Raw genomic sequence first — 138,457 nt, 5'->3', positions numbered from 1 at the left:
TCTCAGATGATTCAGAAAATATTTACATAAACGTATGGATGGATAATAATGCCATATTTAATCAATTCTCGGTTGCTCATTTTAACGTGTCTGAATGCAGGCTTCCTCTTCAACAAATGTCAGCCAGGCAGCAGTCCACGTACAGATGTCATTGGCTCTCTGCATATATCTAACCTTGTGCATGGGTGACAATGGCTTGGAAGAATATCCTGGAGACAAAAACAGCACCCTTTAACAAATGCTGCCTCGTGATGGCACAAAGAATGATATCTTGAGTAGCAATGACCCTGAGCAAAAAGTGAATCTGTATTTACCTAGAAATAATCCTAGAGAACAAGCTGATATAATATTAGAACGAACTTCAATAGGAGGCTGGATTCAAGATCACTTATAAAAAGTCATAACGTCAATACACACCAGGCTGCTAGAAAATTGTGGAAAATTGGATCCCATTCAGATTGTCAACAAAAACTTTAAAATATCTAGAAATAATCCTGCCCCAAGTTAGTAGGAATCAAATGAAGAAAATTTAAATGAGGACGTGCCAATTCTTCCCCAAATTAATCCTTAAAGTAAATTAAGACAATTATAGTTTAAAAAATCCATAAAATATCAGTTTCACAATATCAGCCTCCCTTATAGCTAGAAGTGGCCATGAACAGTATTTAGGTCAATGGGATGTGAGCAGAAGTGATGTTTGCAAAGTGTGGGTCATCTCCTGTGGCAAAGAATAGCCAGTGTCCACCAAATCCTGTTTCCTCTTCTTGGGCAAACAGCCATATAGGCTTCCCAGTCTCTCTTGCAGTTATGTCTGGCCTGGGGCTGGGTTCTGGCCAATGAAATGCAATCAAAATACATGAGCTACATCCAGGACAAGTCACCACATGATCCTCTGTGTTCTCTCTTTCTCCAAATTCTGGCTGGACAGAGGATCCAGAAGAGAATTTTGAGTATGTCGTGGATAACAGAACCATAAAAGAAAAGGAACTGAGTCTCTGAAGACCATCTGCCTAAAAGGAACTCGCACATTAGACATTGTGTGAGTGAGATATATACAGTTTTATTGTGTTAAGCCACTGAGACTTGGGAGCTTATTTGTTACAGCATCTCAGATTACTTACCCTAACTACTGCATCTTCTCAGTGACAACACTAAATGCCCTTCTTTGGCTGTTTTTTACCTTCCTGCTAATTGGGAAGTGGCAGCAACTGTAGCAGCTCCTTAGGTACGTTCGTGGAAGCCACATGTGGATGATGGCAGGGCCAACCCACCAGCCCTGGATGACCTCATGTAGTAATACTGGGGCTGAATCAGCTGCAGGAGATGATTTTTGGAGGAAGAAAGTGAGTTTGAGGAAACTGCTTTGGGAGAAAAGGTTTGGAGACAAAATAGAAATGAGTAAAGAAGGGGATTAAGAATGTTTCCCCATGTCATAGACAACTTAACTTTCCTATTTTTTTCCAGGAATTTCCCAAGAAAAATCCAAGACATTTTTATGTGGTGGAACTTTTTCCCACCACACACCCTTCTTGCTAACCCGACCCCAGTTTTGTCCAGGTACCAGGTAACAGTGTGCTCAAGGAAAGTGTGCCTTGCCCCAAAAGGTGAACCTTGTTTGGTCTAAACCTTGTTCCTGTTTGCTAGTGATTGATTTAGGAGTGATCATGTGACTCATTTTGTGCCAATAGAATTTGAAGGGGTTTTGAGAAAAGGTTTATTCTCTCTGATAAAGGAAAATAAAAGAAACTTATTCCATTCCATCCTGATTTCTGTTACTGGCTTGGGAAGTAACGTCTGGAGCTGTGGCAGCCATCTTGCCACCATAAAGCAATGAGCTTAAAGACAGAAAATATTGAAGATACCAGAGCAGAAGGAGAAAAAAAGTCTGGGTCCTTGGTTGCATCATTGAGCCACTGAACCAGTCCTGATCTGACCCTGCCTCCAGACTATTACGTAAGATAATTTTTTAAAAGAAAACTTAATGAGGTAAAAAATCAGATAGGTGACCAATATAAGGATACTTGGAGCAATCACTATAAAAATGCAAAGAGGTAGAGTTAAGAAAAGCAATCATCAATAGCAACAAGGACACTCAGAGCCCAGATCTTAGTTTCTAACCTCATTCTCCAATAAAAGGAGTCAGGGCTCCTTAGAGAAATGGCTGATTGTAGGATTGGAGCAAGAAATATACAAGATGAGTCTGGAACATCCTATAAAGTAGTAGCCAGAGAGTAAGGAAGTGCTAAAACACACACACACACACACGCACGCACGCATGCACACACACACACACACATGATGAGGCTGGTGGAATCAGTAGGTCACAATGAGCATCATTTCTGAAACATGAAATGGAATAGGAAAGAAAATATCAGAGTGCCTTGCCTATAGTATGACTAAGTTCTGCTTCTGAAATTTTTGTTTCAGACTAAATATATAGTTTCTGAAAAATATATATATATATGAAATATGGCTGGGTTATGATGTAAAATGTGGTTCTTGCTGTGAAGCTCATTTGAAATAATTTGAAAGCCACTTATCAAGGATATAGTTAAGAGTAGAACTGCTAGATTTTAGCAAAGGTACATGTTCAACTTAACAGATATGGTCAAATGTCTCTCCGTGACCAAGACCATGGTATGGTCACCAAATTCTGTTTCCTGTTTTCTCTTCTGGGGCACAGGAGAAAATACACTTCTCCATCCCTTAGCAGTGACATGGGACCATGTGGCTGGTTCTGGACAATGAAATGTGAGCTGAAGTGACAGATGTCACTTCTACTAAGACAATGAAAACTCCCTGGGACATTCTCCAATCTCTCTTCCCCTGCTGTGGCAACACAGAGACCTTCAGGAGAGATAAAAGAGCCTGGGACACCAAGTCACCACATGGAGGACATCTGTCCTGCAGACAGGCCAAGACCCTTGGTGGATTTTATGTGAGTGAGAAAGAAATTTTAACTGTGTTAACTGAGATTTTTGCAGCTGTTACTGTACTATAACCTAGCCTACCCTAAATGGGACACTCACTAGAGCCTTTGTATCAATATATTCTCCCACCAGCACTGTAGGAGAATTTCCATCTCCCCATATTTATCTAGTTATTATTTTAAAATATTTATTGAGCACCTATTATATTCCTGGCTCTGCTTTTGGCACTGAAGATACAACAGTGAACAAAATGGAAAGATCAGACCTCATGGAACTTACATTTCAGTGGGAGAATCAAACTCTAAATAGAATAAATAAGAAAAGTATATCATATTTGAGAAAGTGGTCCCACCTATGAAAAAAATAAGGCCAGGTAAAGGCAATTGGGAGTGTTGGTTTACAATTTTAAATGGGATGGTCAAGGTAGGCCATCATTGAGGACGTGTCATTTGAACAAAGCAAAGAAGGAGACAAACCACATAACTATCATGGGGAGAGCATTTGAAGAAGAGGAAATAATACAAAGGCTCTGAGGCAGGAGTCAGCCAAATGTGTTCAAAGAACAGCAAAGAGGCCAGTGTGGCTGGAACCAAGAGAGTGAGAGAAGAGTGTAGGGAGGTGAGGTCAGAGAAATAACAGGGTCACCAGATCGTGGCGTGGATCCAGCAACAGATAGTATTATTGGACTTGGTGTTTGTCCAGCTGATGGATGTGAACTGGGATGTTGATGATAATGGGGTTGAGCCTTAGTTTATTGATCATTCCTAAAGCTCAGAAGATTTGAAGCCACTATCAAGATTCTTGCCGGGCTGTAGCATAGGACAACCTGAGGCCTGGAAGTTCAGGTGGTCCCCTGTAAGGTCACTAAGATCATTTCCCAACCATGGAAAGAAGGTGCTTTGAGGTTAGGATCATCAGAGTTAGCAATAGGACTCCAGTTGAACTTGAAATTCCAGACCAACAACAAAAAATACATTTTAGTGTAAGTATGCTCCATGCAACTTTTGCTCAAAAATATTACATTGAGCAAAGGAAGCCAAGACCAGAAAAATGCATGCTATATGATTCCATTTCTACAAAACTCTAGAACAGGCAAAATTAATAATGACAGAAGCCAGAACAATGGTTGCTTGAGGGGGACAGGAATTGACTGGGAAGAGCCACAAGGGAGCTAACTTCTGGGATGATGGAAATGTTCTAAAGCTTGTCTTGGGTGGTGGTTACATGATGTACACAATGATCAAAACTCATTGAACTGAACACTTTAAGATCTGTGGCATTTTATTGAATGTAAATTATGCCACGCCTGGAAAAAAATAAAGAGTCATACAATTAGCTCTGAACCACTCAGAGGTATGGAAGTAGGACATGCTGATTGGTTTATGCCTGAAACACATGACCCCTCACTAATGTAGGCATAAGAGCTTCCACCAAAGCAAGGGCAGTAACCAAAAAGGAGACATGTATACGTTTGGCTGTTATAACAAAGTGATCCAAAATAACAGTGGCTTAAGCAATACAGAAATTTATTTCTCTCTCGAATAAAAGTTTGGCACTGGGGATGGAAGGGTGGGCTCTGCTCCAGGCAATCATCAAGATCCCAGGTGAGTATGATCACCATTGGTCTCTCATCTAATGCCTACAAGGGCTGCTCTACTAGCAGGCAAGAGGAGAAGAAGGAGGGCATGTCCTCCCCTTTAATGGTATACCCAGAAGTTTCATATATCACTATCCTTTTTGGCCAGAATTCAATCAAATGACCACTCACAACTGCAAGGAAGGTTGGGAAATGTAGTTTTTATTCAGGATGGCAATGTGCCCAGCTAAACTTCTATTATGCTGGAAGACATGGAAAATGGATAATAGAAGACAAATATGATCTCTCCCACTGGTAGTGTAATGGTGTTTAAGAGTGTGGGGTTTTCAGGCAAACTGCTGGGGATCAAATCCTGACTCTACCTTCTACTGTGTGACCATGGGCAAGCTACTTCACTTCTCTGTTTTTGGTCAAGCTTTCATACCTCTCTTGTCTCATCTAATTCCAGTGGCAATAAAGCAGTTTCATCAGGTGGAAAATGGAAGTAACAAACCCATAGGGATATTGTAGGAACTAAATAAACTAATGGATGCAAAGCGAGTGGAATGGTGCATGGAACAGAGTAAGTGCTCAAACATGTTAATAGTAGTATATGTATTATTTCATAGGCCTAAGTAATTCAGAAGTTAAGGTCTGCCTGGCAGAAATCAAGACTCAGAGACAGGGAGGAGAGAGAAAGGGGGAGAGAGCATGAGCCTGACTTCATTTTGCTTATTTGTTCAGCAAATGTTGACTGGGTCCTTGGCCTTCTGTTTCAGGGCCAATGCTGATGACCAACACAGGGTTTAGCCCAGCTCACATCCATCAGAAAATCTTTGGATGCAAGTGACAGAAATTCAACTCAAACCAGTTTGGGATAAATGAGAAATTTTAATAGCTCATATAATTCAAAATCCTGGCATGATGGTTGTGCAGCTGGCCTCAAGAGTACTGGAACCAGGGAAGTGAACGGCAACAGGACTCTCTCACTCCATCTCTTCTTTGCTTCTCCCTGGTATCACTTTAATTCTCCCCTCCAGGGTGGGAAAATGGCCACAGACAGTGCCAGCCTATTTCTTCACAGCCTCACCATGCAAAAGGAAAAGGCTTCCTGTCCCCAAACTCTAGATCCAAAAACCCAGGGAAGGACTCTCATTAGCCTACATCCTGTTCCAGGTGGGACATAATGATTGGCTCACTCACCATTCCTCAGCCAATCACCGAGACGGGTACGGGACATGTAATCGAATGGCAGCTCCCATTCTAAACAAGAGAAGGGGAGCGTTTCTGAGCTCCAGTAAACAGTCTCAGCTAACCTTCGCACTCTTTTTCCTCTTATGGCTGGAACCTTAGAACAAGGAGTGCAAGAGTCAAGTGGTCTGCAAGACAACAGGACAATGGTTGGGAAGTTTGGTCTCCCCAGCCCAGTCAATCACGGGTCCCTACATTACACCAGGCACCCAATTCAGTCTTTTTTAATGCATGACTGAATTAACGCCCTGTTCCCAGAGGCTGTCCTGCGACGGCCCCACTTCCACAGACCCTGAGCCAATCAGGAGTGAAGCGGGGATAGGGGTTCCGGACACCTGTGGAGGGTGTCTCAGGGTGCACGCACCTGTCCCAACGGGCAGTACCTTCAGGGGAAGAAAGGAACCTTGAAGGCCCCGCCACATCTTAGGGCCCAGTTGGGGGCGGGGCTTCCAGGCCAGCATTTTGGATTGCACCATCTTCCATCCGTTAGAGGGGAGACCCGAGAAAGTGCTTCTGCATCTTCCGCCACCCCTTTACCACTCCCTGACCACGAAGATGATGTATTTGCTTCTGTAACAGTCACACAATTTTCCTCTTCGCCTCATTACGCCTCACAGCTCACAAAGCCACACATTTCAGGCTGCCCACCACCACCACGCAGTGGCTCGCCCCAGTTTGACGCATTGCAGGGAAGGCCGGACCAATCGGCACCGCGCTCTCATTTCCGCCGTCGCCCGGGCCCAATAGCGGCGCGGCTCACACAGGAACGCGTCACGCGCCGCCAAGAAGTGCCCCTCCGCCGAGGAGAAAAGTAGAGTGGGTACAGGGGGCGGGGCGCGCGGCGACGGAAAGTAGTCCCGCGGCGGGTGCGCGCGCGCGCGGCCGGCCACAAACCCAGCTCCGAACTGGGTGGGAGCGAGAGATCCGCGGACCCGGCAGTGCGGAGAGAGGCGCGGAGGGATCCGTGGGAGCCGCAGTGCGGCGGCGCGCGGACCGGGCGGGGCGGGGCCGGGTGAGGCGGGGCGCGCGCGGCGGTCGTTGAGGGACCGTTGGGGCGGGCGGCGGCGGCGGCGGCGGCGGCGGCGGCGGCGCGCGCTGCGGGCAGTGAGTGTGGAGGCGCGGACGCGCGGCGGAGCTCAAGCTGCTGCAGCTGCTGCCGCCGCCGGAGGAACCTTGATCCCCGCGCTCCGGACACCCCGGCCCTCGCCATGGTGAGTGAGGCTGTAGGGCCGCCGAGTCTGGGGGCTCTGAGGCGGGCACGGCGGGGCAGGACCCCCGAGAGCGCGAGTGGACCCAGAATGGGGGGCGTTTGGGCCCCGGAGAGCGCCTCTGGACCCCTCTCTGCCCCCCTATCGAGGGCATTCGAACGCAGAGCGGGACGTTTGGATCCCAAAAGGGGGTTGGGGGCTTCCAAAAGCGACTTTTAGCACCAGATGGGTTCTCTAGCCCCCAGAACGGGCACCTGAGCCCTCCAAGGGGGTATTTGAACCCAGGATGGAGCGTTTGGTCGCTAAGGTGAGGTGTTTGGATTCCAGGGGGGCGAGGTAAGAAACATTGGCTAGGGAAGGGGGTGATGTGTGCCCTGATAAAGGCTTTGGGTCCTGAGAGGATGCAGGGAAGGGGGGTCGGAGGGAAGCCGGGCTGCTGGGGAGCTCCCCGAGAGGGGGCCGTGGGTAGCTGGGCCTGGACGGGGGGAGTGCTCCTGGGGGGGCGGGGGGGGACCCTTCTACAGATCAGACCCTTGAGGGGAGGGAAGGGGGTTCTCCAAAGACCGACAGTGCAGAGGAAGGAGGAGGAGGGTGAGGTGCAAGCTTGGGGAAGAAGAGCCTGGGGTGGGTGGCAGCCGAGGTTAGGAGATGCTCCGGAAACCTGCAGGGACTGAAGAGGATTGGGGTCGGGGAAGTGGTTAAAAGGGGATGGCGAGCTTGCCAGTACTGGGGGGACAGGGGGCCTCGTGGTTGATGTGGGGGGGCAGCCAGAGAAGGTTCTGCGGTTCCTGGTGGGTTAAGGCTATTGAACCAGGAAGGGAGGTTGGGTTTGGAAGTGCGGAGTCTTGCGTTTGGGTCCATGAGGAGGTGGCTTTCCGAGATGAGGGGTGGGAGAGGACTTTGGCTTGGGTGGTGGGAGGTGAGGTGGAAGGAGATCTGGGGACGTGTTGGAGAAAATGAATGGCAGCTGAGGTGGACCTCGGGTTGGAGGTGGATGTGGGTAGCTCCCTGGAAGTTTCCAGGGCAAAGCTGGGACAAAGACTGTTCAGTCTGGATGGGGAGTGGGCTGCAGAGGCCGGAGGGAGTGGCTCTCGGGTCCCCTTCCCAGAAAGAATGGAGCTGGGCAGAAGGCACGGGGCAGTGGGAGCAGGTGGGCGGAGTTGTTCGGGCCCCTATGGCGCACTGAAGCCGTAGGAAATGGGGGTGGGAGGTGAAAGTTTGGGATGCATCAAACGAGCCAGCTTTTTCAGCCTTCAGCCTCACCCGGTCACTGTCCCTTTCAGACCAAGAGAGCTGCTCTTTCCAAACAGGAATGCTGGTTTTCTCATGGTCTACAGCTCCACGCACCGCTCTGCATCTCCTCACTTGTGCCAAATGACAGTGCAGTGCAGTGTGGCGTCGGTGACAATCGGACGCCTGTTCCTGTGGCCTCGGGGTGGGGACTGCAGAGCTTGACTAGAGAAGACCTCCAGAAGGACCCCTTCATCAGCCCGAGGGCCGCTTATTCTGTTCGGGGCCCTCACTGAGTGCTTCTGTTAATTCACACAGCTGGGGCTTTGAGAGAAAACCAGCAGACTAGTTCTTTCCCGGTCCCTGCTACCCACAACACCCCTAGCCCCCCAGGCTCAGCCTCGGAACCGTGCGCGGCCATCCTCCCTGGCAAGGCTGGGGAGAACAGGCCGCCGCTGCTGTGTATCAGATCTCATACTTGCTGACACAGGCCTGATGGCTCCTCTCGCCTCTACCCCATTTTCCCCCAGCAGAACCTTGCTAAACGGGCGCCGAATCACTGGCAGGTGCCAGGAGGCCCCCCGCCTCCCAAATAGGACCCGAGCTTTGGCCCTACTAGTTTCTCTTTCCATTTGTAATCGGCAAGGTATGGATGGGTGGGACAGGTCACTGCTAACTGGCCTTGGACTTTGGCCTGAGCTCTGTGGCTCCTCCTTGGCCCGGGTGAGGGGCCCTGGCCTTGGTTTCTGATCTCATCTAACACTGCTCTCTGGCACTGGCTGGCGGCTGGGGCAAGGCAGAGAAATAATACCCTCTTCCCTCCCCCACCCCAGGATTATATTTTTTTTCCTGTCCAGCTCCTTGCTGGAGCCTAAGATGAGGGACATGGAAGCAGGAGACCAACTGGGTTATTTTGGAGACAGTTGTTGGTGAAAGCTGAAAATCTTCAGCTCTGGAAAGGGAAGAAGCCCTGAGAAGGGCTCCCCAGTGGTGATCAGTTTCCTGGGCAGCAGCCATGCTTTGAGATCTCTAGCTCGGAGCTGGGACCTTTCCTTCCCCAGGCAGGGGAGAGGGTCTCCTAACAGGGAGGGAGAGAGTGTGCGATGGGCCCTACAGTCAGAGCCACGCCTATTTGCAGCGACCCTGTAAGAGTGTGGCCGTGCCTCTCTGCGCCTTGCAGCTTGGCGGTGGGGAGCGGCAGACACCGGCCTTCAGAGCCACTCTGGGCCATCCTGCAGCCTGTGCCAACCGCCTTGCCCCCAGCCCCTGCCAGTGCTGCCCGAAGGGGGTGTGGTAGGGGCGCGGAGGTCCCCGATTGCACTAGCCTTTTCCATCCAGGCCAGGGGAAGAGGATGAAAGCAGAGGGAACGGCGGCCCTGCTCCCCAGACGCTGCTCTCCCCTCTGCCTCTTCCCCTCCCCTGGCATCACCTGGCCTTGGTAACCAGAAGCCCATCCTCTGTTCTCACTTTCCCCCAGCAGCTTCCTCGGGTGTCAGGACCTAGGGGATCGGCTCGGGCTTCTTTACCCGTAGAAGCCAGGGGAAGCGGAGGAGCAAGGGGCTTGTGGGCCTGGGGCTGCCAGGCTGGCATTCAGGAGCCCGGCAGCCCTGGGTCTTTTTTGAAAGCGATGCAGAAGTAGCTCCATTTGGCCTCCTAACCTTCCCTTTAGACTTTGGACTTTTCCAGAATGTGCATGTGTGGTGTTTTTCCTTCTCTACCTTCCTGCTTCCCCCTCCCTTAGCCATCTCCCCTCTGTCAGCATCACTTTGATTTCCCCTCCCATTCTGACTATTTGGGGCTTGGCCTAAGTTTCTCCTCCCTTAGATTTAAAAAAAAAAAAAGAAAAAAGAAAGAAAAAAAGAAAAAGGACGTTTGAGACCTGTTCTAATGTGATCGGTCTTCATATTTGGGACAGGGTTGGGGGGTTGTTGCTAGCTCTGGAACCTTTATGGAGATTAATGCAAATACACACAATGGCATGCATTGGTTAGGGGGCTCTCAGAGCCAACGCTAGAAGCCTGGTGTAGACGTGGAGCCCCTTCCCCTAATTGTGAAAGGAAATGAAGGGGACGGTGGCCTGGGGAGAGCGGTGCCTTCTTGGCAGCATTCGCAAAAAACAAGGAAAATTCCTTTTTTTGATGTTAAATGTTGGGATTTTGACCCCCTCGTGGCTGCTCCCCCAGAGGATCCCTATGCCTGGCTAGTTCCCAGCACACCAGTGCGGGACAAGCTAGCCTTTGCTTCTCCTCTGCCCCGCCCCCAAGCCCCACATGCAGTAAGGGCTGCCTGCCACCGACCGACCGGAGTGGCCTAGGGCCAGAGAGGGTTAAAAACTGCAGCGCAGGGCTTCCCTGGTGGCTCAGTGGTTAAGAATCCGCCTGCCAATGCAGGGGACACGGGTTCGAGCCCTGGTCCGGGAAGATCTCACATGCCACGGAGCAACTAAGCCCGTGCGCCACAACTACTGAGCCTGCGCTCTAGAGCCCGCGAGCCACAACTACTGAGCCCATGTGCCACAACTACTGAAGCCCGCGTGCCTAGGGCCCGTGCTCCACAACAAGAGAAGCCACTGCAGTGAGAAGCCCGCGCACCGCAACCAAGAGTAGCCCCCACTCGCTGAAACTAGGGAAAACCCGCGTGCAGCAACAAAGACCCAACGCAGCCAAAAATAAATATAAATAAATAAATAAATTAATTAATTAAAAAAACAAAAAAAGAAAAAAAAAACCTGCAGCGCAGCGGGGGAAGCTGACTTTAGTCCGCCAGCCTCTGCCACCACTGCCTGCTGCAGTCCCCTCCCCGACACTCACCCTTCCTGCCCAAAAGAAACAGCGGAATGGTGCCCCGTGCCCAAGAGAGTGGGGGACTGCCCCCTGTCTGAGCAGGATTCGAATGTTAGGCACTTGGAGCGCCTCAGAGCCGCCAGTTAGGAGAATTGTTGCCAGTTGGGTCCGCTGTGCTCGGACCTAGTGCCTCCAAATCGGTGACATAGAAACTAGCAAAGAGCCCCAGACATCTTCCCTCTGCCCTACCCAAGGACTGGCCTGTTTTGGTTTGGAGCCTTCTAGAGCTGCTTGATTAGGCCTCTAGGGCAACTGCTCCCTTCACTCAGCCCCTGGGGCTCCCGTGCTCTGCTGGTGCAGCTGGGTTGGGTCTGGGGCAGCACTTCTTCCCGCCCACCGTGGCTCCAGAGCACTGGGTTGGATTGGAGACCCTGGAGTCTGGGCGGTGTAATCAGGCCCTGCGTCAGGCTGGCCTGGGTTTCCAGCCCACCTTAGTCCCCAGCTTCCCGAACCACCAGACTTTATCCCAGGCCCTGGCTCTGGCATGACCTCCCTTGCCCAGGTACGTGGAAGCCGTGTGGAACCAGCCTCACCAGAGGGGCCCGGGCTGAGCAGGGTGGATGTGCCAGCCTGTGACTAACCTTCTCCTTCCTGCTTTTCCAGGCTGACCAGCTGACTGAGGAGCAGATCGCAGGTGAGCTTGCCTCCCTCCCTCCCCTCCCCCTGCGCGGGAAGTCCTCTGCATCCCCAGCCAAATCTTACTCCGGCCCGGAGGGGCCGGGAGGAGCGTCTGACAGATAAACTTACTGTGTATAAGAGCACACCACTGCCCCAGTAGCACCAAACCTCACAGTCCTGAGCCCGACCCTCACCAGACGGCAGGGCTGGTTCCTCTCCTGGCCGTGGGTCATCGGGGTCTTTTAATCAGTGGCTGCAGGGTGAGCCCGACTCCTGCCGTTTAGGCTCAGAAGGTGAGCTCCCTGCCTCACTGTGGGGCTGCAGAGCTCCTGGCCCACTTGAGGAGCCGCCCAGGAGATGGCTCGACACTCCCACCTCCGCACTCGCCTTTGCACGGGCTTGCACTTGCTTTCTCCTGGGCCAGAAGTGCCTTCCCCCAGCTGTTTGCACTGACGGGTAGCTCCTTCTCATCCTTTGGGTCTCGGCTCAAATGTCACCTTGGAAAGGACTTCCCTGACTCCCCTCTCAAATAGACAACTTTCCTTTACTCTCCATTAGGTCAGTCTGTTTCCTTCACAGCCTTTCTCTCTATCTGAAATTATTTTATGATGTCTTTACCTGCTGTATCTCCTGTCACTAGATGAGTTCCTTATTTGGGGACTTTGTGTCAGTCCCTGCTGTATCTTTGGTGCCTAAAACATAGTAGGTGCTCTGTAAATTTTTGTTGGCTAAATAACTAAAATGAATGAACAAAGGAATGATCACATATCTCCCAGAAAGCTAAAAGAAATCCTTGAATCCTATCTAATTCATTTTTGTAGCCCCACTGTCCCCCAGAGCCCAGAAAGTCACAGCTGCAGGAAGTACTGTGTGTTGAGCAGGTTTCCGTGCCCGCCGCCCCCGCCCCCCGTCCCCATTAGCAAACTGTCCACCACGTCACCCCAGCCCAGGCCCTGCGGGAATAGGCTACCAGGCATCTGTTCTCTGAGGGTTTGGGGGTAGGGAGCACCAGGTGCCGAAGTGGGCCCGGTGGGAGGGCAGGAGCCGCGTGCTTCTCTCCCCGCTCCTGATGCGTCCCCAGCTGTGGCCCGCCCCCTCAGTGCCACCAGCACCTCATCCTCCTGGCTTGGCAGCCGTCCCCTCTCCTTCCCTCCCCCCGCCTACCCCACGCGTCGTCCGTCAGCCGTGCTCTGCTGCCGGCCACCCCCATACTCCACCATACACTGCGCTCGGCTCCTCTGGAAACCAGGGAACTGGGCTGGCGGTACCAGTCAGGAGGGATGCCGTGCCGACCAAAGGCGTCCTGCACCTCTCCTTCCCTTCCTTTCCCAGCCAGTTGACCTTGGCTGGCATACTTCAGATAGAGACTTCCCTGGGCTCTCATCCCCTCCATGACATTGGTCCCTTTCATCATTTGAGGGAGAGGCTGAAGCCAGGGACCAAGGAGAAATGTAGAAAGATCTAAGGCCACTGTCACCCATTTTCCCCTCTGTCCCCACTGAGCTAGGTTGACAGAACAGGCAGCTTTACCTGGCACAGGCCAGGTGCTCAGTAAGTGTTGACTGAAAGAAGGAAGGGTCCGGCCCTGAGTACAGAGGCGAGAGGCTTGCGCTGGAATTGAAGTCTTGTTCTGGTTTCTTTAGGTGGGCCTCTTTCGGCTTGTCTCCCAAGGTCAGGACTTCCCTGTGTCCTCGGCCTCTGACTCATTGTCTTTCTTCTCCCAGAATTCAAGGAGGCCTTCTCCCTCTTTGACAAGGATGGAGATGGCACCATCACCACCAAGGAGTTGGGCACAGTGATGAGATCCCTGGGACAGAACCCCACTGAAGCCGAGCTGCAGGACATGATCAACGAGGTGGACGCGGATGGTGAGCCCCGTGGAGCGGGTGGGCAGCCCCACTCCCGGTCACCCTCACGACCGCGGGGAGCCTTCCTCCGGTGATGGATGAGCCGGGCTCGTCTCCCAGGGCCCAGGCCCACAGCATCCTTGCTCCCTTCCCCACCTTGCAGGGAACGGGACCATTGACTTCCCGGAGTTCCTGACCATGATGGCCAGAAAGATGAAGGATACAGACAGCGAGGAGGAGATCCGAGAGGCCTTCCGTGTCTTTGACAAGGTGAGCAGGCCTTTCCCGGAGTGGCTCTGGGACTCCGGCAGAGAGCGGAACAGGTGGCATCCCAGGACGCCCTGTGTAACTGGAGTCAGCACTTCCAGGAGGCCCGGGTCCCAGTGCCAACCCCGCTGCCAACTTGCTCTGCCACCTCAGGAAGCCCCCCTGCCCCTGCTGAGTGTGGGTGACTCGACAGTTCCTGCACTGTGGCCTCTCTCCCGCTGCCCCCAGGGAAGAGCCGGGCGAGTGCCTCGAGCTCAAAGCTTTTGTCTGTCCCCCGACACCCAGGATGGCAATGGCTACATCAGCGCCGCAGAGCTGCGCCACGTCATGACGAACCTGGGTGAGAAGCTGACCGACGAGGAAGTGGATGAGATGATCAGAGAGGCTGACATCGACGGAGACGGCCAGGTCAATTACGAAGGTGAGCCGACCCGGCCCCGTCTCTGGGCCGGCAGGAGCTTCTGGAACAAGCCCCCAGGTCAGGGTGGGGTGCGGCTTGGGGCTGAGCCCCGCTCGCTGGCTGACCTCCTCCCTGTCTGTTTCCCTCCACAGAGTTTGTACAGATGATGACTGCAAAGTGAAGGCCCCCGGGCAGCTGGTGATGCCCGTTCTCTCGATCTCTCTCTTCCCGCGCGCGCACTCTCTTCAACACTCCCCTGCGTATCCCGGTTCTAGCAAACAGCAGTTGATTGACTGAGAATCTGATAAAGCAACAAAAGATTTGTCCCAAGCTGCATGATTGCTCCTTCTCTTCCTCCCGAGTCTCCTCCCACGCCCCTGACATCTCTTCCTTTTGCCCTTCCCCCTCCCATTCACATCTTCCAAGGCCTGATGCATTCATAAGATGAGCCCCCCAGGTCCCCTTAGGGGGGGCCCCTGCCCTCCTTCTCCAGCCCGGGTGGCTCTCGTCCGTCTCGGTTCGTTTCTTTTCACATGTCCTCTTATATTTTGGGTGCCGGTGGCTGCCAGCCCTGTCCCGGGACCTGCTGGGGAGGGGCCGAGGCCCTCCAGAGGGCCGGGCAGGAGAGCACGCCTTTTGCTGTTGCATGCGACCAGCCCTGTGATTCCCTGTGCCATCCCAGCAGCCTGTTGGGGCAGGGGTGCCGAGAGAGGCATTCCAGAAGGACTGAGGGTGGGGGGAGGTTCCAGAGTTGTGGTGTTGACGGGGTGTGGCCCAGGAGGGGGTCAAGGGGCGAGGGAGGCTTGGAAGCCGGCATTCTTTTACCACTTGAGGAGGCCGGCTCATAGAAGGGGCCTGAGAGAGTGGACAAGGCCCAGATCCCATTGGCTGCTCTTCTGAAACCATCTGATTGGCTTCCTGAGGTGGGGCTGAGTGGGGCTGCTCCCCGGGCCCTCCTGCACGTCGTCCAGCCCGTGCTGCTGACGCGATCTCAAGCTGTCCTGTAAATACCTGGTGCTAACATCCCATGCCGCTCCCCCGTGACGCCCCTGCCCACCCGCATCGAGGTCCCCTCGTCGGAATGGACGTGGGGATGGCCGCTTTGTAATATGCTGGTTAGCCTTTTTTTTTTTCTTTATGCCCCTTAAAGCTTTAATTTTGTCCAACACCATGCTGGGCTAGCTGAGGGGTGGAGAGAGGGAAGATGTGCCCCACCACACTCTGAAGAGAACATGCCTGCAATAAAACAGTCCCTTCGGCCAGCCGCCCTGGAGGACCAGCGGCCGCGGGCAGCTCCGCTTCCTGCTCCGCCGGCCCCTCCCGCTCCCCTGTGGTGACTTGGCTGGCTCCCCGACCTTTGTGCTGTCTCTGTGCCCGCCTCTCCCCTCGCCCACCTGCCTGCCCTCACACTCCCGGCGGAGAGCATGATCCGTGACCTTGCTTCTGATTTTCGCCTCTGGGACAATTCAGTCAATGCGGGCAGTTTGGTCATCTGGATTTTTTTTTTTTCCCTGTTCATTTCATCTGCCCTCCACTCCCCCTCCCCAGCCCCAGGTTGATCAAATGGCTTTTCCTGGGACCTGCCCAGCTTTGAGAATCTCTTCTCATCCCCACCCTCGGGCACCCAACCTCGGGGGGAGGGACGGGGAGGGATGGGGCATAGTGGGAGACCCAGCCGAGAGCTGAGGGTAAGGGCAGGTAAGCGTGAGGCTGTGGATGCTTTCAGAGTGTTGTGGTTTGTTTTTTTAAAAACCGGGCAATATTGTGTTCAGTTCAAGCTGTGAAGAAAAATATATATCAATGTTTTCCAATAAAATACAGTGACTACCTGACTCTGCTCTTCTACTCTTGTCTTGGTTTCTGGGCCTGCTGGCTGCACGGGCCTGAAGCCCTTCCCCGGAAGAGCCTGTCCTCCATGCTCGCTCAAAAGACTTGGCCTCAGCACTGCACAGCCAGGGTTCAGATCCCAACCACACTGCTCGCTGGCTGAGGGCAGGATTCTGTGCTGGCAGCGCGGCCCGTCAGCTCTGAGTGCTCGCCATTGGACATCTTGGGACCTGCACGCGTGTGCGAGACAGACCGAGCCCGCCTTAGTGGGGGCCTGTATCAGTCACGTGAGTGACTGCAAGATGAGGCCTGAGAAGGCCTGAGGCAGGTCCATCGTGTCACAAGAACGTCCCAGTTTGGGGGGTGAGGGCGGCGGGCAGCATCAAGCTGAAAGGTGAGTGGTCACCTGGCTGTGTGGGGGGAAGGAAGGGCATCATCCCAGAGAACAAGAAGGCAGGGTCAGGCCCTAGGGGCCTAGGCCGTGGGGAGAGTCTCGACAGGGTGCTCCGGCCAAGAGGTGACCAGTGTCAAGCGGGCAGCCTAAGTGCCCAGTTCGAACACGCGGTGGGGAGAAAAGAGGCGTGGTCCTGAGCTCACAGCTTCAGTCAGCTCCTGGAGAGGGCACACAACTAAGCTTTGAAAGAAAAAGCCCCAAACAACTGCAAACCATAGAAAGCTCCTCAGCTTCCTTGAGGTAAGTGGGGATATGAAAAAGAAAGGAGGGGAGGCCCCGCCCCCAACTACCAAACACCAGTCGGTAGACATCATCTAACATCCGAGCTGCTCACGCTCGACCAGGGGCTGGGCAGGAGGCGAGTAGAGACGCTCAGTGGAGTGAAAAGACTTCTGCTCACCTTTACCCGGCCCTGGGAGTACGGAGAAGCCTGGCAGCGTTCAAACTCAGGGCCCTTCCTGTGGCAGAAAGGAGACACCTTTTTCCAAAGCCCCAGTTTCTCTGCCCCCTTTTTCTGCCATCTGGTTGTGGCTCGAAATTGGTGCAGTAAAGATGGTAGAGTGTTGTGGGTAAGAGCTCGGGGTCCGGGGCACTTAACTGCGTGCATGGCCTTGGGTAGACGGCTCTCTGCCCCTGTCTGGAAAGTGGGGCTGTGATAACACTGACCTTGGGACTTCCCTGGCGGTCCAGTGGTTCAGACTCCATGCTTCCACTGCAGGGGGCGTGGGTTCGATCCCTGGTCAGGGAACTAAATCCCATATACCACGTGATGTGGCCAAAAAAACCCACTGACTGGGGCCAGCCGAGGATTGGTGAGCCTGCAGAAGCCGGGCCTGGGGTACAGTGAGTGTCCAGGGGGCATGAGCTGCTCTCTGTTGGGTGCTTCCTACTCCACGGGTTGTCTTCTAAGCTCTGCCTCCGTGATCTCGTTGAATCCTTCAAGCAACCATTTGGGCTGGGTGCTGTGAGTCCCCATTTTGCAGACTAGGAAACTGAGGCCCAGAGAAGTGAGGGAACTAGTCCAGGGTGATTAAGCAGAAAGTGACAGAGCTGGAATCTGAACCAGATGTGACCTGAGCAGTCCATGCTCTCAGCTGCCTGGCTTTAGAGTAAATGGTCATTTTTTTTTTTTTAAGATGAATTCAGGTAGGCCAGAGGCAGCCAGTGGGAAGGCTAGGCTGAGGCTGGGGTCACAACGGTGGAGTCTGAGATGGGAGCTGCCTTATTAGCAGCCAGGATACCTGTGGAAAATTCTGGTCTTATAGCTGTGAAGAAGATAGGTTTTGGTGATTCACAGAATTGGGCTCCAACCCAGCGTGACCACTGCAGTGTCTGTATACTCACTAAGCCTCAGGTCCCACCTCTGTCACTTCCTACCTGATAACCTTGGAGCAGTGACTTCACTTCTCTGAGCCTCAGTTTACCAGTCTGCAAAATGGAGAATAGTAATTGTCTCTCAAAGGAGGATCAGAAAATATTGCGCCGCTTTTTAGACATCGTCTCATTTACTTCTCACCCAGGCCAGGTTGAGTCCTAATAAAATTTAGTATGCATTTATGACATGCATCCTCCCCAGTGCGCATATGAGCACAAGATAAGTTATCATCAAGAGCTGACAGGAGGGGGCTTCCCTGGTGGTCCAGTGGTTAAGACTCTGCACCTCCACTGCAGGCGCGCGGGTTCAATCCCTGGTTGGGAAGTTCTGCGCTGCAAAGTGTGGCCAGAAAAAAAAAAAAAGAGCTGAAAGGAACAGAGGCAGGGGTCAGGGGGTCAGCTAAAACCTCTAGCACCACATTTCTTGGAAGTGAGTGAGCTGGGACTTGAACCCCAGATTATTCGCATCCCAAATGCCCACGATTTTAACCACCGCATTGCTTTGCCTGCACTTCTCTACTGCCCCGTCGTTTATTTTCCCCCTTGGGCCCTGTGTTTTGACTTTTACTCCCATATGGCCTGCATTATTAAAAAGTCATGACTTCCCTTTCCCATTCTTTATTAATCACAGACACAGAGATGGCACTCTGCGCTGCTAATGACATGGGCAGGCAGGGAGGGGCAAGCATCAGCTGATGCTTGCTGTGGAAGTCATTTCCAACTCAGGCTCACAGATCCTCTGGGCCAGCTCAAAACCTGTCCTGAGAAAGTGACTACACAGGGGGACACATCGGGAGGTGCCCAACTGGGGCCCACAGGAGGGAAATCCATGTTCCCCTCACCTCCCAGAGGGGAGCTCCAATGCAGTGGCTCTGGAACCACTTCTAAGTGTCATTCCCAGTGTGGCCAGCAGGTGGGGCAGTGACCACAGAAGGCCCAAGAGCAGCAACTCCCGGGGACTGGCCAGGGTGTATATGTGTGTGCACGCTTAAGTTCCATCTGTGCTCGAAAGTCAGAAATGAATCAAGAAATGAAGTTAAAAGTGCATAAAGTCTCCTTGAGGGAGACAGACCTGTTCCCAGCGTGTCATTTCTTGACCCCAACGCCAGACCAGAGCGGGCGCCTCCCTTTCACTGTGTTCCTGGTACATTCCACAGCTTGTAAATTTGTATTTTTGTGGCTTATTGTAATACATATTTCTGTGATTATTAAATTCTCACCACCACTGAATTATGAGCGAGGTAGGGCCAAGGCGGTGTCAGTCACTGCTATTTCCCCAGCAGGCACAGAGCAGCCGTGGGTCCAGAGCAGGCTCAAGGGAATATGTGTTGAATGAATGAATGAGACGAAAGAGAGGAGGCATCAGAGGCCAGAGTCAGAACTGTGAGCACAACAGAAACACCCTTCTTTACTTGCTTCACTTTCTTCCAATCCTCAGGTCCTGGCTCAGCCATCTCCTCCTCCAAGAAGCCCTCCCTGATGTCCCCCAAGACTCCACCCTTCCCAACATCCAGCCCTGCCCACTCTGAACCGTGAGCTCCAGGAGAGCAGGGCCAAGGCTGTCTGTCCCTGCCATGTCCCCAGCATCATATGGACAAAACCTGACATACAGTAAGCCTTCAATCAGAGCCTGCTGAATGAATGAACAAACGTCTGTGCCACAACAGGCTGCAGTGAGGACCATTATGGAACCCCAGATGTGCTGAGAGCGCCTGAGAGGAGTGATTAAGTCTTCAAGGAGGAAGAATAGCCTAAGCAGGAACTTGAAGGGCAAGGGAGCTTTTGACGGATGCAGAAGGGGAAACACTCTCAACGGGAAGGGTGAGCTCAGTGAGCTAAGAGGTGGAGGCCCCAAAGGTCATGGGCTCTTTGGGGAAACCTCAGTTGTCTGCTGCGGCCAAGCAGAGAGCATGGGAGTTGGCCTCCGGGCAGTGGGAGTCCTTGGAGCTCGGCAGGCAGGGGAGGAACCATTCAGACAGGACCTCCAGACAGGACTATGGCAGCCAGCGGAGAGGCTACCGGGGCAGTCAGGGGTCAGGAACCAGCCAAGAGAGGAGCTTCCGAATCATCCTGGAGGGGCCGAGGGAGTTGTTTGAAAACCCGCGCCCTGGCAGACGGTGTAGACATCCAGGCCAGAGCTGGTGGGGGTCTAAGATAAACAGTGGAATGCAGAGGAGGGGGCAGATTCCTGAGATGTTAGGCCTGGTGGGTAAAAGCCAGCAGAAAACCAGCTTCTACACTTAATCCTCTCCTCCCCTTAATCCACATCCGAAAAATAGGACTGATGATGGCACCCACCTTGGGTGAGGATGCTGTGGGTTCAAAAGCCCAGCCCTGCGCTGCCATTCAGCGAATGCTGAGGCCAGAACCGACCCACCTTCCGGGGGCGGCACAGAGAGAGGAGGCAAGCGTGCCCCCCACCCCCGGGGTCTTGCCTGGACAGGCAGCCCTGGCCCACCTCGACTCCTGCCTGAAACGCAGCCCCTCCATCCCATCCCTTCTGCACGGTCCTCCAGGGGCACCTCTGGGCTGGTTCCCACTGAGGCCGGGCCAGGATTGGTAACAAAGGCCGGACCCCACCTGATGTTTCTTGAACTGTTTTTTGGTTTGTTTTGGTACAAGTCAAATTTTAACTATTAAATTCAAGCAATAGGACTTCCCTGGTGGCGCAGTGGTTAAGAATCCGCCTGCCAATGCGGGGGACACTGGTTCAATCCCTAGTCTGGGAAGATCCCACATGCTGCAGAGCAACTAAGCCCGTGAGCCGCAACTACTGAAGCCCGCGCGCCTAGAGCCCGTGCTCCGCAACAAGAGAAGCCACCGCAATGAGAAGTCCGCGCACTGCAACGGAGAGTAGCCCCCGCTCACCACAACTAGAGAAAGCCCACGTGCAGCAACGAAGACCCTACGCAGCCAAAAATAAATAAAATAAAATAAAATAAAATATTTTAAAAATAAATGAAAAATAAATTCAAGCGATACAATATTACTCTGGCAAGACTGCTATAAAAGTTTCTAAACTTCCTCAATTTTTCTTTCAGTATTACAGTTTTCTTTTATTGTGGTAAAATACCCATAACACAAAATGTACCATTTTAACCATCTTAAAAAGTACAATTCAGTGACATTTAGTACATTCACGATGTTGTACAACCACCGTCGCTATCTAGTTCCAGGACATTTTCATCACCCCAAAAGGAAACCCCATACCCATTAAGCAGTCGTTTGACCTATTTTTAACTCTCGCAGACACCTCTTCAAATGAAACATAATGTCTGGTGGGAAGAAGTCAAAACAATGGAGAAAAGTGTTTTCAAACCGCATTTGCCCAGATGCCAAAGACCACTACAATAGCCACAACAACAACAATGGCAGTAACAGTAACACGTATTGTGGGCTTTACTCCAGGCCCTGTGCTAAATTGCTTTTCGGGGTAATCATTTAATCCTCAGCACAGCCTTGTAAGCTAAGTATTAGATTATGATCACCATTCTACGCAAAAGGAAACCAAAGCAAACTCATCAGCCCAACAGTGATCTGAGCTAAGGAGAATAAAAGATAGACCAGGGACTTCCCTGGTGGTCCAGTGGTTAGGACTCTGGGCTTCCACTGCAGGGGGAGCGGTTTCCATGGCTGGTCAGGGAACTAAGATCCCGCAAGCAGCGAGGCACGGCCAAAAAAAAACAACCTTGGAACCCTCACAAACCCAGCTCCACCTGCAGGCTGAGCTTTCTCCTGGGGCTGGTGATGGCCCTCTCCGGACCTTGATTCCAGCCTGTGTAGAAGGGCTCTAATAATAGCAGCCTGGAGCGGGAGGGTGCAATTCACAAGGCGGAGGACTCACTTTAGCCACCGCTATTGTCTTTATAGGAAGCTCATGCCTCATCTACTCCTCCAGCCCTCCTCAGGGGCAGATTTATTGTTTTAACCCTGAAGCCAAGTGAGAAAGGGGAACCCAGGGCTGGGGGTGAGTCTGGGGGCTTTCCCATTCACCTCCTCTCACCACCAGAAGTACCACTTCCTTTCATGTTCACTCCTGGCAAACCCTTGAATTCTGTACCTGAGGGCAGGGGATAGCAACGAGAAGGGGGGAGGGGGGGATGGCTGGACATCACCCCAGCAATCAGAAGGGGAACTGAAGACTGGAAATCACCCCAGAGGAGTCCAGGGTGGGGCCGAGACTGCTCTGTGCCCACAGCACCTGGTAGAGTCAGCGCCCACTATTTGTTGAATGAATGAATTAATGAATGAATGACAGTTTTGTGGCAGTTCCCAGGACACAGGCGATGAAGTGAGGCTCTGCGAGGGGGCATAGGGACAGGCACAGGACTTAGGTCTGAGTTCTTGGGCCGTCCCTGGGGTCCGTACCTCCCACCGCTTCATTCTCCAGCTTCTCTCCCAGCCCAGGGCCCCACCATCCACATCTTGCAACTCACCAAGCCATGCAGTTTCCAGGCACCTGTCCAGTGGTGTCACCCACAATGCAACAGTCTCCCCTTCTTCACCTCCCCTGCGGGGACCAGGCCTCCCAAGTCTGATGGGGAATCAGAAGTAAAGGGAAGCAGGGAGCTTGTCGGAGAATCCTGGGCTCCCGTGAGGCAGAGAGAGGGTGGCTCTTGGAGTGGACTGGGAGAGGGCAGGGCTGTCCGCCGGGGGTTTGACGTGGGCATCCAGGGCACCCTGAATGAATGAGGATCAGACCAGAAGCCTAACCAGATGAGACCTGAGTGCACAGAAGCTGCTGGGAACTCTTCTGCCTTCTAAATATTTAGACAGTGAGATGGATGGGCAAAGCGAGGGCCAGACCAGGCCACCCAGGCCACCGGATATTTTGAGAGAACTGCTCTTTTTATGCTCCAGGATAATTGTTTCCTCTCCCTCTCTCCCTCCTCCCACAGCCCATCGTGGCCACCCTGAAGGAGGAGGAATAGCAGCTGATCACCCCCTGAATCCAGGGGGTCAACATTCTGGCCGGCTGGGCTCCAGGATCCATCTCTGGGCTTGTCCACCCGCAGCCATCGGTCATGTCCCTGAATTTCTGGCTCCTGCTCCCGGAAGACAGGGCAGGAGATCACGGGGCAGATGTCAGCAGAGGGAGCAGGCTGTCTCGGACCCCACTTTGGATGGTGTTCCCACGGTGCTGCTGGATGGCTGTGGGACAGGCAAGGGTGCCCCCTGCCCCTCGCCCCAGGCTGACAAATGCACCCAGCTCCCTTCCTTCCCCCCGAGAGCAGTGGGGGCCCTTGAGCCCTTCCTCCCCGAGGCCGGCTGGGAGAGGGACGTCTGCAAGTCGCCCTGGCCAGGCCTCGGGCGCAAGCAACAGAACCAGAGCTTGAGCCGCTGGAAGACGGCCTTGCGGAAAAGGATGAAGACCCAGGGGTCCAGGATGGGGTTGAAGGCATTGAAACGGAAAGCGAGGAGGTCCCCCATCTCACTGCTGTCCGGGGCGATGGCCTGGGTGAAGCCGCGGATCTGAGGGCAGAGTGAGGGTGTCAAGCAGCACCCACGAGTCCTCTGCCCCCACCCACACCCCACCCTCGATCCCCTCCCCCTACTTGCTCATTGGCAGAAATGAGGGAGGGGTGGCCTGTCGGAAGGGGAAGGAAATAAGATAAGATGAAAATTAACAAAGAAGTGCATCCGGGGAGCAGAGGGAGAGAAAGCCCCAGGAGACAGCCAGCAAAGCCCTAGAGGGAGAGAGATGGGGCGGTAGGGCTGGGTCCCAGGGCTGTGTCTGTGTGTGTCCAGTTTCTGAGTCCTCTGTAACCCCCCAAAGGTTTGACGACCCTCAGATCTAGCCCAGCCCTTGCGTTTTACAGAAAGAGAAACCGAGGCCCAGAGTATAGACAGGATGACTGGGTGCCACAGGACCAGGGTTGGCCCTGCTGCAATTTGGGAGGGGCAAGGCAGGAGTTCCTGCAGGAAAGGGGCGAGGCCAGGAGATGCCAAGGGCAGACCCATGGGTGGGGCTGGGGAAGTGGGGAGCATGGTGGCGGGGAGATCAGACTCTGGCATCAGAGGAGCCCAGGGTGCAGACCTGCCTCTGTGTGATCATGGGCAAAAGACATCATCACCCCTCATCTGTAAAAAGGGTGACAGGGCAGAGACTTCGTCACATTTCTTGCTAAATGCTTGTGGAATAGATGCATAAGATCATTTTGGAGATTATCGGAGAAAGGATTTCTAAACCACTGAGCACAGGGTGGACAGAGAGCAATGAATGGCAGATCTTATTATCATTGCAGGGGTAGGAGAAGGTTGGTGGGGGGTGGAATTGGTAGGGTTGGGGGGCTAGAGATGTGGAAGGGGGAGACAAGGGTCAGAAGGAATCAAATGGGGCAGAAGCAAATGGGGAGACTTCTCCAGCAAGTTGGGAGTTGTTTGACCCTGGACAAAGCCTCTCACCTCTTTGGGTCTCAGTTTCCCCATCTGTAAAATGGGTACAAACGATGGAGGATGGCGCTGGGCTCTGCCTTCCTCCCCACCGCCCACCCCGATCTGCCGAGGGGACTCACCGTGAGAGGCAGGGAGCACACGGCCATGATGCCCGTCATGAGGCCCAGCAGAATCAGGTGGTCAACCTCATCTTCGCCCGCCCGGGGGCCGGGGACCAGCGAGCCGTGGTGGCGCCTCTGCTGGCGGTACATGCGGCAGAGGCTGAAGGTGACCGAGCCGTTGCAGAGGATGATGGCGGCCACCAGCAGGGCCACGAGGCTGGCGTAGGCCAGCGAGAATGCGCAGCCGCCCAGCTCGGCCGAGCGCATACGGATGAAGCACCAGCTGCCCGGGCAGTACTGCTGGTGTTGGCCCAGGCCCAGCAGGGGCAGCGAGCAGAAGACGGTGCAGAAGGCGTAGATGGCGGGCAGCGCCAGGCGGGCGCGGCGCGGCCCGTCCAGCTGGGCGTAGAGGTAGGGGTGACTGAGCGCCAGGCAGCGCTCCACGGCCATGGCGAAGAGGATGAGCGTGGAGGCCAGGCCGAAGAAGGTCATGGCGAAGGCGAAGGCATCGCACAGCGCCGGGCGGCCCCGGGCCAGGCCCAGCAGCGAGCTGTTGCGGGCGTAGGCCGCGAACACCGCTGGACTCAGGAAGCACGTGCCCAGCAGGTCGGTGACCGCCAGCCCGGTGACCAGCACCGCGAAGGCCGAGGGGCGTGACCGTCGCCGCGCCCCCAAGATGCCCAGGGCCAGCCCGTTGCCCACCACGCCCGCCACGAACATCAGGGCGCTGGTGGCCGGGCCCACCGAGTCCCGCACGTACGTGAGGTTCTGGCACGAATCCGCCATCCCCGGTCTCCCGCAGCCGCCCGGGCCGGAAGGGTCCCCGCGGTGGGAGGTGGCGACGGAGGGGTAGCCGGGTCCGCCCCTGCGACGCCCACCACCGCGCTCCCCTCCCCGGGGTCCGCGCTGCAGTTGGAGGTGGGGGGGAGGGAGGGTCCCAGTCAACCCACCGCAGTTCTTGTTGTGCGACCGTCCGTCTATTTCTATTTCTCTCCCCTCTGTCTTCCCCAGGCTCCCGTACTCTCTCTCTCTCTTTCCCTTATTTCTTTCCTTCCCTACATCTGTTTCCCTGTCTAGTCTTTTCCTCTTCAAGCCCCTAGTTCTTTCTTTCTCTGTCTCTGTCTCTTGCTGTGTCTCTGTCTCTGTCCCCTCCCTGGTCCACCCCCTCTGCCTCCCTCCCTCCCTCCCTCTCTCTCTCGCGACAGCCGTCTATTCCCTTCTCTGCGTTTCTGCTTGCCCAGCCCCTCCTCACTGCACCTCTGCGGTCTCTCTCAGCTCCTCCTCTGTCCCCTCGCTCCTTCTCCGGGGTCTTGCTCGCTCTCCGAGTGTCAGCTTCTCCCTACTTCCCTCCCTCCTCCCTCCCTTCCTACTCATCTTGCCTGCTCACCCCGGCTTTTTCATTTCCTCTCTCTGCCCCACGTTCCCGCCCCCTGCTTTCTCCAGAGGGCCCTGGCCTCCGTCCCCGCCTTCCCTGGCACGCTCCCTCCATCCCCTCTCCCCAAGACATCCATCTCCCGCCTCCCCCTCCCCCTCCTTGTGTCCTCTCACGGTCCCCATCACCGAGCCACCTGCCACCTCGCACACTCAGGACTCTGCCAGCTTTCTTCCCTTCCCAGCGTCGGCCCGGGTGGGGATCACCTGAGTCATCATCACCCTGGAGTTGGGAGCTTGCCAGCAGGGACCCGGGCGGGACCTGAGGGGCACAGTTGACCAGTCTGCACGGCTGTCTGGGGTGGCTTCTGGCATCTATTCTGGGCTCAGGCCCCGCGGGGTTAGAACATTGCCCAAGGATTGAGAAATGACCAGGAAATTCCTGCCTGATGTAGTGTTTTCCAGGCACTACTGAGCTTTCTTTTCCCTGGACACAGTTCACTCCTTCCATGAGCCCTGGGGAGGGGGTGTAGGGGGAGGAGAGACTTGGCATCTGCTGGTAGGGGACCGGCGCCCCCCCACCCCCGCCAGGATTTCCACTGCTCAGTATCAAAGGGGAGCACCCTCCCGCCCTCTTGCCTCTCACCCTAGCACTCCCAGGCCTCAGCCAAGTTCTGGTGACCTTGACTTCAAGGAATAATATGTTAGCCACAGACAGCCGTCCAGGGCTCCAACACTGCCGTTCCTTAATTTCGCCCACTCCTCCGCAAACACATCACCAGCCGCAGAGCCGCCACCCTCCAGCCAGTGTGATCAGGCTGTGTGTCCCAGACGCCAGCACAGCGGTCACCAGTCCCTGTTGCCACTGAGCCCATGGCTTCCCATGCAGCCTCCCAACCCATAAGGGCCAGATGGGACCTCAGAGACCTTCTCAGACACCTCTTATTTTTCAGGGAGTCAGTTTAAGTGCAGAGATGACAAATTCAAGATCTCACTCCATTTGACTGGAGTTTCTGTCCCAATTCGACCACCTCCTTGCTATGGGATAGTCCCAGGCCAGGATGGGAAGCCAGTGGACCTCAGTTTCCTAATCTGTACAATGGGCTTCATGGGCCTGGTGGCCGACCATGGCCAGTGGCCCATCCCAGACCCCTCTTTGTAACAAGGAGAGAGCCTGTGTACATACTGTATCCCATCCAAGGCCAGGAAGGGTGCTTCCGACCCCAAGGACTGGACGTTGGGCAGCTAGACTTCCCCTCTCCGTCGCCATGCCACCCCCGCCTCTGTGACCACAATCCCCTCCCCCCTCCCCCTCCTCCATCTCCCTATCACCCATGCCCAGCTGGCACCCCCAGCTTCCGCCAGGATGGATGCCCCAGCTCCAGCCACACCAGGGGCTCCGAGAATGACCACTCAGCCCCACTCGGAGGGCGCCTGTGTGTGTGTGTCTCAGGCCTCCTGGCCACGTGGTACCGCCCTCACTCTCTTCGATCCCAGGCAGAGCAGAGGGAGCTCAGGAGGTTCGGTCACACTAATGGAGGGTGATGCCTGGCAGGCTTGCGTCCTGTCTCTGCATCAGGGATGTTGCAGGGGTGCCCGAGGAGGTGGGGGTGGAGCTCTGGTTCCTGGAACTTCCCTCCCACTGGCTTCCTGCCCCCACCAGGCACTGCTGAGCGTTCAGAAAGTCCACGCTGCTCCCATGCCCAGCGGGGCCTCAGACAGGCCCCCCCACAGGCCTCAGTTTCCCCACCTTTGCCGCTGGGAGCCGGGAGCCCTGGCGACCCTGGCATCAGTTCTGGGCTCCAGAGCAGGCAGGAGAGGTGGTAACTGTAAGTCATTCCTAAGGAGGGGACTAAGGGTCCCTGGGGTCCGTGCCAGTGTTGGACACACTCACCCCACGACAAGGGCACAAAGCGTTCCCCTTCCACCCGGGTGTTCTGGGCTGGGCTGGGGATGGGGTGGCTTCCGGGGCGGGAAGAGCTGTGGGAAGGAACTGCTCTGGATGGGTGAGTCAGCGCCCTCCCCCTGCCACGAGTCAGGCCTCCCCAGAGGGACCCTGGGGCAGCGCCACAGAAGACAGAGGAAGCCCAGAGACAACTGGAAATAGACACACAGCTCTGGGAGGTGGGGAAGAACGGGTACCTGGGAGGGGGTGTGCTAGGGACTGTGGATGTGTGAACTTCATGTGTGGGATTGTGTGACCTAAGCGAGCATCGTATCAGCCTAGTGAGAGTGATGTGTGTGTGTGTGTGTGTGTGTGTGTGTGTGTGTGTCAGTGGAGGGCATTCTTTCCTCTAAGGTCTCTTTGTGCATCTGTGTCTACTGGTGCGTCCATGCGTGTCTGTTTATTGGGGCCCACCTGTTTCTTTATGGCTGTGTTGGCCCACATGGGTCTCTAAGCCTCGATGTTCTTCATCAAATGGCTGCCATGCCCTTGGGATGTTGTTGGAAGGTCAGAGACGGAATTCACCCTGCCTGCCTCTAGGAAGTCCTCAAACAGCTACCGTTGGTGTTGTTATTCATCCAGCGAACCCTAACCCACTCACCGTGTGCCAAGGGCTGGGGGCGCAGAGGGGCTCAGAGGGCACCATCCGATGGGGGCGCGGTCCCAAGCGGCAAGCGACAAGTGACGGGAGAGGAAGGTCATAGCTGGAGGCTGGGCAGGCCCTCAGCTGAGTCATTCCATCCGGGTGGGTGTCCTCAAGAGGGCAAGCACCAACCAGGGCAGGAAATGGGACCGGGATGGGCCCTTCCACACCTGCCGCCGGCACCTCCTGCTGCCTGCCCAGGCCTGCCTGACCTAAGATGCCAGCCCGCCCTGCGCCCGACCCTCTCCTGGCTCCCTGGTTTCCGTCCTTCTGGCCCTGCCCTGGGAGGAAGCTGGCCTCACCTCGTACCCCACACACGCCACCAGCTGCTCACGCCTGCCAGGCCCGCCTGTCGCCTGTGCCACTCACTGCTGTGAGGAGCCGCTGTGGGTCCATGCTGACCCTTCCTTCCTTAGCAGGTCCCAGCCGCTCCAGCTAGGGGCCAGTTTTCTCTGCCCACCGCCCTTTTCTCCACCACCAATGGGCCCTTGCCTACCTACTGGCTGCTGGTTCCCTCTCCGGCTCCTGGTGTCCCTGCTCTGTCGCTCCTTTCCCACCTTTGCCTGGGCTGTGCACCTCACCTGAGATCCCCTCACTTCTGTCCTTCAAGGCCCCCTTTGAACCCCTCCAGCCCCTCCTGAAGTCATCCATCGACTCCTCCCACTCCATCCTCAAGCCGCAGCTGACCAGGTGACATCACTTCTCCATGCCGGTCTTCCATGTCTGTAAAATGGGGGTAAACAGAGTCTTTTGGGGGCTACCGTGAGAATTAAGGAAGATGGGGCTTGTGAAACCGGACTCCCAATAAGTGATGGCCGTGATTATGGCTCCTTCTGGCTCTGGGCTGCCCCACCCCTTACCCCCGGCCCCTCAGTGCCAAGCACATGGGTGGGGTGTGGAGGGAGGACAGCTGGGTGGGGCAGCCCCCAGCCCTGGGGTTTGGGGTGAAGTGGGAGAGAACTGCTGGGTGCAAGCACTACCCCAGGCGTCCACCTCTCTGCCTCTTGGCCTGGCTCTGACTCCAGCCTGGGCGGGACCCCAGAGCTGACTTCAGAGCTGGGGGTGGCAGGAAAGAGCAGCGGGTAACCAGAAGCGGGTGCTACGGAGTCATACCCACTAATGAGGTTATCTGGTTTGCAGGCTGGTCACCCAGGACCTGCTCTGGCTTCTCCCTTCTGGCTTCTCCTCCCTCCCAGCCTCAGTCTGGGTGCAGGCTCACCCAGCCCCCCTCCTTCTCCAGGCAGACATTTCCTCCCACTCCCTGCCCCCCAACCAGGTCAGCCAGCCCCACTTGCTTCTCCCCAGCTTCCACTCCCCGAGACCAGCTCCAAGATCCCAGGGCTCAAAGGATCTAAATCCCAACAGTCCAGGCTCAAGAAATCTTTACACCCCTGAAGTGCCGAGCTCCGGAATCCTAGCCCGACAAGGGGGCTGGACCCCAGCATCCTGGCCCCGCACTGTTCAAAGACTCCAGAATTCCAGCCCTCCAAGTTCCTGGGATTCTAGATACCTTTGCAGTTCAGGTTCTAAGACGCAAGGATGCTGGGTCTGTGAAATTCCAGAATCCTTCTGGCAACTTCCCTCCCAGCATCCGTCCTCCCCCCACTCCCCACCCCGAGCTCATCCTTGGCTCTCTCTGTCCCGCATCTCCCCCGGGGCTCCCACAGACATGATGCAACCAGACCGGAGCCAGCTGAGAGGTAGGAGACAGGAGGAGATATAATTACAGCTTCTCTTGCCTCAATTCAACAGGAAGCTCAGAGTTGGGACCCAGGGGACCCTAATCCAATGTGAATAATGGAGCACTTGCCAGACGCAGGCACAGTCTCTCTCTGGGGAGGGGAGGCCCAGTGAGCCATCTTCATCCAGATCCAGGGTGCAGTCTCAAGACAAGAGAGTGAGGAGAGGGGAGAGGTTGCAAACTCAGTGGCCCTTGGACCAACCAGGTAAAATATTAACCAATCCCACAGGTCACCCAGTCTGCATTTCTTTTTTTTTTTTTTTTTAATTTATTTATGTATTGTTGGCTGCGTTGGGTCTTCGTTGCTGCGCGCGGGCTTTCTCTAGCTGTGGCGAGTGGGGGCTACTCTTCGCTGCGGTGTGCGGGCTTCTCATTGCAGTGGCTCCTCTTGTTGTGGAGCACAGGCTGTAGGCACACGGGCTCCAGTAGCTGTGGCTTGCGGGCTCAGTAGTTGTGTCTCGCGGGCTCTAGAGCGCAGGCTCAGTAGTTGTGGCGCATGGGCTTAGTTGCTGCTCCGCGGCACCTGGGATCTTCCTGGACCAGGGCTGGAATGCATGTCCCCTGCATTGGCAGGTGGATTCTTAACCACTGTGCCACCAGGGAAGTCCAGTCTGCATTTCTTTATTTTCAACAGAGACATGGGTTCAAGATATTTTACCTTTCCCTTCATTCCTCTGTAAGAAGCCCTCGGCACAGGCTCTGTGATAAATAGTAACTGACTCTCAGCCTCCTTAACTGGGAGACAATAGGGTGTGGTGGGGACTTTGGCAAACTAGAAGGCCCAGGGCCCATCTCATAGCCTCTGGTCACCCTGCAGGGTTGTGCAGGTCTGAGGTCACCAGCCCTTCCAAATGGAAGAAGCCAGAAATATGGACTTTTATGTGAAGTACTCCTATCTAACTGCAGGCTATATAGGTCCTGCAGACCACCAATGTGTGACGTGGGAAACACAGGACAGGAACCAGGGCTGTCACAGTCACCTGTGTCCCCAGAACAAAGGAAATCGGGAGGAATGCATACACTAATTTGTCTCCCGTAGCCACACATCTCTCTTCTCTGGGTCCCCAAGTTTTTGTGTTTGTTTTTTGGGGGTTATTTTTGGCCACATCCCGCGGCATGCGGGATCTTATTTCCCCCGACGAGGGATCGAACCCGTGACCCCTGCAGTGGAAGCACAGAGTCTTAACCACAGGACCGCCAGGGAAGTCCCCTGGGTCCCCAAGTTTTATTATCACCATGTCCCAGTGCAGATGTTCCCTCCTCCAGGAAGCCCTCCCTGACCTTCAAGCTGAGTCAGGCATTCCCTCTGAATTCCCCCATCCCAGCCTTGCCCACTCTGAATCATCACTATCTGGGGACAGGTCTGTCTCTCCCACTGGATTCTGAGCCCCAGGAGCCCAGGGCCAGGACTGTCTCAGTCATGGCTGTGTCCCCAGTTTCAACCAGCACAGGGCCAGGAGTGTTCGGGAGAATGAATAAATGAACAGAGAAAAGTTCAGTGCTTAAGGAGAGGGGGGCCTGTGTCAGGGACTAACCAGATGTGGGAAAAGGGGGTGGAATCATTCAGGGGATGAGAAAGGTGGACACTGGGGATTCTAAGAACCTCCAACCCAGGAGGGAGGAGAGAAGAGAGGCCAGCTGAGAGGTTCAGGGAGCGCTGGAGTCCAGTTTTCACCCCATTATCTCCTAGCCACCTTTGGCTCAGTTTCCTCTTCTGCAAAATGGGTGTCATACAAGTAGCCAGCCGCTTTCTGAGGCTGCCGGGTCGATTAAATAAATTCAGGATCGCGGAACACTGTGGAGGCCAGAGCCAGGAGCGCTCATTTCCTCCCCTACCCCCTCCGCATCCACAAACCCCGCATAACCTCACGCCCCGCCAGACACTCCACACACACTCAGAAGGGGTGAGACGGGACACCGGCTCTGCGCGTGCCTCAGTTTCCCCGAAAGCACAGGCACCACCACAGTCACCATGTTTATTGGATTCATACTTTGACAGGGGAGGGTAAGCTGTCGGGAGGGCTCAGAGCAGGACGCAAAAGAGGCGCTTGTCGCGGAAGGGGTTCTCTGCGGCGGGTACCGGCGTCACCAACGGGTCGTCTTTGGCGTGAGTCTCGCAGAAGGCCAGGAGCTCGGCCGCCGCCTGTGACACCTGCGGGCACCCGGTGGAGATGTTCACGCCCCGCCCCGCCCCGCCCCGCCCTTTGCCTGGGCTCCTCCTCGGGTCAGGCCCGCCCCTTATCAGACCCCGCCCCCTTGTCCGGACCGCTCCCATTACCCGGGCCCGCCCTTGGGCCCCGCCTTAGCTCTGGCCACATCCCTTATTGGGCTCCGCCCCCTTGTCTAGGCCCCCTCCCCGGGTTCTGTCCGGTTCCGAAGGGGATCTCTCCACGGCTCCTGGCCCCACTCCCAACACTGACCGGTCCAAACCCCAGCCCCGGAGCCCCCGCCTTCCTCCCCACCCCGACCCAGCACCTTCATACGGTCGATGTTCACCTCCAGCTTCAGCTGTTCCACTGTCTTCCGGGCCTCCGCTATCTTGGCCATGTTGTTGGACATGGCTGCGGCGGGGACAGGGTTAAAAGCCGGCGGGAGTCGGGGCGGAGGGGCAGGCTAGGGCAAAGCTGGGTCCCCAGATAGGGATGGCGGTGGTGATGGGACCCAGTAACAGGGGCGTGCGTGGAAGGGCGCACGAAAGGGGCGCCCAGAGGAAGGTGGAGGAAGGGACAGGAAAACAGAAGAAAAGGGGAGAGATGAAGATCTGCGCAGATGGGGGACCAAGAAGCCGGCCGAAAGAGGGACAGATGAACAGAGAGGAGAGGGGCAAGTGGAGGGATGGAGGGGTGCACGGATGGGGTACCTAGAGTCAGGTGGAGGGAGGAACAGAGAGAGGAGAGGGAAGCCGGGAGGGAAGCACAGATGGGAGGCTGCGAGGCAGGTGGAGGGAGAGACAGAAGGACAGGGCCCCAGGTGTTGGATCAAGATCCAGGGATCCAGGTGTCTTCACCTCCCGGGGATAGAGCATGAGCCAGGAGGGGGCCCTCCCCAGGCCAATTAGCGGTGGCTCCAGGGAGAAGGAGGAATTAAGATCACGGCGGGAGGGGCCCAGAGGGGGCCTCATTAGGGCCTTCGCAGCAGCTGCCCCCTCCGCCCCCCTCGGGGAGCCCCCCCCAACCCCAGCTCTGGCCACCTCAAAGGCTCCTCTTGCTCATTAGCAGCCAGGGAGAGGGCTGGAGAGGGGGGCAATCCAGCCATGACTGGGAGAGGGGCAGAGGGGATGGAAAGAGGGACAAACAGAGGGGCAGAGGAAGAGACAAAATGACAGAGGCAGAGACTGAGGCACGGGGGGAATAAAGGGACTGAGGAGGGATAGAAAGATGGAGAGATGGGGAGGGATGGAGTGATGGAGGGAGCAGAGAGAGAGGGAGACAAATAGAGGGGTAAAGAAAGGGACAGAGTGATACAGGGGGAGGGAAGCACAGAGGGGACGAAGGGACAGAGGGAGGATAGAGAAGGGGAGATGGAAGGGTTGGGGAGGGACGGAGTGATGGAGTGGGAGAGGATAGAGAGGGACAAATGGAGCCGTAGAGGGAGGGACAGCGAGGAGGGGGAGAGAGAGGCACAGAGGAGATAAAGGGACAGAGGAGAGAAGGGGCAGGGGGACAGAGAGAAGGAAGTGGAAGGGCAGGAGGAGAGATGGAGTGACGAAGGGGGACAGAGAGGGGCACATGGAGGGACAGAGGGAGAGACAGGCTGATGGAGACGCAGAAGTATAAAGTCATTCATTCACTCACGCATCCATTCATTCCCAGGCAGAGGAACTAGCTGTCGGGGCCAAGACCGGAGCCTCCTACCTGTTGCTGCTCAGGGCTGGGATGGCGGGCGGGTGGCAGAGGCTGGGAAGCAGCGTCTGGGTCCCCCCTCAGCCCCGCCCCCTCTCCTGGGGCACAGTCCCTGAGGACCCGCCTCCTCCTGCCACTGCCACCACCATCCCCTTCGCCCTCGCTGCCTCGCCTCTGTCTCTCTGGGTCCTCTTGTTATGTCTGTCCGTCCCCCTCTTTGTCTTTGTGTTTCTGTGCCTCTCTCTCTCCCTCTATCTCTCTCGCAGTCTCCCCTCTCAATCTCTGTCTCTATTTCTGTCTCTCTCTCTCTCTCTCACACACACACACACACACACACTCACAGGTAAAGACAGTCTCTCAAGATGTGCCCCACGCTCTGCTGCATTTATTCCACAGTCACACAAATCTCTCCTGTGGGTCCCACACAGCCTCTCACTCCATTACATATGCTCTGCCACCCTGTCACATCCCCCACCTCAGTGTCACCCCATCCCAGACGACCCCTCTCAGCAAGCAGACTCAGCCCCTGGCAGAGAGATGCACAATATCTCGCTGTGTCACACGGTGCTGCACACAGTCTCCTGAACCAGCTGTGCTCAACACACAACCTCCCAGAGCGCCACAGTCACACAGCCTCTCAAAATGCCACGCAGTCCCCCACAGTCTCTCCGAGTCTGGCCCATCCTCACCGGTGACATGTTACACAACTCAAGAGTGTCAAGTATACACACACAGCTCCGCACAGGATCGCACACAATCTCTCAAGATGTCATGCCGAGCCTTACACAATGTGTCACACACAGCTGTCGCCCTCACACCGCAATCTCCTGGTGTCACACACGTACACTTACACACACGAGGTTTCTCTCGTACACCCATCTGAGTGCCCAGGACGGTTGAACACTCTCTAATGCACTGTCAGGACACTGGGCCAGTCTCAGTGTCCCACACGATCTGTGTTACACACAGTTCTACCCAGCTTCTCATACGTCATCAGTGTGGCTGACCTATCCTGTTTCACACTCACATGGTCACTCTCTCACACCCAGCTCCCCCGCCCCCGGGGCCTCTCACACTGCTTCTCACATCATTACTTGGTGGATCACACTCATTCATTCTCGCCCTCTCTCACACATCATCCGCCCGTGTGACACACACAACTCTCCTGTCCTCACCATGTTGCACACTGTCACACACGATCTCTTGCTCACATATGGTTTTTCGATGTCACAAACATCCCCCAAATAGTGTCTCAGGGACACTCAACCTCACGGTGTCACACGCAGTCACCTATAGGTCATCTCGGTCACCTCACATACACTGTCACACACAACGTCTCGGTGTAACACGATTTCACACAGTCACACCCTGTTTCTGGTTGTCACAGAAAATCTCACAAGGTCACACAGCCACACACAACCTCTGGCGTCACGCGCGATCTCAAGTAGTACACACTCACACAGTGAGTCTCTTGGCGTCACACACTACCTCCCGGCGTCACCCACGGGCGGCCACAGTGTTCTGCACCAGGCACACCCGTGCGGGCTGCTGTCCTCTCCTTACAGCCCCCTGCGGGCCACACGGGGGCGCCCGCGGCCCGCCGAGCTGCCCACCCTGCCGGCGCCAAAGCCGTAGGAGGCTGTGGAAACCCTGAGGGCAAGGCGCCCCCGCTGTCCGGCTAGGCATGCAGACGTGGGAAAGAGACACAGAAAGGTGGAGGGAGCTAGAGGGAGATCATTGAAGATGGACTGGGACACAGAAATTCAGAGAGGGAGAGAGAGACGCAGGGAGAGACAGAGGCAGAGAGAGATAGGGACACAGAGACGGAAATTTGGAGAGATAGAGACCTAGGGGCTAAGAGAGACAGAGACAGGCAGAGAGTTGCAGAGAGAGACAGACATAGAGACGTACAGGGTACAAGAGAGACACACAGAAAAGTACAGAGACAGAAATAGTGACCGAGAAACACAGACACCCAGAGACACAAAACAGAGCGGGATAGAGAGACAGACAACTCAGACCGCGCCCTCCGCAGGGGACCTGAAGGCGGAGGCGCGTCCGAGGGACCTGCCCTCGGGGCCAGACCTCCGAGCAGCCAAAGGGGCGTGGTGGTTCGGGGCGGAGTTTATAAGGGGAGTGTTCGGGGGGCGGGTCGGTCGGGGCGTGGCCTGGGTGCGGCGTGTGCCCCGAGTGGGCTGCGGGAGGGGCTGAGGCAGAGCCCGGGGAAGAGGTGGAGGTGGGGGAGAGCCTCGTCTCTACTGCACTCAACCCATCCCAATTCGGTTTTTACCGCTTGAACAGGGAAACGAGACCTGCCGGGAGGGGATACGGGCCGGGGTCCCTGGTAGCGATTTGATAGGGGGGTATCGGACTCTAGCTCCCCTCCCTTCTACCCCGCGGGAACAACGGGGCCAGGTGGGGGAGGGGAACCAGGCTCACATCTGGAAAGCATCAGGCGCGCCGGACGTGCCAGGGCCCCGGGCCCGGCTGCGGAAGAGCGGAGGGGAGTTAGGGCGCCCCCGTCCCCCTCCCTTAGCGGGGTCGGCCGGCGCCGGGGAGGGGCCTGGGCGTACGCCGAACCTCGGCGCCTTCCGCAGCTGGTTTCCATCAGCAGTTTTGGCCCGGGCAGCCCCCGAGGAGGAAACGCAGCTTAGAGCGGGGAAAGACAGGGTGACAACCCAGTCTCCCCTCCCTCTCTCCGACGGCAGCCAGAGGCTGGGGGCGGGGGAGACGGACAGGGGTACACTGACTGAACGGAGCGTAACCTCCATTTCTCTTCCCAGTTGCGGACCTTTCCACCCTACGCATAACCTTAGTTTCCAGATGTGCAATCCTGCCCTGTGTTGCACAGGAATTTCCCAGCCTCATGACAATGGTATTACTGGCCCCATTTTCTGGAGGGAGAAACTGAGACCCTGGATTCGGATTCAGTTCTGACTTTAATTATTCAAGAAACATGCAGTGGGACTTCCCTGGCCGTCCAGTGGTTAAGACCCAGCGCTTCCAACGCAAGGGGCACGGGTTCGATCCCTGGTCGGGGAACTAGTATCCCGCACGCTGCCTGGCACTGCCAAAAAAAATATTTAAAAAAATGAAAAGAAAAGAAAGAAACGTGCAGTGAACGCCATCAGTAATTCTAGTATCGAATACCCAATCCCTATTGAACACTGTCACCCGGATGTCTAGACTATCTCAAATTCAGTTGTCCAAAACTGAGCTCCTAATTCCACCCGCCAAACTCCTACCACAGTCTTACCCATCTCAGTTGATAGTAAATCTTTGGGGTCAATCTTGACTCCCCTCCTCTTCTCACACCGCACAACTGATCTAGCAACAGATCCAATTAACTCCATCTTCAAAGTCTGTCCACAATCCAGTCACTTCTCACCTCCTCTGCTGCCCCCACTCTGGTCCAGGCACCATGCCCTCCAGCTTGGACTATTATAGTCGCTGCTCACTGGGTTTCCAGCTTCTAACTCTGTCTCCCTCAGCCTGTGCCTCACAGAGCAGCCAGAGAGACCCTAACAAAGTCCCTAGATAATAATAGCAAGGGTTAGTGAGAATGGCGAAACTGGAACCCTCATACACTGCTGGTGGGAATGTAAAATGATGCTGCCATTTTAGAAAACAGTCTGGCAGTTCCTCAAAAGATTACAGAGTTACCAGATGACCCAGCAATTCCATTCTTAGGTATCTACCTAAGAGAAATGAAAGCATATGTTCACACACAAACTTGTACATGAATGTTCATAGCAGCATTATCCACAATAGCCCCAAAGTGGAAACAACCCAAATATCCATCAACTGATGAATGGATAAACTAAATGTAGTACATCCAAACAGTGGACTATCATTTGACAATAAAAAGAAATGAAGTACTGACACATGCTACAACATGCATGAACTTTGAAAACATTATGCTAAGTGAAAGACGCAGTTACAAAAGACCGCATATTGCAGGATTACATTTATATGTCCAGAACAGGCAACTCTACAGAGACAAAAGTAGATTAGTGGTTGCCAGGGGCTGGGGAGACTGGAGGATGACAAGTAAGGGGTGCAGAGTTTCTACTTGGGATGATGGAAATTTTCTGAAATTTACTGTGGTGATAGTATAGTCATAGCACAACTCTGTGACTAGAATAAAAGCCATTGGTAAGACATTGATAAAAAGACATTGAAGAAGACATAAATAAATGGAAAGACATCCCGTGTTCATGGATTGGAAGAATTAATATTGTTAAAATGTCCATACTACCCAAAGCAATCTACAGATTCAATGCAATCTTCATCAAATTTCCAATGGCATTTTTCACAGAAATAGAACAAACAATTCTCAAATGTGTATGAAATCACAAAAGACCCTGAATAGCTAAAGCAATCTTGATAAAGAAATACAAAGCTGGAGGCATCATGTACCCTAGTTTCAAACTATATTACAAAGGTATAGTAATTAAAACAATATGGACACAGCAATCCCACTACTGGGCATATACCCAGAGAAAACCATAATTCAAAAAGACTCATGCACCCCAATGTTCATTGCAGCACTATTTACAATAGCCAGGACACGGAAACAACCTAAATGTTCATCAACAGAGGCATGGATAAAGAAGATGTGGTACATATATACAGTGGAATATTACTCAGCCATAAAAAGGAATGAAATCGGGTCATTTGTAGAGATGTGGATGGACCTAGAGACTGTCATACAGAGTGAAGTAAGTCAGAAAGAGAAAAACAAATACCGTATATTAACGCATATATGTGGAATCTGAAAAAAAATTGGTATAGACGATCTTATTTACAAAGCAGAAATAGAGACACAGATGTAGAGAACAAATGTATGGATACCAAGGGGGAAAGGGGGGGATGGGATGAATTGGGAGATTGGGATTGACATATATACACTATTGATATCATGTATAAAATAGATAACTAATGAGAACCTACTGTATAGCACAGGGAACTCTACTCGATGCTCTGTGGTGACCTAAATGGGAAGAAAATCCAAAAAAGAGGGGATATATTTATATGTATAGCTGATTCACTTTGCTGTACAGTAGAAACTAACACAACATTGTAAAGCAACTATACGCCAATAAAAATTAAAAAAAAAAAAAACAAACCAATATGGTACTGGTACAAAAACAGACACATAGATCAATAGACCAGAATAGAGAGCCCAGAAATAAACCCATGCATACATGGGCAATTAATTTACAACAAAGGAGCCAAGAATATACAATAGAGAAAAGATAGTCTCTTCAATAAATGGTGTTCTGAAAACTGAACAGCTACATGTAGAAGAATATACAAAAAGTAACTCAAATGGATTAAATACTTGAAACTAAGACCTGAAACCACAAAAGTCCTGGAAGAAAACATAGGCGGTAAGCTCCTTGACATCAGTCTTGGAGATGATTTTTTGGATTTGACACTAAAAGCAAAGGCAACAAAAGCAAAAATAAACAAGTGGGACTACATCAAATTAAAAGCTTCTACACAGCAAAGGAAATTATCAACAAAATGAAAGGGCAACCTACAGAAAGGGAGAAAATATTTGCAAACCATGCACAGGATAAGGGATTAATATCCAAAATATATAAAGAACTCATACAACTCAATAGCAAAAGAAAAAAAAATCTGATTTAAAAATGGGCAGAGGATCTGAATAAACATTTTTCCAAAGAAGACATACAGATGGCCAACAGGTACATGAAAAGGTGCTCAACATCGCTAATCACCAGGGAAATGCAAATCAAAGCCACAATGAGATATCACCTCACCCCTATCAGAACCGCCATCATCAAAAAGACAAGCCATAACAAATGTTTTCGAGGATGTGGAGAAAAAGGAACCCTCCTGCACTATTGTTAGGAATGTAAATTGGTGCAGCCACTATGGAAATCAGTATGGAGTTTCCTCAAAAAATTAAAAATAGAACTACTGTATGATCCAGCAATTCCACTTCTGAGTATTTATCTGAAGAAAATGAAAACACTAATTTGAAAGGATATATGCACCCCTGTGTTCATTGCAGCATTTCTTACAATAGCCAAGATTATAGAAGCGACCTAAGTGTTCATCGATGGGTGCCTGAATAAAGAAAATTTGAATATAATGCAATATTATTCAGGCATAAAAAAGAAGGAAATCATGCCTTTTGCGACAACATGGATGGACGACAAGTGACATAAGTCAGACAGAGAAAGACAAATATCACATGGTCTCGCTTATATATGGAATCTAAAAACAAAAACAGGCACAACATTGTAAATCAACTATACTTCAATAAAAACTAAAACTAAAAATAATTAAATAAAATACAGTCCTTCAGCTAAATAAATAAATAAATAAAAACAAAACCAAAACCAAGTTCATAGGTACAGAGAACAGACCGATAGTTGTCAGAGGGGTGGGGGGGATGGGCAAAATGGGTGAAGGGGATCAAAAGCAAATTTCCAGTTATAAAATAAATGTCATGGGATGTAATGTACAACATGGTGACTATAGTTGATAATCCTGTATTGAACATTTGAGAGTTGCTAAGAGTCCATCTTAAAGGCTCTCATCACAAGGAAAGGAAAATAAAGAAACAAAAGCCACTGAGCTCTATCTTTTACATGGGTGAATTTTATGGTAGTGAATTATATTTCCATAGAACTGTTAACCCCCTCTTCCCTTCCAAACACCTAAGTCCCTCTTCTTCTCTGAGTTCTCCCATGGCTCCCATCTCCGGAGAAGTAAAAGCCAAATTCCTCACCATGGCCCACGAGGCCCCACAGGATGCAGTAGTCCCAATCATTCTTTGCCCTCGCCTCCCCCCTCTTCTCCCCCTCACTCACTGCTCCAGACATGCTGGATTCCTGGCTATTTTGCCAACATACTAGGCACTGTTTTGGCTTCAGCAGTGGCTGACCCCTCTGCCTGGGAGGTTCTTCCCCAACAGATCCACAAGCCTAACTCCCCCACCTCCTTCAGGTCTCTGTTCAAATGTCACCCTCTCAATTAGACCACCTCTCATCACTCTACTTAAAATCACAAACTCCTCTCCTCCCCCATCCCTCCCAATTCTGTCATATCTCTGCTCAGTTTCCCCCCCCCCCAGTCCTTATCACCTTTAAAAATTATAGAATTTATACATTTATTATGTTAACATCCCCTCCTGCCCCCCCCCCAGCCCCTATCCCTGTGAGCAGTTCCTTGTGTGTCCGTCTAGAGGTGATCCATATAGAAATAGGCTTATAGGGCAATGGCTAACAGCATGGACTCTTAGACAGTCTGAACTTAAATTCTGGCTTTGCTACTTATTGGTTTCAGGTAAGTTACTCAAGAGATCTGTGCCTCGGTTTCTCCATCTGTAAAACGGGCATAATAATCATATCTACCTCCATGAAATTGTGAGGATTAAATGAGTCACTGAGACTAGAGTCTGGCATATAAAATAAGTGTTCATTGAGTGTCAGCTGTTATTTTTTATGATTAAGCACTAAAATCTTAAAAAGGAAGAAAGGTCAGCCATCTGTACTTCAACCATCTTGACCACTGTGTGGCCTGTGTATCCTTAGACAAGTCCCTTCCCCTTTTGGCTTTAGTTGCCCCTTTTATGAAACAGAGATGGGGCAAATATTCCCAAGGGCTTGAGAAGCAATGACTTTTCCCACAAACTTTAAAAAATAACTTTGGGAGTTCCTTGGCAAGTCCAGTGGTTACGACACAGCACTTTCACTGCGGTGACCCCGGTTCAATCCCCGGTCGGGGAACTAAGATCCTGCAAGCCACGACTAAGAGGCCGCATACTGCAACTAAGAAGCCCCCACGTCGCAGCTAAGAAGCCTGCATGCCTCAACTAAGAAGCCTGCGTGCCACAACTAAGAAGTCCGCATGCTACAACTGAGACACAAATAAATAAATAAATAAATAAATATTTTTAAAAAAAGAAAGTAGGGAGACATGCTAATTAAAACAGAACACCATTCCGCACCCCCCCCCCCAGATTGGCAAAATGAAAATGATTAATAGCATCTCTTGTTTGGTGAAGGAGTGGAAAAATGGGCATCTAAGAAATTGCTGTTGGAAATGTCAACTGAGGGCAGTCTCAGGGGAAGGAAGTGTGACCATGTCAATTAAAAATTTTTAAATGATGGTACTGTAATGACCAAGCAAGTCTATTTCTAGGAGTGGATCCTACAGAAATACATATATGTAAAAAAGAGGCATGTACAAGGACATAACTGCAGCAAGGTCCAAAATAGCAAAGGAACTGAGGAGCTGACAACAGGGTTAGATTATGGGTACCCCCAACCCCATGGAATCCTATGCAGCTACTACAGTGATAGGAAAATATGTCATCTAAATTTAGATGAAATGAACAAATCCCTAGAATACAACTTAGTAAAACTGACATAAGAAGAAATAGAAAAGCATAAACAAATAAAATAAAATAAATAGAAAAGCTAAATAGTACTAAACCTTCAGAGATTCAGTTAATTAAAATCCTTCGCATATAGAAATCTCCAGGCACAGATAACAAAAAAAATTGATAAACAAGGCATACATATGGCTCAATTTATGTAAATATATAGTTTTACCTATATAGAGTGTAACTATATGTATATGCATATATATAGTTACATATATTTATATAGCTACAAGATTCATATATGTATGCAAACACATAAAGGAAAACATACAAGGATGCACATCAAACTGATTATGGGGCTTCCCTGATGGCGCAGTGGTTGAGAGTCTGCCTGCCAATGCAGGGGACACGGGTTCGAGCCCTGGTCTGGGAAGATCCCACATGCCGCGGAACAACTGGGCCCGTGAGCCACACCTACTGAGCCTGCGCGTCTGGAGCCTGTGCGCCACAACAAGAGAGGCCGCGATAGTGAGGCCGCGCACCGCGATGAAGAGTGGCCCCCGCTCGCCGCAACTAGAGAAAAAGCCCTCGCACAGAAACGAAGACCCAACACAGCCATAAATAAATAAATAAATAAATAAATAAATAAATAAAAATTAAAAAAAAAAACTGATTATGATGACTTCTGAAAGAAGGCATTTGGGGCTGTCCCTTTACCTATATTATTTCCATTTAAAACATTTTTGGTTTTTATTTATTATTTCCATTTTTATGAAACCATATTTACGACCAAACAAAACTCAACCAAAGGTCAGAGTCATTGAAGTAAAATATTCAATGGTAAGAAAATGTTATTGAGACCTACCCTGGGATCTGCCATCTGGTTCTGGACACTACCATACCCAAAGCAAACAGTAGTTGCTCAATAAATATTAGTCCAAAGGAAAAGCCCATTTAGCCACAGAAGGAGAGTCCACCACCACATATGTAACACTGTGCATTTATTTACAAAGAGGTTAGAGAAACACACAGATTCTGGCCCCCCTGTGCACTGGGGAGTCACCATCGTCATAATAAATACAGTAAGTTTAAAAAAAGAAAAAAAATACTGGATCGGAACAACTGAGGGTCATCCTGGTCTCCCCCCACTCCCTCTCACAGAGGGTGCCACGAGATAGAAGCCATCTTCCTTCCCCTCTTCTACCCCCCAATCCTCCATATCTGTCCAGGGAGGGAGGTGAAAGAGTCTTTCTTTCCAGGTGTTACCAACTCCTACTTGACCCTCAAAACCCCAAAGTCAGTGCTCCTTCCCTTCCCAGGGCACTCTGCAGGCACCGTCTGGGTCAGACACAGAGTCTCTGACCAGGGTGCTAAGGGGGTATCCTAAGGGTCCAGGGACATGGAGGGGGGCACTTTGTGAATGGGGGGGCCATATCTGGGCATGGAAAGGAGGAATAAGACGGCTCAGTGAGAGAAATGAAGGGGAACAAACGGACTAAGTGTCTAAACTAAAATGGGTAAATTCAAACTGAATTACCCCTGCTGCATACCGTAGTACACCCATAGTACAGATGAAGAAAGTGAGGCCCACAGAAAGGGAACTTTCTTGCCCAAGGGCTGCAGAGCCGGCAGCTGAACTGGGTCAAACAGGGCTCCTCCCCCATTCCTCCCTGTGGTGGAGGGGGAGCCTTTTCAACCAGGACTGCAGTGGATGGGGCAGTGAGGAAGGGTCTTTGGAAGCAGAGAAAATGGTGGTCTTTGGAAGGGAGGTGTAGAAGGGTCAGTGATTGGGGGTGTGGTGGTGCAGAGGCCATGAAAGGGGAGCCCAAGCAAATCTCTAAACTCACACTGTAGTCATGACCTTGAGAGAACCCGAACGGAAACGCAATATCTTCTTCTTGAGCGCGTGGGAAGCCTTGATCTTCACAAAGACTTTGGCGGGGCCCGCGGGCGCCCCTCCACCTGCACCAGCCCCTGGCCCGGAGGCCGCGGTGGCTGCCACCAACTGCTGCGGCCACACGAGGCCACCGCTGCCATCGGAGTCGCTGGATGCGGAGCTGAAGGCAGGCGACTCCCCCTCGCTGGCGCTAGATTCACTCTCCCCGTAGCCGACGCCGACGCCGCCTGTCGGGCCCCGGCGTCCGAGGGGCCCCAGGCGCCCGGCCGAGCACTCCGAGTCGCTGCCCGCGCAGCCATAGAGCAAACGGCGCTGAGGAGCTGACGGGGATGGGCCAGGACCCGGGCCTCGGGCAGCGGGACCGCGGGGCCGGCCCCGGCGCCCATCGGCAGCGTCGATCTCGGCCGTGGAGCGCCAGCGGCGGCAGGACCCCGCGGCCTGAGCCGCGAGAGTGGGCGCTGGACCACGGCGGGGCCGTGGCGGCCGAGGCTCTTCTCTTTCGGCTGTAGGGTACTTGGGGGGACCCGGAGGAACCGCGGCGGCGCGGCCCAAAAGGCTGGTCTCGGACTGGGAGCGAGCGGCCTTGCGAGCCCTGGGCGAGCCCCGGCGGCCCGAAGCCTCGGTCATGCGTCCGCGGCGGCCCGCGGCCCGGGGACGCTCCCGGGGTGGGGAGTGCTCCACGCTGCGGCCGCGGGTCAGTGGGGGCGCTTTGCGGCGCGCCGCGCGGCCGGGGAGGCCGCGGGTGGCGGCCTGCGCGCCTGGGATGTACTGTGCCTTCACCAGGCGGCCCTCGGCCGGGCTGTCGGGGGGCGAGGGGGCAGCGGGCGGTGCGGCGGGCTCGGGGGCCGCCTCCGACTCCCACGGCGAAGCCCAGCCGCGGCCCAAGGGGGCCGGGCTGGCGGAACGGCCCACCGCGCGCTCCACCGGGGGCTCCGGCGCGGACCGCGCGCCTCCGGGGGGCGGGGACGCGTCGGGCGGCCGCTGGCGCACGCTGTTCTGGCGCCGCGGGCCCCCGTCCGCGCCCCCGGGACTGGTCCGGGGCTGGCCCGCCCCCCGGCGGCGGCGCCTGCGCAAGAGCGCCGAGATGTAGCCGTCCAGGGGCCGCCCGGAGCCCGCGGCGTCTGGCGAGTCCGGGGGAGGACGGCTGCACGGCCGCGGGCTGCGCAGCGCCACGGCGTGCAGGGGGCTGGGCGTCAGGAAGGGCCCCGCGCGGGCTCGTCGCTCCGCGGAGGAGCAGGCCTCCGGGACCGCAGCCGTCGGGTAGGGCGCCGAGAAGGACCGGGGCACGGCTGCCCGAGCGCCCACCGCCTCGTGTGCACTGGGACTGGCGTCTCCTAGGGGAGGGAGGCAAAAAAGGAAGAGAGGCTCTCAAAGCCCTTTCCCAGTGAGCCTAGGAGGGGCAAATTGCCCACTGCCTCTCCTACTCTCCCACTCCCGTTAAAAACACACACACAACCTGCTCTCACCCCTTCTCGCAAACTAGGTTGATAACAAAATCTTCACAGTGGCCTATAAGACCTTGAATGTTCTGTCCTGCATCTGTGTCTCTGACCTCCAACTCCTCTACATTTATAGGTTTTCAGCTACACTGGCCTGGATGAACGGGCCAGTCACGCTCCAGCCTCAGGGCCTTTGTACTTGCTGTTCCTGCTGCCTGAACTATTCTTCCCTCAGGGTATCTGCTTGGCCCACTCCCTCACTTACTTTAGGGTGCCACTCAAATGTCACAGTCTCAATGACGTCCTCTCCGGCCATATTTTCTAAAATTGGAGTTCCCTCCCCAACTCCAAGGGACACACCGTCGTCCCCTTCCCTAATTTTCTTTTCATGGTACATGTCAATATCTAATATCCCAGATATTTTACTTATTTATCTTGTATATTATCTACTTCTCCCACTAGAATGTCAACTTCATGAAGACAGTGATTTTACTGCTGTATCCCTCACCCCGAGGATATGTGCTAGGAATGCACATAGTAGGGACTCAGAAACTTGCTTGAATAAATGAACAGCAATTTTTGTTTACCTAATGGCTACCATGTGCCAAGTTCAATGTCTTAGGGCAGAGGCTCACTGAATAGTCAAAACTTCCCTATGAAGTAGGTGCTGTCATTAATCCCATTTTAACAGATGGAGAAACAGAGGGCCAGAAAGAAGCAACATGCTCAAAATCACACAAAAAGGGACTGTCACAGCCAGAATTCGAATCCAGGTTGGTCTGACTCAGATGCTTGTGCTTAAAAGCATCCTCTTATTGTCCATTCCCTGGCTCTCGGGGGGCCCAACCCCACCCACCTTACCTAGGGACTTGGGCCTCTCGCTGGCATAGATGCCCCGGGGTTCAGAGGGACCCAGGCGTCCATAGGAGCCAGATCCGGAGAAGCCACTGTCCCCACAGAAGGTCGAGGGTGGTGAGTCCGGACCTCCTGTGGAGCTGGGGTCTTCATAGAAGCCTGGATTCCAAAAAGAAGGGGAGAGACAATCAGGGGGCCCTGAAAGGGGAAACCAGGGGTGGGGAAGAAAGGAGGAGATCAAGAGCCATAGAGTGGGGAGCCTGAGAAGCAGGAGACAGCGGGGTGGGGTGTCCCAGGCAGACCCCACTACCTCTAGCCATGCTTACCCGAGCTGCGCCCACTCTCCTGTTCCAGGCCCCCAGACTCCAGGCTCAGGTCTCCCAGCTGCTGGCCCAGGTCCCAGATGAGCCCGGGCAAGGCCTCCTGAGGAGGTGGGGAAAGCAAGATGGTCAGAAGTACCCCCGAGTCCTCTGCCAGCTGGTCCCCTATTCTAGGAGCTCATGGGCAGGGTTTCACTTTGACAGGGAGGCTGTGATTTCGAAAAGGTAAAAGAGTACCCAAGTTCCAGGATCCCCCTCAAGATCTCTGTCCCTTCATCCCATTAGAAAGTTCTCTGGCTGTCTAACTCTAGTCCCTCATGCTGCAGTCACCTCATTCCCTCTTAAGTGTGAGTGATAAGTCTTCAGAAGTCCCCATCCCTTGTCCCCTCCCTATCAGCTCTTCCCTCTATCTGGTGCTCATGGCCCCTTAACCCCTATTAGAATGTCCCTCTTTGAGTGTAACTTCAGGTCTTCTTGCTGTAAGGGCAGTTCACTGCTAAAAGTTGGTGTTGAGGACCTAGCAGATCTCTTAGCCATCCATTCGTCTGCCTTCTCCCAGACTTTGACTCTCCTTTCTCAGATGCTCCTATCTTCCCCCCACTGCTCCTTATCACCAATGAAAGGTCCTTCTGCAAGTCTTCCTTAAGTCCTTCCTGCTGCGGATTTTTAAAAAAATAAATTTATTTTTTTATCTTTGGCTGAGTTGGGTCTTTGTTGCTGTGCACGGGCTTTCTCTAGTTGCGGCAAGTGGGGTCTTCTCATTGCAGAGCATGGGCTCTAGGCGCACAGGCTTCAGCAGTTGTGGCACGCGAGCTCTAGAGCGTAGGCTCAGTAGTTGTGGCGCAGGGGCTTAGTTGCTCCGCAGCATGTGGGATCTTCCTGGACCAGGGCTCGAACCCGTGTCCTCTGCATTGGCAGGCGGATTCTTAACCACTGCACCACCAGGGAATTCCCCTGCTGCAAACTGACTCTTTCCCTCATTTGGATGACATAGGCTGACCATGACTCATAAATCTTTGCTCCTCCTCTCATGAAGAATCCCCCCCATGCCTACTGGAAAGTCCTTCTGTGAATCTAGCCTTAGTGGTATTGTACTACAGCGGTGAACCCCAGCGGGTTCCTTTGCCCCCAGCAGGGACCACATCCTCCTCCTGCCCTTGCTCCATTCCCACCCAGAAGCCCCCATTGTCTGCCACAGCTCTGCATCCCCATGGGAAATTTCGATGAAGTCTACCCTGGATCCTTGCTGCAGGAAAAGACCATTTCCTATCAGATGTGGATAAATGAAGGTGAAAACCCTTTAAAAGGGGAGTGACTATGACGCGGTGGGGGTAGGGGCTAAAGCAACACAGATGGGGTCTCTAAGACACTAGGACTTAACCCCATTTTGGAAAACAGGGCCAGAGCCAGGAAGAGTCTCACGCGGATCTGGGTGAGGCCAGAGGTGGTGGCAGCCTCAGGCAGACGGTTGACCCTCAGACAAAAGCGGCTTGTCTGGACGGCAGGCGGCAGGAGGGAGGGAAGGAGGGAGGAGGGGCTGAGAGGGCAGACGCCCAGCCTTGCCTATTTAGGGCAGAAAGACTGGCCGGCTCCCCCGCAGACAACGCCCCCCCTCCCCCCCCCCGCCCCCGCCCCGCAGCTTCCTACTCCTTTGGCTGCTCTCCTGGGCCCCAGTCCCCACCCCTCCCCCCTAAACAGAAGCCCCCATCTGGGCTTGTTTATGGGAGGAAAGTCAACAAATCGTTCCACTTTGGGCTCCTGCCCTGGGTGTACAGAGATGCTCGGGGTGGTGTCATCTTTGAGCAGAAGCCAGGAATGCAGCCGAATTGTGCAGCCTCAGGGGCGGCTAAAAAACATCAAGGACCGCCCCTATACCCCATAACCTGTCCCCCACTAATCATGCCCTTGCTCACTCTGCTGGAGCCACACTGGCCTCCTCGCTGTTCCCTGAACATATCACACATGCTCCTACCTCGGTGGGATGTGTTTCCCCAGCATACCCTCCTGGCTCTCTCCCTTGCTTCATTCAGATTGCTACATGCTCCCTTCTCTGACCACTCTTTCCAAAATAGCTCCTGACCATTCTGCACCTGAGTTGCCCTGCCTTTCTTCCAACATAGCAGTAATGACCTCCTGACCTAAAGTGACATATCAGGCTATTTGTTTATTGTCTTTCTCACTAGATTGTCAGCCCCAGCCCCAGGAGGGCAGAGATTTTTGTCTGTTTTGTATACTGCTGTGCCTTCCGCCCCCTCCACACGCACCCCCCAACCCGTCCCAGTGCCTAGAACAGCTCCTGGCACAAAGTAGGTGCTCAGGAAATGTTTGGGGAAGGAATGAATGAATACTGCAGAATACTATACAGCTGTTAAAATGGAATGAGGCAATTTCTATATAGAACCATCTCCAAGACCTATCATGGAGTGGAAAAAGAAAAATGCAGAATGTATAGTATAAGGGTGAGTCAGAACTACCTGGGGGTCGTGTTAAAACCTAAATTACTGGGTCCGACCTCCAGAGCTTCTGATTCCAGGCAGAAGCCTGAGAATTTGCATTTCTAACAAGTTCCCCAGTGATGCTGCTAGTGGTCCAGCGGGCCACACTTTGAGAACCACTGCCCATAGTCTCTGACACCTCATGAAAAAAAGCAAAGTGAACTCTACGTTTCTTGGTATGTAAGCTGTTTCTGTGCATAGATGCAGAACTCACACCAGGGTGACAATGGTGGTGATCACAGGGGAGAGGGTGCATTTAGGGGGTCAAGGGAGGGATGAGGGGACTGGATGGTAGGATGAAGTGTTTATGGAGGCATGGCTGGGAGCCAAATTGCCAGGGTTCAAATTCAGCTCTGCCACTTTCCAGCTGTGTGACCTTAAGCAGGTTACTTCACCTCTCTGGGCCTTAGTTTCCTCATCTGTAACATGGGCATCATTCGACTCCCTCTCCTATGAGGTTGTTGTGAGGATTAAATGAGTTTAAACAGCAGTTCCTTTTAGGCACTTAATAAATGCTGGCTTTTATTATTACATGAAAGCTATGAATTTCTAACAAGGAAAATATAAAATCATGTTTTACTTGTGTAATTAGAAATAAGTGAAAAAAGATTTTTTTTTTTCTGTAAGTTCTGCAGGTCTAATTTCAGTTCTTCCACTGCAGGGAAGAGTAGGAGTTTGGAAGGTAAACAGCAGAGGCCTCCTCCTCCCCTGTGCCTGGACCCCCCAAGCACCCCCCTAGTCTACACCCCCCCCCCATTTGTAAGTCTGACCTCATTTCTTCCAGCTGCAAAGGGATGAATCTTTAAAAGACCAGAAGGTCCTTGGCCTGAATCTGGCTCCCTGCCTACCCACAATGCCCCTTATCCTTTTTTTGCAAGCCCTTCAGCAAGTGGGCCTGAGGCTCTCCAGCTCAGGCAGGTTTAACACGAATGTGGTTCGGACCCCTGGAGACCCCTTTGCCCAAACTTTCCCAGACCTTGGTTGCCCCCACTCACATGCCCCTAATCTGTGTCCAATTCCCTTTATCTCTGTTAGGAAGTCCTTCTGCAAGTCTAACTTTAATCCTTCTTGCTGGAAGGGGACCATTTTCCTTGGTGGGAGAGAACAGGACTCCTGCCCCCAGTCAGGATTCTTGCCTCTTTTCTCTGAGATACCCCTAATCTTTCCCTTCATCCCCATCATTCCTATTAGAAACGAATCAACTCTGGCTTCCGTCTTTCTTGCTTCAAAGGGAGTGTATTCCTGGGAGGGGGGTGGAGGAGTGGGAGGGGTAAGCATCACACAACAGAGACTCAGGGATCAGAGGAGGCTCCCACCCCCTCTTTGGAAGGACCCAGGAACCCCCAACACCAGAGGAGTTTATATTTAGCGCTTCTCTGCTCCTCCCTCAGTGGCGCTGTCTCCTTCCCGTTGCCTGCCACCGCCTCCTCCCTGACGCTGGGACAGAGCTTTGCCTGGAGATTGTGGGGGGAAGAGGCCCCTCCACTACCACCTCGTTGGGGAGATACTGAGGGCTGGGGGGTAGACAGAGGGGCAGAGAAGGGGGAGACTGAGGCAGAGAGAGGCGGAGGATGAGGGACAGGGAGGCAGGACACAGCTGGCCCATCCGCATGCCTTCTCCCTCTCCTTGGAGGGGTGGGAGGTGCCTTCCCAAGCCCAGCCAGCTCGGGGTGGGGTGAGCTGGTGAAGGCCCCTACAACGCGTCTCTAACTTTGGGAGGGGGTGAGGCCTCCCACAGCTGTTTCTGTTTCCAGAGAAGAATGTGCAGGGTCCCTCTCCCCGCCGGGGGTGGGGGGGCTGGGGGGGAGGGACTGGGCTTGCAGCCCCAGAGTCTGGCTTCAGAATTCCTCCCCATTCTCCATCTGGGGAGGGGGCAGTCGAGGTCAGTAGCAGGGAGAGCCCCCTCCCCCCACTACCTCGGCTCAGGTTTCCCCAAACGGGAAGCTCTGACCACACACAGGCTTGGGGATGGGATCAGCAAGTGAAGCCCGGGTCTGGGGCCTGGCGGGCTGGGGGGAGGGGAAGAGACAGAGGGACAAGGATGTGGGGCAGGAAGAGAGAGAGGTGCAGAAATGAGAGAAGGGAAGGCCAGGGAGACAGAGATAGAGAGACAGAGGATTGAGAAAGATGGAGAAATAGACACAAAGTCACAGAGATGTGGCAGTTGGGAAAAGAGTGCAAGAAACACAGGAAGAGGTCAGGAGAATTAAGAAATGGCATAGAGAGGGAAAGAGGGGTGATGCTCCTTAAGTCATTCTGGAGACCTCTGCCCCATCTTCCGCCATCAGAGCACCCAGGGAATCTAGAAGTCAGACACCCATGCTGCCTCAATCTGCCACCTCTTGGCTTAACCAGGGCTGTGGCCAGGTAGGAAAGGAGGGAGTGTCACAGAGGGTCAAGATCACCGTGGGATCCTAAGGGACTGTGAACTTCCTCTCAGCAGCAATCCCTCCCTCAGGAGGCCCGAGGATCCCCTCCCCCCTCCCCGCCCCCTCCGGAGATCTCCAAGCACACCAGGACTTAGGGAAGTCGGGGCCCCGGTATGGAGGCCGGGAGAGAGGCATGTTTGGATCCTGCCGTGTGACCTTGGGTGAGTCGTTTGCCTTCTCTGAGACTCAGGTTTTTTTTCTCTGTGAAGTGGGAACTATCACCCCCTGTCCCCCAAGCTGCAAGAAGACAACGCCTGCCAAATATCCAGCCTGAGCTTGACACATACTTGGTGCCCAGATGGATTTTCTTTGGGGAAGGGGTGTAGGGAATGGGCCTGAGGGTCCGGCCGAGGCAATGCAGCCCCCTTCCCCAGTTTGGGGGCGGGGAGGCCTGATCCCGCCCGCCGCCCCGACCCTCCAGCCCCACCCCCCTCTCCTTTCCCCCTCCTCCCTCCCCCACCCGGACGGGTGTCTGAGCATCCAACCGAGACAGGCGGACAGACAGACACAGACGGGGGCAGAGGGACGGACGGACAGGCGGCCCCTCACCAGCTGCTCTTCCAGAGCCGCTGCGGCCCGGCGCGCCGCCGCCGCATCTTCGTCCTCGTCGGCGTCCTCCTCGTCCTCGGCGCCCCCCATTCCGGGCTGGGCCAGCCGCAGCGCCTGCTGCACGCGGTACTCCTGCCTCTCCCGGAGCCAGTGTAACTCGCAGAGCCCGGCCAGGCTGCCCTCCAGCCAGCCCCGCAGCCGACCCCTCTCGGGGCTCACCGGGAAGGAGAAGGCCCGGATCATGGCTGCGGCCCCCCGCCCCAGCCCGGCCGGGCCCCGCGGCCACCCCTCTCCCGGTCCCACCTCCCCGCCCCAAGAGCCCGCCTGCCCGCCCGCCCGCTGGCCCGGCTGTCACCGTCTCATCTGCATAGGCGCCCGCCCATTGGGCCGCCCACCCGCGCCTTATCTGCATGGCCACGCCCCCGGCGACAGAGCAACCATCGCTTATTGGCTGGTACCCTTCCTTACGAAGATGCTCGGCTCTGCACCCGCGCCTCCCAACGCGACGCATGCTCGCAGCTGCCTACTCGCTCTGCTTACTGGCCTCTTCGCCACGCCCCCCTTCTCACCTCCCTTTGGGCCCTGGCCGTGCCCCCACGCGTCACAATGAAACAAGTCTGCCCTTGCCCCGATGTCATTGGTCCTTGACTCCCCCGCAGCTGGTTCCGCCCCCTTGCAGGAGAGGTCTGGCTACCATTGGACTGTCCCGCGAGAGGGGCAGGGGTGATCTATAAATAGAGAATCTGTCCCCGTGACATTTTGGCAGCTGCTCCTCTCCCCCCACCCCTCGTAACCTTCAGCTTCTGAGGCTGAGCGGGGGGCGGGCGGAAAGGGTTTGAGAGTCGAGTGCTGATTTTGCCTGCTCTTCCAGGAAGCCTTCCCAGACATTCAGCTGTAAAACTAGAGGGCCAGACCACTAAAAATTGGTAATCCTCCCATAAAATTGTGCTTCTAAGCGAGGCCGGCTTCACGGGCATACGACTGGCTTAGAAGGGCCCCGAGCTTGGTTTAATATTCTGCTGTTACTGTCTTGAAATTCTTATTTTTTTGAAAAGGGGCCCGCATTTTCATTTTGCACTGGGCCTTTCAAATTCGGTAGCCAGTCTTACGTCTAAGAGTTTAAGATCGGTCATGTTCCAAATTCTGGAATTATAAGACCCTGGCTGTAAGATTCTATGATTCCACCCGAACAGAATCTAAGCGTCTTTTGTCTCCCAGATGCTGTGAGGCTTTGCGCTCACCATTCTACTATTCCAGGGGCCTTTGTTCTACGTTCTAAGAGGCTTTGTTCTCAGCCTTCTAAGATGCTCTGTTCTCAACGTTCTGTGGTTCATAAGAGTCTGTGCCTGACGTTCGTTTCCAAGGTTCCCTCCTCCCTTCCCTGGCTCCGCGAGCGGGGCTGGCGCCCCCTCAGGCGGCCAGCCAGTGTCACTACGTCGAGTGTGCGTCCCTACAACCTTCAAGATTTAGCTTCAAAATTCATACCCATTTCTCAGACAGACTTTGACTCCCTAAAAGCCAGGGCCCAGAAGATCATGTAAGACCCTCCCTCTTTTATGATCCCAGGTTACCTTCTGGTCCTGAACTGGAGAGACAATGTTGGTGACTGAGAGCAAAGACTTCAGAACCAGACTGCCTGGGGTGAGCCCTAGCTCTGCCACTTTCTAGCTGTGTGACCTTGGGAAACGTGCTTAACCTCTCTGTGCCTCAATTTCCTTAGCTGTATAATCGGAGTTGTAATACCGTCTACCTCATAGAGTTGTTATGAGGATTAAGGGAGATATTTGTCAAGTACTTGGAGCAGTGCCTTCCATGTATAAAGAGCCACAGAAGGGTCTGATAAATAAGTTAAAAATAATCTAGTGAGTCCCAAGGAGAAAAAAATGAGTCTGGGTTTTAGTAGAGATAAACTTTATTTAATCCCCCTCTTGTTTTATTATTATTATTATTTACTTATTTATTTTGGCTGCGCCGGGTCTTAGTTGCCGCACGCGGGATCTTAGTCGTGGCATGCATGAGGGATCTAGTTCCCTGACCAGGGATCGAACCCGGGCCCCCTGCATTGGGAGCATGGAGTCTTACCCACTGGACCACCAGGGAAGTCCCCCCTGCCTCTTTTTTTTTTTTAAATATTTATTTATTTATTTATTTTTATTTGGTTGCACTGGGTCTTAGTTGCAGCGGGCGGGCCCCTTAGTTGCTGCACACGGGCTCCTTAGTTGTGGCATGTGAACTCTTAGTTGCGGCATGCATGTGGGATCTAGTTCCCCGACCAGGGATCGAACCCGGGCCCCCTGCACTAGGAGCGTGGAGTCCCAACCACTGCACCACTAGGGAAGTCCCCCCCCCCCCCCCGCCTCTTGTTTAAGACAGATGTCCTTACATTACCTTAATTTACCAACAATGGGGAGATGAACAGGCTGATGAAAGGGGATATGGAAAACTCTCTCTCAAACAAGATTTTCTTAGTAGTAAGTATCTGGGGTGATGTCAGGATTGGTTTTCATCTCTGCTGTTTGTGCAAGACCATTTGAACCATTTGCTGTGTAAAATGTTGGATCTGGAGCTGACTTAGGGTTCTGGCCATTTGAAGATGGGTATTCCTAGGAAGACAAATAAAAAGAGAATTATTCATGGTTGAATAAGGGAGTAAAACCAAGACTTGAGACCAGAGGGCAGCCATTTGAGAGGGTTCCAAGAAGGAGGTGAAGAGAGATCCTTGGTTGGTGGAGTCAGAACAGCAGTAGCAATTTTGTGGATTTCCTTGTTGGCCTTTTGATGTTGATGACGATGATGTCTGCAGAGTTCCTGGGGATGAACCTGGAACTTCCTGGTTCCAGGAAGTTCCTGGGGTTACTTCCAACCGCAGCACACAAGTCCCTTCCCTGGAAACCCCTGAAGAGTTGTCCAAACATGGTCAGAGGCCAGATGAAATCCTTGGAGTTTACTCCCAAGCATTTGGTTTCTTATCCCAAGGTTTCTTTGGGTCCTGATGAAAAAGGAGATTACAGACATCCTGGATCTTGTGTCTGCATGATTTTCAGCCTCCACAGGATTTGGCGGATCTCTCACGTTTGTGAGGAGTTGGGGGTTTGACAGGAGAAAGAGTGAATTCTGAGGTATTGATAGAATGAAGGGAAATTGAAACGCTGATAAGGGCTGCGAAGTCGCCACGTGTAAATTACGAATCATTGGGGGGCAATCCAAGACTCGTGGAAATAATTGCCTTATGTATTTGAGTGGTCAGAAAACAAATGTTGATTAAAGGTGGAAAACCAAGGAGAAGATGCAGGGACAGGACTGGGACCATAAGATGAGTCACAAGAGGCGCGATACCGCTGACACCAAGAGACATTGTCAGTGACATCAGTTGACTCGGGATTAGTAATATTGTGATAGCTGGAAAACCCAGGCGAGTTCAATGAGGAGGTGGTTCCTGCCATTATGGTTGTTATGGCGTCATTTAAAGTTCAGTGATTACAGAAACTGAGTCCCATGAAGGGGCCATTAGGGAAGTTGTATTGAATAAAAGGAGCACATGAATCCTGATTCATAGATGGTGGGGGCAGGGAGAACTTCCTGTAACAATCGAGCACTGAGTTGGGAGGGGTCTTGGAAGGGAGTATGTGGGACAATGCTCAATCGATCTGCAACGATCCTATTTTCCAAATCAGGTCACATTCTCCGATACTGGGGGATAGGACTTTCACATTTATTTTGGGGGACACAATTCAACCTGTAACAGACCCAGAAACCACTGGAGTTGCATTTCAGTCTTGGGTGAAGATGAAATTAATGATGGGATAAATGCGTTCCGTGGATAAGGTTTTACCTTCAGGTGCAAGGTCATGTACTAAATAGTGTACTTGTGGCTTACAAAGTTGTAATTTGTCCCCAGATACCTTGCGTCCCTGTGGGCAAGGGCACGGGGTAGATATTGAGTGGCAGTGGGTGAGCTGTTGAAATGAACAGAACAGACGAGAAGATGATCCACGTTTTGGATTAGAGAGGAACTGCGAGGGAAAACCAAATCCTTCAAATCTACACTCAGCGTCTGAGAAAAGTAAGTAGGAGCTTCAGTGAGTCCTTGAGACATACCTGTCCGTGTACATTGTTGACGTTCCCAGGTGAAAACAAAGAGAGACTGTGAATTGGGGGGGTGTTGGAAGGAACAGAGCCTCGCCAGGAAGGTGTATGGATCGGGAACCAAGGTCTGACTATTTTATTTATGGCCTAGAGGTCTCGGACTAGCCAGTATCCCAATGGAAACATTGGGGTTCTTCTTGGTTCCCCGACCAGGGATTGAACCCAGGCCCTCGGCAGTAAAAGCGCAGAGTCTTAACCACTGGACCGCCAGGGAATTTCCAACATTGGGGTTCTTGACAGTCAAGATGGGAGTGTTGCAGGGGCTGGAGGTGGGTATGAGGAGGCTTTGAATGATGGGTTGAGTGTGTCAGAGCGTGTGAAGGTGGTTTCAGGAGGGACATGAAACAAATCTATTTCCACTTTAAGAGGTTCAGCCTCTGAGATGCACCCTATGTTTGCTGAGTTGGAGACCCAAAGAGAATCACGGGTTGGGGTCAGCATATCTTGACTCTGTGGGCCTCAGGGAGAGGTTGATGGGTTTTTTTCTGGGGGGTTGAGGGAGATTAGTGATCTAAGATGGACAGTGGCAGTCAGGGACTGGGAAAAATAGGCTCTCTTGTGAACATGAAATGTTAATGTTCCCAACTGATAAAATATCCCTTCCTGAAAGACTTATTGGAATAATCTGAGTAAGAAACTGTGCTGGGTAGTAAGGGGCCTAACGAGACAGATGGAGAGTGGCTTAGACAACGGTGTGGCAAATTGTGGCATCTCATGGCAATCATTGCTGGAGAGGGGGCTTCTCTGGTGGCGCAGTGGTTAAGCATCTGCCTGCCAATGCAGGGGACACGGGTTCGAGCCCTGGTCCGGAAAGATCCCACATGCCGCGGAGCAATGAAGCCCGTGAGCCACAACTACTGAGCCTGCGTGCCTAGAGCCCATGCTCCGCAACAAGAGAAGCCACTGCAGTGAGAAGCCCGCGCACCGCAATGAAGAGTAGCCCCCAAGAAGCAAGCCACTAAGAAGCAATGAAGACCCAACGCAGCCATGAATAAATAAATCAAATAAATAAATTTAAAAATCATTGCTGGGCACCGAGGGAGGGTAAGGGGTGGGGGGAGTATGAGATACTTAAGGGGGTGGGGTGGCGCCTGTATCTACAAAGCCGGGGCTAGCACGTCCATTAATTAGAATGGTCATTTCCCTCTGTGGGTTGAAGGGTGTTTATGGACACAGAGGAAAAAATCTGCTGGGAGTCCCTGAGGAGACTGAATCCAATTCCGTTCTGTATTTTAAAGCTGGACAGTCTCAAATCCAATGTCCCTTTTCTTTTTTTTTTTTTTTTTTTTTTTTTTTTTTTCATGTAATGTCTGAAACATTTATATTAACATATTTCCATACATATTTCCATACAAATACAAATATGATTTTTAGAAATTTCATGTAATGTCTGAAACATTTATATTAACATATTTCCATACATATTTCCATACAAATACAAATATAAGATTTTTAGAAATTTCATGTAATGTCTGAAACATTTATATTAACATGTTTCCATACAAATAACCCAATGAAAGTTTAGTATTAGTTGTTTTGTTTGTTTTTTTATACTGCAGGTTCTTATTAGGCATCAGTTTTATACACATCAGTGTATACATGTCAATCCCAATCACCCAATTCAGCACACCACCATCCCCACCCCACCGCAGTTTTCCCCCCTTGGTGTCCATATGTCCATTCTCTACATCTGTGTCTCAACTTCTGCCCTGCAAACTGGCTCATCTGTACCATTTTTCTAGGTTCCGCATACATGCATTAATATACGATATTTGTTTTTCTCTTTCTGACTTACTTCACTCTGTATGACAGTCTCTAGATCCATCCACGTCTCAACAAATGACTCAATTTCGTTCCTTTTTATGGCTGAGTAATATTCCATTGTATATATGTACCACATCTTCTTTATCCATTCGTCTGTTGATGGGCATTTAGGTTGCTTCCATGACCTGGCTATTGTAAATAGTGCTGCAATGAACATTCGGGTGCATGTGTCTTTTTGAATTACGGTTTTCTCTGGGTATATGCCCAGTAGTGGGATTGCTGGGTCATATGGTAATTCTATTTTTAGTTTTTTAAGGAACCTCCATATTGCTCTCCATAGTGGCTGTATCAATTTACATTCCCACCAACAGTGCAAGAGGGTTCCCTTTTCACCACACCCTCTCCAGCATTTGTTGTTTGTAGATTTTCTGATGATGCCCATTCTAACAGGAGTGAGGTGATACCTCATTGTAGTTTTGATTTGCATTTCTCTAATAATTAGTGATGTTGAGCATCTTTTCATGTGCTTCGTGGCCATCTGTATGTCTTCTTTGGAGAAATGTCTATTTAGGTCTTCTGCCCATTTTTGGATTGGGGTGTTTGTTTCTTTGATATTGAGCTGAATGAGCTGTTTATATATTTTGGAGATTAATCCTTTGTCCGTTGATTCATTTGCAAATATTTTCTCCCATTCTGAGGGTTGTCTTTTCGTCTTGTTTATGGTTTCCTTTGCTGTGCAAAAGCTTTGAAGTTTCATTAGGTCCCATTTGTTTATTTTTGTTTTTATTTCCATTACTCTAGGAGGTGGATCAAAAAAGATCTTGCTGTGATTTATGTCAAAGAGTGTTCTTCCTATGTTTTCCTCTAAGAGTTTTATAGTGTCCACTCTTATATTTAGGTCTCTAATCCATTTTGAGTTTATTTTTGTGTATGGTGTTAGGGAGTATTCTAATTTCATTCTTTTACATGTAGCTGTCCAGTTTTCCCAGCACCACTTATTGAAGAGACTGTCTTTTCTCCATTGTATATCTTTGCCTCCTTTGTCATAGATTAGTTGACCATAGGTGCGTGGGTTAATCTCTGGGCTTTCTATCTTGTTCCATTGATCTATGTTTCTGTTTTTGTGCCAGTACCATATTGTCTTGATTACTGTAGCTTTGTAGTATAGTCTGAAGTCAGGGAGTCTGATTCCTCCAGCTCCATTTTTTTGCCTCAAGACTGCTTTGCCTATTCGGGGTCTTTTGTGTCTCCATACAAATTTTAAGATGATTTGTTCTAGCTCCGTAAAAAATGCCATTGGTAATTTGATAGGGATTGCATTGAATCTGTAGATTGCTTTGGGTAGTATACTCATTTTCACAATGTTGATTCTTCCAATCCAAGAACATGGTATATCTCTCCATCTGTTGGTATCATCTTTAATTTCTTTCATCAGTGTCTTATAGTTTTCTGCATACAGGTCTTTTGTCTCCCTAGGTAGGTTTATTCCTAGGTATTTTATTCTTTTTGTTGCAATGGTAAATGGGAGTGTTTCCATAATTTCTCTTTCAGATTTTTCATCATTAGTGTATAGGAATGCAAGAGATTTCTGTGCATTAATTTTGTATCCTGCAACTTTACCATATTCATTAATTAGCTCTAGCAGTTTTCTGGTGGCAGTTTTAGGATTCTCTATGTATAGTATCATGTCATCCGCAAACAGTGACAGTTTTACTTCTTCTTTTCCAATTTGTATTCCTTTTATTTCTTTTTCTTCTCTGATTGCCGTGGCTAGGACTTCCAAAACTATGTTGAATAATAGTGGTGAGAGTGGACATCCTTGTCTCGTTCCTGATCTTAGAGGAAATGCTTTCAGTTTTTCACCATTGAGAATGATGTTTGCTGTGGGTTTGTCATATATGGCCTTTATTATGTTGAGGTAGGTTCCCTCTATGCCCACTTTCTGGAGAGTTTTTATCAGAAATGGGTGTTGAATTTTGTCAAAAGCTTTTTCTGCATCTATTGAGATGATCATATGGTTTTTATTCTTCAATTTGTTAATATGGTGTATCACATTGATTGATTTGCGTATATTGAAGAATCCTTGCATCCCTGGGATAAATCCCACTTGATCGTGGTGTATGATCCTTTTAATGTGTTGTTGGATTCTGTTTGCTAGTATTTTGTTGAGGATTTTTGCATCTATATTCATCAGTGATATTGGTCTGTAATTTTCTTTTTTTGTAGTGTCTTTGTCTGGTTTTGGTATCAGGGTGATGGTGGCCTCATAGAATGAGTTTGGGAGTGTTCCTTCCTCTGCAATTTTTTGGAAGAGTTTGAGAAGGATGGGTGTTAGCTCTTCTCTAAATGTTTGATAGAATTCACCTGTGAAGCCATCTGGTCCTGGACTTTTGTTTGTTGGAAGATTTTTAATCACAGTTTCAATTTCATTACTTGTGATTGGTCTGTTCATATTTTCTATTTCTTCCTGGTTCAGTCTTGGAAGGTTATACCTTTCTAAGAATTTGTCCATTTCTTCCAGGTTGTCCATTTTATTGGCATAAAGTTGCTTGTAGTAGTCTCTTAGGATGCTTTGTATTTCTGCAGTGTCTGTTGTAACTTCTCCTTTTTCATTTCTGATTTTATTGATTTGAGTCCTCTCCCTCTTTTTCTTGATGAGTCTGGCTAATGGTTTATCAATTTTGTTTATCTTCTCAAAGAACCAACTTTTAGTTTTATTGATCTTTGCTATTGTTTTCTTTGTTTCTATTTCATTTATTTCTGCTCTGATCTTTATGATTTCTTTCCTTCTGCTAACTTTGGGTTTTGTTTGTTCTTCTTTCTCTAGTTTCTTTAAGTGTAAGGTTAGATTGTTTACTTGAGCTTTTTCTTGTTTCTTTAGGTAGGCTTGTATAGCTATAAACTTCCCTCTTAGAACTGCTTTTGCTGCATCCCATAAGTTTTGGGTCGTCGTGTTTTCATTGTCATTTGTCTCTAGGTATTTTTTGATTTCCTCTTTGATTTCTTCAGTGATCTCTTGGTTATTTAGTAACGTATTGTTTAGCCTCCATGTGTTTGTCCTTTTTACGTTTTTTTCCCTGTAATTCATTTCTAATCTCATAGCGTTGTGGTCAGAAAAGATGCTTGATATGATTTCAATTTTCTTAAATTTACTGAGGCTTGATTTGTGACCCAAGATGTGATCTATCTTGGAGAATGTTCCGTGCGCACTTGAGAAGAACGTGTAATCTGCTGTTTTTGGATGGAATGTCCGATATATATCAATTAAATCTATCTGGTCTATTGTGTCATTTAAAGCTTCTGTTTCCTTATTTATTTTCATTTTGGATGATCTGTCCATTGGTGTAAGTGAGGTGTTAAAGTCCCCCACTATTATTGTGTTACTGTCGATTTCCTCTTTTATAGCTGTTAGCAGTTGCCTTATGTATTGAGGTGCTCCTATGTTGGGTGCATATATATTTATAATTGTTATATCTTCTTCTTGGATTGATCCCTGGATCATTATGTAGTGTCCTTCCTTGTCTCTTGTAACATTCTTTAATTTAAAGTCTATTTTATCTGATATGAGTATAGCTACTCCAGCTTTCTTTTGATTTCCATTTGCATGGAATATCTTTTTCCATCCCCTCACTTTCAGTCTGTATGTGTCCCTAGGTCTAAAGTGGGTCTCTTGTAGACAGCATATATATGGGTCTTGTTTTTGTATCCATTCAGCCAGTCTATGTCTTTTGGTTGGGGCATTTAATCCATTCACGTTTAAGGTAATTATCGATATGTATGTTCCTATGACCATTTTCTTAATTGTTTTGTGTTTGTTTTTGTAGGTCCTTTTCTTCTCTTGTGTTTCCCACTTAGAGAAGTTCCTTTAGCATTTGTTGTAGAGCTGGTTTGGTGGTGCTGAATTCTCTTAGCTTTTGCTTGTCTGTAAAGCTTTTGATTTCTCCATCAAATCTAAATGAGATCCTTGCCGGGTAGAGTAATCTTGGTTGTAGGTTCTTCCCTTTCATCACTTTAAGTATATCATGCCACTCCCTTCTGGCTTGCAGAGTTTCTGCTGAGAAATCAGCTGTTAACCTTATGGGAGTTCCCTTGTATGTTATTTGTCGTTTTTCCCTTGCTGCTTTCAATAACTTTTCTTTGTCTTTAATTTTTGCCACTTTGATTACTATGTGTCTCGGCGTGTTTCTCCTTGGGTTTATCCTGTATGGGACTCTCTGCGCTTCCTGGACTTGGGTGGCTATTTCCTTTCCCATGTTAGGGAAGTTTTCGACTATAATCTCTTCAAATATTTTCTCTGGTCCTTTCTCTCTCTCTTCTCCTTCTGGGACCCCTATAATGCGAATGTTGTTGCGTTTAATGTTGTCCCAGAGGTCTCTTAGGCTGTCTTCATTTCTTTTCATTCTTTTTTCTTTAGTCTGTTCCGCAGCAGTGAATTCCATCATTCTGTCTTCCAGGTCACTTATCCGTTCTTCTGCCTCAGTTATTCTGCTATTGATTCCTTCTAGTGTAGTTTTCATTTCAGTTATTGTATTGGTCATCTCTGTTTGTTTGTTCTTTAATTCTTCTAGGTCTTTGTTAATCATTTCTTGCATCTTCTCAATCTTTGCCTCCATTCTTATTCCGAGGTCCTGGATCATCTTCACTATCATTATTCTGAATTCTTTTTCTGGAAGGTTGCCTATCTCCACTTCATTTAGTTGTTTTTCTGGGGATTTTTCTTGTTCCTTCATCTGGTACATAGCCCTCTGCCTTTTCATCTTCTCTATCTTTCTGTAACTGTGGTTTTTGGTCCACAGGCTGCAGGATTATAGTTTTTCTTGCTTCTGTTGTCTGCCCTCTGGTGGTTGAGGCTATCTAAGAGGCTTGATGGGAGGCTCTGGTGGTGGGTAGAGCTGACTGTTGCTGTGGCGGTCAGAGCTCAGTAAAACCTTAATCCACTTGACTGTTGATGGGTGGGGCTGGGTTCCCTCCCTGTTGCTGTGGCGGGTCAGAGCTCAGTAAAACCTTAATCCACTTGACTGTTGATGGGTGGGGCTGGGTTCCCTCCCTGTTGGCTGTTTTGCCTGAGGCAACCCAACACTGGAGCCTACCCGTGCTCTTTGGTGGGGTTAATGGCAGACTCTGGGAGGGCTCACGCCAAGGAGAACTTCCCAGAACCTCTGCTGCCAGTGTCCTTATCCCCACGGTGAAACAGAGCCACCACTCGCCTCTGCAGGAGACCCCCCAACACCAGCAGGTAGGTCTGGTTCAGTCTCCCCCAGGCTCACTGCTCCTTCCCCTGGGTCCTGATGCACACATTACTTTGTGTGTGCCCTCCAAGAGTGGGATCTCTGTTTCCCCCAGTCCCGTCAAAGTCCTGCAATCCAATTCCCACTAGGCTTCAAAGTCTGATTCTCTAGGAATTCCTCCTCCCGTTGCCTGACCCCCAGGTTGGGAAGCCTGACGTGGGGCTCAGAACCTTTACTCCAGTGGGTGGACTTCTGTGGTATAAGTGTTCGCCAGTCTGTGAGTCACCCACCCAGCAGTTACGGGGTTTGATTTTACTCTGCTTGCGCCCCTCCTACCGTCTCACTGTGGCTTCTCCTCTGTCCTTGGACGTGGGGTATCCTCCTTGGTGAAGTCCAGGGTCTTCCTGTCAATGATGGTCCAGCAGTCAGTTGTGATTCTGGTGCTCTCGCAAGAGGGAGTGACAGCACGTCCTTCTACTCCGCCATCTTGGTTAATCTCCGTCCAATGTCCCTTTTCTTTACAGTACTTATAGCTGTCTCTATCAAGATTTGGTTTGTGTTTTGTGATGGCCCTGAAAGGATGGACCTTTTTTTTTTTTCTCCCATTGTTTAAGTAGCAGGGTCTTAAACTGGATTGTGTGGATTTTTTTTTTTTTTTCCCCTGCATCCTCATGTTGGGCTCTCTTGGAGTTCTGGAATCAAGGCATTTCTCCAGCTAACATGATGTTTTTCATCACGTCTCTAATTTTTGGTCTTAGAATGTTGACAAAACTCGTGGCCACGATAGAAGCAGTGTGATTGTCAAGGACCAGGCCTTTCCATACATTTCCTGGACTGGCTCTATCATTGCAGATGGATTTGGGTCTCTGTCGTCTACACTCCTGGATTTTAGACCAGTCAGTTTTAGGAGAAGCATTCAGGATGGAGTCTAAGAGACATTCCCCCGTAGTATTGGCTTGGATTATGCCTCGGAGGTGTTCTGGCTCATTTGGAGATCCTCATTGACTGAAAAGTTCATTTAGCTTTTTCAAACTAAAGAGGTGCAACTCCGGAACCGACCAGCAGATGGACTAATTGATATAAATTGGGAAGACTTGGAGAGTAAGCTCTGGGTACTAGCCTAAATTGGCTGCTAAATACCACCCTGTTTTTATGGGGCTCAGGAAAATCTCTAACTATGGCATGTAACTCCTAGCGTGACCAAGGTGTAAAGAGAACTTGTCTAAGTGCATGCTCTGATCGCTTGCCTTCAGCTGTAGGGCCAAAAATCTGAGTGACAATGGGGAGCTAAGGAGCTGAAGGGCAGGGGTCAAAGGAGGAGAGAGGTTCCCTCTGTCTACAACCTCAGGGCCAAGGTGAACCTTAAGAAGTCAGCTCAGGGACTTCCCTGGTGGTCCAGTGGTTAAGACTCCGCGCTCCCAACGCAGGGGGCACAGGTTCGATCCCTGGTCAGGGAACTAGATCCCACATGCCACAACTAAAGAGCCGCATACCGCAACAAAGATAGCGCATAACGCAACACCTGGTGCAGCCAAAATAAATAAATACATATTAAAAAAAAAAAAAAAGTCAACTCTGAAGAGCTGCCCCACAGACCCCCAGGCTCCCTCTAGGCTGCCCCACCCTCTTGGGCTCTCCCATTCCAGCCCTCCCCACTCTGGGTCATCACTCACAGGGAACAGGTCTGTCTCCCCCACTGGATGGTGAACCCCCCTGAAGGCAGGACCTGGGCTGCCTCAGTCACCACCGTGTCCCCAGCATCATCCAGCACAGTGTGACAAATAGATGAACCAACGAACGAGCACATTCAGTGTGTAGACAAGTCATTGCATCAGTTTAAAAGAAAATACCAACTATTGTGTATCAGCTTTCTACCATGGACCAGACTTGTGCTAACCGCATTGTTATTAATAGTTGTGATTAGTAGCAATAACACCAAATAAAAAATTAAACCGTTAAGCCATGAGATTACTTGCTTTTCTACAAATCCTTCCCCCCTCGGATCATATCCCTTCCATCTCTCCTCCATTACTCTTCCCTCTCCTCTCTATGCTCCTCCACACTGTTCCTCCTTCTAGTCTTCCCTCCTGGCGGTGCTCCCTTTGTATATTTTTTACCCCAGTTAGTCCTCCTTCCAAAACTCCTCTCCCTTCAGTGCTCCTCCCCCATCCCTCCTCCATCCTATCTTCTTTCCAGGTGAACTCTATCTGGGTGAACAACAAACTAATGATAGGAGAGTGCGGTGTGGCCAAAGATCAAGGCCATTGGGCCAGGGATGAGTCCGTTTTAATTGCTGGGGAATTAGCTTTGTAAGTAACCCCGGCCCCTGCCCCCAGCCCCGCCATGCCCCTCCCCCGGGGCGTGTCCAGTTTGGGCTGGAAGCTGCTTCCCCTAGAACAGTTCATCGCTGGGAAGGCGTGGAGGGCCCCTCTCCGAAGACAGGAGGAGAGCATCACGAGGCAGCCAGGGCGGAAGCACGAGGCCTCAGAGGACACTGATGCGCTCGGCCAGCCCCTGCATCTCGTGGTCCCGGGATGGGAGGCTCCCACCGAGCTCCCCGTCGGCTGGCAGCCCCGGCCCGGGCAGTGGGTGCTCTGCCACGAACTGCTCCCAGCGCGCATCGTCACTCTCGTGCGTGATGTACCGTTCGCCCATCTTCCCCTCCAGCTCTCGGAGGTCCAGCCACGTCTGGTACTCCTGGGCGGAGGAGAACAGGGGTTAGTTTGGGTGCTGCACCAAGGGCAGGCAATAGCGGCCAGAGCTTCGCCCCCATATGATCTGCCCTGCCAGTGAGAAGCCGGGTACGAGGGAAGGTGAAGGCACACCCTTCACAACCTACCCAGCCAATTAGCTCCACCCCCTTCTACAGCGCAGCCAATGGGAGGCTCAGCCACGTTCCAGATCCATGAAAAATGTACCTACCTCCTTCACTACCTTAGCAGCCAATAAGAGATATGGCTCCACCCCTTCCTCTAACCCAGCCAATGGGTCAGCCCCTCCCACTTCGCTCTCAGACCCGCCCCTGTATCACCTGTAACCAGGGGTGGCTGAGAGACTTGTCCACGCTGTAGCGCTTGCGCATCTTCACCTGCAGCAGGTTGTTGATGAGGTCGATGGCTGCACCGGAAGGAGAGAGACAGCTCAAGCCCTGCGGGGTGAGGGGCCGTCCCTCCTCCAACAGGCATCCCAGCCTACTCGCCTGCCATCCAGGCCTTCCTTCTGCACCGGCGTGGAAGCCTCACCTGCACTAATCACTCACCCACCCATTTCCTCATTAAATTACACATTTATCCCCACCCCTCGTGAGGCACACACACTAGATCCTACATCTCTTCTCCAAGTCTCTACCTCAGTTTCCCCATTCCTATGTCACCTTCATAAGTTTTGTCATACACAAGTACATACAGGTACATCTCTACTGTTCTTCACTTAGTATTTTTCTTTAAGCCAACTCATTTACCCAAGATTGCTGGGTTGTGGACAAAGCAAGTTGGAAAACATTGTGTATAGTATGCTGCCATCTGTGTAAAAAAGGGAAAAAAGAATATATGTCCACATATCTGCTTGCATATATATATATAAAGAGACTCATAATAGCCATTGCCTTTGGGAAGAATGGAAGATAAAGAGTAAGAGAGAATTTTCACTTTAGACCCTTTAGTATATATAAAAATTTGAACCATGTACATAACCTATGTAAAAATAGATAGAATTTTGTTTTAAATCAATTCACTTTTTTCAACTTTTTAAGGTGAAAATACACAAATATTATATATTTATATAATGTATAAATATATATATATAAATTATATAAAATGGAAACTTTACATCACCCTGGTCAGTGGAAACCCTAAGATCTCTTGCCATGTCCACAAAAATAAAATGAAAAGAAAACAGCGTTATAAGATGGTAGTCACCGGTTTCCTACAGAAGGCCCAGAGTCGGAGACCTGCTCTTCAGGAAAAGGAGGATTAGTGAGTGTCAGGCATTCAAGACAAGCCAGCATTCGTCCGAGGCTCCCTCCTTGATCATAAACCTTGGAAGACACCACTGTGTAAACCCCTCTGAGTACAGGCCTTGTCCACACAGGCTCCCTCTCACACACCCATCCACCCTCAAATTCACTCACATACGCCGATGACACACTTACTGGGGGACTTCCATGCAGGTCCCAAAAGACCACTCTGAGGACCTCCAGCATTACTCCAAGATTCAAGTCAATCCACATCCCCACTGCACAGTGCTTACCTCTCTTAGGCCACCAGCACCTGTTCCTGCACTGCATAACCCCTCTCTGCCTGCTGCATGAGGTCACACCCTTCTAGGGCCCTTCCCCCTCCTCTTCACAGACCACTCAACAACCGTCTCGATCCCTTCTCTCCAACTCATCCCAGTATTCCCAGAACCTTGGACAGTCAGTACCAGGCACAAAGTAGGCACTCAGCACATACTTGTTGAAGAAACTGTTATGGGTAAATGATTACCTTTTTTTTTTTCTTTGGCCGCGCCCCGTGGCTTGCAGGATCTCAGTTCCCCGACCAGGGATTGAGCCTGGGCCACAGCAGTGAAAGCCCGGAATCCTAACCTCTAGACCACCAGGGAGCTCCCAAATGATTGTCTTCTTAACTAACCTCCCTCCCACACTTCCTCTGTCTTCCTGAGCTTCTGGCTTCAGGACCTGCCCCTTGTTCTAACTTATATAAGGCTTCTTGATGCACCCCAGTGTCTTAGCCCTGCCCTTGGCTCACCCTCATACTTGGCTTTGCCCCAAAGCCACGGCCTCAGGACTTAATTTTCCCAGGCCCATCTTGAAGTCGGCAGGAGTATCACAAGGCCCATCACACTACCAGGCCACAATGCCACAGCCCCTATATGCAGAGATCCCAAGATCTGCCTCCATCCTGGCCCCCAACCCCTGCTGCCCCATGCTTCTCTGACCTCCACCTGCTCCCAGGTTCCAGGTGTGACTTTGGTCTCAGGGCTGGTCAGTCCTTCTCCTGGACAGCTTCAGAAACCCTCCATGGCCCTGCCCCTCCTCTAGCCATGCCCCTAAACCAGCTCCCTCCATCACTGGCTCCAACACCATGGCCCCAGGCCCATCTCCATCCCAGTCACAGACCCAATACCCAGCAAATTAGCCAAGCCCTTGTTCCTCAACCCTGCCTCATGGTCCCACCGCTTCTGCAGGACTAACCCTTTTGGGGTCATAACCCCAAAGACTCCAGGCCCCAGCCAATGCCTTGGGAGGATCTGTTCCTTCTCTTGGCCACCCCAGCCCTTTGGCTTTCTCAGGCCTAGTCCCTCTCCCGGTCCCACCCTAGACAAGCCAAGTCTTAGCCCCCAAGGTGGCAAGTGTCTGTCTGTCTTAGCGCTGCTAGGGCACTTCCTTTCCAAATCACATGACCTAGTCTAGGCCTGAGTCTAGGGACCCTGGTTCCATACACCCGCTTGAGTCCCTACCCCAAAGTCCCAGGTCCTGGTGCCTCCCTGTTTAAGAGACGGCTCTCCCCATGCCCTTGCCCCATCACTAGGCTCCTCCCTCATGACACCAGGCTCTTTTAGGGCCCAACCCTCCTGCGGCCCCGCCCATTCTTCCCACCATGCCCCCACCAGGGGGCGTCGCCCCTCGGCTCCGCCCAGGAGTCAAGTGAGCCCCGCACCTCCTGCTGAGATGCAGCTCCAAGGGCAGGCTGGGTACATGAAGGCAGCGTTCTGAATCTGGTCTTTGATGTCCTCGTCCTCGTTGAAGGGAAACGTGCCACTGAGGCTGACGTACATGATCACGCCCACTGACCACATGTCCAGCGAGCGGTTGTAGCCCTGGTTGAGCAGCACCTCGGGCGCCAGGTAGGCCGGCGTGCCCACCACCGAGCGCCGGAACGACTTCTCGCCGATGATGCGCGCGAAGCCGAAGTCACACAGCTTCACCTGCGGAGGCGAAGGGTAGAGGGTCTGAGGGTGTGTGGAGGTGACGCTTCCCGCCCTTCCGCAAGTGTACCCCACCACGGTATTCCAGACAAAATCGAACGCTGGTTCGAATCCAGGTTCCTCTGTTCACTGGCTGGGTGACGCTGGGCCAGTGACTTCCTCTCTCTGTGCCTCAGTTTCCTCATCTGTACGAGGAGGAGGAGGAGGAGGAGGAGGATACCAACGCCTACATCAAAGGGCTGTCGTGAGGATTACATGTGTTCATCCATCTAAAGCTCACAGGACAATAAATGCCCGACATGCAGTGAGGGGTCCATAAAGGCTGCCTGCCACTATACCTCTGTCACATCGAGCAGGTCTCAACCTCCTCGTGCCTCTGTTTCCTCTTTTGTACAATGGAGATGCTAACGGTTCCTACTTAAAGGGTAGGGTGTATGAATTGAAATATATGGAAAGTGTTAGGAGCAGCGGCAGGCATAGAGCGAGCCTCAAGCCTCGATGATCTCAGCGGAGGGACCTAACTTCTCCCAGCCCGGGTTTTGTCCTATGGATTGGGAATGTTAACAGCAGCTGCCGCTCAGGCTTCCCTGGGGATTTAATGGGACCGAACATGTAAATCGCTGATGGTATCCAGATGGTAAACAGGTGAGAACTTACCTTGCCCTTGTTGGGAGCAGTCTAGGGTCATGGACAGGCTTTAGAGCCAACAAGATCTGGGTTCAAGGTCCTGTCTGCTGCTTACCAGTGCATGGGCAGCTGCTACCTCTATTCACATACTGTCCCTCCCCTACTCAAAACCCTTCTCTGGCTGACTATTGCCCTGAGCCTCTGCTGCCTTCAAAAACAGCCACACCCCAACCCCTGACCCAAATCTCAATGTGACAGCCATACCACCCTTTCCTAAGATCCTTTGCCCTTTTGACAGACCTTATAATCTTTTCCTTTTCTAAGATCCACCCTTTTCTACCTATCTTACAATGGAATATTATATGGCCACAAAAAGAAGTGAAGTACTGACACATGCTACAACATAAATGAACCTTGAAAACATTAACTAAGTGAAAGAAGCCAGTCACAAAGACCACATATTATATTATTGTATATTACATACATTTAATTCCATTTATATGCAATGCCCAGAACAGACAAATCCATGGAAAGCAGATTAGTGGTTGTGGGTTGGGGGGATGGTGGGATTGAAGGATGTTGGCCAAGAGGTATAAGGTTTCTTTTGTGGTGGTGAAAATATTCCAAAATTGATCGTGGTTATGGTTGCACAACTCTGAATACATTAAAAGCCACTGAATTGTATACTTTAAATCGGTGAATTGTATAGCATATGCATTATATCTCAATAAAGCTGTTAAAAAAACAAAAGTACAGATCTTTCCACCACAGGGCCTTTGCACAGGCTGTTCCAGCTGCCTAGAACACTTGTCCCCCCAGAAAACTACTCTTTCTTCAGATAGGTTTTCTCTGACTCTCCACTGGGCTACACAGTTATGTGAGCTCATAGAACTGTGTCACGGAACTCAGCACAGATATAATTACATCTTTGTGACAATTTGATCAACATTTGTTCTTCCCTCTATGATCTTTGCTGTCCAATATGGTGGCCACTGGCCACATGTGGCTGCTGAGCACTTGAATGTGGCAAGTGCAACTGAGGAACTACTTTCTATTTAATTTTAATTAATTTATATTTAAAAAGGGATCCTAGGGACTTCCCTGGCAGTCCAGTGGTTAAGAATCCGCACTTCCACTGCAGGGGGCATGGGTCTGATCCCTGGCTGGGGAACTAAGATCTCACGTGCCGTGCGGTACGGCCAAAAATAAAAAATAAAATAAAAATAAAAAGGGATTCTAGATTTTGTTATTGGAAAACTTTTAAATATGCTTGGAACAACTTGGGTGTGTCAATCTACTTTCCCAACAGTTAATTTTATGAAATCTAAGTACAAAACCGAGTATTTCTGATAGAAATTTAATATCTGAATTGAGATGTGCTGTAAGTGTAAAATACACACCGGATTTGGAAGACAGTATGAAAAGAAAGAATATTTCATTAATAATGTTTATGCTGGGACTTCCCTGGTGGTCCAGTGGCTAAGACTCCATGCACCCAGTGCAGGGGGCATAGGTTCGATCCCTGGTCAGGAAACTAGATCCCACGTGCTGCAACCAAGAGTTCACATGCTGCAACTAAAGATCCTGCATGCCGCAACTAAGATCCGGCACAGCCAAACAAACCAATAAATAAATAAATATATATATTTTTTTAATTAAAAAAACCCTCAATAATGTTTATGCTGATTACACGTTGAAACTGTCATATTTAGATATACTAGAATAATTATTAAAGTTAATTTCACCAGTTTCTTTTCACTGTTTAAAATGTGGCTACTGGAAAATGTAAAATTACACATATGGTTCACATTGTATTTCTAGTGGATATTACTGCTCGAAGTCAGAGTTTCTCATTCACTGCACTATTGACATTAGGGAGAGATAATCCTTTGTTATGAGGTTGTCCTGGCACGGTAGGGTGTTTAGATGCCGGTAGCAACTGCCCCCCCCAAACAGCTGTGACAACCAAAAATGTCTCCAACATTGTCAAATGTCCCCCGGGGGGCAAAATCACCCCCCCCCTGCTGTAAACCAGTGGGCATAGAGATGGGGATGTCTCTACTTACCACAGTTCCTAATGCCCCAGCATGGAGCCTGGCACAAAGTAGGCACACAGTAATTTTTAGTTGGTGACCAAAATGAACTTTTAAAATGAAATGAAATAATCACAAAACATAGATAATAAAGCAAAAGCTTCACAGGGATGTGGAAGGGCTAAATGAGAACCTGTAAGTAAAGGCCCTTAAACACAGTAGGCACACAATCAACTGTAGCTGTTATAATCATCACTCCTGCTTAATCTGGTTCTGCCCCAAGGGGGTTCTCATCGACCAGTCAGAGGCTCATCAAAACTGTTTTCCTGGGGAGGGGGAAGGGTAAGCTGTGACAAAGTGAGAGAGTGGCATGGACATATATACACTACCAAACGTAAAATAGATAGCTAGTGGGAAGCAGCCGCATAGCACAGGGAGATCAGCTCGGTGCTTTGTGACCACCTAGAGGGGTGGGATAGGGAGCGTGGGAGGGAGGGAGACACAAGAGGAAGAGATATGGGAACATATGTATATGTATAATTGATTCACTTTGTTATAAAGCAGAAACTAACACACCATTGTAAAGCAATTATACTCCAATAAAGATGTTAAAAAAAAAAAAAAAAAGAACCTGTTTTGGGGAGCTCAGAATTTATAAGACTACAAATAATGGACGTAAGAATTTTAAAATATTTCTTATTTATCTGTCTAGATCTTCTTTGCTTAGCTGATTTTAAACTTGAGAAGTTAATTAGGCATTACTATATTTAGGTTTCAAAATAAATACATTTCTTGGGCCTTAAAAAACAAAAAAACCAAAAAAAACAAACAAAAAAAAACTGTTTTCCTAAGAGACCCACAGAAGAAATTACCAGTGGCCCCCCTCTGATATCTGTTCTCTGCTTCTCCCCTTAATAAAAATCCTGAATTTTTAATGAGCCACATGGCCACCGAGAATGAAAACTACATTTCCCAGTTCCCTTTGCAGCCAGCCACGACCACGTGATAAAGTTCCAGTCAATGGGATGTGAGAAGTGTCCCATGCAACTTCAAAGTATTGCCTTAGGGAGGGTAAGGGGTGTATCCCCTTGTATTTCTTCTACCCTGTTTCTTTCCTCCCTTCCTCCACCCCCATTATCTTTTTACAATTGGGGGCACGGCAGCAGCACATCATGGACCATGAAGACCAGGCAACACCATAGAGAGGCCAGAACAAGACAGCAGGAGCTGTGGTCCCAACACCATGGAACTGCTTTTTCACCCTCAAAATGCTTATGCTGGACCCTACGCGAGTGAGAAACAAGCCTCTATCTCATTTAGGCCATTATCTTGGGTCTCTGTGTCTGATTAATTATCTTGATTAATACAATCCCCACCCACCACCAGTATTGGATGGACTTCCCCAAATCAGGAGGAGACATGTCTGACCTGAGGAAATGGGTCCGCTGACGCCAGCAACACATTTTCCGGTTTCAAGTCACAGTGGACGATATTCTTGAAGTGAAGGTGTCTCAAAGCCACCAGGATCTGAGGGGAGGCAATGGAGCCAGTAAGAAAGTTAGAAAGGTCCCTGCCCCAAGATTCTGCCCTCAGCAGCCAGCCCTCCAAACTCCATCCATGCCCCACTCTGTACCCCTAAAGATGCCCCCCAGGACTAGGGGAGGCACTGGAGCACCAGCGAAGAATTTCAGAGCCCCAGAACCATTTCCATCAGAGATAGGAGTTCGACATATAATTCTAGGAAGGCTGAACTGGAGCAGAGATTTGGGAAGCTCCTGAGACACTTTGGCATGTGGATCATGATGAAAAAGTGCTATGAATAAAGCAGTGGTTTTCAAGGAGGTACTATTGTGTGATTCCATTTTTAAAAAAATATTTTTCAGCCATTAAAAAAATGGAAACAATACAAACAATACCAATATGACATGTTATAAATTAAACGTAACACCTTTAAAAGGTGGGGGAATTGTAGATCCAGCCTACTAAGGTAGCAAACCTGGCTCCACACTTACTAGCCTGTTGCCTAGGGCAAGTCTCTTAACCTCTCTGGGTCTCAGTTTTCTCACCTGTAAAATGGGGGTAATAGCAGTACCCATCCTCATGGGTTGCTGTGAGCTTTAAGTGAGTTGAGGCATATAGAGTGCTTAGGGCAGTGTCTGGCACAGAGCAAGCACTCCATGTGAGCTATTATTATTGTTGCTGTTTTTAGTTATTATTCTTGTGGTGGTCTGTTAGCAGACATATTCCTGTGAGTGTTTCAAATAAAACTTTTTCTGCTGTATCTATTAATTCAAGAGTATTCTATGATGGCAAGGTGAGCTGACTTAAAAAAAAACAAAAACAAAAAACTGTTACCATTTGTTACCACTAATCTATGGGAGCCATGATTTTCCTTGATTCTAGGTAACCCAAACAAAATGCCAAATACACCGGAAGTACAGAGTGATATAAGCATGAAGTTGTAATCTATATCTTAGAACTGAAGTATTTGTACTTTCTCATTGTTTTTGCTGGATGATTTTCGAGTACAGAAATGCTATTTGAAAGCTACTGCTGAGGTCCAAGCTCCTCATTCTACAGACAGGGAGACTGAGATCCAAAGATGTATATGGACATCCTCTTCTACAGATCTTCAGTTTTTTAATTTTTCCAACCCCTAGTAAATGTGGTGAACAAAAAGGGCAGATTGGAAGCTACACAGACCCAGGTTCAAACCTTGCCAGATTGCTACCTAGCGATGTGACCTTGTAGCTGTGTGACCCTGGGCAAGACCTAGGAACCTCCCGCCACCTCAGTTTCCTCATCTGTAAGATGTGGATTATAGTAATACCTACCTCAAAGGTGGTTGTGAAGCCTATAAGTTCATGAGGTATAGGGCTTAGCACAGGACTTGGGGTGGGGCAGGCAAGAGACAAAAAGCAGAAATCTGCAAAGGGAAAGAGAAAGAGAGAGAAGAGCACAGGCAAAAAGAGAGGAAGAGATGAAAGACCAGAAAGAGAAACTGTCTCAGTTGCTGAAGGCAGGCAGTTTCCTCTCCCCACCTGAAGTCTGGATGAGCCTGCCTCAGTGGGTTTCTATCCCCACCCTGCAAGCCAGCCTGACAAAGGCACACAGCTTGGGAGAGCAAGGGTGCTGGGGCTGGGGAAAGGAAGCCAGCACAGGGGACTTTGCAACCAACAGAGAACATGTCCCAGAATCGGGTGTGGAACCAGCCAGGTGGGAAGATCTTTCTAGGAAGGCTGTGAAACTCAGAAAACGAAAGTAAACACCATGAACAAAATAAAGAGGAAAAGAAATACTGGGATTAGAGATGGGTACAACACAAGCAGCAAAGATCCAGGGTCCTTCATATACAAAGAGCTCTTACAATTCAATAAGAATAATCCAATTTAAAAATGGGCAAAGAGTGCATAAAGCACAGGTCAATAAACATGTGAAAATATGCTCAACTTCACCCATAATTTTTAAACCAGCAAATGAAGCCACATGAAGTATTATTTTTCCACCTTTAAAACTGGTGATTGGGCTTCCCTGGTGGCACAGTGGTTATGAGTCTGCCTGCCAATGCAGGGGACATGGATTCAAGCCCTGGTCCAGGAAGATCCCACATGCCGCAGAGCAACTAAGCCAGTGCACCACAACTACTGGGCCTGCACTCTAGAGCCCACTCGCCACAAATACTGAGCTCACGTGCCACAACAACTGACGCCTGCGTACCTAGAGCCCGTGCTCAGCAACAAGAGAAGCCACTGCAATGATAAGCCCACGTACCGCCAGGAAGAGTAGCCCCCACTCGCCACAACTAGAGAAAGCCCACCCGCGGCAATGAAGACCCAATGCAGCCAAAAACAAATAAATAAAATTAAAAAAAAAAAAAAGACTGGTGATTATATTGGGAATTCCCTGGCTGTCTAGTGGTTAGGACTTGGTGTTTTTACTGCTGTGGCCTGGGTTCAATCCCTGGTTGGGGAACTAAGATCCTGCAAGCCATGCAGCATGGCAAACAAACAAACAAACAAACAAAAAACCTGGTGATTATATTATCCAGAGTTAGTAAGGAGTGAGAAAATAGACACCCTCAAACTTTGTTGGTGAGAACAAAGATTGAAGGAGGTTTTAGAGTACTTCCCTGGTGGCACAGTGGTTAAGAATCTGCCTGCCAATGCAGGGGACATGGGTTCAATCCCTGGTCCAGGAAGATCCTACATGCCACGGTGCAACTAAGCCCATGCACCACAACTACTGAAGCCTGTGTGCCTAGAGCCAGAGCTCCGCAGCAAGAGAAGCCACCGCAATGAGAAGCCTGAGCGCAGCAATGAAGACCCAACGCAGCCAAAAATAAATAGATTTATTAAAAAAAAAAAAAAAAAGAAAGAGGTTTTAGAGAATAACCGGGCAACATCTTTTTTAAACATTTAAAGCACATTTCCCTGGGCTCGGGAGTCTACTCTTCGAAACGTATTCTATTGAAATTCTGCCACCAGAACCTGTCGATGTTTGTAGACAAATGTTCACAGGATGTTGTTTGCAGTAGTGGAATAGTGAAACCAACTACATGCTCAGTAACTGGGGAATTTGGTAATATCCGTCATGGGACGCAATTAAGAAAAAGAGGCAGTTCTACTAACTACACACTGAAATAGAACAGTCTTCCAGAAGCACTGTTAAAGTGAAGAAAGTAAGAAGCAGAACAACGTAGCGTTATATATGTGAAATCAATTAAAATGCATGCACTTGTGCACGTGCGCACACACACAAATAACACAGATTAGTTTGACTTTACTCAGGAAAAGCACAGCTCCTAGGTTTAAATCCCACCAGCTGTGTGACCCTGGGCAAGTTACTTATAAAGTCTCTGAGCCTCAGTAAAATGGGAGTAATAATAACCACTACCACATAGGTTGCCACGAAGATTAAATGAACTAAAACAGTGCCTGGCACAGAGTAAGTGCTCAATAAAATTTAGTGACCACATTATTTATCACCCTCATTATCAGCATCCCCCGTCCCAGCCCTGCCCACTCTGGGTGATTACTCTCCAGGGCTGGGGCTATTTTGGTCACCGCTGTGTCCTCACACCGCCCAGTATGGCCAGGCACAGGGGTTCAGGCAGTGTTTGTTGAACCATTTAATAAATGAATGAATGAATGAGCTCCTCAGAGAAAGGCCTCTCTCCCCTGCCTTTTTTCTTCATGAATAAAGTCAGGCCCAGTGAACCTGACTCATTATATAAAGTAATAAAAAATATAAAATAATAATCATTTATTACTTTTCTATAATAATAGTTATTATTATTACCACTCTATTATTTTCTACTTATTATCCTATTATGTTTCTATTGTTATTACTCTATTATTATTATTCTATTAACTGTTCTATTATAATCTATTATAATTTTAAAATGATCACTCTAATACTTTTTCTATGATTGTTATTATTACTCTATTATTACATTTTCTATTACTCGCTGTTATGACTCCCACCCAAGGTCTGCCTGCTCTTTGGGGGCACAGGGCACATGTGCGTCTTGCAGGGCAGGTGGGGAGCCGGGGCGGGGAGGCTGGCGTTGGGCGGGGCAGTGGGCAGGGCAGGCGCACCTGGGTGATGAGGAACTTGGTGAGGCGCTCAGGCAGCCGGCCCTTCTCGCTGGAAAGGATCATCTCCAGCATGTCCCCGTGCAGCTTCTCCATCACCACAAATACCTTCTCCGGGGTCTCGAACATACACTCCAGGTTGACAATCCCTGGGTGCCGCAGACTCTGGGGTGGGTGGGGTGGGGGGCGGGGCGGGGGTCAGAACCCAGGTCACCCGCAAACTTGGGACCCCAGAGGGCAAGCCATAGGAGCAGGCAGACGACAAACAAGACAGATATCCCCGGAGGGTCGGCTGTTCCTTCCCTGGGGGTGCCACTGGGGGAGGGGAAAGGGCTTCCACAGCCCCAGACAGAACCACCCCCCCAGCGCCACCAAGTGTCCAGAAGGATCTTTACATCATGAAAGTCTGGTGAAGGTCCAGGGTTGCGGGAACAAGAGAAGGGGAGCGTGGAGAAATGGGAAGGAGCTTTGTACATCTGTATCTTCTAAATCCCTGCCCTCCTTCCCTTCCCCAGCCCTTGCCTAGCTGAACCCCATCTCTCCCACCCAGGTCCCCACCCAGCCTCCTCCCTGGGGTCCAGGTTCCAGCCCCACACCCTTTCCCCCTACCCTCCAATAGCAGCCAGAGGGATCTTTCGAAAGTGCACATCTGCCCCTGTCCCTTCCTTGCTCAAAATCCTTCCATGGCTCCCCAGCACCCTCGGGAGAAAGCCCATAGGGTGTGACCCCCAGCCTCCCCACTAACCTCACCACCCACCACCTTTCTTCACATAAACCATCTAGTAACCTTGAACTCCTTCAAGTTCCTAGAAGACTTCGTGTTCCCTCTCACCTCTGGACCTTTGCACGGGTTGGTCCCTCTGCTCAGAATACCTTCTCTACCCCTTTAGTCTCAACACACATGGTGCCTCCTCTAGGAAGCCTTCCCTGACTATCCCCAGACTGGAGGAAGTGGGAAGGGGGCAAAGGAGGAAGTGGGAAGGGGACAAAGGAGGAAGTGGGAAGGGAAGGGCCCTTCCTGGGTGGGGAGGGGGGCAGAGCTGGACCACAGATCTCAGGGGTCACCTGCAGAATGGCCACTTCGTTCCGGAGTTGGCTCTCCTGCTTGGTGGGGAAACGCAGTTTGTCGATGACCTTTACTGCCACGTCCCGGCCTGTCTTCCGGTGCTTTCCTGGGCAGGGGGTAGGGGAGATGGGGGATGAGGGGAGCAGGACCTTCCAGTCCTGGCAAGAGGAAGCCCCCACCAGAGAGACACAGCCGGAGTTGGGCAGAGGTGGATGAAAGGCCATCATGGGGGCTCTGAGGGGTCCCCGGGAGAGATGCGAGGGGGGTGGGGGGCCCTGGGAATAAAGGTGGAAAGTAAAGACAGAGCTCCGAGGAGGGGAATCTATAACATGGGAAACTAGATTTATAACCAATCAGAATCTAGCATCTAGCTCTGTGGCCAATCAGCGTAGAATTTACCTTCCCTATTAATAAAGGGAGAAAGTCATTGGCCTTTCCCAGTGAGAAAAGGTGAGCCTGCAACCATCTGCCCCCAGGATCTAGCTTTCTAATCAACTAGAAAAAGTGGTGAGCATGCAGGCAATCAAAGGGAAGGTCTGAGCTCAAGACCCCTTTCTGGGTCAGCTCTTGAAGCATCCTTACCGCCATAGACCACTCCAAACTGGCCGGAGCCCAGCACCTCATCCGGGAAGATCTGGTAGACAGTGGCAATGTCCTGCAGGGTGGGGACAAGGAGGGTCAGGGGTGCAAATGGGGATGGGGAGGTCAAGGAGACAAGGAGGGTGGGAGAACTGGGAGGCTGTTTGGGAGGGGGAGGGGGAGGGGGAACACATCCTTGGGGCTGTGGGATGTGGGCAGGGTCTCACCACATTCTCTTGGATCTGGCTGTTAGACACAGAGATGCTCAGAGAAGCTTGTCCTGGGGAGAGGGGGAGGCGGAGGTGAGGGGACCCCAGGCTCAAGATCACGTTCACCCATAACTCCACCCTCTGGAGCCAGTAGTCAGGCTACTGACTGACTTGTCCACTAAGAACCTCAGTTTCCTCCTCTGGAAGAATGGAAACAATAAAAAGACCTCTCTCCTAGGGCCAGTGAGAGGAGGAAATGAGACAGGAGCTCAAAAAGCGATGCCATGAATGAGTTCACGGAGCATTTCACTCTGTGATCTCAGCACCAAGTGATGATCCCGTTTTACAGAGGAGGAAACTGAGGCTCAGTGGGAAACTCCAAACTGACTCCGGCATCTTCCCCTGCATTTGCCCCACTACTAATCCAACCAAGGTCAGACATTTCCAAAGTCTTGATCCTTCTGCCATTTGAACATCTGTCCCCTCCCTGAGGAACATCCGGCCCTCGCCCCTCAGCCTCCTCCCTGGTCTCCCTGCCCCGTTCCGCCCTCTCCTATTTGCCCTCCATAAAGAAGCCAGAGGGATCTTGCTGAAGCACAAACCTGACTCCATCCTTCCCCTGCTCAAAACCCTGCCATGGCCCCCCAGTGCCCTGAGGAGGAAGGCCAAGGCCCTTAAATGGCCTAACAAGCAGAGTTTGGTCCCTCTGCCTCTTTGACTTCATCCCCTCCCTTCCTGTTGTGTGTATTCCCGACATGCTGGGCCTCCGATACAGCAAGTTCTCTCCTATCTCTGGGCCTTTGCATTTGCTGTTTCCTCTGCCAGGAATGCTCTTTCCCTCATTGTGGACTTAGTTAAATTCTCCTCATCTCTCAGTCTCAGCTCAAATGTTACTCCTGGGGCCATGGCAGGTTCCTTTAGCACATGTTCTACGTCCCACTTGTCTTTCATCCAGGATGATCTGATGAATGTCTGTTACTCGCCCCGGACTATGAGCTCCCTAAGGCGGGAACCTGGGACTCCCTGATCATCCTTTGCCTCTGCGTGAAAGGATCTCCCACTTCCTTTCTCTTCATTTCACCCCTCTTCAACTTCCAGGTCTTAGCTCAGATGTTGCCTCCTTCAGGAAGCCCTCCGGGACACCCAGGCTGGGTTAGTCACCCCCTCTGAGCTGCCACAGCCCTCTGGCTCCCCTATCCCAGCCCTGCCCACTCTGAGTCATCACTGTCTGGGAACAGGTCTGTCTTCCTTACTGGACTATGAGCTCCAGGAAGGCAGGTCCTGGGCTGTCTTGGTTATAGCGGTGCCCCCAGCATTATCCAGCACAGGCCAGGCACAAAGGAGCATGAATTAAAAAGTCTGAACTCACAGTTTGGAGGAGTTGGCACCCCTGGGAAAAGACTCAGAAAGGGAAAGTAACATGCCCAAGACTATACGTTAGGTCTAGGGCTTAATGATTTAGACCCAGGCCTGCTGAGTCCAGAAGCCACATTCTCCACTCTGACATTCCCTGGTTCTTCCCTTCTCCAGGATCCCACCCAAGCCCTCCAAGACCCATCCTCCCAGGGACCCGGGGCGGGGGACTTACTGTGGGGCGCATGGCCTGGGGCACTGGGTGCATCCTGGAGGATGACAGGCATCAGGGCCTGGCGGATGGCTGTTTCCCAGCCCCGGGCAGTCTCGGCCCCCTGCCCGCTGGGCCCCCCTGGGGCCCCGCCAGGGGTCTCGCCCACAAAGTAGGTGGTGTTGGCAGTGACAATCTCGAAGCAGTGTGGGTTGGTGCCTGGTGGCACAAGGCTGAAGTTCTGGGCAGGCTCCACGGCGAGGATTTCAGACAGTGGAATTTCCTGGCCGGACACAGAACCAGCATCTGTTAGGGCTCCAGGCTGACCCTGGGGCTCTCCACTTACTCAGATGAGCACACAGAACCCAGTGTCATTGCAGAAGGGGCTGGTTTGCATGGAGTGGTCAGGAAAGGCCTCCTGGTGGAAGTTACATTGAAGCAGAGATCGGAAAGGTAAGAAGAGGCCAGCTGGTGGCGAAATGGGGTGGGGGAGGGGTGGAGCATGTGCAAAGGCCCTGAGGTAGAAAAGGCTTGTGTTCAAGGAACATGCCATATCCCCATTACATGGATGGTGCCTGGCACACAGTAGGCATGCCATGTTTGATGAATTACTAAAGGATAAAAAATAAATAAATAAATAAACAAATAAATAAATAAATAAATGAAATCAGGCTAGGGCCAGGCCTGCAGGGCCTCATGGGCCACAGGGAGGAGCCTGAGCTTTGTCTCCAGGGCCTTGGGGAGCCACAGAAGGGTTTAGGGCAAGGCGGGGAGCAGTTCTCTCTGGCTGTGTGTGGAGGGTGGATGGGAGAGGATGGGACTGACATAGGAGACCAGGAAGGAGGCAGAGGGGGCCCTGGGAGGAGAGAGGGTGCCGGGTCTATGGGGAGGAAAAAGAGTGTGCTTTGAAAAATGTTGAAAGACAAAGGAAGGGAGGAAGAAAAGAAGGAAAGAGTGAGAAGGAGAGACAGACTTAGGTAGCCAATAAAACCAGGAGACAGAGACGTTGTGGTGGGGATGGTATTTTAGATAGCGTGGCTTGAGGAAGACGGGAAGGATGAGAAGGAAGCAGCCATGGGAAGGGTAAGGAAGATGCTCCAGAGCAGGTAAACAGCGAGGTGTCTGGGTTTTATTCCAAGGGCAGTGGGAGCCATTGGAAGGTTGTGATGGTTTTAATGGACTCCTCTGGCTGCTGCGTGGGAAAAGACTGAGGACAAGGGCAGAAGAAGGACCGCGGAGGAGACTGGCTGGGATGCAGCGCTGGCATGGGAGGCGGTGATGAATGAGTACAAAGAAAGAATTCAATAAATTAATTATAAAGTTATAATGATAGCACCCTTATAGTTACTGGGAGTTTAACGGAGCTTAACATACGCCTGGCCCTAAACTAATTGCTCCACGTAGGTTATCTCTTTGAATTCTGGCATCAGCCCTGAGGCGAGGACTATTCTTTGAGGCCTTTTACAGGTGAGACACGTGGGGTGCAGAGAGGTGAGGTAACTTGCCAGGATCCCCTAGCTGGAAAGTGATGGAGCTGAGATCAAACACGGGGAAGGGCGTCCAGGTGGGCGACACTTGCTGATGGGATGGAAGCGGGCAAGCAGGGGGTGGGCAGAGAGTGTGATTCGCAGGTGTTTGCCTGAAGCAACTGGGAGAGGAGGGGAGAAGATAGCGGACAAAGAGGAGAGGTCTGGGGGATCTGGGAGCCAGAAGGCCCACCTTGTAGTATCTGTTGGTCGTGTTGTTCTGGAAGAGCGTGATGCACTTGCAATCCAGGCGCCAATAGTGTCGCTTCCTCTGTTGGGAGAGGTGCTTGAGAGACTGAGGTTGTCTGCCCCCCATGCTGCTAGGGCTCTGACTCTAATCCCAGCCAACCCCCGCCCCGCCCCTGACCTTGCCTTAGTCCCGCCCCTCCCCTAAATCCTGTCCCTCCCCCTTCATCCCTATAGCCACCCCTCTAATTCTACCTCAGCCTTCAGCATGACCCCGCCCACTCCAAACCCCAACCAGCTCCGCCCCCTCAAACCCCGCCCTCCCCAACTCTAGCCCCACCCACCTGACCCCGCCCCACCCACTCACCAGCGTGTCCTTGTTGCTGTAATGAACCACCCAACCCTCACGAAGCGTCGTGCTGGATTTCCGTGTTGTGTGTCGCACTGACTGCACCACCCTCATTAGGGGGATGTACCCCAGGGAGCTGAGGGTGGGGGAGAGGAAAGGGTGAGAGGTTACAAGCAGAAAATAGCCGTAGTGCCTGGGGCCGCGGCGGGTGGTGGTAGGGGCCGGTGCGGGCGGGGTGGGGGGGGGACGGGGCGGGTGCATCTCTGGGCAGCCAGGGGGTTTTCTGGCCACACTTTTTTCCTTTGTGGTTTCCAGATTTCCCATAATGAGGAAGGGGACTCTTGAGAGGCCCACGTTAAGAGGCTGCGTTCCGAAGCCAGGCTGCCTGGCAAATTACCTTAACCACTTCGTGCCTCAGTTTCTCCACCCAAAGGGGTTGCTGTGAGAAGTGAAGCCTTTCTTAGGAGCTTAGCACAGTACTTGGCACACAGTGGGCCTCCAATAAGTGCTAATTAGTACTGAGCCCATTGATTGTGGAGCCAGCTGTGTGACATTGGGCAAGTGACTCAACCTCTCTTGTGCCTCATTTCTCTCATCTGTGCACGTGCTATTAGGACAGTGAGGAAATGAAGGCTGAGAGAAATTAAGTGACTTGCCCAACTTCAGAACCGACAACCTCTTGATCCCTGCGCTAGACCTGGACTTGAGAGGCCTCGGCCACTTCTCTTTGCCTCTCTGAGACTCGGTTTCCTCATCTGTGAAATAGGCTGCCTCTCCCAACAGCCCTCCCCTCCCAAGTCCTTCAAGGTCCAACTCTGATAGCCTATTACTAAACACTCCCAGGAAAGACCTGGGAGAAAGGGATTCTGAAGTTCCAGGTGGCTAGGGCCAGGTGGCACTAGTAAGAAACTCTCGGTGACCACTGTGACCTGAATACCCGTCCCCCCTCTGGCCTCACTTCCCATCCTCTTCCCATCACTCTCCCTGCTTCAGCCATCCCAGGTTCCTTGCTACTCCTGCAACATTCTTGGTTCTACCTCAGGGCCTTTGCACTTGCTGTTCCATCTGCTTGGTAGCCTCTTCCCCCAGATATCTTCCACACCACTCCTTCCCTCCCCTCCCTCAGATCTCTTTAAAGCTACAATATTTCCTCACAGAGGGCTCCTTTAACGACCCTAAGTAAGATAGCCTGTCCCCATTTTCTATCCCCTCTCATTTCCTTTCTAATTTTATTTTTGATAGCAGTTATCAGTATCTTATAATAACCTAAAATGGAAAAGAATCTGAAAAAGAATACATATATTCTTCCCTCTCTCTCTCTCTCTCTCTATATATATATATATATATATACTGAATCACTTTGCTGTACACTTGAAACTAACACAACACTGTAAATCAACCATACTTCAATTAAAAAAATTTTTTCTAAAACATGAAAAAAAGTGAAAAGGTTCAAAGGATGAGATTAAAAATAGAGAAATGGAAATGCAAATATTTTCTTCTCATACCTCCAAATGGATCATCTCTCACCCTTCCCACTTTAGAGATTCAAGATTCAAATACTAGGGAGAACTCCTTTTCCATTTTCTGAGCACTTATAACCTGGCAAGCACTTTCCCTGCATGATCAAATAGAATTTGCACACTCTGTAAGGCATGTCCTCAGTCTCCAGGAGGAAACCGAGGCAGGCAGAGAAAGGACCAGCAGTTTAAGTGATGGAGCTGGGATCCATCTCTCAGCCTCCAGTGCCCTGTGCTTTTAGCCCTGCTGCTTTCCTGCCACCTCGATAAACAGTCATCCATGGAGGAAGCCAGGCCTTGTCCTAGGCACTTGGGAGGAGGATAAATATCCTTGCCCTCGAGCACTTGAACTCACATTCTAGTGAAGCTGAAGATTAATTCCATTTCTAATTTAAAATGTGTAATTAAGTAAAAGTTATTATTTTTCAGAGCTTCCATGCCAGAAGAAAGCCACTCCCTGTCAGTTCGTTGGGAATATTTTCCTTTCCCCATTTTACAGACGGGAACACTGAGGCACCAAAAGGAGAAAGAACTTGTTTAAAGGCCATACAAATCAATCCAAGGCCAAAATGGTTGAAAGAAAATGGATATTTTCCCTTCCTTTTTAAGATTTAGGGCTCTGGGATAAGAGTTAAACTAACACTTACTGTATACCAGGTACTGTTTTACATACTTTATTTACATTAATTCATTTCATTCTCGCAACAACCCTATACAGTAGGTACTACTTTATCCCCATTTTACTGATGAGAAAACTGAGACCCAGAGAGGTTAATCTCTTGCCTAAGGCCATACAGCAGTCTGGTTCCAGAGTCCATATTCTCACCCTTTGTACTGTCACTTTGCCATATGGACTGTTTCTGGAAGGACCCACCAGAACCTAATCCCACTGTCATCCTCTGGGGAGAGGGGCTGGGCAGCTGAGAGGCAGGGAAGTGGGAGGGGTTGACTATATACGTTTTGAGTGACTGTATTACCAGTTCCAATAAAAGAAAAACAATATAAGTTAAAATAGGCTTCCATTAAAACTTGTTAAAAATGTAAATCAGGAAAAAAGGTTAGGTTAAAAAAAATAAAGTTTGGATGCTTGAAAAAGTTCGCCTCAGGAACCTGGGAAATTTATAAAAACGGGGTGATGTCAACCCATTGTAGGGACGGAGAAGGGCCTTCGCTGGAGAGGGCCCTGGGTACCTCTGGGCCTTGCCTCCCTCGCCTTCCTCCTCCTCGCTGGCATGGAGAGCATTTTCTGAGTGGGAGCCCGGGACGAAACCCGAGTCATCTGACTCATCCATGAGGGAGCTCTTGTCAGCCTCGCTGAAATCAGTGGCCTCCTCCATCGGCACATCTGGGAGGACAGGGGCATCAGAGGGGCCTCCGGAACCCAATCCTGCTGCCCTTTCCCGCTCAGCCCCCAGCCTCTTACCTCCGTTGATGAGTGCCTCCCCCAAACAGTCATTAGGGACTCGGGTGGCGCAGCGTTTGTGACAGTTGAACTTGCAATCTGGTAGGAGGACAGGGAACATGGAGACGGGTGGGAGGGGGAAGAGAGGTCACCTCTAAGGGTTGACCCTTGACCCCTAGCCCCCAGTCTCAAAAGAATTTGCTATTGCTTTTTGGGGCAGGAAAGCTAAATGACCCTTCCCTGGTCATCCCTCCTTTAAGCCACAGTCCCCAACTATGGAGAGGCTTGATTAAATAGAGGAGGGCCAGATGAAGTGTCTGTGGCTTGATAGCCCTAGTACTGTAAGGGTCTAAAATTCTAACAGTGTAAATATCCATCACCCTAGCTTTCTACAATTATAGAATGTAATCGCATGTAACATTCTATGATTCTAGACTTCAGGCTTTTGAGGGCGGGGTTTCTCAACCTTTGGCACTATGAACATTTTGGGCTGGAAAATTCCTTGTTGTGGCGGACTCTTCCGAACATCATAGGATTTTTAGCAGCATCCCTGACCTCTACCCACCTGATGCCAGTAGCACCAGCCCCACATGACAAACAAAAATGTTTCCAGACATTGCCAAACATCCCCCCTTGGGCAAAACTGTCCTTGGTTGAGAACCAGTGCTTGGTTGAGAAGTTTGAAGACTCTGAGGTTCTGGGCTGCTATACATCAAAGATCCTGGAATTGTATGAAAACTTATTTTGCTAAGGTTCTTATGATTCTAGATTTCTAAGACTGCAGAGTTTGATGTCCAAGTTTCTTCTCAATTCTTATGGTTTTAAAGTTTTAACATTCTGAGAATCTATAATTTGATAGTTCTAATATTTATGAGTCTAAAGTTCTATGATTCTTTTTGCTGAATCCTATGATCTAGAATTCTTGAAACTTATGTTTCTAAGGTTCTCTGATTCAAGAATTCTCAAGTTCTACGGTTTTAGAATTCCATGCTAAGCACCATATGATTCTAGATTTCTTAGGTGCTAGGATTCCAAGTTTCTAATGACTGAGGTTCTAGGATTCCAGAATTCCAAAGGTTCTAGAACTTCAGGATTCAGGGCACTCCCTTTCCAAGGCCCTGCGCTTCTAAGGATCAGAACAGAGATTTTTGTTTCCTGCCACAAGCCCAGCCTCTGAGTGTGTCTGTGTGATGGGGGGTGTTCTGACTCTGTCCCTCACCACCCCCCAGCGTGGGGGGCCCCCGCTGACCTTTGCACTGCAGGCCCTGGCGAAAGAGGCCCTTGAGCAGTTTCTTGCAAGCCTGGCAGACGGTGGGCCGCGTGTAGCTGTGGATGAGGAAGGTGTGTGGCACCTTGACCTTGGACAGCAGCATCTTGTCCAGCTCGATCGGGCGACCGGTGTAGGATGAGGCAGAAGATGAGGAGGACGAGGACGGGGGGCGGCGAGGGATGAGCTCGGTGGTGCTACGGCTCTGTCAGATGGCAAGGTGGAAAGGGACACCTCAGCACGTCGCCCCTGCACCTGGGCCTCATCAACCCCCAACCCCCACCCCTCCCCACCCCTCCCCACTCCCCCAGCCGCTCACCAGCTCATCAGCCATGCTGAGCAGGGACTCAGAGGTGCCGAGGCGCACCGAATGGCCACTGGCCAGAGACGTGGACGACAGGCGTCGCTTGCGGGCCCCACTGCAGTTGTTGGGGATGCTGAAGGCGCAGCGTTTGTGGTAGTTCAGTCCGCAGCCTGTGTGGGGCGCTCGACGGTCAGAGACATAGCCTCCACCTGACGTGGGCACTAAAGCTCAGCTCCCCACCCCCACCCCCGCCACCTTCTCCTTTTCTGAAGATCTGTAACACAGCAGGTCCCTCAGGATGCCTCTTCCTAGTGTAATTAACATCAGCGGAAAACTACAAAACCCAATTCAGGCAGAACTGCTAATGGCTGAGAGCCTTCAGGAATAAAGGTTTGGGGAACTCCCTGGTGGTCCAGTGGTTAGGACTCCGCGCTTTCACTGCCTAGGGCGCGGGTTCAATCTCTGGGCGGGGAACTGAGATCCCACAAGCCACTCGGTGAAGCCAAAAAAAAAAAAAAAAAAAAAAGGAATAAAGTTTTGGGCCACCCCAACAGACAAAACACCATGAGCAGGTGAGGTGCTGGCTGAGGGCAAAGGGAATATGGACCAGGCAGTGGAGAAGGAAGAGAAGGAAGCCACAGCCACGTGACCAGTTGCAGCCTTGAGGACAGTCATAGTATTTCTTCCTTACTTTGTTATGAATATGTGCGTACACCAAATATTTTTGTTTTCTTCCCTCTTCTACCCCCTTATCATCTAACATAAGATATTAATAATAATTAACTTTATACCGTGATATTTGTTACGGAATGTCAAAGGAGAAGAGGGAATATCACACAAGGACATCGTCTTATGGGGAAAGAGAGCATTTTCAGTTGTACTCGGGATGGTTGTATCATATCATGTGGAAGTGTGACTTTGTTCTTTCTTTTCTTTTCTATTTTTAATCCTTGACCATGAAAGAGTCAGGCTCAGCTTGTCATTTCCTACTGGACTTCCTGAACGCTTCTCCATACATCTCTGGTGATTCCAAATGATTCCAGGATCTCTTTCTGGAGTAAAGAATGTTCCTCCAGCCTTTGGAAGCTTCCTTCGGACATTTTATGAAGCCTGTCTTCTGGCAGCCGGCCTGTTATAGACTTTCCTGCGCAGTAATTCCTCATCATAGGCACTGTCTCAAATGCACAATGTCACGCTGCAGAGGCAAGCCTGGGGATTGCTGTTGGTGTTACGAGGAGAGTTTCAGGATGGCAAATTGCGCACAGGAACCATGTCCCAGTTTTGGCCTTTAATCACTCACATGCTTCACAGAATTTCAGAATCTCATCTATGGGTCCTGTTATGAGTATCAAGGTAGAACCAAACTCCCGTAGGAAGGTGTCAATGGCATAAAGTACAGGCATCTGGGCCTCTTTTGGAACCCTATGAACTTGGACCATCATCTGTGATGCTGGGCCGATGAAGTCCATTCGGAGAATGGCCATTAGAACTTAGTGATACCAGGGTTGCTCCATGACAACGGTTACATAAACCAAGACTTCAAGAGTTGGATATGGCATGTGGACGATGGCAATATTGATAGCAGCTTTGAATGCAGTAAACTGGTTTTTTGCAGGCCTGATACAGCTATTATCCCTAGAGTCCTTAAATAATGCCACAAGTGTATTTAACTTTTTTTTTCCGTGCCGTGCGGCATGTGGGGATCTTAGTTCCCTGACTAGGGATCGAACCCGCGCCCCCTGCAGTGGAAGCACAAAGTCTTAACCGCTGGACCACCAGGGAAGTCCTCCACAAGTATATTTAGGGCTGCATGATAACAACCCTAGTCGATGCTGTGGGTCATCTGGAACACAAGGTATCAGGGACTCCGGATTTCTATAGGAGAATGACAGCCACAGAGCTGGAGATCCTTAGGCAATGGAACACCTGAGAATACGCCTTTAATAGTGGGGCACACTGAGCAACAATAGAGATGCAGGTCGTCATCATATAATGGATGGTCTTCATCCGCTGTGTGAAGAGCAGAGCCAAGGCGGGTGTGCGGCCTTCCTCTGCAGGGGAGGCGTGATCTCGGCATTCCCCCTCAGAAGCATCAAAGACGGGAACAGTGAACCTGCGGATCCTGACACTTGGGCTTAACCTTGAGACATCTTGTCTCAAAGGAACACACTGTGTTCCTTTATTTTTTTTAAGTGTGATTTAGGGAGACGTGTATGGGTGCCTGTTATGGACTGAATGTTTGTGTTCTCCCCAAATTCATATGTTGAAGCCCTAATCCTCAATGTGACTGTATTTGGAGATGGGGCCTTTAAGGAGGTAATTAAGGTTAAATGAGGCCATAAGGATGGGGCCCTGATCAGTGGGATTGGGGTCCTTATAAACGGAAGAGACATGAAAAATCGCTCTCTCTCCACGTGCTATGTGAGCACAGGAGGAGATGGTGGCCATCTGCAAGCTAGGAAGAGAGCCCTCACCAGGAACCATATCTTGTCAGAACCCAGATCTTGTTTACACCACCCAGCCCGTGATCTTTTGTTAGGACAGCCCTAGCAGACGGAAGTGCCAAGTTGCCAAGAGGTGGACTCTGAGAGTCAGCTTTATGTGTCACATCCCCAGTTACTCAAACGATAATCTGCGTGTTGCTGCGAAGGTATCTGGAGATGTGATTCAAGTCCACAATCAGTTGACTTTAAGTGACAGAGATCATCCTAGTTAATCTGGGTGGGCCTGTTTCAATCAGTTGAAAGGCTGAAAGAGCCGAGCTGAGACTTCCCAGTTGGAGAGCAGCTTCATCTCCTGCCTGCTCTCCCTGACGACCCGCCCTGCAGATTTCAGAGTGGCCAGCGCCCACAAACCTGTAAGCCAATTCCTTCCAAAAATCCCTTAATATATGCCTCCCTACAGACTCCATTTCTCCTGTTGATCCCTGACTGATATAGGCTCCGCCCTCTTCCCCATCACCCCTGTTCTCCCCCAAAGCTCTGCCCCTTACCACTCCCTCGGAGCTCCACCTCCCAGTCCCCACCCCCAAACGGAGCCCCACCCAGACCCCTCCCTCCACCCAAGCCCCGCCTCCTGTTCCCACCTCCAGTTCCTCCCCCAAGCCCTGCCTCTGGGCGCTCACCCCTCCCTCCGAACCCCACCTCTTAGGCCCCACCTCCTGGCCCTGAGCTCCATCCCGGCCCCGCCCTCACGCCCACACCCTACCTCTTGGCCCCGCCTCCAGCCCCTCCGCCTCTCACCGTCACACTTGAGGCCCTGGCGCACCAGGCCGAAGAGCATCTCTCCGCAGTGGTCGCAGAAGGCAGGCGCTCGGTAGGAGTGCACCGTGAGGGCGTGCGGGCGGATCTGGAAGTCCTCGAAGGTGGCCGAAGCTGCAGGCAGCAGGGAGGGGCGGATGATTGAGTCGGGACCAGCGGTGGCCATTTCAGCCTCCGCATTCCCAGGTTTCACACAGTCCTCTCAACTGCAATGTTTGATCTTTCCTTCAATCATTTACTCGCATCCTACATTTCATTCGACCTGGGTTCAAATCCCAGCTCCACCATTGGCCAAAACACCTATGTGCCTATGCCAGGGACCGGGGAGGGGGAATGGGGAATTGTTTAATGGGCACAGAGTTCTAGTTTTGCAAGATGAAAACAGTTCTGGAGGTTGGTCACACAACATTGTGAATGTAATTAACACTACTGAACACTAGACTTAGAATATGGTTAAGATGGTAATTTTATGTTGCATATATTTCATCACAATTTAAAAAAACTTAATTAAAAAAACAGATAGGGCTTCTCTTGTGGCACAGTGGTTAAGAATCCGCCTGCCAAAAAAAAAACAAAAAAAAAGACAAAAGACCTGAAAAAGGTAAGGGTCTGGACCATGCAGGTATCTAGGGAAGAACATGCCCAGTATCATAATAGTATCGCCTTATAGTTCTTTTTTTAAAAATTTATTTTGATGAATGTTCCGCTTACACTTTTTTATTTCTATTTTTTAAAATTAATTAATTTATTTTAATTTTTGGCTGCGTTGGGTCTTCATTGCTGCGCACAGGCTTTCTCTAGTTGCGGCGAGCGGGGGCTACTCTTCGTTGCAGTGCGCGGGCTTCTCATTGCGGTGACTTCTCTTTTTGCGGAGCACCGGCTTTAGGCCCGCGGGCTCAATAGTTGTGGCTCGAGGGCTCAGTTGCTCTGCAGCATGTGGGATCTTCCCGGACCAGGGATCGAACCGGTGTCCCCTGCATTGGCAGGAGGATTCTTAACCACTGCGCCACCAGGGAAGTCCCATTAATCCAAACTTCTAATTGTCATCCATCCATCCATCCAACAAATTTTACAGAGCATTGCAGTACTCCGGGTGGGGGTGGGGGGCAGGGGAGGACATACAGCCATGAGTAAGGTACCTCCCACCCCCCTACCCCACCCTCCTGAAGGAACCAAGGGCCAAAGAGTCCTCTAAGTGCTGAGAGCTTGCCCATCCATCAAATGGGAATGGCCAGTGGGTGGACTAGATTTTGGCTGAAAATACAGGCACCCGGCTTTCATCTCACGCCGCAGAGTCTGATTTAATTTAGCATTTCACTGGGAGGAGGCACAGGCAGCAAAACATTTTTAACTTTACATCAAAGTGTAACGTAGGTCTAGGAAAGGACATATCAGAAATGCACAGCTCAATGAATTGTCAAACTGTACATGCCCATGTCACCAGCATCCTGATGGATAAATGGAAGTTTAAACCATTGTGCCCCCCCACCCAACTCCAGCTGCCAAAATGGTACCCACTCTCTTGGCTTCTAACAAAATAGCGTAATTGTCTTTGTGCTTCGTAAATGGAATGATACAATATGTAGTCTGATGTCTAGCTTCTGTCCCTCAGCATTAGGTGTGTGAGATTCATCCGCGTTGCCGTGGATGGTTTATGTTCAGTGCTGTGCGAATTCCACAATGTGCAGGTACCACACCTACCCATTCCATAGCGGTAGTTTGTAAAAAGCTCCCGCGGTGATTCTAATTTGCAGCCAAGGCTTAGAACCGCAGGTCCCTAACTTTAAGAACTAAGTTTCTGGGCCCACCTCCCCTCCCCCTCCTCCCGATGCCCCGCCCCCGCTCGAGGCTGCGCCCCTAGGCCTGCCTCGGCCTCTCACCCGACAGTACCACCTCCACCAGGTCGCCCTCCTGGATGTCTCCGGCGGAGCGCACCAACTGCAGGAGGTTGGCCGACGTGGGGTCATGTTTGAAGAGCAGGATCTTGTCGTAAAGGCCATAGAAGCCACACTCGGGGAACTGAGGGGCGGGAGAGGGAGGTGGTGACGGAAAAGCTCAAAGCAGCGGTCTGGAACCCTCCCAGGGCAGGGCCGGCTGTTTCCCCCGGAAACTCAGAGACCCCGCAGCCCCTCGCTTCCTGCCCGCTCCCTCCCAAGCCCAGCTCGAGCTGAGCTGGGCAGGGTGCCAGGGCCCCAGGTGTGCTGGGAGAGAGCGGTGGCCAGAGTTTGGGAGAGTGGCTCTGGGAGCGTGGGCACCTAGAATCTTCTGGAGATGGAGGGGGGTAGGGCTGCATGAGCACCCCTTCCCTTATCTCCCCACCACCTCCCGCTCCCCCTCACCCCCAGCTTCCTTCCTGGATCTATTGTTGTCCCTGTTACCTGGCTCCAGGCCCAGCACTGGGGCTGGGCGATCTGGAAGGAGGGGATTTAGGACTCCTAGTTTGGGGGGGGTGGAGGGGGTGCGGAAAGGCTAGGGCTCAAGGGAGCTGGAAACTGGCACGGTGTCCCCCACCCAGTGCCTCAGGGACCCAGGTGTCCTGGTCCCCAGCTTGGGGAGGCGGGGCAGGAAATGAAACCTGGTAGAACAGAAAGTGAAACCACCCAGGTGGAGCCACTGGAAGGAAGGAAAGGGGCCCTACCACACCTGGACTGGGTTGGGGGGGGGGGCAGAAAATAAAACTGCGGTGAGGCCTGAGGGGGTAGGCTGAGGACCTGAGCACCGGATAAAGAATTTCACCCAGGGGACAATCTGCCCTCTCCCCAGCCTGTTTTCCCAAGGAGCAGGCTGAGTGCGAGCTGGGCCTGCTAGTTTTGGGGTAGGTGGCAAAGGAAGCTCTATCTGTTCTTGTTGCTGGGAGAGGGTCCACAGGTGGCCAGGACTGCCAGGGTCCTGACTGCCTTGGAGGTCTTTCTCTAAGCTTCAGTTTCCTTGTCTGTAAAATGGGGGAGTTGGCCCAGTTCCTAACGTTTTGTCTGCAGCCCAAAGAATTCATTCCCAGGAATCTAAGAAGATTCTACAATTTGGGTATTTTGGGATTCCAGCATGCTCACATTATAGGATTATACATTCTAGATTCCAACAAATTATCATGATAAGTTTTAGGATTTTAATAACCTAGATTAGTAGTAGTCTAATATTTTAAAGTTCTAGGAATCTGCCAAACTAGGATTCTAATATTTGAATATCTTAGCATGAAAGGATTTCAACGACCCAGCATTCCAGAATTCTAACATTTTTATGCTCTAGGAGTCTAACAACGATGGAATCAAATATTCCAACATTTTAATGTTTTAGTATTTCAACAACCTCGGGTTCTAATGTTTGAACACTTTAATATCAGAGGAGTTCAGTTACCTAGCAGTTGCATATTCCAACAATTTAGAATTCTAACATTTTAACACTTTTACAGTCCAAAATTCCAACAATAGAGTAGCCCACTATTCCAATTTTTTTTTAATTCTAACTTTTAACATTCTAGAATCCAAGCATTGCGTCCCACCTGATTTCCCCTTGCCGTGCTCCCCCAGGCCCCAACCCCAGTGACCCTGGTGTCCAAAGTGAAGAGTGGGGTGGGATTGGGGAAGGTTCGTTTTAACAGACTAGCATCAGAACTGGGGGCGGGGGGGGGGGAGACACTGATCAGGAGAGGGGACACAGACCTCAGAGCCTCTGGGGATTGTGAAGAGGCGCACCTGCCCCTCCACACACACTCAAGCCTGGGGGAGGGCAGAGATTGGACTCTGAGACCTCACTTGCCCCTGGCAGCTACTGCAGGCACCCGCACCCACACATGTCACTTGATCGCCATGGCCAGCCTGGCTTCAATTTCTACTGTTTCCACCAAATGGGAGGCCGGGGATAGGCCTGGACAGGGAGGTCCCCTGACATCTGTTGCTCCCACCTGCCCCTTCCTCTCGGCTCCTACACCTCACCGGTCCCTCCCTTCCTCCATGCTGTCTGCAGCAAACAACAACACGCAGGGACATGCAATTTGGGGAGGCCTCTAGGGCCTCTGACCAGGCCTCTCTCAAAGGAGTAGTGGAGTGAGGGGCAACTGGGGGCCAATGCCCCACCCCCACCCCTCAGTCGCCCAAGGCTTATGCCCCTTCTCTCCCTCTTCCTTATACTGGGCTGGAGATCGCCTCTGCCAGCGCCTCCACCCTCTTCCAGACCTCTCCTCAAGATAGATGGGGGGAACCCTGTGCCCTCACCTTCTGGTCAACGATGGAGCAAGCCAGCTGCTTCACGTGGGCCAGCTCGGAGGCGGTGGGCAACAGCACGAACTCACGGGTCAGCCCGATCTGGATGTGGAAGGACACCCCCGAGCCCGGCGCCGGGACATGGGGCAGCAGCGGTGGCGGCGCCTGCAGTTCCAAGCTGCCAGAGGGCGGAGGAGACCCCGGCCCGGGAGAGCCCGGGAGCCCGGCGGGATGGGAGGGGGCGGCGGCCATAGGGCGAGGCCCGGGACCCGCCGCCCGGCGCCCACCCGGGATCCGGCTGCAGGAGCCTGAGCAGGGAGGCTCAGGTCCCTGGATCCGAGGTATCTTGTTAGCTGGTGGTAGGAGCGCGGGGATCGGGATCCGAGAAGAAAATCCTGGCAGGTTGAGGGAACTCGAGGATGGTGGGACCCTGGGAAGTTAGAGAAAAGGAAGCTAGTGGATCAGACGCCCGCCCGGGGATTAAGGGATCACAGACGATCAGAAAGGAGAAATCTAATGGTTTGGGGGGCCCAGAGATTGGGAGATTCCAAGAAATCAAAAAAGAAAATCTAGTAGGCCGGGGTCACAGGGATCAGAAGAGCCCAGGATCCAAAGGCTCCCTGGAGAAAGAAGGGATTGGAAAGGGAGCAGGTGGAGCCAAGAATCCAGTGGCTCTAAGAAGAGGATCCATATAAGAAGGGAGCTCGAGGGATTCACCAGATCTTGGGGTGGAGAGCAGGAGTCTCTGAGTCGGGGATCGAATGGATCCCAGGGATCCGACGGCTGGCCTGGGAATGGGCAGAGGGATTCCGAGGGCTGGGGTGCTAAGGCGGGAATCTCACGGGTCTCGGAAGTTGGAGAAAAATTCGGTCGGGGGCCGCGGAGAAGGGGGTGTTACCGGCGGCAGTGGGGTGGCGGGGGGTGGGAGGGAAGGGAGGGTCGTCCGGCGCCGGGCGCCGATGGCTCTTTTTCCCACTCCAAAGTTTAATTCGGCGGCTGCGGCCCAGGAGGAAGTGTCCGGAGTGACAGTTCAGTCGGCCAATCGGCGCCGGCTTCGGTGACGTCGAGAGGGCGGAGCCTGATGAGGGCCTGCGGGCGGAAGAGGAGGGCGGGCTTAGCACCTCTGAGTTGGGGGTGGCACCTCCTGCTCCCGGGTCTGGGGACCCGGGGGTGGGAGATGCGGGGAAGGGAGGCGAGACTGATTCCTTCCCACCTCACACCCAAGTCTGGAAAGCTGACTTTTCCCTGAGCTGGAGAGGGAGGGGCAAGCCACCCTCACCCCCACAACAGGTCGCGAGGCCGGGGCTGAGGAGGCGTCTGGCCCTTTAAGGAAGGGGGCCGTTCTGCCTGGCCTGCATCCGGCGCCCACCGCTGGGGAAAGGGTGGGAGGCGGTGTCAGGTCTGGCCCGCTCTCCGGGCCGGGCCTGCCTCTTCCCAGGGCGTCACCACGCCCGCCCCCTCCCCCCACTCCCGAGCCCATTACACAGGTGGGAAGACCGAGACCTCCAGATGGGCAGAGGTCCTTGCCTCAGGTCTGTCTCCAGCGACCTTGGCCAAAGTGCCAGGAGCAAACTGCAGGGGCCAGGGCTGGGTTACCCGTGCGCGGAGAGAGTCAGGCACAGGGCAGGTGGAGAAGGGGTGTAGTTTCCTTCCATCAGCTCCCCACTCCACCCCAGTGTTTAGGAGGGTGAAGAGCCAAAGAAAAGCCTGGGGGTGCCTGGAAGGACCATAGCGACCAGGGAGGACCACACATCCACACCACTTCATAGATGGAGAGCACATAGTTCTCCTGGGGAAGTGTGCACGTGCCTGTCTCTGTGTGACTTTAGGTTGGTGACCTCCCCCCTCTGAGCCTGTTTCTCTGTCTCTTAGATGGGACAATAATAGGACTGACCCCAGAGGGTCTTCGTGGGGATTAATGAGATGGTTTAAGGGTGCCTACAACACAGCAGAAGCTCAGTAATGGTGACTGTGGCTATAATGCGCTGAGATAAAGGGGTGGGCATCTCAGGCACTCAGGTGTTTGTGGGTGGGTTTGTTCATTTAGTCATTCAGCAAGTATGGATTGAGGCCCTACTATGTGCCAGGCCTGTCATAAAACACCTCTTCCAGGACCAATTCCGACTTGATTTCTTCTCCCCAGCTAATAATGAGTGGCTACCATTTAGTTTACGTACAGGAAGCTGAACCCTCAGAGAGGCAAAGTGACTTGTCCAAGATTGCCATGCGAGCAGCTACCACCCACTGGCTTCACTGAGGGGCCAAGGCCTGGCTGAGCCCCAGAGGCATCCCAACAGAGATGGGCCGCCGCCGCCTAGGCTCCCGACCAGCAGGGCTGGGTGGGGATGAGGAACTCACGATGAGCCCCCATTCCTGGTAAAGGGCTGTTGGGGGTAGCTGAGGTTGGCACAGTAGCGAATCTGTCACCACATCCGGGGGCTGGCTGGGGCTGGGGAAGGAAGTCTGAGGCTGGAGCGAAACCCTAAACCACCACCTGGGGAAGCTGCACAGAGCCCAGAGGGATGAGAGGGCAACGAGGCCGCATGGCACCCATAGCTGGGCTCCTGTCAGCCTCACCTGGTGGCCATCTGCCCACCTGTGCCCTTTGTCCAGACCGGCGGACGACCACCACAGTGAAATCCTAACCTGAGTGTGCACTTCTCAGGCCTTCATCCTTCCTCAAGTGTTCATGGGGCCCTGACAGGACCCAGGCCCTGTTCCAGGCACTGGGGTGCAGCCCTTGATAAGCCAGGAGGTGGGCATTACTGACAGGCTCACTTTACAGGGGAGGCTGAGGCCCAGGGAGGTGCCAGGACTTGCCCAAGGACCCCTGGCTGGTAGGCAAAGAGGCCTCATAGCAAGCAGAGGGAGTCACAAGGGACTGGATACAAATTCTGATTTGTATCCTGCTGGGCCCTGAGCAAGCTCCTCGAGCCCTTGCCTCCATCTCTCGTCCTTTGTTAACGCGTGCATCATGTTCCGCTCCCCACTTTTTGAGGTTGTGGGGACCTAGTGAAATGGCACGTGAAGAGCTCTGAGGGCACATCCGACTGCTGTGATTCAGCCACCGCAGAGAAGGGAGAAGGGAATGGACTCCTCCGGGCGCCTGCAGCGAGGGGTCAGGCACTTGCGTCTCCTCCTCTGGCAGCTCCCAGCAGGGCAGAGGCGTTCTGCACAGGCACGTCCCAGGGTCTCCTTTCCTTCCCACTCCATGTAGGCCCAGGCGTGGGGCAGGGAGAGAAGGGGGGCGTTCAGTACTCTGGGTTAGCACTTTGGCCTCACTACCAACCATCACACGGGGGGCGGGGGGGATGAGGAGCTGAACCGTCACATCGCTTCATCTGCTAGTCAGGGCTCAGCTGTAGCCCCTGGGGAGGGAGCGCTTAGGGACAGAAAGGAGGGGCACAGGGAGATTCGGTCCTTGCCCCCACTTCCGTCCCTCCACCCACACCCCACCCAAGATCTGGGCCCCTCTCTGCACCCCCGCCCTACCACGAAACCCCAACCCATCACATCCCCTCGCCAAGCTCCACCCACCCCTGGCAGAGCCAGTTACTCCTCCCCGAGAGTCCCCCGGTCCCCTCAATAGTCAGCACCGCCGCCCATCTTACTCCAAAGGGTTTATTGAGACAAGGTTCACAGGCAAGTCCAGGGCAGAAGGGATGGGGCTTATAAACAGGAACCTGGAAGGGGGCCCAAGGGCACGGGGTGGAACCCAAAAACGAGAGTGAAATAAATAGAGGAAGAGAGTGGAGGGTCAGGAGAGGAGACCGACAGACTATCACACAGTGATAACAACATGGGTGGGGGTGGGGCTCCATTAAAATCCCATTTATTTATACAGATATACAGGGAGTTATGGGGGACCCGGGGGACCCCACTCCACCCTCCATGTGCCACAGAGGGGCAAGAGAAGGCCATCTCTCCCCATGGGTGACCCCATGGGGGTCTGGGGGGGCTGCCCTTGGAGGAGTGTTGGGGGGAGGTAGGGGCGGGCACCTCCCCCGAGGGCATCACCAGCTCCCCAGGCAGTTACTGGCCCTGGCGGCATTGGGTAGTGTCTGGAAAGCTGTGCTGAGGGAACTGGAGGGGAGGGGGTTTACTGGGCGCGCTCCCGGGGTGGGCCAGGCCCGCACCTCCCCGGAGGACAGCCCAGCCTGCAGCTGGCTCCAGGGCCCCGGCAGACCCAGAGCAAGGGCATCGGGGGCTCCTCCCGGCACAGCTCCCACCCGGGTCCAGGGAGGTGGAAAGGAGGGGTCAGGGGTTCAAAGAGAGAACCTGGCACCTTCTGGCGTCTTGGAAAAGCTAATCCCTAAGGACACCCAGCCCTGGCTGTACGGCCCCTGAGAAGGCAGCTCAGAGACCTGGAGTGGGTGTCAGGGTGAAGAGAAAATTCCCAGAGACCATCCTGGAGGGCGACTCCTGAAGGAGGCCACGCCCCGGCGGGATGTCCGGGGAAGGACGGGCCGAGGGGAGGGCCTCCTGGGGAAAGGGCCAGTTAGCACCACCAGGCTCCAAGGCAGGCAGGAAGAAGCCAGGCCTTGGGGCCTCCAGACCAAGGCTGGGAGTCACCTATGGGGGACAGAAGGGAGGGGAGACTGGACCATGACCTCCAGGGTGCAAGAGGCCAGGCAGCTCCAGCCCCTCTAGGCCCCAGCCCCTCCTCTGAATGCCCAGGGGCTACCTTGGCAATTCTCACAGGGCATCCCTACTAGGATTTCAGGTCTTGGCACCCTCTAGAAATGCCAGGCGAAGGGGTGTTTGTGAGGGCCCCATTGGGAGTGAGGATGCAGGGGGCTTCTGCCCTCCCAAGCCAAGCCTACCTCCCATCTGGCCCCTCACCTCAGTCCCACCTGCCCAGCCCCGCTCCCCAGCCAGCGTGGCGGCCTGGGCGGGGCCAGGTGGGCATCATACGAAGACCTTGGCCAGGGCATCGGCGCCCGCGCTGGCGATGAGGGCCTTGCTGGGGTGGCAGGCGACAGCATGGATGGCCTCCTCGTGCTTCTTGCGGTGGGCCGTGATCTCCTGAACGCACGTCTTATTGTCCAGGCTCCACAGACGCAGGGAGCAGTCGTGGCCTGTGCAGATGTGGGAGCAGGAGGGGCCGTCACCCAGCAGCTCCGGGTCCCCCCGCCTCCTTGCCCAGACCCGCCCCCCGAACCTGGCCTCGTCTGAAGGCCTGGGAGTTGGGTGGGGCTCGCTCCTCTGCCCAGTTGCCTCCAGATGCCCAGTGTGAAGGACTGCCCTTCTGACCAGCCTATCATCCAGCCATCTAGGCACCGAGTGTTCACTGAGCACCTACTGTGTCCTGCACTTGGGGGCGTGGTGAACAAAACAGGCAAATCTCCCCGCCCCTGTGGTGCTGCGTCCCAGTGTGCGAGAGACAGTAAACAAGAGAACAGGATAAACGAGGCCGGGTGGTCACAAGTGCTGTGAGCACAAGTCAGTCAGTGTGAGGACTGTGTGGCCCAGGGGGTAGGGCAGCGGGGACAGCCAGGGGCAGGTCCTGAAGACTGACAGCCTGAGCAGGCAGGCGGGGGGTGGGGGGGAGTAGACTGCGCCAGGCCTTGGGGCCATGAGCCACTGCGGGGAGACCGCCGGACTTAGGCATTGCCGGGATCCGGCAGGCTGCGGTGGGGGGACCTGGGCCCTGTACTGAAATTCTGCCTGGGCCTGGTCTCACTGACTGTTCCCTCAACCGGCGTCCTCCCTGGAGACAGCTGTAGCACCGTCCCGGGTCACCCCCGCCCTCCACTGCCACTGCTCACGCCTGTGTGTGCACTCGCTCGCTCACACCCCGGGGCAGGCTCGGTCTGGTCAGGCCTCCGTGACCGCCAGCGCACACCCTTCCCCCCCTGGGGAGCTTCAGCCCCTTCTCCATCCGCCCAAGTCCCAGCCCATCCCGTTGAGGCGCAGCACCACACTCACTGGGGTTCAGTGCCTTTATCCACACACAGCAGGTGCACCAAATGCTAAAATTCCTCGTGGGGACTGAGAGTCAGATAAACCTGAACTTCAATTCCTGCAACCCAGGGGGCTGTGACCAAGTGAAGTGACTTCTCTAGCCCCAGTCACCACATCCGTGCAGTGGAATAACAGTACCAACCTCACTCAAATCCAATGAGATGATGCGGGAGAGGGCCTACAGTGGGCTCCGGGGCACAGCGCTCTGCTGTCCCCACCCTCGTGACCACTGCCATTCCAGCCACGGAGGGGCTCCAGGCCCCTGCTCGGACAGCACTCCCACCAGCTCCCCATCCTCAGGGAGCCCCCGGAGTACGCCCTCGGGACCAGAGCCTGGCTCTCTTCCTCTTCCTCTCCCCAGCCTGCAGGGAAAGGCACACGCCCTCACTCCTTAGGAGCCAGGAGGCTCCTGACTTACTTCCTGACATCAGGAATACGCCATTGGGGTCCACGGCTAGGCAGGTGACTGCATCCAGGTGGGCCACCATGGAGTGCACGGATCTCCCTGAAGGGAGAGAGGGTGGGCAGCAGGTTACTTTCCCCTCTGCGCCTTGCCTGGGAAGGTGAAGGGGCTAGAAGGGACACTGAGCCTTCAACGTGGACACCAGGAGGTCTGCCATCCGAGCCCGGTTGACCCCTGCTCCCCGTGAGCACACGTGAAGGGGCGGCCAGGAAGGCTGGGCCTCACCTGTCCGGTTGTCCAGGAAGCGGATGCCTCTGTCGTCGTGGGCGGTGATGGTGAGGGGCCGGCTTGGATGACTCACCACCTGGTTGACCTGGGTTGGGCCTGACAGGAACAGGAGGGAGAGGGGAAGAGGCCACGGGTGGGAGGGCATCAGGGAGACCGGGACAAAGAAAAGAGGAGAACCACCACCCCATGCCCGTCCTCTGCTGAGACGTCGAGCAGGGCTGGGCACCCCAGCCGCTCCCTCCTGGGCCCAGTGCTTCCTCCGCGCAGTGGACGCTGCGTGGCCCCGGGGCGAGCGGGAGGGATGACAAACACAAAGACGGTCCTTCTGCTCCGCCAAGTGGCCCACGCGCGAGTCCCGCGTCATGTCTCTCCAGTCAGCCCTCCCGAGCACCCTGTGCCGTCAATGATGGCAGTGACCGGGACCTGATCTCCGTCCCTCTCAGAACCCCCAAGGGGGCAGGGCAGCCACCTTCCGCTGACTGGGCAGCAGGTCACCAAAGCCACAGGAGAAACTGGGGCCCTGGAGGCATTCCTGGGGCCCTTCCTTACCGCTGTTCCCCCGGGAGTCCAGTGTGAGGAGGGCACTGCCAGCCTCCAGGTCGTACAGGACGGTGTCACCAGAGCGGAAGGAGGCCACGATGTGGGCAGGCTCGGTGCTGGTGAAGGCCACTGAGGTGGGGGTCCCGTGATCTGAAGGCGGAGGGGAGAGAAGGCTGCCTAACGGCCCCGCTCCTCCCTGGGTGCGGGGGGTGTGGGGGGGCACAGGAGGCGCCCCTCCTCTGGGGGCCTCCGGCTCTGTACGGCTCCTGTGCCACCTGTCAGGGTCCCGCACGCCCCCATGTCCCCCCCACTCACCGCTGGCTGTGGGGAAGGTACAGAGGCAGGTTGGGCTGCTGCCGCTGGGGTCCCAGATGCGGACGGTGCCGTCAGCAGAGCAGGAGGCTAGGCGCTGGGAGGTGGGACTGAAGGCCAGGCCCCACACCGCGTCCCCGTGGCCCTCCAGGACGTGGCTCAACACGCTCGGGTCTGGACCCGCCGGAGGGAGAGAAGGGCTGCGTCAGGGCCACCAGCCCCGGTCCCAGCCGGGACAGCCCTGGAGCACCAGTTCTGCCGAGACGCAGGCACTGAGCTCCAGCTGCCCTTTCGCCTGGCTTCGTACCCGAATCCTCACGCCCTCAGAGCTGCTCTGACCACTAGCTGTTCTGTGAAGGTTTTAGGGCTCTGAAGGTGCCCCAGAGTGGGAGCTCCAGAAGGTAGGGATTTCCTTGTTCCCTGCCGTCCCCGGAGGCCCGGGATAGTGCCTGGCACAAAGCCGCTGCTCGAGACATACCTTTTAGGACTTAGTTAAGGGGATGAGGGACAAGGGTGGCTCTGTGGCCCTGGGACCCTTTGCAGCCTGGCCCCTGTGGGTCAGCCCCACCCTCGGTCCCTGTGGTCTTTTCTGCCCAAGAGCACGGCCTTGCCCGGTCTCTCCAAAGCCCTCTGGTCATTCCCACCATTGCCTCCCTGGTCCACACAGGTGGTCCGGCTGGGTCCTGCTGACACCCAACGTGTGACAACTTGCCTGGTCTAGAGCAGATACTGCCTGGGACTGACCCTTGACCTCTGAAAGGGTGAGACTATTCTTCAGAAAACAGTATACATTCTCTGAGAGGAGACACAGACCTCTAAACTCTGCCATGACAGCCTGTAGTACGGAGCCACGTGTGTGATCAAAAGGGTTATCAGAAGAGGCGTCAGAGGGCAGGCACACGGACACTGAACAGATGTGACAGTCTGGTCACTTCTCCACTTAATCTGAAAGGTGGCCCAAGGATACAGCCAAACTCCCTACAGCCTGGCCCAGCTAGAGTCTCCGTCTCACCTGCTCTACCTGCTCCCTGCCGGCTCCCTCCGCCTGACCATGCAGACGCGAGCAGAGCTGAGCGGAGAGCTGCCAAGGCCCACCACACCTTCGCCCGGGCTGGTCCCCGGCCCCAAAGCTCAACCCCAATCAGCTCCTCTGCGACACGCTCCCCCACCGCCCCCCTGCTGCCTCGCCTTGTCCCACCCTCGGGCACGTGCTGAATCGCCTTGGCCCGTGCTTCACCAGACCGGGAGCCCTTGGCACGCCCACCCCCAGTACCCAGTGTGAAGCCTGGGGGCTGCGGGAACCAAGAGGCCCCGGTGGCAGGGGGGTGGGGGAAAGGAAGGCAGGGGAGGGAGCTGTCCTCACCGTAACCGTCGTAGGGGTCCATGTTGAGGTCTGGAATCTTCCAGCTATAGATGCGGGCATCTGCCCCACCGCTGTAACAGTATTCACTGTGGCTGCCCATGGCTACTGCCAACACGGGGCCCCTGGAGGATACCAAGTTGGGTGAAGCGGGGAGACGAAAAACTCCAGGCTCCCCCTCCCCCACGGGACCCTGAAGTGCTCCACTAGCATTTTTCAAGGCTGGCAAAAAGGAATCCAGCGTCTGGACCTCTGGTGGTGCCACCCAGGCAAGGTGCCTGTCCCACTCCCCGCGTCTGTTTCCTCCTCCGAAGGCTGTGCTGAGAACCAGCTACGGGGGCACTGAAAGTCTGCAGAGCGCCAGGAGCGAGGTGGGGTGTGTGGAGAGGGTCACAGGGACTCAGAGCCCTCCTGCCACCCTGCCTCAGCCCCCAGGATGGCAGTGAGTGGGCCAAGGGGCAGGCTGCCTTTGGGGGCACTTCCCTACCTGTGAGCCCGGAAGGCATGGATAGGTTCCACGTCTAGCGCGGCATTCCTGGGGGAGACAGAGGAGCTGGATGTCGCTGCGGGCCCCTCATCACCCTGTCCCCTGCGCCCAGATGCCCTCCCCACCCCCCACCCTGGGGCTGCTGCTCTCACTTCTTGGCCGTGACCGCCTTCTGCAGGTTCCAGAGCTTGAGCGTGCCATCCTCGGAAGCAGTGAGCAAAGCCGACTGGCTGTGATGGAAAGCCAGGGAGCGGATGCCGTCGTAGTGGGAGCGGAGGGTGAATTTGGGGTTCCAGGTCTTCTTAAAGGCATCCTTGCTGTCAGACAGCTGGGGTGGGGGAGCTGCCTCAGTGTCTGCTCGTGCACCCCAGCTGTCCTGCAGACACCAACTCCCAGCCCCACACGGGGCACCTCACAGACTGGCCTCCAGCCCGGCCCTCTCCTACTTCCTCCTTGCCCGCAGTGTCCCCTCCCTCACTCAGCAAGTGCCTGCAGTGTGCAGGGACTGGGCTGGCTTCTGGGGAGGCAAAGGTGAGCCCAAACCCTGGGGATCTCACCGTGCAGAGGGAGCCTGGGGGAGACAATCAGATCGTCTCCACAGCGCAGAGGATTATGACCTGCGAGCAGTGCCACGAATTACAAATGCACTGAGAGTAGGTGTGGGGCGGCCTGTCCTCCTCCGTGGGGGGTCAACAAGGCTTTCCTGAGGAACTGACAAGCCACCAGGATGTAACCAGGTAAGGGGAGGGGACAGAGGATGGAAACTGCATGTGCAAAGTCCCTGAGGCAGAGGCAGCAAGGGTGGATCCTGAGCCTGAGAGGAGGCCTGGGATGCAGAAAGCAAGGGAGAGAGCGGCAAGAAATGAGGCCAGGAGGGCTGGCCAGAGCCACAATAGTGGCCCACGCTCAGGAATGTGCAGCTCATCCCAAGCAACAGGGGAGCCCCAGAAGGGTTTAGAGCAAGGAAATGACACAGCTTCTTCCGGCCGCCCCGTGGGGGGGCTTGACTGGGGAAGACAAGAGTGCCTGTAGAGAGAGAGGTGAAGAGGTCCTGAGGGAAGTCTCCCAGGGAGAGGTGAGGCAGACCAGACACTGCGGAGTGGAGATGGGGACAAGCACACAGTGGGGAGAGACTGGGAAGCCGAATCAATAGGCCTCTGAGGGAGAGTCCCAGAGACACTCCACAGGTCCTGGCGGACGATGGTGTCGCTCTCCAGGTGGGGTACCTGGGGAGGGCCGCTCGGGAAAGGAGACGAGCAGACTGTCAGTCAAGCCTCAGTGCTCTGCCCCAAGATGAGGTGTACCCCTGATGAACCCCTTCATCTGGGCTCTGTCCCCCAAGGTCACCACTTCTGCCACAGAGGTTTAGGCCGGAGGGTCTACCCCATCCCATGCACGCTGCCCCGTGGGGGTGGGTCTCACCTCGGGGAGAGCAGAGCTCTGCAGCGTGCTCCCTGCTCAAACCCTCCGCTCCAGTCTCGCTTCCCAACACCCCACAGCAGTGTCCTACCCTTGCTGGGATCACTTGAAATCTTGCTAGAAGCTGTGGTAAATGTCCTGCTACAGGAACATGCCCACACGTGCCGGTTTCAGAGATGCCCAGATAGCCAGAGGCCCGGCCACGGATCTCAGGACACTGGCCCTAAGGTCTCCCTTCATTCCAGCCCAACATACCAGATCTGCCTGATTTTTTGTTTTGTGGCTTAAAGTCACCTTCCCTTCCAAAGTCAGCTCAATTCTCACCTCCTGCACAGACTTTCTTACCCGAACTGCCGCCAGCCCAAAGCCCCCTTCCTCTGATGCTGTATTTTGACTCAGCACCCCCTTCACCCTTGCCTCCTGCCTGCGGTGGGTCCCGGACTTGAGGTGCATGGAAGCCCAGGGTGGGAGGGAGCATCGCCGGGAGAAGGAGCCTGGCAGCATGATTAAAACACAGGCGCCAGAGCATTTTAGGCCAGGCACCTCGGTGACCGCAGTCAAGACCCACCGCCTGTCTGTGTCGGCACCCTCTGTGGAACAGTGAGCTGGTGAATGATCTCACATCGTCCTCATGTGTGAGGGGCTGGGCACAGGCCGGGCACACGGTCAGAGCTCAGCCAGTCCCGGCACTGCGCCGACGCCTGATGGGGGCCTGTGGGGGGTGGGCACCCTGAGAACTTACATCACAGCTGAGGTCGTTGTCGTTGGTGACGGTGAGATCTGCCAAGTCCCCCAGGCTCACCTCCCCGCCCCCGATAGTGTCCATGATGAAAACGTCTGAGGAGAAGCCAAAGGAACCTGGTAGGGGGAGGGGAGGGAGGGCGCAGAGAGGGGCAGGGAGAAAGAGAGAAAGACAGAGAGAGGCAGAGAGAGAGGTAAGGAGTGAGAAAGAGAGACAGGGAGAGGACAAGATCAAGAATCACAGCTGGAAAGAAAGAGACAGGGAGAGACAGACAGACAGGGCAGGACAGACAAAAAGAGAGGGAGACAGAGACAGACAGACGAACTTTTGGGACAGGGAGGCTGCAGACTAGAGGCTGGGCCTCGACCCTGAGGACACAGAAGCCCTGGGCTTAGCTCTGCAGCCTCCCTCTGCCGCGGGCCCCTCAGGACTGGGCCAGGGTGGAGGAGCCTCTTACCTTCGTGGGGCCGGGGCTGGGGTGTGCCAGGAGGTGGGCCGGTCACTTTGGGTGGCAGCCCATCCACATCCCGTAGGTCGGCCAGAATTCCCTGGAGTTTGACCCGCCGGCTTTCTGCAGGGACAAGGCACCGGGCAGGAGTCACTGACTGGTTCACTCAGCCACGTGCAGGCGATGCCTTCCCCACCTCCGAGAGCTCTCCTGCAGCTGCGGGGAGGCCGGGAAGCCCTGGGCTCCGGGTGCGGATGGCGGACAGGCAGAGGAGACAGACTGAGATGGGACCCTCCACGGGCCGCCCTTGCCGGGGCCTCAGTCCCCAGCCATCCTCCATGACCCCGAGGGCCTCGCAGCTTGGAGTCACAGGACAGGACGCGGCGGCTCTGCCCCGTCTGCCTCCCCCACTCCGGCTCCGCATCCTGTCCACCCCGCCCCCTCCGAGGTCGCCAACAACTGGCTGCTCGAGCGGAGGGCTGGAGGCCCTGCCTCAGGAAGAGCCGGGCCTGCCTGTGTCCCCACAGGGGTTTTCCAGGGAAGGAGTGAAGGCCTGGCCATCGTGGTGCAGGCCTCCCGCTCTCCTTGGCCACCCTCCTCTCAGGAAGTGTATCCGTCCGGTGGAGACCCTGGGGCAGGAAGCAGCTGCAGGCGGCTGTGTGTGCCCGCAGTGAGGAAGGTGGGCCAGAAAACCCCCAACTCACCCAGTTCATGGTGGGTCCCCTCTCCGGCGCATCGCCGGGGGTCTGGAGAGCCCTCTCCGTCCTCTCCTGAGCCCAGGAAATCAAATTCGTTGATGGCATCCTCTGAGTCGTCCTCCTCGTCTTCGTCCTCCATTTCAGGAACCAGGGCCTTGGATGGCAGCTGGGGCGTGGAGACAACCAGGGGTCAGGGGCTCTTGCATGGGCCCAAGCCCACCCAGTCTCCAGGAACAGAGAAACCAAGGCTCCTGGCCTCGGCCCACAGGGTCCGCCCCAGCCCCACACTTTGATGCCGTGCTCCCCCTGCTGGGAGCGTTCAGGGCTGCTCCTCACTGGAGGAGCTGCTCCCCCAGCCTGGCTCTGGAGACCCCTTGCGCTCCTGCTGCCTCCAGCAGTGATCCCCGCACAGGGCCCTCCTCCTGGCTTTCGCTCAGGCTGTTCCTGCTCCCCCATGCCCCGCCCCCCAGCACAGTACTTCTCATGAAAAAATGTCGGATAACATGACAGCCTGTTTCGGGGGCGAGGGAAGATATATGTGTGTCTACGGGTGTGAGTGGAAGGAGGTGCTCAATCAAAGTGAGAACAGATCCATGGGTACAACAGTAATAACTGAACACTTACTGTGCCAGCCTCTCTGGGTTATTCAGTGCACTGAGTAAGCTTCACATATATGATTTCACAACCCCATGAATAATTACCATTATTGTAATTATTATCCCCATATTACAGATAAGGAAAACTGAGACTGAGAGGTCCAAGCCGTTCCTTATACACTAAGACGGCTCTGGGGTGTGAGATTACCTGAGGTTCTCCAAGTCTTCCTTATAACTTTCTACACTGGCTGAATTTTTGTTTTCTTACATAACAAGCAGGAGCTACTTTTAGAATGAGAGAAAACACCCCAATTCCTCCATTTTGAGAAACAGAATGCTGGGCGAGTGAATACTGAGTTTGCTATTTCCCACAGTCGGTCTTAACCAGGAGCAAGAACCAAAGCATCCTGTTTTCCTCAATTCACAAGCTTGGACCAAATCCCAGGCTTGTGAATTTACGAGCAGCATCACACCTGTGTTTCCCCACACGGACACCTTTGAGATGCAGCCTCATGAAGTGACATCTTGCGTATGATTCTTTACCCTCTTGTGGCGTAAGCATCACTGTTTTACATAAAGCGCCATCCGGAAGCTGTGTACTTGGCACTTCAAAGGCTGCACTTAAATGGCTTAAGGGAGTTTCAGAATATTCAAACACAGTTTTGAATCCGAGTTCTGCTTTAAGTGCTTCGGAGACCACTGGTTCCAAACACCACCTCTTCCAGGAAGGCTTCTCCCTCCTAAGTGTTCCCTGCCTGGGCCCAGCCTCAGTCAGACTGTGAATTCCTCGAGGGCACGGCTGATGCCCGTCCTCCCAGAGGCTCAGCATCCTGAGCTGGGTCTGGAGGGCAGGAATTTGGAGCAGCTATGCTCAGGCTCAGGCATCGTGGAGGGCCAGCCTCTGGCCTGTGTGGGAGGAGGGGGATGGGACGTGAGTGCCTTCCTCTTCCTTCCTGGGAGAAGACCCAGGGTCAAGGTTCAGACAGCCTGCCCAGAGAGATAATGGCAGGGCTCAGTCCACGAGAGGGGCCCAATGCGGTTACGTCCTGCCATCACTGCCTGGGACTGTTCGTGCCAGGCCCCTGCCAAGCACTGCTAATACTGCTGCCGCCGAGCACCTGGCCTGGCAGCCACCGTGCAGCCAAGGGCTTTGTACACATGAACTCATTTTAATTAATTCCTCAACAACCCAGAGACAGGGACTATTAGCCCCTGAGACTGAAGCCAAGACAAAGAGAATCACGTGCCCACAGTCACAGAGCCAGGCCACGGTCACTCTGGGAGTCACGGGCAGGTCTTCTGAATCAGGGTCTGGTCACTGAAGGTCTGCGTGTGGAGACAGAGGGCTTGGGGAAGCATGGGGCCCCTACATAACGAGCCACCTGACAGGGCATGTGGGACAGATGCGGTGACTGACGCAAAGGCCGAAGGGAGTACGCGATCATTTCTGATGGGAGGAGCGGAGAGGAGTGGGAAGGTTTCCCAGAGGAGGCTGAGGCGAGACCTGCAAAAGGAGTGAAAATCCCAACAGGGGGCAGGAGGGACCAGGCGTTCTGGACCCGGGAAGAAGTTTAGAGACCCCGGACTCAGTGACACCCTGCTTTTCCTGCAACCCCAGTGCCAGGGTGCCGGCTCTGTGCATTCCACTCCCCTCAGTGCGTTCACTGAGCGCCTGACCTGCACGGGACCCTGCGCCGAGCCACGCCGGGGACACTGGACACAGAGCTGAGGCCAGGACAGACCTGACACCAGACAGGGAGGACCCAGAATGGTCCTGGTCAGGACCCCACAGGAGCCTCCTGACCCTGTGGGGGGAAGGGGAGCAAGGGCGAGTCAGACAAGGCTTCCTGGAGGAGGGGGGTATCTGAGGTGAGTCTGAGGAGGGAGGGCTGGAGTTCGGGTGGGAAGGCCGGGTCAAGGAAAGCCCCTGAGGCCGTCTCCCACAGGCTCCCCTTCCCGGGCACGTGTCCCTGCATCCACTGTGGCACGTCACTCTGCCTCTGGCTACCTAGAAGCCCACACTGGCCCCAAGCTCCTCCACGCCGGGACCGGACCGGACCTCGGTGTCTCCATGTCCTCACTGCCAGCACAGAGCTGGGCCCATGGAGGCCCACATGGTCGTTTACTGGACAGATGAGACCCGGCCTCGCGTAAGGACGGCGCCATCAGGATGGCAGGAGCACGGGGCTCTGGCAGTTAAGGAGTGGGGGGAAATGTGGTGGGAGCCGTATCTCCAGGCCAAGCTGAGGAGATGTGGGCTCTACCTTGCGGGCAGTGTCCCTGGGCCTGGGTCCTGCCACCAACAGCAGACTGGACACTCACATCCTACGAAGTCCCCCCTGGAGTCCCCCGACCTGGCTCCAGGCTGAGCCCTGGGCCCGGCCACATTCCCTCAGGGTGCTGGGGAGGGAACAGTAAAAGACTCGCCCAGTCTCCGCCTCGTGGAGCTCACAATCTACTGCAGGAGACAGAGGCAGAGTCACACCAAAACATTTCTAAGTCCGACTGTGGTCAGGCTAGCCGGAAGGAGAGCACACTGTGAGAGGGCGTCTCAGAGCTGGCCTAACCTGGAGATTCAGGAAAGGCCTCTCGGGAACATCTGAGCCCAAGGAGGGAGGATGGAGAGAACGACGGGGGTGCAGGTGGAGAAGGGGCCGGCCCTGATAGAAAAGACCTAGGCGCCTCCCAAGGTACCTGAGGCAATGGCACGGCGGGACAGGAGATGGGGACCCAGGGAAGGGACATGGTCAGGACACAGACCAGTCCTTAGAGGCAGCCCCAGAGCACTCACAGAGGCACTCCGCTCTGCACACAGCAGGGGTCCGCTCGCAGCAAGGGGGAGGGCGTCCCCTGAGCTCACGCGCTCACCTTCACGCGCTGCTTCTTGGGCTGCACGCTGTCCAGCTCATCGTCCTCGTCGCTATCCTCGTCCTCGCAGTTCTGCAGGAAGGGAATCTGCTCCAGCACCGAGCCACCCAAGCGCTCTTTGCCATCTTTGCCAGCCGCATTCCTGCCCACGACAGGGGGGCAGAGGGGGCATTAGTCCTGCCAGGCGACAAAGCTCAGATGGGAGAGCGCCGAGGCTCGGGGGCCAGAGCCTGGACCCGGCTCCCAGGAGCACCGAGCCCACCCTGACCCCAGAGGAACCTTGACTCTGACCACACGCAGGGCTTCAAGCCCAGCCTCTGCCTGACACACCCCAGCTGGAACCCTCACTGGGGCCACAGACCAGGCCCGACCCCTCATTGAGCTCTGACCCTCCCTGAGTTCCAGACTAGCCCCCAACCCTGACGGCACAGCCCTGGCACATGCTGAGCCAGAAGGAGAGCTGGACAGCAAAGCGCCACTGACTCAGCAGCCCCCGTTCCCACGGCCCGCTCAAACCACGAGCACAGAGCAGGCGAGCGGCGGGGACAAGCCCAGCAAGAAAGAGGACCCGGTCACTCCACAGTCACTCCACGACCACTCGGGCCCCTCACACCCGCACTCTCCCCACTGACAGACGGCGCTCCCCTGTCCACCCCGGGCCCGCTGTTTAACGGCTCCATCGGGATGACAAGTTTTAGCGACGGAGGTTATTTTCCAAGCCTGACTCCAGGGCAGAAAGGAGGGTAGAACTTGACGTTCAGATAAATGCCAACATCCTCCTTTTCTGCCACTGGGCTGATGCCCCAGAGAGTTCTTGTCAACTGCCTGGGTGGACGGCTGCCACTCCGCCGGGACGCTGCGCCCAGGCTCTCCTCCCGCTCGCCAGCTGCCTCGGCCTGGCCTCCTCTGCTGGACCGCCCCAGGGCTCGGTCCTCGGACCTCCTCTCGGCACCATCGACACCCTCTGCCTCAGCGACTGCCGCGTCCCGTGGCTTCCCAACCCGCCCGTGTGCTGGTGAACTGGAGGTGCATTTAGGAGTCAAGCGCCCCCACCCCTCGCGCTGGGGGCCAGACAGGCACCGCAAACTCCACTCATCCTCAACGGGCCCCTTGAAGCCCCCCAACCCTTCGTCTCCTGCATCTGGGTCAGCGCTGCTCCCAGCTGCTCAAACCATACCCTTCTGTCACCCCTAGTTTCTTTTCCTCTCCCCCCACAGGCAGTCCTTTAAATAGTGTCGGCTCACCCTAAAATCCCACCGAGAAGTGGCCCCCTTCTCACCCCTCCACTGCTAATGTCCATCATTTCTTACCTGGACGTCTGCAGCAGTCTCCTACCTGGCCTCCCGGCTCCCACCCCGACCCTCCGTCAGCCTCTCCTTCTCCAAGCAGACCAAGTATATCAGATGATGTCACACCCCTGCTCGAAACCACTGGCTTCCCACAACCCCAGACTCCAAGCTCCTTCTCGTGGCCCGTGAGGGCCCGTGTGATCTGACTCCTGAGATTTCAGCGCACCACAGACCACAGCCCCCATGTGCTCACGCCACTGCCGCCACACCAGCCTCTCTGCCCGCTCCCGAACGTTCCAGGCCCTTCCCGTCCTGGAACCTCTACACTTACTGTTCCCTCCGCCTAGAACATTCTCCTTCCAGCTGCTTGGGTGGCTTAGCCTCCACTCCATGCAGTTCTCTGCCCAAATGTCACCCCATCTGAAGCAGTATTACTTCTCCCATCATTCTTTCTCACTGCGTTTTATATAGCACCTCACGTCACCACCCATTAAGTTATTTATTTTGACAAATTACAATTACTGATGAGAGAATGAACAAATGAAAGCTCCCTGGGGGCGGAGACCACATGCTGTGCCCCCCTCACCCCCTGGTCCTGGCGTGTGGCCCGGGGTCTGCTTTCAGCAGGGGCTCGGTGTTTCCTGGGGAGCACACAGGCCTGAGCCTCAGAGGGGGCCAGGCCAGCGGGAGCTGTGGTGCACACCAGCACCAAGGCCACGCCAGGGGAGGGGAACCAAGGGGAACCCAGGGGAACCCAAGACAGAACCTGGACACCCCACAAGGAAGGGACAGAGGAGCCCACGATACACTCCAGGAAGGAAGCGGCCCCCAGAGCACGGCTGACTTCCTCAGGACGGAGAAGGCACACAGGGATGCGCCCGCCAGACCCAAGGGCTCACCTCTTGATCTGCTCCTCGATCTGTTTCACCAGCAGCGACTCGCCGCCGCTGAGTCCCCCGGGGCCCGGCGTGGCCCTGGGGCCGCCTTCGCTGGGCTCCACGGCCCCGTTGAGCTCCAACGAGCGGCCCAGTAAAGAGCGCACGCGCTTGGACCGCATGTCCAGGATGGTGTCGGTGTAGCCCACCTCTTCCAGGTACCTGCGGGGAGGCAGAACCAGAGCGGGTCAGGGACCTTGTGGCTTCTTCATACGCTGCGGGGGGCCGATGCAAATTGGGCCAGGCTTTTTGGAGGAGCAACTTCAGACTATACATCAAAATTTCAAAGAAGCATACCCCTGACCCCGCCGTTTCCCCTTTGAGACTATTTCCAGTGGAAGCCTTTCTACACGTGCACAGTGCTGTTACAGATGCTCACGGAGACACTGCACATACGGGTGAGCCAAAACGCAGGGGCCAAACTACACGTTCGCTGCTGAGGACTGTGGAAGCAAATGACTGCTGGGACACTACGCACAAGATAAACGGAGCAGAGTGCCAAGGGAAGAGGGCCATGATGAACAGTGGAACAAAAACTCTAAGTTAGGCGTTCCTTACAATTCAAGTGTTTGTGGGAAAAAAAGAACGTGCATATAAGTATAGACCACACACAAACACACATTTGTATCACGCCCCTCGCTAGGCCTAGAGAGAAACACACTAAACTTAAGAGCAGTGACCTCTGGAGAGCGAGATTGGGGATATTAATAGGAACTTCTGGCATTTACTCTACTCACTTCTACGAATGAGCATTTATTACTTCTGCAATTACAAAAACTGAAGCCAGCTGGGACTGGTCTAAAAGCTGAAAAATGGGAAAAAAAATCAACTATCAGTATCTGTGGTTTCAAAAGACTGGAGACAGAGAGTCCCATGCTGGTCCTCAGGAGGCGCCTCCAGAGCCTCTTCTGTTGAGCCTGCCCCTGCCCCTTTGGGAACATCAGACAGCGCCTGCCTTGGCCTGCTGTCTGGCCTGCTATCTCACCTCGGGTGCCTGTGTGTCCAACGCTTCCCCTCCCCACCAGTGGAGGGGCAGGAAAGTGTGGTGTGGAAGGAGTTGGGCTCTGGGGACAGGCTGCCCGAGATCACACCTCAGACCCTCCGCTGATTAGCTGTGACCTTCCATAAACAGATACCCTCTCTGCCCCTTGGTTTTTTCATCTGTGAAAACGAGGGGAATGCTAGCAGTTACACCACACGGGGGTTTATGTGAGGAATCCTTGTGTGCAAAGCGTTTAGCACGGTGTCAGGCTCATAACAGGTACCTGGCAAGCGTTGCCTGTGATGATCTTTCTGTTGTCACTGTTTGCACACCCTTTAAGCTAGCAATTGCACTCCCAGATATTCAGCTTAAGGAAATCAAGGATATGGACAAATAACTTCCTGGTGTTTGTTACACTGTCTACTGAAAAAACACCTTCAACGAAATACACAAGAAGAGACTGGCCATAGGAAGTTATGATTATCCACGTGACAGATTACTATACAGGTCTTGAAATGTTGCAACATAACTAATTTATGTGGGAAAATGTTCACAACACTTAGCAAAAGCAATGCATTATGAAACACTGCGAAGAGGGAGCCCCGACTTTTATAAAACACACACACACAGACACACACACACACACACACACACAGGCACAAATACATATCCACGGAAGAGAAAGCATATGTGCCAAAATGTTTACAGGGGCATGAAATTCCTTGGGTGGTGGAATTACGAGTGATTTTTATTCTCTTCTTTCTGTTTCCCTATGTTTCCCAAGTTTTCTAAAACACACACATCTCTTTAATAAAAAACAATTTAACATTACCCCTGGGGAAAAAAGGCACAGAGGCACTTGGGGTCGCTTTCCAAGAGTGGGGATCCCCCCCACACCTGCCTCCTGCAGGGAGTCTCCCCTTGCTCTCCCCGACAGGGTGACGGGCCGGCTCAGCTGTGGCCAGCAGGGATCCTGATAGCTCAGGGTCCCCAGTGGGGATAGGAAGGACTGTGGAGTCTTCGGGCTCATCTCTCAAGCCAAACATGCCTCCTCGCCCCCCAGCCCCCACCCTGCCCTCCACACACTCACTGTCGGAGAAGCTGCCGCCCCTCTTTCCACACCAGCGGGCTGTTCTCCAGGGTGACCGACTCCAGCGGGCCATTGGAGACTGGAGGGTGGAGAGAAGGGAGGCGGGCTGTCTTGGTCAGGGCACCACCACGCACCCATCACCTCCTCCACCGTCCTCACCCTCACACCCAAACCGGTCACTGGGGAGCCCCTTCCTGCGAGCGTCTGAAGCCTCCCTCTGCCCCCGTGCTCCTCCTCTCTAGTCTCTGGGTCACTTCCCCAACCATTCCCAGACTACCCTCAGGCTCTACTTATGTTATTTTCCCACACGAGAAATGGGCTCAGTTCTGAGCGAACGGGCAGACTCGACCGCGTCCCAGCCTGGCTCTGCCGCTTCCCGGCTGTGTGGCCTTGAGCAGGTTAGTTTACCTGAGCCTCAGTTTCCTCTTCTGAGAAACAAAGTAAATAATCTCAGCATCTACCTCTTGGGATTGTTGTGAGAATTAAATGAGACAATCTGTTTTATTCATCGAATATTTATCGGGCACCCACTATGTGCCTGGCTAGGTGCCTGGACTACATCAGTGGACAAAACCTCCTGCCCTGGTGCAACTCACACTCTGGCCGGAGGAGTCTGACATGAAGAACGATCACCGCCAGCCTGGCCTCGAAGGCCCTGACCCCGTGAACACACCACGCTCCTTCACGTCTCCGTGCCCCAGTACACTCTTCCCTCTACCTGGAGTGCCTTCCCTACTTCCCTGATGATGAACTGATGCCTCCTTCCAGGAGCGCAGACTGCCGGGCCTTGTGTGTCTGTCTCTCTCACACAGGGACAGCAGGCAGCACTCCCAGCCTTCTTCACCCCCTGCCCCCACTCCCCCGAGCGCCCAGCACAGGCCCTGGCAGAGCAGCCTACGGGGGAGGGACGCTGAGAGTGAGACCCAAACCGCTCCCCACCCCCTCCCCACCCCGGCCAAGCCTGCTTTCTGTGGAGCACGGTGAGAGAGACGTGGCCCATCTCAGCTTTCCTCTGTCACATTCGGCTTTGTTGGGAGGGGGCAAGAGGGGAGGATCGGGCGTGGGTACCTTGTTCCGACAGTTCTGGTTTCTTCTCCCCTTGGTTCAGGTCTGTCCCGAATTTCAATTTATGATATTTGGCCCTAAAAGATCAAGCGATTAACCAGTGAGAGACACGGAAGAGTAGACAGGGCCAGCCCCCACCTCAGGAATCCCAAATCCCAGGTTCTCTCTAATCAGCTCTCCTCCCTCTGAAGCTGAGCTGCCCGATTAGGAAGCAGCCCAGGCGGAGGGGGCATCACGGATGGCACTGTGAAGAGCCCACTCTTTGGAGTCAGGCAAACTGGGTTGCTATCCCAGCTCCAGAGTCCTTGAAGAAGTCCTCACCCTCCGGAAGCCTCACCTGTACCCATTAGGCCACTGGAAGGGATAAATGAGACAATGAATACATGGCGTTTGGCACGCAGTGCGCCACCACCATTACGAATACTGTTATCAGCTGTTTACCCCGAGTCCCACCCACTATTTCCTGTTCTGTCCCCCTCTCCTGGAACCATGCAGGACTGGGTGACGGGGAAGAGAACGCTTGATCCCAATGGCTTGATCCCTGAAGGCAGGACGGGGGACAGCAGGGCTCACCTTTCCTGCTTCAGTGCATATTCTAACATCTTGATCCGCCGCACCAGGTCTGTCTTGAGATTCTCTTGCCCCTTCCTTTCTCCCTGGAGGAAGGCCACCTGAGCCTGCGGGGGGGAGAGAAGGAGACAGGAAGACAGCAGGGCTCAGGCTCACTGACATGTGTCCCTCACTCACTCAGGGACAATCAGCTCCAGCCCTGCCCCCACAGCGACACCCAGCAGCCACTTCTTCAGGCGTGAAGACCCTGAGCCAGGGTTCCACGGAGCGGTGAAAGGGTGGCTGGATCTGTCTCCATGTCACCCACGATGAAACAACTGAAGAGAAGCCCTTAACCCCTGAAATTAAATAGGGACAGCCTGGGCCTAACTTGGTCCCCACCTCTGGGGAGGAGGTGGGCCAGGGAGGTATTAACAGCCCTGGGCGCCTCCTCCCCTCCCCAGGCAGGTGCTGTCCCTAAGGCTGCTGGTGGAGGTGGCGTGCCACTACTCCCACCAGAGCATCTGTCTCTGGGAGGCGTGGGAAGCTACTTCTGGCGTTTAGGGATAAGAGTGGGCGGCTCGGCTCAGCTCCCGCTGCAGCGCAAAAGCTTCCCCACCCGACCCCCACGGTGGGGACCAACCTTTCCACTGGAGTCTGCCCAGGGTGAGGGAGGCGTGCCACAGCCACGACCCAGGGCCCCTGCCAACCACTTCACACTGTCTGCTGGCATGGGCTGCCCCAGTCTGCTCTGGTCTGTCAACAAGTCTTTTGGAGACACTGGGCCAACGGCCTTTGAGGCAGGATCTTGGCCCTTGACCAGGCTCCGGAAGCCCAGTGCCAAAGCCCTGAGCACAGGGCTCCTCCCTGGCTTCTCCCCAAGGCTCCTCTGCTCCAGGCTTGGCTCGGCCACTTACTCGCTGCATGATCTTAGGCAGGTCATTGGCCCTCTCTGAGCCTCCGTTTCCCCTCACGTGTTAAGTTCTTCTCAGTCCAAAGCCTGGCACAGAAGAAAGGCTAACAAATGCCAGCTCCTACCTCTTATTATTTTTATTCTCCCTGTCCGTTCTTCTAGAATCTTGAAATGGGCCCAGTTCTTTAAGAGAGCTAGGATCCCTCTGAGACCTGAGGCCCATCGAGCAGAGCTGTCTGTGGCTTATAGGCCTCTTGCCCCACAGGCAGCTGCGCCTTCCTGGAGCCAATCCTCACACATCAAATGCTTACTGAGGAACTTCAACAACTCCCCCAGAAGCCCCCAGTCGCCCCAGACACCTTTTCCAGGCGGTGAACATTCCCAAAGCCTCACGCTCAAGGACTGTCCGTTGTTGGCGGCCTCTCAGACGCCCATGAACACGCCTCTTCCTTGCCTTGGGGCTCAAAGGGCCCTGACCTATCTGCCCCTAGCACTTGCAGCACAGCACAGCCCTGTGCCCACAGGCTGCCTATCACCCCTGTCCTGCTCCAGGGACCAGGCCTCTCCCGCAGGTTAGCATAGAACCAAATGTGTGCTAAGTATTGCCAAGCACTGGCTAGGGCCGGGGGCCAGGGAAACAGGCACACTCAGACACCTCTGGTGGCGCCATAAATTGACAAACCCTTCCGGGAGGGCAATCTGGCTATATCCACAAACATGTTAAATGCACATTCCTTTTGCCCTAGCAGTTCCACTTCTAAGGAATTTACCCCACAGGCATAATTGCAATGGTAGGCTTCCTTCTGAAAAAATAAAAAGGCATATATGTATACTAATGTATGACAAAAGTATCATTCATTCATTTATTCACTCCACAAATATTTATTGAGTCCCAACTATGTATCAGATACAGTTGTGGACAGAGGATACAGCACTGAACAACATGAGGTTTATATTTTAGAGGATGATGTGGGAAAAACAACGAACAAATAAATACACGTCACAGGTACGCTATGGAAAAGAAACCTCATCTGTCCATTGAGAGAAAGGGACTCCCCCCAATACTTTTTTCTTTCTACACTTTAATCAGCGTATATGTACATACACACCTAAGGCCAGACAGGCGGACTCATACATGATCAACGTCTCGGAAGTTTGAATTTCTGTCCTTTGTGTACCTTCTCAGTCACCCTGAGGTCTACTCTGTCCATGAGTTGTTAGAAGGTGGGGGAGTGGTGGAGAAGAAAAGGTCGATCAGCAAATACAAGTCCGGGGTCACGGCCTGCCTGTGCCCTCACCCTTCTGGGCTTCCGTCCATGAGCTTCTGTTTCCCAGTGTCTGCGTGGCCTGCTGAGCCCACACGCGTTCAGTATCTGACACTGGTGACCGCCTGTGACGGGCCAGGTTCTATGTGAGGTGCTGGCGAAGGAACGGAGAAGACGAGTGCCTCCTGTCCCCGCAGAGCCCTCAGTCTGGCTCAGGCGACAGACAAGAGCAGCCACAACTACAGGACATGACTAGGATCCCAGGGAGGGAGCAGAGGTTAGGGGAGGGACACCCAACCCACTTCTGGAGTGAAGAAGTGACAGTTCAGCTAAGACCTGAAGGCTGATTAGCAGTCGGCCAGGGGCTGGAGAGTGCAGCTGGCCGAGGCCAGAGACAAGGGTGGCACGGTCGGCTTAAGGAACTCTATAAAGGCCAGTATGGCTGCATCTGAATGTGTAAAAGGGTTAGTGAGGAAAATCAGAGAAGCTTGCAGGCCCGACAAAGGATCGCAGACCATGTGAGCAAGTCTGAAATTCATCCTAAGAGCACAGGGGAAGCTATGGAAGGGTTTTTCAAGCAGAGAAGAGATAATAATCAGATTTGCATCTTACAAAGGTAATTCCACAAGCTATAAAGTGGAGAAATGATAGCTGCAGGGGGCAAGGGGAGGGCAAAGCTAAAGGCCAAGAGACCAATCACAGAAGGAGGCAATCCCAGGAATCCCAGGGAGAAACGACGGGGGGCCCAGACTAGGATCAGGCAGGGGGCAATGAGTGGATTTAAGGTGTTAAGGAGGTGACCCTCACCTGTGGGGGAAGAAAGTGGAGTCGAGGGGCAGAAAGCAGGGTCCAGAATCACGCTCAGACCTCACACCTGCTCAGCCTCCCGCACCCCCTTGCCCCACAGCAAGCCCTGATTTCCCTTCTCCTAATGATGATGCAAGAATCTCACTCTGGGGGACTTCCCTGGCAGTCCAGTGGTTAGGACTCTGCGCTTCCACTGCATGGGACACGGGTTCGATCCCTGATCGATCGGGGAACTAAGATTCTGCATGCCGTGCGGTGCAAAAAAAATCTCACTTTGCTCTGTGGTCCTCTTCCCAGTTCCTCTGGCAAAGAAGGGAAAAAAGAGAACCAGAAACATGTGGCTGAAGTGTCCCGAGCTGGCGGAATGCCACAGAGAAGGGAAGTGCTGGTGGCCAGTCCCTCCCACCCCGCAAACACCAGCAGCCGCGGCTGCCTGATCTGCTGGCAGGTAAGGCTGGGATCTGGAAGTTTTCTACCCACCACGTCCACCCACTGCCACTCGGAGACAGGGCCGCCGCCTCTCCTCCACCCAGGCGGCATGGAAAAAGCTTCCGGAGGGGCCTGAGCATCTCCGTCCTCCCGGGGGCCGCTGATGACTCTCTGCACCCCAACCTTTCTGTCCCAGCCCGCTCCCCGTCCCCACTCAGTCCCATCTGGCCCTGCATCTCCTGCACTCCACTCGTCCTCCCCAGGGTCTGGGGGCTCCTGGCAGGGTTGAGTCCCCACGGATCCCCCAGAGCCCCTTGTGAGGCTGGCAGTGGAGACGGGCCAGCTCCATACCTTCTCCACCAGCTGCTCCTACATGAATGTCCAGTTCAGGCCCCGCCCCCACGGTTCCTCTTGTCCTCAAAGAGCTCGCTCCCCTTTGCAGAAGTACCAGAGACCGTGGGCAAAGCCACGCAATCAAAGACTCAACGGCGTCAGTGTGTACAGTTCTCTGTAACCTCCTGCACAAACCAGCCTTCTCTATTAGCCTGGAAGTTTCTGAAGGGCAGAAACCGCATCACCTCCTTCTGAGAATCCCCCTATCTGGCAAAGTCCTGCTTATTATCAGACCACGTTGATGCCACCTCCCTGCTCCCATCTTCGGGCGCCTCCTGGCAGGACCTCACGAGAGGCTGCCTTTTCTGCCGCTCCCCACACGCTGACTGCACGTGGGTCCTGTGCCAGGAGCAGCTGCACGCAGCTACTTGGAGAAAAGGTATTCAGAGTTTATCAGAAAAATCTGACGCAGTCCAGGCCTTAAAGGGTCTTACAGGAGAAGTCACACCTCCCTAAGTGATAAGGGCTCGAGTAGAAGCGTATAAAAAGGGGTGCTGCTGCTGGGAGTGTAAACGTGGGGCGACTTGGCACAACTAATCACTCCTTTATAAACACATTTGTTCTACCATTCCACCCATCTATTCTGCTGTATGCTCACGGGGAACCCAGCGACATTCACTGCAGCCGCTTCCGACGGGCAGAAACGGGAAACAACCTAAAAGTTCAGCAACAGGGCTCAAACTAAATGAGCTGCGGTACAGACACCAGTGGAATGGAGTTTTCAAAAATAATAGGATCTCTCTCTGCTGATATGAAAGGAACACAAAGACACATGAGTATGTGGGAAAAAAAAGTCACCGAATGATGCATGTAGTATGATCTCATATATTACACACATAGAGGTGAATTACTTTCATAGCAATAGCAGTTGGGGGGGGGAACTTTCCCTTTACACTAGCGTGTGTGTGTGTGTGTACACATCTATACACGCAGACGCTTCTGAGATCTTTGAATTTTTACTAATGTAACGGAACAAAAGAAAATAAAAGTACAAAGTAAGAGATGCTGGAGCCTAGACAAAGAAGAGCCTAACTGGGTGCTATCCACAACTTCCTCTCAAACGCCAAGAAGGACCACTAAGTGCGGGAACAGACACATCTTTTCTCTTGTTTGTCTCGAAGATGAGGAAGCGGGGTGGTGAGTGCTGTAGGGTACACTGGTCTGTTACGAGCGCTGGATGATCCTGGGGAGGCCACTGGGTTTCCTTGGAACAGGCTTCTCATCTGTCCTGGGCGTCAGAGAGGTAATAATACATGGGCTTGAAAGCCCACAGACCACCCCTGCCACCCACAGGCTGTGACCCTAGATAAATCACTGACCTTCTCAAAGCCTCCATTTCCTCTTCTGATTATTTAAATAAAAAGGGGGTGGTGGTGGAGGGGGAATAATATCACTTACCCTCCCAGAATGTTGCAAGGATTAAATGATACCATGTATCTGAAGTGCCTAATACAGTGCCTGGCACATAATATGTGCTCAACAAACAGCAGCTGCTATCATGATTGCTAAGTGAGGGCAATGTCATTGGCCCTGCCTCCATAATGGGGTACTGAGAAGATCTAATAAGATGTACCCTGGGAAAGAGTTCTGGAAGTAGAGGTGGGACACCAAAGCAAGGGGTACTTACATAAGGATTTCTCTCCCACTCCAACCCCAAGCCTCAGCCACCACACAGCTAAGATCCCTACTGGGGTGGGAGAATTGTGGGATGCTCTCTTTATTCACCCTAAGGACAAAATTCTAATCCGGTATTTACTTGGGTTCCCACCTCAACTAGATAGGAAACAGCAAATCGGAAGGGGAAAGACGAGCTGCTAGAAGCAGGTACTGACTTCTGCTAATAAGGCCCCAGCCCAGGGACCCTTCAAATCCTCACAACTCTGATACCCAGGCTCCTCATGACACTCTGCCAATCGACCCACACTTCTCAAGGTCACAAAACCCAGTCCAGCCTCAGCCTCTTCCAATCACCATCCGAGGGCACATCCCTCCCCCAAGCTACTGCACAAACCACAGGGTCCTTTCCCAGAAACTTCCACAAACACCTCCCCCCAGGATCCTTCTGCGATGCTTCCTGTGGCTGCCTTCCTGCTCTACAAAATGCTCCCCCTGCCATCCCTCAGGTCCCCCGGATTCCTCCTCACATTCTCCATCCCGCCTCCCATCTCCACAGCTGGACATGTTTGACCCTCCCCCACTCCAGTTCGGGGTTCTCCATCCGACTTCCTACACACTTCCCATCTCAGGGCGGGAGTCCCCACTCCTCCACACCCCCAAAGAGTTTCGGCTCTCAGGCTCTTCCAACACAGGTTCTTGGGGCACGTCCTGGCCCCGTCCGTGCTTCCGACCCAGGGACCCCCTCCCCTGCCCTCCGAAGCCACACCTGCCAGGGCTCCCCAAAGTTTCCTCCTCAGAGGGGAGGGCACACATCTTCATCGGGGACCCCCCGACACCTTGCTCTCATCCCCCGAGTCCTCAACACAGCCGTCTTTCAGTCGCTGCTGTCCAAACGCTCCGAAACACACCCGTCCCGAGCTCCCTGACTTCCTCTTCCGACTCACCCGGGTTACCCGCCCCGACCCTCTCTCGCCCCCAACGGATCCCAAGTTCCCCCGACGCCCCCCTCTCCCACCCGGGGCCCAGCGGGCTCCACCTCCAACGCGCACCTGGTCGGGGACGGAGTGGGAGTCCCTCGGCACCCTTGGAGCTTTTTGCTCACTCGCATACAAGATTCCTCCATCCCCTCTCATCACCCTTTGCTGAGTTCTCTTGGGGTCCCCTCGGAGCCCCGAGGCCACTCTCTCAGGAACCCTTCTGCCGGTCCGTTCACTCCCACTCCCACTTCCAGCCGGTTCTGCTCCCCTGCGCCCCTTCTCCCGGCGGCCGCGATCGGGCCCTCCCGGCCCTGGGCCCCCCTCCCGCCTCCAGCCGCCCGGGTGCCCTTAGGACCCCCCTCGGACGGCCCCTCACTCCGTCTCGGGGCCGGTCGCGGTCCCCTCCCGCCCCCCCGGCCGTCCCGGCGGCCATTGCTCCAAGATGGCGGCGGCGGCGGCGGCGGGTGAGGCCGGGCCGGGCCGGGCCGGGCCGGGCGGGGGGTCGGGGGTCCCGGGGCGGTACTCACCTGCAACTCGGCGCGCTCGGCCTCCCAGCGGGCCTTCTCCGCTTCGAAGCGCGCCCACTCGTGCTGGATAAAGTGTAGGATCCCGGGTAGGCTCAGGGGCTCCGGTCCCGCCGTGGGGCCGGGGCTCCCTCCACCGCCGCCTCCCTTAGCAGCCGGGCCGGGCCCGGGGGCGGGGGCAGAAACCGGGGCCGCCCCCGTCGGGCCGGGGCCCGCGCCGGAGCCGAGCGGGCGGCAGGAGGAGGCGGCGGCGGCGACCGCGGCGGCCGCTCGCTCCTCCATCATGGAGGCCCCGGGGCCGGCCCGCGCGCCCGCTGTGCCTCGCGCGCCTGCGCGGCCGCGCCAACAGTCGCGCGCGCGCTTGGTGGGGGCCGGGGGGGCCGGTGACGGGAACGAAGTCGGACGCGCGCCTCGCCCACCCGGGTCGACCCCGAAGGCGCGCGCGTTGCGGTGGGGGGGAAGGGGGCGGGGCGGGGCCGGGCGGGGCGCGCGCCCGAAGGAGGGCAAACGCGACCCAGGCCCGGCGCGAGGGTTGCCTTAGGGAAGCGCGGGACTTAAGGAGGGGCCGCTTTCTGCCCCTCTCCTCACGCTTCACCCCAAAGAAAGACTCTAGTCCTCTCCAGACCCAAACACCATTCTCGACAATCACTGTCACTCTTTCAGAGACAGAGCGACCACCAACGGTGGTTTCAGCAATGGCCCCATCCTGATTCCTGGCCCAGGTCGGTTGTCATGGTAACTCTTCCCAGTCGGGAACACCCTTAGCCTCCCCTCCCCTCCACCTTTGTGGTTATGGAGCTCCAAACCTGTCCTGGCCCTGCACCAGGAAGAGGTTGCTAAGGTAACCCAAGTCCCTGGTGGTCCTTATACCCCTACCCTCATTGGTTACTATGGCAACCTCACCTAGCACTCAGGTAGAAAGGACCCCAGCCACAAGGACACTGCTGAGGGAAACATCTCTTTCCCAACCCCTCCGCCCAGCCACCCAGTTGGCATTACCATGGTAACCATCTATCTCCCCCTTTCCCATCAGTTGGGGGGGGGTGTCTGTGGACCAAACCAACCAGGTGTTTTTATTTAGAGGAGATGCTCTGCTGAGGAGTAGTTGCTATGGTTACAAGGCCTGGACCATCCCCAGGGAGGTAAGAAACAAGCAAAGCCAAGTTCTGGTTACTATGGTAATGGGGGCAGTCCCCCTTCCAGTGACCCTAGGAACCAGGCCCACCAAGGTACAGGACATTTTAGGATTGTCTCTCAGGATGGAGTGTGTCTAAGAAAGGGGTTGTCATGGTAACACCTTCTGTCACTTCTAGCCTCACCTTTCTGGACACATTTATGAAAGAAGGGATGGTTATAGGTTGCTATGACATCCTTCCCTTCACTCCTTCCCTTCACAGATGCTTCAGGTGGTCCCTGAGCTTATGAGATTTAAAGAGAAATGATTCCTTGACCTTCTCATTGCCACTTTTGTAGGTAAAATGAAATTGTGTGAATTTGGCTGATTTGGGGTTTTCTGGTTTCTCCTTCCCTCAGCAGTGCAGCTGAGCTGGGCTGGAACCGCCCCCCTGGAGCTCCCTCAGCCTGCAACCTAGGAGGTAAGAAGCCCCTCAGTGTCACCTGCACTCACGTGGGAACTGCCCTTGTCCCCAAAGGTTTTTCCACACATCACTCCTTTTCTCTATCCATCACATTCCCATTCTACAGATGCAGCAACTGAGGCTCAGGCCAGGTGAAGTCTAGCCTGAAGTGAATGTGCATCCACTTACCTTGTTTTGTGGGCAATGGAGAGACAAAGTCTCAGCTTAACTGTCCTCTCCTCCCCTGACCACCTTTTCTCTCTCATGCTCCCTGCTGGTTTCCTGCTCTGTCTGTAAGTTGTTTGCAGGGATTTTGTCTTGTCTTCCTACCTCTGGAGGGCCTGCCCAACCACTGCCTGGTTCCCCCCGTGTCCTCAGAACACAGAGGGCACTCAATAAATGAGTTAATGAGTTGAATTAATTAATTAATGTGCCATATTCAGCTTTGAAAGCACCCATCAAGTGAGGGCAAGGGAAAGGGGTTATCTCACTGAAGATGGGCTGAAAGTTGGACTGTCTTTGTGGACCCAAAAGAGACAGCAGAGTTTATTGGCTAAAATCACAACACTGGAGCCAGCTTCCCGGTCAAATCCCAGGTCCACCACTTCCCAGCTGTGTGACCTTGGGCAAGTGACTTCACCTGTCTGTGCCTCAGTTTCCTCATCTTTCAGTGTGATCATAATGTGAAGATTAAACAAGTTAAGATCGGTAAAATGCTTAGAACAGGGACTGGCACATCAAGAGCAGCTAGAATTGTTGATATTATTATGATCCTTCAAAATCATCGTTTCATCTACTTTGCCCCAGTGAAGGAGTTTTGAGTCCTTACAGTTGGAGAAGCCAAGACTGACCTTGTCAGGGTACTAGATGATTCCTCTCTCTCACTACTCTGGTTCCCTCACCTCCTCATTTGGCTGTCATACCTCTGGTCTCTGAGAAACTGGCTTCTGTCCTCTGTCCTTTTGGGCACCTCCTGGCCCAGAGTCAGCCAGATAGCGCGTGGTGAGAACCAGGTTCCGGGGGCGGAGACCTGGGTTCTGCTCCCTCTGGCCTTCCTCTCTCTGTGCCGCAGGTTCCCCGTCTGAATAACAGGAGTCAGTCATTCATTCCACACAAATTTATTGAGCACCTGCTGTGTGCCAGGTACTGAGCCGTGTTCTGGGTGTACAGCAGGGAACAAAACAGACAAAACAAGAGACAAGATAAGTAAAATCTACATGAGAACTACTAGGGGAGGAAAATAGCCCAGGGATGGGACATAGGAAGTATGTGGGTGATAGGGAGAGGCATTTTTAAGTAGGGTGGCCAAAGGAAGGGATCACCGGACAGGTGACATTTGAGCAAAGACCTGAAAGCCAGGGGAGAAGGCATGCAGCTGCTACCTGGGGAAGAGTATCCAGGCAGAGGGAACAGCCAGTGCCACAGCTGGGGTCTCCTGGGTGTATTTGGAGAATGGTGTTTGGTGGCCCACGTGGCTGCAGCTGAGCGGGCACGTGGGAGAGGGTGGGGGATCACGTGGAGCCTTGTGGGTCCCAGCGAAGACTTTGGCTTTTCCTTTGAGTGAGTCTCGAGCCACAGAAGGCTTGAGCAGACGCAGGACAGAATCTAATTGAAGAGTGAACAGGATCCTTCTGGGCTCTGAGTGGAGCACAGACCATAGGGAACAAGGCCGAAGCAGGAGGAAGGTCTCTTTAGAATTGTTAGAAGATTCTGAAACCATCTAAGGGTCTCCTCTCTGTTTCTGTGTACCTGAGCGCTAAAATTCTAAGATTTTTAAGACCCCGAAGATTCTGTGGTTCCAACGGTTCCTCCCCCCCACAGTAATGTGAGTTGCCCAAGCTCAGTGGTATTGTCTGTCTCTGTGTGTTATGTGTCCCCGGGGCCTAGGACAGTGTGTGGTATGTTGTAGGAGTTCCACAACCTGGAAGGATGGAAGGAAGGAGGGATTGATCGAAGGTCCAGAAGGCAGTTCCAAGGTTCTGAAGAATAATAAGTCGCTCTGAAAGTGCAACTCAGATTCTTAAGTGCCATCTGAGTTGGGTCAGAGAAGGGCAAGCAGGCCTGGGATGGATGAAGAGGGATGAGAGGGCGTTTCTGGAGGGAGAGAGAGAGAGGAGACAGGGAGACCAGGGCAGGGCCCCAGGTGCATGGCCGCAGTGCAGAATTTGGCCCTGGGAACCTGAGTGGGCTTTACAGACACACAAAAACCCTGCCCCCAGTCACCATCTTTTCACCAAGTGCATTTTCAGTGCCCAGTCGTGTGGGAGGAACACAGTGGTGATTGAGACAGTCCTGGCTGTACCCTCCTGGGGCTCACAGTCTAGTGGGGCAGACAGAGCCATCCCCAGACAGTGCCAAACCAGAACAGGCAGCCCAGGGGTTCCGGGAGCCCAGAGGGGACTTCTGACTCAGCCTGTGGTTCAGGGAGGGCTTCCTGGAGGAGGGGCCATCTGAGCTAAAGCCTGAGCATAAGTGAGTTCTCCAGGAGAAAAGAGGCATGGGGAGAAGGGGTGTTCGAGAGGAGACTCTTCTAGGCAGGAGGAACAGGATACACAAAGGTTTAGAAATAAGATCTGTTTGAAGAAAAGTCCAAGATGGCTTAGGCACAGAGTTCGAGGATGCATGGCAGGAGATGGGGCTGGAATGGTGGCAGGCAAGGGCCAGGTCATACAAGGCCTGGTGGGACTTTGTAGGAAACTTAGACTTTCTCCCCAGGGCACTAGGGAGCCATGGCAGATTCTGAGCAAGAAAGGGAGAGGTCAGATTTGTGCTTTATGCAGACCCCTCTGGCTGCCACGAGGAGGGGACTTAGGAGACCGTGGGAGGCTGGGTGGGGATCTGGGTGAACCGGGGTTGAAGGGAGAGCTGTGGGAATGGGGAGGAGGGGGTCAGAAGTATTTAGGAGGTAGGCAGATTAGCGGGGTCTCTGACGTCCCCTTCTCCGGGAGGGGCAGAACCTATGAAGATCCTTCATGGGGAAACTTTAGTATCTGCTCAGAAGAGAGAGTTAGTTATTCCTTCTGTGCTGGAGACCAGCCAAATCTTCAAGTTGTGATGGGGACATGGAGACAGCGCCGCCTGGGGGTTCCTTAGGAATGTGGCCCGTGAATAGAGGTGGAGGTGCCCTATGGAGGGAGCACAGCCTCTTTGGATGCAGCCCACTCTACTTCAAAAAAAAAAAAAAAATGATTTTTTAATTGTGATAAAACACACATAACAAAATTTGTCATCTTAACAGTTTTCAAGTGTGTAGTTCAGTAGTGTTAAGTATATTCATATTATTGTGCAAACAATCTCCAGAACTTTTTCATCTTGCAAAACTGAAACTCTATACCCATTAAACAACAACTCCCCGTTTCTGCCCCCTCACAGCCCCTGGCAACCACCATCTACTTCCTGTTTCTATGAGTTTGACCCATTCCATTAAAAAAAAATTAATTAGTGGCCAACATTACAAACTGGAATAATTCTATGATTTAAGAAAACATTTCTAGCTTTCCTTGCAAAACCAAAAACATCTGGCTGACCATCAGGAAAGAGATGGCCAGATGGCAGAGGATTTGAGGAAGTGAGAAGGAGGCAGCAGGGGAGGGGCTTGGTGGCCAAGGCTCTGACCCTGGGGCCAGGGTTTGGGGGGGTGGGAAGGGAAGAAGAGATCAGGGGTGAGAGCAGGGAATGAATGGGGTCTGGGCATTTATAACTGAACCCGAATCTGAGTGAGAAGTTGACAATGAATAAAAGGGTGGGACTGAACAAGGAAGAAGGGAAGGTGATTCATTGGATAAAAACTTCCTGAGCATCTAATGTGTACCTGGCTCTGTGCTGAGTAGCCTTGGGGACCCAACAGTGACCAAGACAGGCTCAGGACCTGCCCTCACACAGACTGGTCCCTACTCACTAATGAATTAGAGTGGTAGGCTAGAGTCGGGGAACCCAGGGGGCTGAAGGAGCCCAGAGGGGGTTGCATGACCCAGCCTGGGATCAGGGAGGGCTTCCTGGAGGAGGAAATGTCGGAAGTGAAACCAAATAAGGAAAAGGCTGGGAGAGGAAGACAAGGCTGAGGATGGGTGGGGGGGTTTCTGACAACCAGCTCCAGTCTCCCCTTTCATCCCTGCTCCCCAGGATAGCCGGGAAGCCCAGCTAAGGGCCTGACTTCAGCCCCATGCGGCTCACCCGCTGCCAGGCTGCTCTGGCAGCCGCCATCACCCTCAACCTCTTGGTCCTGTTCTATGTCTCGTGGCTGCAGCACCAGCCCAGGTTCTCCCCGGCCAGGGGCTCCCGCCGTGGATCTGCCTCCGGCCCCCGGGTCACCATCTTGGTGCGGGAGTTCGAGGCCTTTGACAATGCTGTGCCAGAGCTGGTGGACTCCTTCCTGCAGCAGGACCCAGCCCAGCCGGTGGTGGTGGCAGCCGACACGCTCCCCTACCCGCCTCTCGCCCTGCCCCACATCCCCAGCGTTCGCCTGGCGCTGCTCCAGCCCGCCCCGGACCGGCCCGCTGCAGCCTCGCGCCCCGAGACCTACGTGGCCACCGAGTACGTGGCCCTGGTGCCCGACGGGGCGAGGGCCGAGGCACCGGGCCAGCTGGAGCGCATGGCCGAGGTGCTGCGAGCGGGAGGCGCACGCCTGGTGGCCGCTCCTGTTGCTTCGGCCAACCCTGCCCGGTGCCTGGCCCTGAACGTCAGCCTGCGGGAGTGGACGGCGCGCTACGGCCCGGCACCCTCCGCACCCCGCTGCGACGCCCTGGACGGGGACGTCGTGGTTCTCCTGCGCGCCCGCGACCTCTTCAACCTCTCGGCGCCCCTGGCCCGGCCCGTGGGCACCGGCCTCTTCCTGCAGACCGCCCTCCGCGGCTGGACGGTGCAGCTGCTGGACCTGCCCTTCGCCAGGGCGCGCCAGCCCCCGCTGACCACGGCCCACGCGCGCTGGAAGGCGGAGCGCGAGGGGCGGGCACGGCGGGCGGCGCTGCTGCGGGCACTGGGCATCCGCCTGGTGAGCTGGGAGGGCGGGCGGCTCGAGTGGTTCGGATGCAACAAGGAGACCCCGCGCTGCTTCGGGACAGTGGTGGGCGACACGCCGGCCTACCTGTACGAGGAGCGCTGGACACCCCCGTGCTGCTTGCGTGCGCTGCGCGAGACGGCCCGCTACGTGGTGGGCGTGCTGGAGGCGGCCGGCGTGCGCTACTGGCTGGAGGGTGGCTCGCTGCTGGGGGCGGCCCGCCACGGGGACATCATCCCGTGGGACTACGACGTGGACCTGGGCATCTACCTGGAGGACGTGGGCAACTGCGAGCAGCTGCGGGGCGCTGAGGCGGGCTCGGTGGTGGATGAGCGCGGCTTCGTGTGGGAGAAGGCCGTGGAGGGCGACTTCTTCCGCGTGCAGTACAGCGAGAGCAACCACCTGCACGTGGACCTGTGGCCCTTCTACCCTCGAAACGGGGTCATGACCAAGGACACGTGGCTGGACCACCGGCAGGATGTCGAGTTCCCCGAACACTTTCTGCAGCCTCTCGTGCCCCTGCCCTTTGCCGGCTTCGTGGCGCAGGCACCTAACAACTACCGCCGCTTCCTGGAGCTCAAGTTCGGCTCCGGGGTCATCGAGAGCCCCGAATACCCCAACCCAGCACTCCTGAGTTTGGCAGGAAGCAGCTGAAGCTCCAGCATCTGATCTTGGAGTCAGGAGCACATTCGGGCACAGGGCATTGTCCTTTGTCTTGGTGCTGCTGGCGTTTGGTGGGCGGGCCAGGGACGCCAAGCCACCCTGCTGGGCCCAGCACAGCCCGGGACATCAAAGGTGTGCCCTGCCCCAAATTTCCAGGGCTGGGGCACAGTTTTGGAAAGAGAGGGAGAAAGAGTGTAGTTTCTGGGGCCAGACTGCTGTGTCCCAATTTCTCTGCGCCTCGGTTTCCTCCAGTGTGTGCCCTCAGGGTCTAGCACACAAAGAGCCCCAGGACACTTGGCCGTTGGGGTTGCTTCCGCCACTAGAGGGCGCCCTTGTCCTACCGTGGGGCCAAGGCGAATGTAAGCCCGTGACCTCTGTTCCACGGCTTTCACGCCTCTTGAGCCTTTGGTCTTCCCTCTAGCCTCCTGTGTCTGGCGGGACAGGATGACTAAATCCCCTTCTTTCAGAAAACGACCTCCTTCCCTCCTGGGAGAGCGCTGTGAGGTGCATGCTGCTCTTAACCCCATCTTGCAGAGAAGAAAACAGACTCTGAGGTGCGGCTGTGGTTAAGAACCGGGTTCTGGATCCCGGCCCCTCTCCATTTAACTGTTACCTCATTATTTTAGCTCTCTGCACCTGTTAGCCACTCGCAAGGTGGGGTAAACAATAATCATAGCTCACATTTACTGAGCATTTACTGTGTATCAGGCATCGTTCTCAGTATTTCACACAGAGTAACTGACTTATCCCTCACCTTGACCCTCTGAGGTGAGAGCTGCTGTTATTTTTATTTCACAGATGAGGAAACTGAGGCCAGAATGGTAAAGCCACTTGTCCAAAGTCAGACAGCTTGGGAAGTGTCAGAGAGGGGACTTGAACCCAGGCTGGCAGTCTGTAGCCTGCGTTGCCGTTGCCTGCTATGCCCCTCTCTGGTGATAGTACCCAAGGGGGGCTTTGGGAAGCCACACGGCTTAGCAGGTAAAGCGACAGCAGCCTTCCTCTTGTGTGCACCTAAGAGGAGATACTGTTTGGGCATGTACCTCCAATAGGTATATTTATTTATAAATTATATCCAGGTACTACTAGCATTCTGTATATTAGTAATAAGGCTTAAATTATTCCATTTTAAAATTAAAAATAAATAGAGAGGGTTTTGTTTACCAGCCTCATCCCAGTGACTTGTCCTGCACACCCCTTGGGTGTACGCACCTGGCTTTGAGACCACAGGCTCTGAAGTGGGAGAGGCCTGGGTTCAAATCCAAGTGCTTCAAATCTAAATCCCACTGTGAACTTGGGCTACCAGTGACTCTGCCTCTCTTCACCTTGGCTTTGCACCTGGGAAACAGGGGTAATGGTGACCCTCACCCCACAGGAGTGCTGTGAGGCACTTGGGTGGTAAAGGGGTCGGGAGTCAGGGCTGGGTGCGGCTCCTGGCTTGGCTACTTACTTTCTTTGTGACCTTAGGCAAGTCACTGCTTCACTGAGCGGGTGGCGGGGATTGGTGATATTGCAGAAGCGTGAAGCCCTTGGAGGAGGAGGCTTCACAGATCAGCAAGAGAAGATAAATGCCAATTTGGTCCAGATTCCTGAGGCTCAGACATCCGAAGCCTGACTTATAACGCAGTCTCTGTTTTTAACCACTGAACCTGCCAATGGCTCGCAGTCTGTTAGGTTCCCAGGGAGCATTCTGGAAACATACGGGGATGATTTGGATTATTGCTGTGATCGGACCGTGCTCTTGGCTCTTGGAAGGCACGGCCCAGGGATGGAGATGTCTTATAATATATGCAGGGCACCTCCACCCAGTGAAGCAGGGTCCCTTGTCACATACTATTTTAAAATGTCCCATTGGGCATTCATGAAGGACGGTGATGTTAAAAATATTTTGCAACTGGTGTGGTAATATAAATACATAAATCAATATCTGCATCACATCTTAAAATATTTTTTTAATTCTCAAAATAATCAATATTAGCTATCTATATATACATATTTCTTTAAGTTGTTGCCAAGAACATAAGTTGAAGCTCAAATCACTCTTAAATTGTTGTAATGGTTTTGTTTCATTTAGAAATTGTTGGTGTGATTTCTTGATTGGCACAGCTGTATATACATAAAATAACATGTTATATATGTACATATGGATATTTAAAATAACCTTGTCTTAGCTGTGGTTTGATAAGGGAACCACATCAAATGCTATTAGCAACTTCCCATTAAATTGAGACTCATTAGGACTTGAGATCTCAATAGATAAAGAATTTCTCTTAGCAGCAACTGCAGTGTTTTGGTGTTTTTCTCCTCTCTTTGCTGTTCCTGAACTAACAGCAATTACATCTGAAACTTTTCTAGCCCTTAAAATACTGTCTTGGGGCTTCCCTGGTGGCGCAGTGGTTGGGAATCCGCCTGCCAACGCAGGGGACACGGGTTCGTGCCGCGGTCCGGGAAGATCCCACATGCCGCGGAGCGGCTAGGCCCGTGAGCCACAACTACTGAGCCTGTGCGTCTGGAGCCTGTGCTCCGCAACAAGAGAGGCCGCGATAGTGAGAGGCCCGCGCACCGCGATGAAGAGTGGCCCCCGCTCGCCGCAACTGGAGAAAGCTCTCGCACAGAAACGAAGACCCAACACAGGCAAAAATAAATTAATTAATTAAATAATTTTTAAAAAAAAAATATATATATATTGTCTAATAGTTTTGTCTATTCAATATCTTTATTACCAAGTAAGTAATGGGATGACAGAAAACCCATCACAACAACTAACTTGAACTAATTTATTGCAATACATATTATTGAATTTTACGATTTCTCACTTACTCTTATACTATTCACCAGCCAGAAGTATTTCAATATTTTAACAAGCAGCCCATCCATACTAGCGCAAACTATCGAAATTTTAGCCTTACTTGGAAAAACCTGGTTAAGAATTATCTGAGCCTAGAACCTAACTCTCCTTAGGCAAACACGAAGTCCTTTTTGAATGGTTTTCATAGGTTCTGACTTTTCCAGGAAGTGTAACTACCGTGTAAGATGAGGGAAGCTTGTATCGTGTTTTGTTCGAAACTTGGCCAAGGATTGTCAACAATATCAGAAAACCACGTTCCACCTGGTTCTTGGTAATTCAACACCTACACCGCATGTTTACAGCCATGTTAGGAGCTGCCTATGTTTCAGGTGTAAATGTTTGTCTCCCTCCTCGGGTTCTAGGAAGGTGGCCCCGCACATTTGCATATTGAAATGCATATTTTAAATTCCTATCCTTTTATTTCTCCTTTTTCTTACAGTTCGGGCAGTGGGATCATTTTGTGTGTGTGTGTGAAGTATTTGCTTTTGTTTTATTTTTATTTATTTTTATTTTTTATTGAAATATAGTTGATTTACAATGTTGTGTTAATTACTGCTGTACAGCGAAGTGATTCAGTTATATATATATATATATATATATATATATATATATACACTCTTTTATATTCTTTTCCATTACGGTTTATCATAGGATATTGAAGCTAGTGCTCTGTGCTGTACAGTAGGACCTTGTGTTTATTGGAATCATTTTTAATATCACGTGCCCGTGGGTTATATCATCCGTGAACTTCATTTCAGGAGAGCCAAGAGGACTTTCCCAGAGCTGACATTCAAGCCAGCACATGCACTGGTATGGCCATGCCTGTGGTTTAAACACAAAAGCATTAAATTATGGGTTATTAATCCATTGGTAAATGGTCACTGCCAAGAGTCCCCTACTATTACCCTCCTGGCTCTCCCTGGGGACCCCCTGGGTCTCCCCCTGACCCAGCAGCCCAGGGGTTAACACTAGGCACAGTGGGAGGAAAGAGGGTCCCAGGGACTGTGGAATGAGCCAACGCATTTACCAAGTAACAGATCTTCCGTGTATCGCCCCTGGACATTACAAAATATTTGCTCTGATAAGTGAATGGCACTCAAAGACATGTTTACAAATGCGCCTTTATGCACGTTAACTCAAACTGGAAACTGCCCAATGTCCGTGAACACATGAGACAAACTGTACATCCAGACAATGGAATACTCAGTGATTAAGACGGGCTGGGGGGGCCACAGAGGGGAGGAATGAACTACAGATACATGTAAAAATATGACTAACTCTCAAAAGCATTATGCTGAGTCAAAGAAGCCAATGCAAAAAGCCATATACCATATGATTCCACTAATGTGAAATTCTAGAAGCGTCAAAACGAATCCTTAGGGACCAAAAGCAGATCAGTGGTGGCCTGGGCCTGGGAGGGGATGGTGGGAAAGACAACAAAGGAGCACGAGGAAGTTTGGGGGCGGGTAGGAATGCTGTGTGTTTTGATTGTGGTGGTGGTTTTTCAAGCGTGTATGTATCTGTCAAAACCCATCCCGTTGTCTGCTTTGACGGATGCAATTTATTGTATGTAAATTATACCTCAATAATGTTGACCCCCAAAAAGCAGATGGCGGAGAGGGGCCAAATGGTCTAGAAACATTGATCTGTCACTAGAAGACAAAGCTGAGTCATGTCGCTGCCTGCCCGCCAGACTGTCACTCTGAGCTTGAACCCGGGCCCAAGCCCAATCCAAGGCCAGCCCGAGCCCTTCCTCCCATGCCAGGCTCCTTGGGAAAAAGCAAGAGGGGTGTCCCAATAATAGGAGCGGGTGGGGCAGGGGAGAAAGGGGGAGAGAGATGGAGGCTAGGCTCCAGAGAGTGGCCCTCCAGGGCTTTTTTCTTCTGCTCTGATGTAACCTTCATCAGCGGCCTTTGGCTGAGGCGTAACAGAGCCATTGTCACCAGATGGTGACAGCTGGCAGTGCTTGCCCAAAGTCCCATAGCTGGTAGGTAGCAGAAGCGGGATCTGCACCAGGGTAACAGCCCCTTATAGCGACGAGGCTCTGTAGCTGGAGCCCAACTCATTCCTTCTGCAAATATTGAAGACCTACTATGTGCCAGGACCTCTGCTGTGCTCTGGACATACAGCTGTGAGCAGGACAAAGGTGGCTCCCTCCTGGAGTGCACATCCTAGTGGGGACAGGGTCTGGGAGTCACTTGAGGCCCTGTCAATACCGAGGAGGCTTGAGATGGTTCCAGTCTTTCTATATGGCCTAGATCAGCATTTTTTAAAAATATATATATATATATTTTTTTTAATTTTTATTTATTTATTTATTTTATTTATGGCTGTGTTGGGTCTTCGTTTCTGTGCGAGGGCTTTCTCTAGTTGCAGCAACCGGGGACCACACTTCATCGCAGTGCGCAGGCCTCCCATTATCGCGGCCTCTCTTGTTGCGGAGCACAGGCTCCAGACACGCAGGCTCAGTAGTTGTGGCTCACGGGCCCAGTTGCTCCGCGGCATGTGGGATCTTCCCAGACCAGGGCTCGAACCCGTGTCCCCTGCACTGGCAGGCAGACTCTCAACCACTGCGCCACCAGGGAAGCCCCTAGATCAGCATTTTAGGCAAACTAATGGCATGTGCTCAGCAGTTTTAAAAAATGGAATAGAGTGCTTGCTTTGGCAGCACATACACTAAAGTTGGAATGATACAGAGATTAGCTTGGCCCCTGCACAGGGATGACACGCAAATTCATGAAGCGTTCCATATTTTTCTAAAATATGACACAAATGAACCTATCTACGAAACACACTCACAAACATAGAGAACAGACTTGTGGTTACCAAGGGGGCAGGGGGCGTGGGAGAGATGGGTGGGAGTTTGGGATTAGCAGATGCAAACTGGTATGTATAGCATGGATAAACAAGGTCCTACTGTATAGCATGGGGAATTATGTTCAATATCCTGTGATAAACCATAATAGAAAAGAATATGAAAAAGAATGTATATATATATATGTGTGTGTGTGTGTGTGTGTGTGTAAATGAATCACTCTGCTGTACATCAGAAATTAACACAACATTGTAAATCAACTATACTTCAATTTAAAAAAATGGAATAGAAAAAATTTGGTAAGTGGGAATTCCCTGGCGGTCCAGTGGTTGGGACTCTGCACTTTCACTGCCATGGCCCGGGTTCAATCCCTGGTCGAGGAACTAAGATCCTGCAAGCTGCACAGCGTGGCCAAAATAAAAAAAATTTTTTTTAATTAAAAAAATTTTTAAGGAAATTTAAAAATGGGTAAGGGGCTTCCCTGGTGGCGCAGTGGTTGAGAATCTGCCTGCCAATGCAGGGGACACGGGTTCGAGCCCTGGTCTGGGAAGATCCCACATGCCGCGGAGCAACTAGGCCCGTGAGCCACAATTACTGAGCCTGCACGTCTGGAGCCTGTGCTCCGCAACAAGAGAGGCCGCGATAATGAGAGGCCCGCGCACCGCGATGAAGAGTGGCCCCCACTTGCCGCAACTAGAGAAAGCCCTCGCACAGAAACGAAGACCCAACACAGCCAAAAATAAATAAATAAATAATTAAAAAAAAAAAAGGGTAGGTACTGTTTGGTGGAACATGGCCCAGTTGTATGTACATATATTTTCTACATAGATTGTACATGCAAAATATTACATATGTAGGTGTGTATCTCTTTAAACAGGCATCCCTCATCATCTAAATCTCATCCATTCTCCTAAAAGCATGAAATAGAAAATTGGGCAGTAAACAGCTATTTCAAGTGAGGAAAATAATGCACTCCTAGCTCCATCCAAAAACCCCAACTGATTTCCCCAAATATCATTTAACACTGTTATTAAACACTTCTGTAACAACCCACTAAGGCTTCTGGCATAATAGAAATCATTGAAAACAATTACTTAATTTATTCAACACTTAATGAACTCATTAGTGGCTATGTTTGTGTGCAATACACAATTTTGCACAGAATCAGATATGAATGATATTTCCCTGCCACACAGCAATGATCAGGAGAAGTAACTAAATAAACCCAAAAAAGGTGCTAAAGCTGTAACATCTACAATTGGTGGTGCCTCCAGGCACCTGGCAGAAGTCTACATAGGGACCTAGGAAGGGGGAGAGAATATCAGTCACGAGTAACATGCTTCAACAATGCACAAGGGCTTCCCTGGTGGCGCAGTGGTTAAGAATCCGCCTGCCAATGCAGGGGACACGGGTTCGAGCCCTGGTCCGGGAAGATCCCACATGGCGCGGAGCAACTAAGCCCGTGCGCCACAACGACTGAGCCTGCGCTCTAGAGCCCGCAAGCCACAACTACTGAGCCTGCAAGCCACAACTACTGAAGCCGATGCGCCTAGAGCCCATGCTCCGCAACAAGAGAAGCCACTGCAGTGAGAAGCCCGCGCACCGCAACGAAGAGTAGCCCCCGCTCGACACAACTA

At 52.9% G+C, this 138,457-nt stretch overlaps 7 protein-coding genes and 1 non-coding gene across 18 annotated transcripts; 3 read left to right on the top strand and 5 right to left on the bottom strand.

Moving 5' to 3' along the window:
• Nucleotides 1-6,806: 6,806 nt before the first annotated feature.
• On the top strand, nt 6,807-14,500 carry CALM3 (calmodulin 3). The gene is made up of 6 exons (XM_059903889.1): nt 6,807-6,968; nt 11,642-11,672; nt 13,381-13,524; nt 13,667-13,773; nt 14,056-14,191; nt 14,323-14,500. The coding sequence occupies exons 1-6, from the start codon at nt 6,966-6,968 to the stop codon at nt 14,349-14,351; spliced, it is 450 nt and encodes a 149-aa protein (XP_059759872.1). The 5' UTR covers nt 6,807-6,965; the 3' UTR covers nt 14,352-14,500.
• A 7,210-nt stretch (nt 14,501-21,710) lies between these two features.
• PTGIR (prostaglandin I2 receptor) lies at nt 21,711-25,141 on the bottom strand. The gene is made up of 3 exons (XM_059904715.1): nt 24,341-25,141; nt 22,262-23,297; nt 21,711-22,124 (listed from the first exon to the last, which is right to left on the bottom strand). The coding sequence occupies exons 1-2, from the start codon at nt 25,106-25,108 to the stop codon at nt 22,911-22,913; spliced, it is 1,155 nt and encodes a 384-aa protein (XP_059760698.1). The 5' UTR covers nt 25,109-25,141; the 3' UTR covers nt 21,711-22,124; nt 22,262-22,910.
• Nucleotides 25,142-32,006: 6,865 nt separating this feature from the next.
• On the bottom strand, nt 32,007-36,345 carry GNG8 (G protein subunit gamma 8). Of its 4 annotated transcripts, XM_059904404.1 has the most exons (4): nt 35,324-35,464; nt 33,877-33,892; nt 32,498-32,583; nt 32,007-32,174 (listed from the first exon to the last, which is right to left on the bottom strand). In XM_059904404.1, the coding sequence occupies exons 3-4, from the start codon at nt 32,579-32,581 to the stop codon at nt 32,046-32,048; spliced, it is 213 nt and encodes a 70-aa protein (XP_059760387.1). In that variant the 5' UTR covers nt 32,582-32,583; nt 33,877-33,892; nt 35,324-35,464; the 3' UTR covers nt 32,007-32,045. The 4 variants fall into 4 exon arrangements, with proteins under 4 accessions (XP_059760387.1, XP_059760386.1, XP_059760388.1 ...); XM_059904403.1 differs by lacking the exons at nt 33,877-33,892; nt 35,324-35,464 and adding an exon at nt 36,304-36,345; XM_059904405.1 differs by lacking the exons at nt 33,877-33,892; nt 35,324-35,464 and adding an exon at nt 35,905-35,942.
• A 6,868-nt stretch (nt 36,346-43,213) lies between these two features.
• On the bottom strand, nt 43,214-52,501 carry DACT3 (dishevelled binding antagonist of beta catenin 3). Its single transcript, XM_059904041.1, has 4 exons — nt 52,214-52,501; nt 46,747-46,843; nt 46,427-46,579; nt 43,214-45,460 (listed from the first exon to the last, which is right to left on the bottom strand). The coding sequence occupies exons 1-4, from the start codon at nt 52,454-52,456 to the stop codon at nt 44,073-44,075; spliced, it is 1,881 nt and encodes a 626-aa protein (XP_059760024.1). The 5' UTR covers nt 52,457-52,501; the 3' UTR covers nt 43,214-44,072.
• A 12,656-nt stretch (nt 52,502-65,157) lies between these two features.
• On the bottom strand, nt 65,158-96,166 carry PRKD2 (protein kinase D2). 3 transcript variants are annotated; one of them, XM_059906150.1, is made up of 19 exons: nt 95,682-96,166; nt 94,977-95,394; nt 92,646-92,784; nt 90,748-90,879; nt 87,521-87,675; nt 87,184-87,406; nt 85,956-86,033; nt 85,724-85,877; nt 83,031-83,148; nt 82,671-82,748; nt 80,976-81,234; nt 79,406-79,458; nt 79,182-79,254; nt 78,599-78,705; nt 77,537-77,698; nt 73,368-73,466; nt 69,012-69,279; nt 66,383-66,468; nt 65,158-66,048 (listed from the first exon to the last, which is right to left on the bottom strand). In XM_059906150.1, exons 2-19 carry the CDS (start codon nt 95,214-95,216, stop codon nt 65,836-65,838), a joined length of 2,637 nt encoding a protein of 878 aa, XP_059762133.1. In that variant the 5' UTR covers nt 95,217-95,394; nt 95,682-96,166; the 3' UTR covers nt 65,158-65,835. The 3 variants fall into 3 exon arrangements, with proteins under 3 accessions (XP_059762133.1, XP_059762134.1, XP_059762132.1); XM_059906151.1 differs by having other exon boundaries at nt 95,863-96,166; XM_059906149.1 differs by having other exon boundaries at nt 94,977-96,166.
• Nucleotides 96,167-98,768: 2,602 nt separating this feature from the next.
• STRN4 (striatin 4) lies at nt 98,769-124,212 on the bottom strand. Of its 2 annotated transcripts, none has more exons than XM_059906152.1 (18): nt 123,928-124,212; nt 117,024-117,127; nt 116,454-116,527; nt 115,386-115,464; nt 113,278-113,475; nt 111,090-111,231; nt 107,632-107,791; nt 106,937-107,050; nt 106,480-106,595; nt 104,471-104,646; nt 104,319-104,366; nt 103,835-103,956; nt 102,475-102,645; nt 102,169-102,309; nt 101,617-101,715; nt 101,347-101,433; nt 99,807-100,042; nt 98,769-99,536 (listed from the first exon to the last, which is right to left on the bottom strand). In XM_059906152.1, exons 1-17 carry the CDS (start codon nt 124,207-124,209, stop codon nt 99,873-99,875), a joined length of 2,283 nt encoding a protein of 760 aa, XP_059762135.1. In that variant the 5' UTR covers nt 124,210-124,212; the 3' UTR covers nt 98,769-99,536; nt 99,807-99,872. The 2 variants fall into 2 exon arrangements, with proteins under 2 accessions (XP_059762135.1, XP_059762136.1); XM_059906153.1 differs by having other exon boundaries at nt 106,480-106,574.
• Nucleotides 123,831-134,554, top strand: FKRP (fukutin related protein). 5 transcript variants are annotated; one of them, XM_059906157.1, is made up of 3 exons: nt 123,831-123,864; nt 125,458-125,519; nt 129,624-134,554. In XM_059906157.1, exon 3 carries the CDS (start codon nt 129,664-129,666, stop codon nt 131,149-131,151), a length of 1,488 nt encoding a protein of 495 aa, XP_059762140.1. In that variant the 5' UTR covers nt 123,831-123,864; nt 125,458-125,519; nt 129,624-129,663; the 3' UTR covers nt 131,152-134,554. The 5 variants fall into 5 exon arrangements, with proteins under 5 accessions (XP_059762140.1, XP_059762141.1, XP_059762138.1 ...); XM_059906158.1 differs by having other exon boundaries at nt 123,844-123,864; nt 125,461-125,519; XM_059906155.1 differs by lacking the exon at nt 123,831-123,864 and adding an exon at nt 124,439-124,646.
• Nucleotides 134,555-136,657: 2,103 nt separating this feature from the next.
• Nucleotides 136,658-136,761, top strand: LOC132354434 (U6 spliceosomal RNA). Its single transcript, XR_009499299.1, has one exon. It is a non-coding gene; the product is annotated as a U6 spliceosomal RNA (small nuclear RNA).
• The last annotated feature ends 1,696 nt before the right edge of the window (nt 136,762-138,457 follow it).

This window comes from Balaenoptera ricei, chromosome 19 (assembly GCF_028023285.1).
Source record: "Balaenoptera ricei isolate mBalRic1 chromosome 19, mBalRic1.hap2, whole genome shotgun sequence".
Classification (NCBI taxonomy): Eukaryota; Metazoa; Chordata; class Mammalia; order Artiodactyla; family Balaenopteridae; genus Balaenoptera; species Balaenoptera ricei.
Note: the sequence above shows the minus strand (reverse complement) of the source record. Positions and strands in the feature narration are given on the sequence as shown.

Excerpts from the sequence above, each read along its gene's own strand:
- CALM3 (XM_059903889.1), top strand. Across the intron at positions 13,525-13,666 it reads CAACGAGGTGGACGCGGATG|GGAACGGGACCATTGACTTC; the intron begins GTGAGCCCCGTG and ends CCCACCTTGCAG. Across the intron at positions 13,774-14,055 it reads CCTTCCGTGTCTTTGACAAG|GATGGCAATGGCTACATCAG; the intron begins GTGAGCAGGCCT and ends CCCGACACCCAG.
- PTGIR (XM_059904715.1), bottom strand. The coding sequence starts at position 25,108 with ATGGCGGATTCGTGCCAGAACCTCACGTACGTGCGGGACTCGGTGGGC. Across the intron at positions 23,298-24,340 it reads TGTGCTCCCTGCCTCTCACG|ATCCGCGGCTTCACCCAGGC; the intron begins GTGAGTCCCCTC and ends CTCTGCCCTCAG.
- GNG8 (XM_059904403.1), bottom strand. Across the intron at positions 32,175-32,497 it reads TGAACATCGACCGTATGAAG|GTGTCACAGGCGGCGGCCGA; the intron begins GTGCTGGGTCGG and ends GGGTGCCCGCAG.
- DACT3 (XM_059904041.1), bottom strand. The coding sequence starts at position 52,456 with ATGATCCGGGCCTTCTCCTTCCCGGTGAGCCCCGAGAGGGGTCGGCTG. Across the intron at positions 46,844-52,213 it reads CGGCTCTGGAAGAGCAGCTG|GAGGCCTTGCCCGGGCTCAT; the intron begins GTGAGGGGCCGC and ends CCACCTCCTCAG. Across the intron at positions 45,461-46,426 it reads CGAGAGGCCCAAGTCCCTAG|GAGACGCCAGTCCCAGTGCA; the intron begins GTAAGGTGGGTG and ends TCCCTCCCCTAG.
- PRKD2 (XM_059906149.1), bottom strand. The coding sequence starts at position 95,216 with ATGGCCGCCGCCCCCTCCCATCCCGCCGGGCTCCCGGGCTCTCCCGGG. Across the intron at positions 90,880-92,645 it reads GGTGGAGGTGGTACTGTCGG|CTTCGGCCACCTTCGAGGAC; the intron begins GTGAGAGGCCGA and ends TGCTGCCTGCAG. Across the intron at positions 81,235-82,670 it reads CGACCAACAGATACTACAAG|GAAATTCCACTGTCTGAAAT; the intron begins GTGGGCCTTCTG and ends GTGTCCGGCCAG.
- STRN4 (XM_059906152.1), bottom strand. The coding sequence starts at position 124,209 with ATGATGGAGGAGCGAGCGGCCGCCGCGGTCGCCGCCGCCGCCTCCTCC. Across the intron at positions 107,051-107,631 it reads GGGGACCCACCATGAACTGG|AAAGCCGGCGGGTCAAACTC; the intron begins GTGAGTTGGGGG and ends TTGTCCCTGCAG. Across the intron at positions 103,957-104,318 it reads CATGCCTTCCGGGCTCACAG|GGGCCCCGTGTTGGCAGTAG; the intron begins GTAGGGAAGTGC and ends GGTATCCTCCAG.
- FKRP (XM_059906157.1), top strand. The coding sequence starts at position 129,664 with ATGCGGCTCACCCGCTGCCAGGCTGCTCTGGCAGCCGCCATCACCCTC.